This window comes from Meles meles, chromosome 9 (assembly GCF_922984935.1).
Source record: "Meles meles chromosome 9, mMelMel3.1 paternal haplotype, whole genome shotgun sequence".
Taxonomy (NCBI): Eukaryota; Metazoa; Chordata; class Mammalia; order Carnivora; family Mustelidae; genus Meles; species Meles meles.
In genome coordinates, this window is record NC_060074.1 from 104,290,098 (window position 1) to 104,415,538 (window position 125,441).

A 125,441-nucleotide genomic window follows, 5' to 3' on the forward strand; every position below is an offset into this window, starting at 1 on the left:
GGATCCCCTGTCTGTATTCATCCAGAGAACCAATCCCCTCTGCCTTGGATACAGTTCAACCCTTGGAAGACCAGGAATTGGTCAACCAATAGCTTTTTCTTATGTGCTATACTTTTTCTAAATAATGAATGAACATAATTCTAGACTGTAAATATTTTCCTTTTTTAGGAGCTATAAAGCCTTTCCAGGGAAATTGGTGAGATACCAAGCACAGACCATGGCACTTGGGGAGAGGGGTAACCTCTCCGGCCCTTGACACTGGCTGCTGGCCCGGGACTATCTCAGCCACTTGGACCTGCCAGCCATGATGGTACAATAGCCAGGTACTAGGAGAGCCCTAGGCCTTTGAGAGTCTCCCTCTCCCACTTCCTAGTATCTTATGTCAATAAAGACATTCTTCCCGTTGGGGGGCGGGGGGAGAAAAATCTCGAGATAAGATCATCCTGGCTGTGGGATGGGCCCTAAACCAATGACTGGTGTCCTTTTAAGAGGGAACAGGGAGAGGGGCGCCTGGGTGGCTCAGTGGGTTAAAGCCTCTGCCTTCGGCTCAGGTCATGATCCCATGGTCCTGGGATCCAGCCCCGCATCGGGCTCTCTGCTCAGTGGGGAGCCTGCTTCCTCCTCTCTCTCTCTTTCTGTCTCTCTGCCTAATTGTGATCTCTGTCTGTCAAATAAATAAATTAAATCTTTAAAAAAAAAAAAAAAGAGGGAACAGGGAGAAATTTGAGACACACAGATGCACAGAGAAAAAGGCCATGTGGACATGAGGGAAGAGATTGGAATGAAGCAGCCATAAGCCAAAGAATGCCAAGGGTTGCCAGCAACACCAGAAGCTAAGAGAAGGGCACAGAACAGAATCTCCTTCAGGATCCCCAGAAGTACTGAACCTTCAGTACTTAAGCCTGAATTTCTGGCATCCAGAGCTGTGGGATAATAAAGATCTATTGTTTTAAATTACCCAGTTAATGGGATTTGTTGCAGGAACCCCGGGAAACTCACGTGACTACTGACTCTTGTGTGGCTGTCCAGGGGCTGCTCCCTTCCACCAGCAGCCCTTCTTTAGAAGACCCTGAAAGTCTTGTCAAGTACAAATGTGATTCCATGACCTGGAGGACTCTCCTGCAACAACTTGATTAGGTTCATCTGTGTTGGAGAACCAGGACCACAAAAGCATGGGATTAGAGGTTTTGAAGGAGGTCATGAACAAGCTAGAGCTCAGGTTGCTACCGAGGTGACCACAACGAGAAATCGCACACCAACCCCAGAGCATCACCATCAAGTAGGAGAGGGGCCAGAAGAGAGGGGGATTGCAAAGTTGGTGGGAGGGAGTGGGGAGGGGTTTGGAGAGACGATTAGCACAGTTTTGCCCAAGTGTGGCTCTAAGGGAACTGCCAGTTAGTTCATCAGGTGATACACTGGGGTGGAAAGAGCATGGGCTTTGCAGATAGATTTTAATTTGAATCACGGCATGACCACTTTCGTTCTTCGTGAACTTGAGCAAGTTTCTTATCTTCCCTGAACCTGAGATTTTTTTGTGTGTATAAAATAGGATAATCTCTATGAGGGAGGATTGAATAAATGCCTAATACACAAAAGAAAAATGAATACATGATAGCTATTATTAGTCAACAAAAGAGTTTAAATAAAAAAATGAATTAATCTTTTTTAGGATTTTAAGGTTTGAGAGGTTTGGGCTGAAGTTGCCCAGACACTTCTCCAATCTTAAATTGTGTATCTTTCATGCTCATGTGAATTTGGACCATCATCCCTTCTTTTAAAGAAGTATTTCTGCTCCCCTATTCCTGAGGAATTAGCCCATCAGAACCCTAAAATATCAGAGGGATACTTTGTCCTTAGGATCCCAGCATGAAAATTCTAGGGAAAAAGGATTGTTTGGGCTACCTGGCCATGACGGAGCCAATCCCATGGCCGGGAGCGTGGAGCACCTTGACTGGCCAGGCCTCGGTGGAAGGTTCACCCATCCTTGGGGTCCCCTAGTTGTGGGGACATTATAAGCTTGAGCTGCTTGATGCCACCTTTCCCAGCAGCATGGAAGAAGTTATTTACCATAGCATAGAATGAGGTTAATATTCAAAGAGAAGCAAGGGCAAGGGATAGGTAGAAAGAAACATAAAACCCTGCACTATCATCTGGGTTCTGTGTTCAGCTGTACGAGACACCAGATCTATCCCTGAGCTTTTCAGAAATGTGCGCCATACCTTCCTTTTTCCTACTGACATGAATTGACTTCTTGTCATTTTCAACAGAAAGAGTATAAAATAGTATCCTTAACTCTTTCTCCTGAGTTGACCAGCCTGGTGGGTGTATTAGTCAACTTTTTTTTTTTTTTTTGCCATCCTAATGTTCTATAACAAATACTTCCCAAAACTCTGCCTTATAAAATAAGCACATACTTCGCACTCATGGGTTTGCTCTTTAGTTAGGACATGAGGGACTTCCCTGAGATCACTGAACCTGAATCCAGGTTGAGGTTTGGGTTTGGGTCTGTTCCACTCATCTCCTTATTCTTGTACTAGCAGGTATCTGGGAAAATGTTCCTCTCTTGGAAGACTGCAGAAAGTTCAAGAGGCTGCACCAAGTTGTACAAGCACATTCAAAAGCTCTGCTTGGGTCACAGCTGCTCACATTTCATTAATCAAAACAAACAAACAAAAAACAAGTCTCATGGCCAAGCCCAAAGTCAACAGGGCAGGGATGTTCACTCTACTTATTCCAGTGGAAGACATTACAGTTTCATAGCAAAGAACATGGATAAATAATTCTGTTATAGGGAGGAAGAGAAAAATTGGGAACAATAAGCTAGAAAAGAGAATACGTTTAGGAGCTGGGAAGCCCTAGTTCACAAACATATTCCACTACTAATGTACTTGACCAAAGGTCATTCTCCTGGATCCATGAAGATCATCCTCTCCCACCAAGTACCTAATTTGGGAAGATAGACATGGAGTGCTGAGGGAGAAAAGGGACACACAAGGAGACATGATAGAGGGAATTTCAGCAGCCATATCGAACCATGAGGCAAACTTGATAATGGCTAAGAAAGATAGAAGGATGCTGCTTCCTGATGACTCTGAAAAAGTACTGGATTATCCTTGGAATGCTTATCTGAAGACTTCCTCCTGTCAAAGAATAATATCTTGTGTGTTTAAACCACCTTTTTTCAGGGTATTATTACTTGCAGCCAAATGCAATTTCTATGTGATACAGGTACTATGAATAGTCACATATAGGGTAAGTACGGTAATAACCAAGTGTATGGGACCCAGGATTCTGGAACAGGAACTAATGTACTTATAGTTTATCTGGAGGTCTCAAAAATTTGATGTTCCAAGAGTAGAAAAAGAATAGGGGCGCCTGACTGGCTCAGTCAGTAGAGCACGTTAACTCTTGATCTTAGGGTCATGAGTTCAAGCACCAAACTGGGGGTGTGTGTATGTATATATATATATATATATACATACACACACACACACACACACACACACACACACATACACACACACATACACACCCAGTTTGGCGTGTGTATAAACACATATGTGTGTGTGTGTGTGTATATATATATATATATGCGGCCTAAATGTATATGTATATATATATACTGGGGTGGCTGGGTAGCTCAGTCGTTAAGCATCTGCCTTTGGCTCAAGTCATGATCTCCGGGTCCTGGGATCGAGCCCCACATTGGGCTCCCTGCTCTGCAGGAAGCCTGCTTCTCCCTCTCCCACTCCCCTGCTTGTGTTCCCTCTCTTGCTGTCTCTCTCTCTCTCTCTGTCAAATAAATAAATGAAATCTTTTAAAAATATATATATTATATATAAAATTTATAAATAATATATGTAAAATACATATACTTAATTACATATATGAAGAATAGAATATGAATCTAGGGGGAAGGGGGAGGAAAGGACAAAAAGACACCTACTCCCATCTGAGGATCTCTGGTAGGCAGAATAATGATGTCCCAAGAATGTCCATGTTCTGATCCTCAGAATGTCGGAATATGTTAGATTGCACAGTAAAAGGCAATTAAAGGTGCAGACGTAAGTAAGGTTGTTAATTGGCTGACCTCAAAACAGAGAGATGATCCTGCATCATCCAGCTAGGCCCGATATAGTCACAGGGTCCTTAGAACAGTCAATGTCAGTGTGATGCGACACTGGCTTTGTGATCACACTGTGATGGCTGGCTTTGGAGATGGAAGGGGTCATGAGCCAGGGCATGTAGCGGCCTCCAGAAACTGAAAAAGACAAGGAAAGAGAGACTCCCCTACAGCCTCCAGAAGGAATGCAGCCCTCCTAACACCCTGACTTTAGCCTAGTGAGGTCTGGGTCAGACTTCTGATCTCCAGAACTGTAAGGCAATAAATCTGTGTTGTTTTAAGCTACTAAATTTGCAATAATTTGTAGAATTGCATACATCTCTGTTTGTGTCTCATTGGCCCGAATTTAACCACATGCTTAGCTACAAGGCAGACTGGGCACCTTGTCAACCCAAATAGAACTAGGATGTTGGGGTGCCTGGGTGGCTCAGATGGTTGGCTGTCTGCCTTTGGCTCAGGTCATGATCTCCAGGTCCTTGGTTCAAGCCTCACATCAGGCTCCTAGCTTAGTGGGGAGTCTGCTTCTCCCTCTTCCTCTGTCTCTCCCCTGCTTGTACTTCCTCTGTTTCTCTCTCTCTCTCTCTCAAATGGATAAATTTTTTAAAAGTCTTAAAAAAAAAAGAACTAGGATCTCATTAACAGGGGAAAAGGAGAGTATACTGATAGCAACCTAGGTCACAAAACTCCATTCCTTGGGCCACAGTGATGACCCAGCATGGTCATGACTCAAGAGACTAGCTCTTACCTCAGATTTTATTTGGAGACTGGAAGAAAAATGTTATCTGTTGCTGTGTAACACGTCACCCTCAAAATTAGTGGCTTAGAAGAACAACAATAGGGCGCCTGGGTGGCTCAGTGGGTTAAGCCGCTGCCTTCGGCTCAGGTCATGATCTCAGGGTCCTGGGATCGAGTCCCGCATCGGGCTCTCTGCTCAGCAGCGAGCCTGCTTCCCTCTCTCTCTCTGCCTGCCTCTCTGTCTACTTGTGATCTCTCTCTGTCAAATAAATAAATAAAATCTTTAAAAAAAAAAGAAGAACAACAACAACAACGATGATTCCATTATTGTTCTCATGGTTCTAGACTAGACTGGGGTCTGCTGGATGGTCATTGCTCAGAATGGCTCACATGGCTGCCGCTAGATGATGAAAGGGACGGAGTCCTCTCAGAGCTTCATCACTCATGCTGGCACCTGGTGGTTGACCCTGCTGTCAGCCAGGACCCCTATACAGGGCTCTCCGTGTGGGGGAAACTTCCTAATAGCATGAGTTCCCAGAGTGAGTGTCTCAAGAGACCCAGGCAGAATCTGTATCACCTCGCCTCCCAAGCCACGTAGCCTCACCTCTGCCATCATTATAAGCTCACCCAAATTCAAGGACAGAGGACACAGGCCCTATGGCTTAATAGGAGAAATGCCAGAGTCCCATCACTGGAAAGGCCGGTGGGATGGGAGACACGGGTGCACCCATTTGCGTGTGTAGGGGGCTCTGGGGGTGTGGTAGTCATTGCTCAGAGATTCATGACCTTATCACAGGAGGCTTCCATCAAGCCGTCCTTTCTAGATAACTGAACCATTACATCCCCTTTTTGCTTGAGCTCATCTGATGCAGGTTTCCATCACTTCCTGGCTACTATGTTATAATGTACGTCTCGTGGGGCTTCTCTCAGGAGAAGATGATTGATAATGCTTTCGAACTTCACATCACAGTGCAAACTCTAGGGACTCCCTAAGTGAAAGTTGTTCCTTTCCCCTTGTTCCTTCCCTTCCAGTGACCCTTCACTTCCCTGTGGATCGTGGGAACTGGCAGCTAATGCCATCTATGCCGCAAGACAACAGTAACAGCAACCTTTACCACGTTCACTCACCCTGCTTGCAGTCATACTCCTGGGAATTTTGTAATGCATTTGCTCCAGCCCAGTGTAGACGGGACCTGCACTGTCTTCATATTATAAGCAAAAGATTTTGCAAACTGATTTTAAGAGTTTTTCAACAAACTTTTTTAAGGTACTGTCTCTTTAAATGCATCATATCGTGAATCCCCAGTAGACCTCTCCTTCATATCGTGAAAATTTTTTTCTAATTTGAAAAACAATGTGCATGTATACAGCTAATTTGGAAAATACCAGAAACTATAAAAAGGAGAACAAATAGTCTCACATAGCATAGGGATCACATCATGTATAAAGTTCTATAACCTCATTTCTCCCCCCTAAAAGTACACCACGAAAAACATCTGGGTAATTTCTGTATCACATTGTTGAACTGCCAATTGAATGAGTATCCTGATAGGCAATACCCAATTTTTGCTATTATTATGATAACTTATAAAATATCTTCATATTTAGATCTTTGAAAATGTTTTGATTTTTCACTTAGAAATTAATCCTTGGATATAACTTATGGATTCAAAACATAAGAATCTTTTTATACATATGTAAATTATCTCCATAAGAAAAGCTGTTACTGCTTATGTACCCAAGTGCCCTGTCATCACCATATCCTTGCCAGCACTAAGTATTATCATTTGGAAAATTGGTTTGTTTTTATACTTTAGAGGGTAAAACATGGTGTCTTGCAGTTTGAGGCTCTTTCTTGGGTCCAGCTCTGCTCTAGACCATGCGGTAAGGAAAAAGAAATAAGAGGCGGGGCGCCTGGGTGGCTCAGTGGGTTAAGCCGCTGCCTTTGGCTCGGATCACGGTCTCAGGTCCTGGGATCGAGTGCCGCATCGGGCTCTCTGCTCAGCAGGGAGCCTGCTTCCCTCTCTCTCTCTCTCTGCCTGCCTCTCTATCTACCTGTGATCTCTCTCTGTCAAATAAATAAATAAAATCTTAAAAAAAAAGAAATAAGAGGAATCTAGATTAGAAAGAGAAGAAGCAAATCATAGGATACAAGGTCAATATTAAAAAATCAATTCTATTTCTATGGATTAGCAATGAACAAATGAAAATCAAATTAAATTTTAAAAAAACCTTTACAGTAGCATCAAAAAACATGAAATAATTAGGGATGAATTTAACAAAATATTTGCCAAACTTGTACCATGAAAACATCAAAGCATTGTGGGTGAAATTAAGGAAAACTCAATAAAAAGGTATACAATACTAATGGATCAAGAGAGAGATTTCTATTTTTTTTTTAAATATTTTATTTATTTGACAGAGAGAAATCACAACTAGGCAGAGAGGCAGGCAGAGAGAGGAGGAAGCAGGCTCCCTGCGGAGCAGAGAGCCTGATGCAGGGCTCGATCCCAGGACCCCGGGATCATGACCCGAGCCGAAGGCAGAGGCTTTAACCCACTGAGCCACCCAGGCGCCCCAAGAGAGAGATTTCTAGATGGCGGAGGAGTAGGAGACCTTAGTTTCATCTGGTCCCAAGAATTCAGCTAGATAGTTACCAAATTCATCCTGAACACCTGTGAACTCAGCCAGAGACCTAAGAAAAAAATAGCTGCAACTCTACAAATAGAAAAGCAACTACTTTCTGCAAGGGAGGAGGTGCAGAGAAGTGAATCCAAGGCAAAATAGGGGAAGATAAACTGTGGGGGTGGAAGCCTTCATCAGCTGGCTGCTGGAAATTAATAATAGCAGCAGAGCACAAATCAGATCTTTAGAAGTCGGCTCCAGTGAGAGCCAACCCCACCTGAAAGGTATTTAGGTGGCAAATTGGGTGGGAATCCTAGGTGGGATAGTCTGATCTCAGGATCCTTGGGGTCACAGGAAGGCTGGGGGTGCCTGAGTGTGGCAGAGCTCCCAGGTATTGGAGCAAGGAAGCCAGCTGTAATTGGTGAGGCCAGGAGGGGGGGTCTCAGCTCAGGGTTGCCATAAACCCTGAACCTCAACATGGTCAGGCAACTGCTTTCCAAGGACAGGCACAGCAAGCTGCAGAACCGGCGAGACCCACCCCTCCATCCACCTTCCTCTCCCAGTAGAAGCACGGGAGTGTGCTGCAGGAGTCTGCAGGGTTTGGAGACTCAAAACCGGGTCACATGCCAGAGACAGAAATGCTCTGTCACAGGCCAGGTGAGCATGGAGTGCAGAGAGGAGTGACTGACTACTTTTCCCTGAGGGACACTGAGGAGTCAGCTCTGGGGCCAGAGATTGGGAAGCTGCCATTTTAATTCTCATCCTCTAAAGCTGGATGGAAAGCCTCCAGAGAACAAAAGCCACATAGAGCAAACTGGAGCAGATTACTTAGCCTGGCCCCTGGCAAGGGCGGTGCAATTCAACTTGAGGAAAAGGCACTTGAAAATCAATGCAACAGGCCACTCCCCCAGAAGATCAGCAAGAACATCCAGCCAAGACCAACTTTACTGACCAATGAGAACTGCAAAACTCCAGCACCAGGGGAATATAGGATATAGAATTGATGGGTTTTCCCCCACAATTCTTGAATCTTTCAATTTCAATTTTTTTTCTCTTTTCTTTTTCAACCAATTTTTATTTTAAAATATTTTTTAACTTTTATTTTCACAATTACACTGTCCTTTCATTGTAATATATATATATATATATATATATATATATATATATATATATTTTCTTTCTTCACAATTCTGGGATACATTTCTCTTAATAGACCAAAATACATCCAGAATCTAGTGTATGGCTCTTTTCTTTTCACCCATCAGATCATATTCTCTTGGGGTTTTTTTCCCTCTCTTTCTTCTTTTTTTTTTTTTTTGTTTTTTTTTTTTTTGTTTTTTTGTTTTGTTTTGTTAAAGTCTTTTTAAATTTTCATCTTTACAGTTACATTCTATTCTTTTAGTGTTAATTTTATTTTTGTATATACGTAAGCTTTTCTTTCTTTATAATTTTGAGAAGTCGTTTCTTCTAACAAACTGACAAAAATACACTCAGGATATCGTGTATTGTTCTGTTCTGTACAACTGTCTGTTTATACTCCTTCATTTCTTTCCCCTTTTGTCTTTTAATTTTCATTTTCACAGTTACAGTCTATCTCTTCATTGTATTTAATTTTATTTTTGTACACATATAAGTTTTTCTTTCTTTACAACTTTGGATCTAATTTTCTTAGAAACTGACCAAAATACACACAGTATCCAGTGCATTGCTCTATTCTGTTCACCTGATTATATTCTCTCTTTTTTTAAGATTTTATTTATTTGTTTGAGTGAGTGAGAGAGATCACAAATGGGGGGGAAGGTTAGAGGGAGAAACAGACCCCCCCACTGAGCAGGGCACCCAACATGGGGTTTGATTCCAGGACCCTGGGATCATGACCTGAGCCAAAGCAGACACTTAACCGATTGAGCCACCCAGGTACCGCTATATTCTCTTTTTTTTAATTATTTTTTTGGTTTTGGGTTTCTTCGATTTTGTTTAGTGTGTATTTCTCTGGGGTTGTTGTTGTCATTTTATTATTTTGTTCTCTGTTCATCTATTCTTCTCCTGACAGAATGACAAGACAGAAAAACTCACCTCAAAAATTAAAAGGAACAAGAGGCAGTACTGACTGCCAGGGACTAATCAGTATGGATATAAGTAGGGTGTCAGAACTAGAGTTCAGAATAACAATTATAAAGATACTAGCTGGCCTTGAAAAAAGCATGGAAGACACTAGAGAATCCCTTCCTGGAGAAATACAATAACTAAAATATAATCAGTTTGAAATCAAAAAGGCTATTAATGAGATGCAATAAAAAACAGAGGCTCTAAAGAAATAGAGGCTCTAACTGCTAGAATAAGTGAGGCCAAAGAGAGAATTGGTGATATAGAAGACAATATGATGGACAGTAAAGAAGCTGAGAAAAAGAGGTAACTACTGGATCGTGGAGGAGAATTCAAGAGATGAATGACACCATAAAGTAAAACAACATTAGAATTGGGATCCCAGAAGAAGAGGAAAGAGAGAGGGCAGCAGAAGGTATATTGGAGCAAATTATAGTGGAGAACTTCCTTAATGTGGGGAAGGACCCTCATGAAAGAAATTGAGGAGGACACAAAGAAATAAAAAATGTTCCTTGCTCATGGATTGGAAGAACAAATATTGTTAAAATGTCTATGCTACCTAGAGCAATCTACACATTCAATGCAATCCCTATCAAAATACTATCAACTTCTTTCACAGAGCTGAAAAAAATAATCCTAAAATTTGTATGGAACAAGAAAAGACTTTGAATATCCAAAAGAATGTTGAAAAGGAAAACCAAGACAGGTGGCCTCACATTGTGGACTTCAAGTTCTGTTGCAACACTGTAATCACCAAGACAGCATGGTGCTGTCACAAAAACAGACACACAGATCAGTAGAACAGAATAGAGAGCCCAGAAATGGACCCTTAACTCCATGGTCAACTAATCTTTGACAAAGCAGGAAAGAATGTCCAATGGAAAAAAAGTCTCTTCAACAAATGGTGTTGGGAAAACTGGACAGCCACATGCAGAAGAAAGAAATTGGACCATTTCCTTACACCACACACAAAAATAGACTCAAAATGGATGCAAGATGTCAGTGTGAGACAGGAATCCATCAAAATCCTCGAGGAGAACACAGGCAGCAACCTCTTCAACCTCAGTCGCAGCAACTTCTTCCTAAAAACATCACCAAAGGCAAAGGAAACAAAGGCAAAAATGAGCTATTGGGACTTCATCAAGACAAAATGCTTTTGCACAGCAAAGGAAATAGTCAATAAAACCAAAATACAACTGACAGAATGGGAGAAGATATTTTCAAACGACATATTAGATAAAGGGGTAGTACCCAAAATCTATAAAGAACGTATCAAACTCAACACCCAAAGAACAAATAATCCAATCAAGAAATGGGCAGAGGACATGAACAGACATTTCTGCAAAGAAGACATCCAAATGGCCAATAGACACATGAAAAAATGCTCAACATCACTCAGCATCAGGGAAATACAAATCGAAACCACAATGAGATACCAACTTATACCAGTCAGAATGGCTAAAAAAAACCACCACTCCTCTCTTTAAAAGAAAAAAAAAAGTTCTTACTAAAAACAAGTTCTTACATTAAAAAGAAGACAAACAACCCAATTTCTAAAAATGGGCAAAAGATTGGAATAGTCACTTCACAAAAGAAAATGTGCAAAAGGTCAGTAAGTACAAGAAAAGATGCTTAACATCATTGGTCATCAGAGTTAGTTAAACCGACAAGTAGATAACATTACATATCCACTAGAATGGCTCAGGTTATAAAAGAAAGATTAATTGTACTGGGGCGCCTGGATGGTTCAGTGGGTTAAAGCCTCTGCCTTCGGCTCAGGTCATGTTACCAGGGTCCTGGGGTTGAGCCCTACATCGGGCTCTCTGCTCAGCGGGGAGCCTGCTTCCCCTCCTTCTCTCTCTGCCTGCCTCTCTGCCTACTTTGATCTCTGTCTGTCAAATAAATAAATAAAATCTTCAAAAAAAAAAGATTAATAGTACTAAGTGTTGAAGATGTGGAGCTGCTGTAATTCTCATACATCGCTAATGGGAACGTAAATTGGTGCAACTACTTAATAATTAAGTAATTTCTTATAAAATTAAACAAAACCTTGCCAGACGAGTGAGTATGGACTAAAGAACAAATGAAAACATATGTCCATACAAAACTTAGTACACAAATGTTCCTAGCAATTTTATTCTCAATGACCAAAAAAGAACTCTATTGTCCATAAGGGAGAATGGAAAAGCGAACTGTGGTGTATTAATACATTGAAACTACTCTTCAACAATAATATGGAAATACTGGTCCAAGGTTGAATATCAAATATATCATGACTGAGAGAAGTCACAGACACAAGAGTACATACTTTATATTTCACTTATAGGGGCGCCTGGGTGGCTCAGTGGGTTAAAGCCTCTGCCTTCAGCTCAGGTCATGATCCCAGTGTCCTGGGATCGAGCCCCGCATCAGGCTCTCTGCTTGGCAGGGAGCCTGCTTCCTCCTCTCTCTCTCTCTCTGCCTGCCTCTCTCCCTACTTGTGATCTCTATCTGTCAAATAAATAAATAAAATCTTTAAAATAGGGGCACCTGGGTGGCTCAGTGGGTTAAGCCGCTGCCTTCGGCTCAGGTCATGATCTCAGGGTCCTGGGATCAAGTCTCGCATCGGGCTCTCTGCTCAGCAGGGAGCCTGCTTCCCTCTCTCTCTCTCTGCCTGCTTCTCTGCCTACTTGTGATCTCTCTCTGTCAAATAAATAAATAAAATCTTTAAAAAAAAATCTTTAAAATAAATAAAATAAAATTATATTTCACTTATATGAAACTCTAGAGAAGACAAATCTAATCTGTAGGGTCAGAAGGCAGATCAGTGATGGCCTTGGGCCAAAATGGAAGCTGGGAAGCATTGACTGAGAAAAGACACATGGAAACTCTTTTGGATGATATAAATGTGCTCTATCTTGATGATGGTGGTCGAACATGGTTATATACATTTGTCAAAATTCATCAAAATATGCATTTAAAATGGGAGCATTTTATAGTATCAAAGTATATCTTTTAAAAGTTAATATTTTTATAGTAACAAAAATGTGCATTAGAGGCAAATATAAAGCTGTACTTTAATTACATTTTATATTTTAAGCCTATTAAAATCTGGATACAGGGGCGCCTATGTGGCTTAGTCGGTTAAGCAACTGTCTTCAGCTCAGGTCATGATCCCCGGGTCCTGGTATCGAGCCCCTCATTGGGCTCCTTGCTCAGCGAGGAGCCTGCTTCTCCCTCTTCCATTACCTGCTACTCTGCCTGCTTGTGCTCCCTCTCCCTCTGTCAAATAAACAAGTAAAAATTATTTTTAAAATAAAATAAAATAAAATTTGGATACACTTCCAATCTTTCTATAGTAGGAAAGGTTATCACATATATGATAACTATACTAATATAAATTATCATAGGAGAGGCTTGTCTTGGGGCAACATGTGCTAAATAGATTTAATTAGTGTTTCAGAAACAAAGATAATAGGGGCGCCTGGGTGGTTCAGTGGGTTAAAGCCTCTGCCTTCGGCTCAGGTCATGATCTCAGGGTCCTGGGATCGAGCCCCGCAGGGAGTTTGCTCAGCAGGGAGCCTGCTTCCTCCTCTCTCTCTGCCTGCCTCTCTGCCTACTTGTGGTCTCTGTCTGTCAAATAAATAAATAAAATCTTAAAAAAAAAAAAAGAAGAAAGAAACAAAGATAATAGGCAGGGATCCTAATGGGCCAGCAAATTATCACACTGGAGAAGGCAGAATTTGAGGCAGACATTACATTGAGTAGAATCTGTGTGAGAAGCAGAAGACGGCATTGGAGTGGGGCGCAAACCCAAGCTTGAAGCTATGCAGGTGACCATGGCCATGATACTCCTGCGGGAGGAGAAGGCTGGGCTGTCAGGAGACCTGACTTCCCAGCATCCCAAGCAAAGGCTGGCCAGATCTACCCACTATCTCATAGGAAGGCGGAGTAGGGATGGAGACAGTCCATCAGTACATGGATACCCATGATAAAGTGTAAGTTATTGGTTAGGCACAGTAGGAGATTGACAGCAATAACTAACAATAAAATAGAAGATTTAGAACAATATACTATAATAAAAGTTATGTGAATGTTGTCTCTCCCTCTCAAGACACCTTATAGTCCTGTACTCACCCTTCTTGTGATGCTTCGAGATGATAAAATGCCTAGATGATAAGATGAATTGAGGGGAATGACGCAGCCACAGTGACGTAGCAGCAGGCTACTACTGACCTTCTGACTATACGTTGGAAAGAGGATCATCTGCTTCCACAGAGCGGTTGACTGCAGGTAATTGAAACCACAGGAAAGCTGGGTCTAAGTGGAGACTACTAGTCAAGAGTGGACATTTATGGGAAGCCCTGGTGCGCCCTCTGGAGGCCAAGGGAAGAACTATGACCGTACCTATCCTACTTCCCAGAGCGCCCCCTGGAGCTTCCTCAAGCCCATCACTCAGCTCACTGGGTGGCCTCTCGGTATGATAGCACTGTGAGAGTAGATCTTGCTGAATCCTGAGGTTTTCGTGCAGAGCTCAAGCCTAGACCCCAATACCATCCTCTTGCTAGCTGCCTGGTGGAAACTGAGGGATGTCAGCTTCTCTAGACCACCTCCTGGTACTCCTGCCATCCTTACCCCCCCCCAACCACAGATGCAGGGGGACTCGGGCTGTTCCCTCCTTCCTCCTAAATAGGAACTCTCTCCTCTATCCCACCCGATCACATGGATGTACTTCCATCACAGGACGCTGTAAGTACTGTATTACAACTATTTGTTAGCACAACTCCCTGCTGGCTCCTGGATGAGGTCCTGGAAGGTCCTGGTGTCTTCTCTGTCTCTATATCCCTGGAGCTTAGCCACGTAAATCCTCAATGAATACTTGTTGAATGAACGGACGGATAGTTGTAAAAATTCCATCTTCTGGCCTTCCTCCACCCTCCCCCCTTCAAAGATATTCCAAAATAAATCAGTAAAGCCCCACTGCTATCCACCATTACCATAATGAAGGTAACATTACTGGCTGTGACAGCTAAGCCAAAAATCTCAGTGGCTCAATACAACAGAATTTTATTGCTCATTCATGGGAAGCCCAAAGCAGATTTCCCACTCAGTGGATGGTGCTCCCCAGATTCTGGCTCTGCCCTCCCTTCCCCATAGTCAGTGTGTAGACTGGAAAAGAGATGGAGGGGGCGCCTGGGTTGCTCAGTCTTTAAGCAACTGCCTTCCACCTGGGTCACGATCCCTGGGTCCTGAGATCAAGCCCCACGCAGGGCTCCCTGCTCCGTGGGGAGCCTGCTTCTCCCTCTCCCTGCTGCTCCCCCTGCTTGTACTCCGTCTGTCAAATAAATAAATAGAATCTTTAAAAAAGAGAAAGAAAGAAAGGAAGGAAGGAAGGAAGAAGAAAAGAGATGGAGGCTTTTGCAGGCCAGCTCTGAAACTGACATGCATCTCTTGTACTGATGTTCCATTGACTAGAATTCAGTCACATGGTACCCTAACTGTGGGGGTGGGGAAATGGAGTCTGGCTGTGCCTACTCAGAAAGAAGAGGAAATGGGCTTACTTAGTAGCCAGCCAGTCTCTGCCACAGCACCCTACTGGGAATTCTTTTACTAACGGAAAGATGTGGGAATTTAGATTCTTTCATTTACATGAGTGGAAAATCATAGGGTCAGAAGAACTTTTTCGAAGAGAGAGGAACACGTCCCATCACTTATATAGAAATTCATGCTTTCATTAAACAACATAATTTTAATAAACCACATTGGGAGAATGACTTTTTTTTTAAGATTTTATTTATTTATTTGTCAGAGAGAGGGGGCCCAAGCAGGGGGAGTGGCAGGTTGAGCAGGTAGAACAGGCAGAGGGAGAAGCAGGCTCCTCGCTGAGCAGAGAGCCGGATGCAGGGCTCTATCCCAAGATCCAGAGATCATGACCTGAGCCGAAGGCAGATGCCCAACAGACTAAGCTACCCAGGTGCCCCCATAACATTCTTCTTACTATTGAAATACATTTAAAATGCTGTCTTTTTGTATTTATATAAACATTTCCAACTACTTTTATGGTCTCTGGTCTTTTTAGATCAGACCTGCTCTTCACAACTACAATTGTTATTCAACTTTGACACTCCAATTGTACTAAGTGGTTGCCAACTGTCACAGTCTGGCCAAGCAGACCCTTTGTTCTGTTAACACGACCTGCCCCTCCCCACATCCCTGGCCTCCACCTCCACATTTACAAAACCTTCCATTCCTGGAGGCCAAAAGCCAGATAGTTGAGGCCCGGTCCTATCTTTTTCTCTTCCCTGGACATGGACTTCACTACCTTCTAATGGAGTCCTGATTCCCTTTAGCGCAGAATTATATTAAAATTCCAAACCTGGCAACTTAGAAATGAAGCAAAATCATAATCTTCATTTTTGAAGTTAGAGACCTAGAAGGTGTCTTTTGAATGTTTCATTGCTCACCTTTCAAATTATTATTGTTTTTTTATGCTGGAAAGACAGCAATCTTTTTTTTAAGGTTTTATTTATTTATTTGACAGAGGGAGCACAAGCAGGTGGAGCGGGCAGGCAGAGGGAGAGCGAGAAGCAGGTTCCGTGCTAAACAGAGAGCCCGATGTGGGGCTCGATCTCAGGACCCTGGGATCACGACCTGAGATGAAGGCAGATGCTTAACCTACTAAGCCACCCAGGCACCCCTGGAAAAACAGCAATCTTGAAAACTTGACTTTATAGAGAGAAGAGGTTTTCTGATTTCCAAAAGTTTTCCCTCGCTTATTGAAAGCAAAGCCTAGATGACAGAGAATAGGCCATTAAAATAAGCTACAATATAAAGAGGATGTGGAGTCTGACCTAAGTGAGGGATATTTGCACTTCCTTGGAGCAGGGGGAGCCTCTAAGTAGGTCTTGGGGGAATGGAGAAGACAGCTGGTAGGAGTGAGGGAGAGAGGGCAAGAGGTGAGTCCTGAGAATCTTCCCTTCTCCTTTCCCTTTTGTGGCTGAAGATGCAGGAGGGATATCAAGTATCCTAAGAGTAAAATACTATGGTGTTTGGGGGCACTGACACATCAAACAGGTAGCTCCCCCTGCTTCCAGGCACCGGTGGGGAGATCTGGGGAAGGTTTGAAGGCCTCTGCCAAGGAAAGCAGTGTGCGCATGTTTCCGGGCAGGACAGGACCGCTCCAGGACCCAGACATGCCCATGGTCCCAGGAGGATAACCCAGGTGCTGATTCCCTCAGCCAGGCGCAAAGGGAGTCTGAGGAAGAGGGACACAGGTGGGACTTGTAAACCAGGCCACCAGGTCTCAAGGAAGGTCAGGCCAGCAAGCATGAGGTGAGGGCAAGCGAGCATAGGGACCCAAGAGCCCTGAGCCTGGGGCAGAAGGCGTCCACCCCTGCATCAGTAAGGGACTCAGGGGTGCCCCTGCCCACAGCCCCAGGCCAGAGCCCACCGTCTGCCTATGACCTCTTAGGAAGGGTGGGAGGGAAGAAGCCTTCAGAGAGGAGGAGGCCCGATGCGGAGTCTTAAATCTGAAAACTTTTTGCAAATCTTGTAAACCAGTGGAGACTCGGTACCTTTAACCTTCGAGTTACCACCTCAGTTCCCACGCTCAGTGCGCTGGGGGGACGGCAGGTTAGGCAAGGGGAACATCTGCCTGGACCAGTGCCTCGTCCCCCCGGACCTTGTCTTGTGTGTAAGTCTTTCCTCCCTGTTGGATGCGAGGGGAGCAGGGGGCCGCGGGCACTTTGACAGGGGCTCGCGCTGTACTTTGGGCACCTGGCCTCTAGAGGGCGCGCCGACACCTCCACTCTCCAGGCCGGCCAAGCATTTTTCCAGCCTTCAAGAAACCGGCGAGCGGCTCGCGCCCCGCCCGCGCCTCCCCCCTCGCTCCGCCATCCCCGGCTCGCCCCGCCCCCAGCCCGGACTCGGAAGTGTTACTCATTCTTACCAGCTTACCCCAGCTTCACGGATACTTCCTTACTTTTGCATGCTGTGCTGCGTTTCGGTAGGGCTTTTTCCCTCTTTCAGACCTAAGTTATGATCCGATATAGTTTCCAAATCCTCGTGTCCCATCCCACCCTGGAGACTTTCATAAACCTGCCTACACACAGGCCTTCCAGAGTGACTCTAAAAGGCCTGTTCCCCCACGTGGCCATTCCCCAAGACAGTGGGGGACAGCCCCATTTACTTCTGAGGCTGTCTGGCCTGAGCGTCTGTCCTGTGAGCTACTGCCCCAAGCATGGGCGGGGACTCCCGTTAGAGACACTCCCTGCCACTTCTCCATTTTCTGGGCTTTTCCCCCTCCTCTCGGCCTTTCTCTAGAAATTACTTGGGATTTAATGTTGACTAGGAATGCTTGCTTTTCAAAAGGAGAAGTGAGGGACGCCTTGGTGGTTCAGTTGGTTGAGCAGCTGCCTTCGGCTCAGGTCATGATCCCAGCATCCTGGGATCAAGTCCCACATGGGGCTCCTTGCTCGGCGGAGAGCCTGCTTCTCCCTCTGCCTCCGCCTGCCACTCTGTCTGCCTGTGCTCACTCTCTCTGACAAATAAATAAATAAAATCCTTAAAAAAAAAAAAAAGGAGAAATGAGGAACAAAAGCAATGTTCAACTCCTAGAGGGGACTCACTCCTCACTTGTGCAAGCATCAGAGCACCCGGGAAGCTGTGTGTGGGTGATGTCACTCACCTTCCCGGGGGCCCCACCCGGCCTAGCTCTCACTGGCTCTCTCCCACCTCCACCAACGGAAGGGTTCCCCTGGGGGTTCAAGCAGATGGAAGAGATGAACACAAGACGGATCACCAACCTTGGACGCATTTAGCTGCTGTGTCCTGGGAAGGCTACTCTGAGCCTTTACGGGAAATACTAGTATACCCACCTGACAGGTTCAGAAACTGGGATCCAGAAAGTTCAGTAAGTTGTATAAGGGGCGGAATGGTTGTGACCCAGGTGTCTGGCCCCAGAGCCCTGCCCCTAATACTCCACGTGGCCTCCTCCCCAGGGGCAAGATAGAAATGATGCCTCTACAAGACCTCCTGTCCCCACCTCAGTCTGTCCTGGGGGCGGGGACCTTCTGGGAAAGAGTTGCCTTGGAGCCCACTCAAGCATCACAATGACTGGGAGAGGGGATTCGAGTGCCCTCGGCCTTGATGGGCACAGGGGCCTAAAACATGGGCTAAGGCCAAGTCTTTGGACACAGAGGTGGGCAGAGATCCTGCCACACACCACTAAATCTGACTTGTCCCTATCTTCCAGAGTCCCCACTCACCAGAGGACACTGCACGTGGAACCACTGTTCCTCCTCAGGTTCTTCTCAACCAGCCATCTCCCTTCCCATCTCACCAAGACTCCAAATGGAGTATCAGCTTTCAAGCAGTGCGGGAGACTGAGGGGAAGCCCAGTAAACCTCTCCAGAGGGAGGCAACCAGCACAATCCAGATGGGCAAATGCCACCGGGTGGAAACCCAGCTCTGTCCAAAACATGTCTGGTAGGGCCAAATGAGGGAGGGAGGGAGGACCCCTATGAGACAAATCGATCAAGTGCAATGCGTGGACTGTTGTGGATCCTGAAGTGAACACAGTAAGTCTTTTTTTAAAAAAGTGATGTGGGGTGCTGGGGTGGTTGGTTAAGTGTCTGTCTTCAGCTCAGGTCATGATCCCAGGGTCCTGGGATCGAGCCCTGTCAGGCTTCTTGCCCAGTGATGAGTCTGCTTCTCCCTCTCCCTCCACCCTCCCTCCTGCTTGTGCTCTCTCAAATAAATAAATAAAATCTTTAAAAAAAAAAAAGTGATGAGATAATTAGGAAATGTGAATACTGATGGACATTGGATGATACTAGGTAATTACTGTTATGGTGGGAGTGTGATAATGATAGTGGGTTATGCTTTTTTTACTGTAAGAACACTTGTGTTTACATTTAACAAGACACACAGAAGTATTTATATATGAAATATGATGTATTCACTTAAAAATCACTGAGGAAAGAATGCCTGGGTGGCACAGTGGGTTAAGCCTCTGCCTTTGGCTCAGGTCATGATCTCAGGGTCCTGGGATCAAGCCCCGCATTAGGCGCCCTGCTCAGCAGAGAGCCTCCTTCCCTCCGTCCCCTGCCTGCCTCTCTGCCTACTTGTGATCTCTATCAAATAAATAAATAAATAATCTTAATAATAGAAAAAAATCACTGGAGAAGGAGAGAGTAGGTAGTCACAGAGATAAGACAAGAGTGACCACGAGTTAATAGTTGCTGAAGAGAGGTGATGGGTACATGGGGTTTTATCTCTGCCTCTGTGTAGAAATTTCCACAACTACCGTGTAAAAGAGAAGTCTAAGGGCACAGGCATGTAAAAAATCAATGAACCTATCTGCAGCCCAGCCCTCAGGCTTGAATCCCCCCATCTGTGGAACCAGGCCTCTCCCACCATCAGGAATTGAGTCTTCCCTGAATTCCTGCAGCTCTCGGGGAAGCCAGGAGCTTCTGTGTCTCCTAATACCCTGAGCTGACTCCCTGACTTTCTGAGGAGCCAGAATTCCCGAATTCTGTAAGTAACCGAGTCATTCCTTGACTACACTGAGAACAGTGACAATGCCTGGGCAGCCAGACCCATGTGCTGCCCCCCAGTTGCTAACAGTGAGCCCTGGCTGAGCGTCCCCTACTTACCTGTGTTCGTGTAACATGCTCCGCAATTCAGCAGGTGAGCACAACCGGCTTGGAGGACAGAAGCAGCTTGTAGGGGCCAGCCATTCATCCAGTTGGCTCAGAACTGTCCTGGTTTAGCACTGAGAGTCCCCTGTCCTGAGAAACAAGCTCTCCTCAGCTCTGGACGGCTGGTCACCCTGAGCCTACTCCTGAGGGGCCCATAGTCTTTCCACCATGTAACCCGGCTTTCCCAAGTTGACGAGTAGAATGTTCTCAATGTTTTTTGGTTTTGTTTTTAAAGATTTTATTTATTTGACAGAGAGAGACACCGAGAGAGAGGGAACACAAACAGGGGAAGTGGGAGAGGTTAGAAGCAGGCTTCCCGCTGAGCGGGAAGCCCATGTCGGCCTTGATCCCAGAATCCTGGGATCATCGGACTCAATACCAGGACCTGATCATGACCTGAGCAGAAGGCAGACGCTTAACAACTGAGCCACCTAGGCGCCCCGAATGTTCTCAATGTTAAGGGCTTTACCCATATACTTTTTCTTCATGGCAACCAGTTAAAAAATAAATGAAAAAATTAGTATTAATGGAAACCTGAGAAAATAATGATGAACATTAGCTTGACGGTCCATTTTTCCATGTGGGTTTCATGGACTTGTGGCCCCTTCATATATTCATCTAGATCTTTACCTCCTGGAGCCAGATTACAGAGAACTGGTTTGAGACTTCCTGCTTTATACTCCGCTGCCTCTTTCTGACTCATCCCACAGCAACTGCCCAGTGGGAAGGAAGAAACCAAGCCAGCATGGGGCGGGAACTCCCTGGTGCCAAGGGGCAAAGGAGGCAGGATTTGATAAGCTAATGCCTTCCTAAGCACTCCAGGTAGCCGACTTTGCCGGAGTCTTGAGAACACCCACAAAGGCTGGGCAAAGGTTCCTGGTTCCTGACCCCTCCAGCTCCACGCCACTCCATACAGAGCCTCAAAGGATTTCTGCTCAGCATTTGAAATATGGACCTAAACCCCAAACCCCCAAACCACAGCCTGAAAGCATTTGGAATGTGTTTTTCCCTCCTTCCAGGCATTATTCAGTTCTCTATTCATTCATTCATTCATTCATTCAACTCCTCCTATTAGTACAAGCCAGTAAATGGAAGCTTCCTCCATCCTCTTGGTGGTACTTTGGTCCCCACCCCCACAGCCTCCCTACTGAAGGGTCCTCAACAGCCAGTGACGAAGGATAAAGGCCAGCCCAGTGAGGAACCTCCAGGGCCCAGCGCCACCATGCCTGCTTCTGTACACCTGTCCCAGTTGCTGGACTGGAGGTGTTGGGGGAAGACACAAGCAAATAGACTTTACAGCACAGGGACCCAGCTGGCTCCTGGAGGAGGCCACCCAGCCCAGACGCTGAGAGTCCCAGAGTCCCACTGAATGTTCTGGGTCCGGCAGCCATCCAGGCTCTACACACAGCAGCTTGTCCCCTGGAGGAGGAATGAGCAAGGTGAACTAACACTTACAAAATGGCTTATAGGGTGTGATCAGCCCCTTCCAGTCCTCACAGAGTCCCTGTGATGAGTGAGCAGAAGGCTAGCTGAAGAGAGAACAGAAGCCGACACCCAGCAACCTCCCCCACCCCCACTCCTGAGTGGGACACGTGTGACCTTCTTCCAGGAAGCTCCCAACTATCTTTAAGTTTTTTTTTTAAGATTTTTTATTTTATGTATTTAACAGAGAGAAATCGATCACAAGTAGGCAGAGAGGCAGGCAGAGGGGGCAGGGGAAAGTAGGTTCCCTGCCAAGCAGGGAGCCCGATGTGGGGCTCAATCCCAGGACCCTGAGATCATGACCTGAGCTGAAGGCAGAGGCTTAACCCACTGAGCCACCCAGGCGCCCCAAAGCTCCCAACTATCTTAATGTTAATGCCTTGCTAGAGGGAAGAAGACAGCCTTAACCTTACAATGGCAAAACCTCAGGTATCCTGTAGATCCTCTTTAGCATATGAAACTTCTTTTGAAAAACCTCCCTTTTTCCTTACCTCCCCCAACCCCAAAGTCTAAAATCAATTGCTCCCCACAACCCCAGCGCAGTTCTTTCAGCCCACCACCGTGAGGAGTCTGGTGTGGAAATGAAGAGCCTTGCTTTTGTGCCTGGCCAAACTCCCCACCATCTCTTTCCCTAAGAGCCTCTATGTTCTCCTCTGCAAAATGGAGGGGTGGGGCAGATTTGGATTCCCGGAGTCCCCAGTCCTGGCTCTGGGTGCTGCTCTTCCCTTTTACCCACTCCTCCCACCCGAACAGGATGCGCTGCCTAGGCTACGGGCCCTGAGCAAAATGGAAATGCAGAGTCCCTTGTTCAGACACTATCAAGAATTTTAAGGTGGTGGGGCGCCTGGGTGGCTCCGTAGGCTCAGGTCATGATCTTGGGGTCCTGGGTTCGAGTCCTGCATTGGGCTCCCTGCTCTGTGAGAAGCCTGCTTCTCCCTCTTCCACTCTCCCTGCTTGTGCGCGCGCGCTCTCTGTCAAATAAATAAATAATAAATCTTAAAAAAAAATAATTTCGAGGTGGTAACCGCACAGCACTGAACCAAGTATGGGTCTTCGGAGCATGGGGTGCTTTGTCACAGCGTGGGCCAGCTCCTGTCCTGCGGTACCTGACAGGAACTGGTTGCTCAGGTGAAGCTCAAGATGGCACCTATGAGCACTCCCCTGTGTTGTGTGGAGGCTCCCGGTACCTCAGGCCCTCAGGGTGCCTGGAGGACTGGAAGCTTTGCCTGTGGAGGCCTTGTGGTTGATGTGGGCAGTGGCCAAGTTAAGAGCCATTCCTTACTCTCTGCTCGCTAGCAGGTGCCCAGGCCCAGACCAGAAATCACCAAGCATGGGACTCGAACACAGCCCTGTGTTCTCCTGGGTCTCAGGAGAGAGATTTCACCTTCCCTGATCCTTATAACCCCTCTTTAAGCTGCTGTGGGCTTCTCGGATGCCTTCTGCTTTGTCTCAGAAGTGGACCGGAGGTGGTTCCCCACCCCCTTCTCCAGACCGATCCTGGATTTGAATGAGCCACAAACCTTGTGACCTATAATTTATAAGGTAGGAGGAAGACAAGCTTAAAATTTGTGTTTGCAAAAATGCCAGGCACTGAGCATCTTAGGGGGACAGACAAGGGTGTCTTCTGTGGCTTATCTCACCTTCTGTGGATTACCTCATCTTCCATGGATTATCTCACCTTCTGTGGATTTTTCGCTTCCTCCATGGATTATCTCCTGTTCTCTCAGGGGATGGGGAGGGACCAAGTGACAGATTACCTCCTGGGGTGCTTATCAGAAAATTCCTGATCGGCAACTTAAGATTTACGTTTTTGGGAGAGGTTGAATCTGTGTTTAGGTTAAGTATTATCTGGATGTGGCAATATTGGTCTAAGTGACACCATTGGGACCTTTGACTTTCTTTGTATCACTGGTCATCTTTGGACTGCAATATTCCAGTCCCTCAAAGGCAGAATGCAAGCTGGAGGGGAGGGGTCCGGAGTGACACTTGACTAAGAGAGCTAGGTCTCTCAAGGAGCTGCAGCGGTAGGGGGCCAGCCTCGGACACATTCCTATGACACGTGGCCACAAGAACATGGCAGGCTCTGGCTCCTGATCCTCATGGGTAAGACAAGGCTGGTCCTAGGAAGAGGACATAGTGGCCCTGCTTTAAAGATTAGAGGTCTTGGAGGACAGGCGGCGCAGCCAGTCATGTCAGGATCCCTTTCCCCACTTCCCCTAATCTCTTGCTCGCCCTTTCCTGATAGCACTCTGCTGGTCTTCCTTAACTTCGCCTCCCTGATACTGAGGAGAAGCAAACACACTTTCAGTCTGTGCAATGCTTGTTTAGAAGTTGGGAGTCCAAGCCCTTAACCTGGGCTTAACTGGACCTAGGACCGACCCCACCCCCCAGAAGAACACCTTAAAGTGGACAACCCGCGCACTTGGGTCTTAATCTGACTAGAGGGTACACAGGTATTTTGCGTTCTGCATCCAATTCCAACGTGTGGAAGGACGGAGGAGGTTCACATTCAAAGTAATTCTGACTCCAGTTGGGGGTCCTACAGTTCAACTCAATTCTGACACTACCTAGAGACAGCATCAGATTCCACAGGGCTCCGTCCCACAAGACTGCCCCCCACTACCCCCGCTATAGACGCCAGTCTCAGCCAGACTGTCCCTGGGCTCCCGATCCCTGGCTGTATATCTGATATTCCCACAACCTCCTCCTCAGGTTCAATTAATTCGCTAGAGCTGCTTGCAGAACTCAGAGACACGTGTTACTTACCAGATCACCGCCCTATCATTAATGAAAGGATGTAAGTCAGCAACAGTAGATGTTGGAGATGCGTGGGGCAACTTGGGGAAAAGGCAGGGGGCTTCATGTTCTCTCCGGCACGCTCCTCTCCCAACACCTCCCTCTGTGTACCAACACCGTAGTTCTCCCATCCGTCTTTTTGGGTTTTTCCAGAACTTCATTACAGGGGCATGCTTGATTAACTCATTGGCCATTGGTAATTGGTTCAACCTCCAGCCCTCTCCCCTCCCCACCCCAGGCAAGGGCCTGGGGGTGTGACTGAAAGTTCCAACCCTCCAATCACACAGTTGGGCACCCCCCCACAACCAGCCCCCATCCATAGTTGCATCTAAAATTCACTTATTAATCTAACAAAAGACACCATTATCACTCTTATCCCTTAGGGAATTCAAGGGTGTTAGGAGCTCTGTGCCAGAATGGGAACAAAGATAAATATATATTTCCTATTATAAATCAAAATGTCACAGTGGATTTCTTGAGATTCTCAGAGGGCTCTGATTTGCAAAAGAGATCAAGATTGGACATTCTTGAGTGACTCATATCTTGCCAGCTCCTTAAAACCTCCCAAACTCTCACAGTTTTCTCCTAGGCTGGAGGTTCTTTTAACATATTTCTGGGGTTTGAAGGAATGTTCAGAAACCCATTTCAAGCCAGTTGCTGCAGCCCCCAGAGCCTCTGAGAAGATTCCTTGAAGATGATTGTAGAGAGCAAGGTGGAGTCAAGGCGTGAGTCATGTCAAGGAGTGAGTCATGCAACCGCCAAGGGCGTTGCAGTAAGCATCACAACCAGAGGAAGTCTGCATAGGCCCAAGACTGACTAACTCCTTGAAAAAGGGAGCACTTCGGCAGCCAGCTGTGGGACTCTGCAGATGCTGACCCCTCCCCACTGACCTCTGAACAGAACAGAGTTCCTCCACCCTGTGTGTCCATCCCGTCCCTCCAACCCCCACCCCAGGTGCCTCCAAAAGCTGAGCCCAACTGCTCCTGATCTGGGCCTCACCCCCACTATGCCACGCTCAGGGACTCGCTGCAGGTTTGGATCATTAACATCTTACCCCTTATCGTATCTCGTTTGTCGTGTGACTTTGTCTTGTGCTTGCTTTGTGTGACCTGTATGAAGCCAAGTTAAATGGGTAGTGAAATGTCATTGACTTTGGAATCTTGGATCTGCTTTGGGATTACATTAACCCTGAATGGATCAAGCTGACATTGTGAAAAGACACGGCCCTTGTGTGCCCCCTCTTTGCAGTGTGCTGGTGACAGCGATACAGATGCCATGGTGTGGGTGACTGGGGATGGAATACCCCTGGAAAGACAGACTCTTCCAAGAACCCTAAACCAGATTAATTCATTCACCCCAGAAGGGCTCAAGGTGCAGGCTGCTGAGTAACTGGTCCCAAAATGTTCCCTCGACGGAACAGAATCCCGGCTTTGACAAACATTCAATACAATGTTTTGGGGTTTTTTGTTTGTTTGTTTTTAAAGATTTTATTTATTTATTCGAGAGAAAGAGTAAGAAATAGAGATAGTGAAAGAGAGCGGGAGGAGGGAGAAGAGGGATCCCTGCAGAGCAGAGAGCCCAATTCGGGTCTCCATTCCAGGACGCTGGGATCATGACCTGAGCCAAAGGAAGACACCTAACTGACTGAGCTACCCAGGTGCCCTCATACAATGTTTTGACTGGATAGCTCTTACCCAGGAACGGTGGATGATTAGTTCCTGTCCTCAATCAGATCACTGACATGGTGTCTGAGCGTAGTAAGCAAAGGAATTGATCTTTTTCCTCTGGAGTTCCACCCCATTTGGGCATTCCCACGGTGGCTGGAATACCAGTACACATTCAGTACACATTCAGGAATAATCAGTGGCTGAGGCACTCCTGAACACTACGGACATTTCCTCAAATCAGATCAATTATAGTAAGATATACATGATTTGAAATTTATCATCTTGACCGTGTTTAACTATACAGTTCCGTGTCAGTATATTCCCAGCACCGTGCAACCGTCACCACGGTCCATCTCTGGAACTTTTCATCTCGCAAAATTATACCCATTAAACACTAACTTCCCACTTCACCATCCCCCTCCTCCTACCTCCCCCTCCAACCCTATCCCCTAACAACCACAATTCCACTCTTCGATTCTAGGAATTTTACTACTTTATAATTTTTATAAGATTTTATTTCTTTATCTGACAGAGAGAGACACAGCGGGAGAGGGAACACAAGCAAGGGGAGTGGGAGAGGGAGAAGCAGGCTCCCCACCGAGCAGGAAGCATGATGTGGGCTCCATCCCAGGACCCCTGGGATCATGACCTGAGCCGCAGGCAGACACTTAACTGACTGAGCCACCCAGGCGTCACAGAATTGGACTATTTTAGATATCTCCTATAAGTGAGATCATGCAGTATTTGTCTTTCTATGACAAACATCTTTCACGAAGCCTAACGTCATCCATGTTGCGGTGTGTGTCAGAATGTCCCTCCTTTTAAAGTCTGAGCATCTGTCATGACAGGTATACCCTGCGTTTTCTTTACCCGCTCGCCTGATGGTGGACACCTGTGCCGCTTCTTCCTTTTCATGGTTGTGCCTAATGCTGCTGTGAACGTGGGGGTGCAGATATCTCTTTGATACCCTGCTGTCAATTGTTTGGGGTGCAGACCCAGAAGTGGGATCGTTGGATCCTGTGGTAATTCTATTTTTAATTGTTTGAAGAGCCACCATACTATTTTCAATGGCAGCCGCACCCTTTGATGTTCCCAGTGCGAATGCGCGAGGGTCGCAGTTTCTCCACATCCTCACCAACACTCCTTGCTGTCTGCCTTTTTTTTTTTTAATTTCACATTTCTTTTTTTTTTTTAAAGATTTTTATTATTTATTTATTTGACAGAGAGAGATCACTAGTAGATAGAGAGGCAGGCACAGAGAGAGAGAGGGAAGCAGGCTCCCTGCTGAGCAGAGAGCCCGATGCGGGACTCCATCCCAGGACCCTGAGATCATGACCTGAGCTGAAGGCAGCGGCTTAACCCACTGAGCCACCCAGGCGCCCGCTGTCTGCCTTTTTGATAGCAGCCCTCCTAAGGGGTGTGAGATCCGGAGGACCAGCTTGTACCTGTGTCTCCCACACATAAGTTACTCAGCTCGGTAATGCCATCCAGCCACCTGCATAAAATCTGTCTGTATTTGGGACCAGCGCAGAGTATGGAAATAAATGCTAATACTAGGAGGAGCCATTAAGTGGAGACTCCAGGAGCCATGCATATCTCAGAACATTCCAGCACCAACCAAGTGTGGTCCCGTGGCAGACAGTGCCCTTATCACCCACCTGATATCCGCGCCCCCTTTCCTTCTTGCCATAGGACACCAATTTTGCCTGGGGAATCAGAGTACAGTGAAAAACTACAAATTTCAGTCCCATCTGCAGCTAGAAATGGCCAGTTCTGAATATGGAAATGCCAAGGTGGTGAGATGAGGCAGCTGAGAAAATCCTTTGAGAAAGGGCTGGCACGTGTCTTTTGTTCTTAGCTCCGCCCTCTCTTTCTGCCCAGAATGGAAACACCATGTTGAAGGTGGAGCGGCTACTTCCACAAAGAGACAAGTTTGAGACCCAAACACACTTGCTAAAGCTGGCCAAGCAGGAAGATGGACTTTGAGCCCCACAGCGGCATGTGGAGTTGCTGCGTCAAACCTGGAGGCCCTGATACCAGCTTTTTTGACATGTGAGCAAAAGTTCGGTTTCTGAAGAAGAAGGAGGAGGAGGAGGAGGAGGAGGAGAAGGGAGAGTGGAAGAGGGAGAAGGAGAAGGAAGGAAGGAAGGAAAAGAAAAAAAAATCCACACCATATTTCTACTTCCCATTGTAGAAATTGCTGTTGGGCCCACCAAGGGGAGGTTCCCTTTTGGTCCTGCCCTGATATGTCTTGCCACAACAACTTTTGTTCCAAACCTTTCGGGGAAGAGTAGGAGAGAAAAACAAGAAGGTTAACATTAGATGGATTTCTAGAAATTCAGTAATTAGTCATTGGCTCAACCTCTGCAATAAAAGACAATTTATTTTTTTTTAAGATTTTATTTATTTATTTGACAGAGAGAAAGGGAGAGATCATAAGCAGGCAGAGAGGCAGGCAGAGAGGCAGGCAGAGAGAGAGCGGGAAGCACCCTCCCCGGTGAGCAGAGAGCCCGATGCGGGGCTCGATCCCAGGACCCTGGGACCATAACCTGAGCCGAAGGCAGAGGCTTAACCCACTGAGCCACCCAGGCGCCCCAAGACAATTTATTTTTAGGGAGAAAGAAAGAAAGAAAGAAAGAAGAAAGGAAGGAAGGAGGGAGGGAGGAAAGAAAGAAACAAAGAGAAAGGAAGGAAGGAAGGAAAAAGAAAGGAAGGAAGGAGGGAGGGAGGAAAGAAAGAAAGAAAGAAAGAAAGAAAGAAAGAAAGAAAGAAAGAAAAAGAGAAGAGGGAGGGAGGAAGGAAGGGAGTGAGAGAGAGAAAGAAAGAGAGAGGGGGAGGGAGGATGAGGGAAGGAAGGAAGGAAGAAAGGAGGAAGGAAAAGAAAGAAAGAAAGGGAAAGAAAAGGAAGGGAGGGAAGAGGGAGGGAGGAAGAAAGAAGGGAGAGAGCGAGGGAAAGGGAGGAAAGAAACAAATGTTTTCCTGTGGAAGACTTTGCCACCATCCCAGAATGCAGAAATGATGCAGGCTTTAGATAGAATCCACACTCTTTGGTTTGGCCTTGCTGTGTCTGGGACAGGAGCTTCAGGGCGAGGAAAGTCAAATCTCTGCCCTTCGTGGGATACCCTGCCTCTGTGGGTCCCATGTCACCGCCAGCAGCTGTGGGGACATGAGGAGAGGAGCGGCGCTCCTGCCCTAGGGCCCCAAACCACATCACTGCAGAAACTGAGGCTTCACTTGAGGCCTTCCCAGTTCAAACACGCAGGACCATGAACCCCTGGAAGCAAGGAACGCGTCTTCACCAGCTCAGGACAGCATGAAAGAACTTGGCATTTTCACTGAGGGGTACACAAAAGGACACACATAAGAAATGTTTGAAAAGCACCAATTCAATGACTGCTAACAAGCAGCGTGCTCCCTGACTGAGCGTTCTCCCAGGAACACGTGGCCAGTTGGTTCCGCCACATCCCAGGGAAGTCTGAAGATGGGAAACTCTCCAAGGAACCCCTAACTTCCTCCTCCGGGGGGCCTTTACCTCCACTGGTTCCAATTCACACAGTGAAGCCTGCATTCCGTTAAGGAACCAGGTCTCTCTGGGTCTAGGAACTCCTGTGAGCCTCCTGCTCTGTCCCCAGGGGGTTTCTCTGGGCACTGGCCTTACAGCGGGTGGCCTGGCTTCCTTATTATGTGGGAGGAGAGCCAAGCCCACAGGGAGCCCGGGCTCTCAGCTCCTCCCCGGGAGACCCCAGGAAAAGGGGTCTTTCACAGCATGAACCTATAAGGCCCCAGGACTGCCCTGTTTGGGTTATGGGTCCACCCATCAGACACATTGCTGTCACTGCCTCGGGATTCTGTGATTTGTGGCTCTGTTGGAATGGAGAGACATGGACAGTGGGACAGAGCCGGTCCCCACCGGCCCAGCCCAGAGGTCTGTAACTGGGAGGTGTGTGTGTATATGGAAGGCAGTTGGGCGCCATGTTTTGGCGGGGGAATAATACATCTATCCATTGACTGTAATCTTAGGCAGAGGCCAGCAGAGGAAGATGTTGTGATTTTTCTGGAATTTGTGGAGTCCGTGGGCCCAGAGACACGACTTGGACAGCCAACTCTGTGCCGGGCTGGGACGATTCTGTTGGTGGTATTAGGGAGGAAACATTTCCATCTACCCTTCAAGGTTCTAGTGGTCCAAGAATTAGGCTGACAGATTAACAGGAGAAAATCAAATATAATTATGGACCTGTGGGGAGTCTACATAAACACAAGATTCCAAACAAGGAATGAGGAATACACGTCATCTTGAACTAAGGAGACGTGAATAGGGGTCTGGGGCTTCAAAGAGGAGGAAGACAATTCACAGGAAGATGAAAAAGAGTAAATATTTGGTAAACAAATATTTGTTGGGTCCCCTCAGGAACAATGAGACAGAGAGGCATTGTAACAAACAGACTTTGCTGAATTCCTCCCCATCCACCAGCCCCAGTTCATAATCATACTGTGGTTCTCTATGGTCATAGCTCCCTTCCTGGAACAGTTGTGTCCATTACCTACATACATCTAGGCAGTTAAGGGGAAGGCTTGAATTTCTTCCTAAGTCTTTTGGGCCTTGATCATTTTCAGCTTGAAATAATTTGTAAGGCAAAGTGGTACATCTTGGGGTGATTCCTTCTAAACCCCCAGAGTGGTGTGACCTGGGATACGTGGCAGAACAGTTCAGTCCAGTACCCCGCCCCCCACCTGGCCCAGGAGGGTGTGGGGCCTTTTGCCCAGAGAGAGGCATTTCCAGGTTCTCCACTTGACATCTCTGCTCACTATCTAGAACATTCTGGAAAGCTCTAGAAAATACTATGGTAGACTTAGAAGACTCTTTAAATAAGCGCTCTTTTCCAAGCACCCAGGATGTGAGCAGTGAGTCTGGGTGGAGAGTGACATGCTGAGGTTCAGAGTGCTGATCTTGCAAAGAAGCCTGGGTTTAAACCCCCCAAAATGGTATATCCATTACCATCTGTGTGTGCCTGGGTCTGTTGCTTAACCTCTCTGAGCTTGTTTCCTCCCTCCAAATGGATATAATCATAGTGCCTGCCTTAAAAGGGGCAGATGAGGAATAAATCAAACAATTCACTCTAGCTTGCTTGGCATGGGACCTAGGACATAAGTGCTCGGCAAATATTACTATATTATCGCACCTCTAACACAAACCACACATGAATACATTTTTTATCTGAGGGTGCATAAATCAGGCTTCTGATTTATGTCAGGCACGGGTGACTTTAAGTCTCTTAAGTCCCTCATGGGATCCTTGTCCTCTTAAACTTTTCCCATTGACCTGAGGACATAGGAACACAGAGCAGTGTAAGAAGTGAATTCAGTACTAAGTCCCCGGACTCTGACTGTTGGGGAATTTTTGGAGGGCTGATTTCCCGGTTCTCGCTTGTGTTTGAGACGTGAAACATTGCTGAGTAAATGGATAAGCAAGGACTTTTGTGTCTCGAGAGAGATGTGCAAACAGGTGTCGCCATGCAGATCCACACCGTACATGCCTACACACGCGTGGTCTCTGACTTACAACATTTACCGAAACGAAGAGCCAACACCCACCCTGCCCTTTGGAACCCACCTTGCTCTGTAAGTGGTGTGAAGCAGACACACAAGCAAAACTCTAAGGTCAAATGTTATAGGACTTTTTTTCCTCCGTGGCTGCCTGTGGTTCTTGGTCACGCCACTTCAAAGAATAAAGAGGTAGACCAGAGGGATGGGCAGCAAAGCAAAATGTATGGAGCAATAGCTAAGGGATGGTACAAGCTCCCTGAGGAGGGAGGGGACCTGAAAGCCTTGCCACAGGAGTTTCTAAGTTTAGGGGGTTTCAGGGGCTTCTTAGCAGGCTGTTTTAATGTGATTAACCCTCCTTGTGCCTGTCATCTGATCAGGTTTTTGTCACATGGAACAGGAGGGAGGGATCCTTGTTGGGGGGGGGCGGGAGGGGGGGGATAAAATCCTTTTTTAAGGGTAGTTTTCTGTTGTGGGTGCCTGGGTGGCTCAGGTGGTTAAGCCTCTACCTTCAGGGGCGCCTGGGTGGCTCAGTGGTTTAAAGCCTCTGCCTTCGGCTCAGGTCATGATCCCAGGGTCCTGGGATCCAGCCCCGCATCAGGCTCTCTACTCCACGGGGAGCCTGCTTCCTCCTCTCTCTCTGCCTGCCTCTCTGCCTAGTTGTGATTTCTCTCTGTCAAATAAATTAAAAAAAAAAAAAAAAAAAGGCTCTACCTTCAGCTCAGGTGCTGATCTCTCATTCCTGGGGTTGAGCCCCAGATTGGGCTCCTGGCCCAGCAGGTGTCTGCTTCTCCCTCCTCCCCCTTGCTGGTGCTAATTCTCTCTCTCCCTCTCTCCTCTCTTTCTCTCTCTCTCTCAAATGAATAAATTTTTTTAAAAAGGGGGGGTGGTTTCCTCTTAGGGCAGGGTTCCCTTGTCCCTGCCTGCCTGCCTTCCAATTATCCTTCATCAAAAACATCTTCTGGGGGCACGTGAGTGACTCAGTCATTGAGCGTCTGCCTTCGGTTCAGGTCATGGTCTCAGCGTTGTGGGATCGAGCCCTGCATCAGGCTCGCTGCTCCGAAGGAAGCCTGCTTCTCCCTCTCCCACTCACCCTGCTGGTGTGAGAGGATCTCTCACTGTGTCTTTCTCTGTCAAATAAATAAATAAAATCTTAAAAAAAATCTCTCAAGAACCCAGAGAGAAGAAGGTAGGCAAGAACCTAAGGAAAGCAAAAAGCCCTTAGGGCAGAGATTTTCAATCTCAGCTGCATATTAAAATCTTCTGGGGCGCCTGGGTGGCTCAGTTGGTTAAGCCACTGCCTTCTGCTCAGGTCATGATCCTGGAGTTCTGGGATCGAGTCCCCTATCAGGCTTCCCCTGCTCCGCGGTAGCCTGCTTCTCCCTCTCCCTCTCCCTCTGCCTGCCACTCCCCCTGCTTGTGCTCCCTCTCTTCTCTCTCTCTCTCTGCCGGATAAATAAATAAAATCTTTTTAAAAAATTCATCTGGGGAGCCTTAAGAAAGAATGTCCATCCGCAGCCCCACAGAGACACTGAGTTGATTGGTCTGGGGTGGGGGTTGGTCTTGGGTGTCTTTTTACAAGTTCCCCAGGTGATCCTTGTGTGCAGGTAGGGTTGAAAATCCTGGTTTAGGGTCTAGCGTCAGCCTAAAAACTCTCTGTAGTCCCACTTTTCTACAAGGCTTGGTAGTGTTCAAATTAGGGATCTGTCTTGGTATACCAGTATCTACACGTTAGAAGTTTACTTCCTTGAGGGAAGTAAATTGACCATTTACACACTTAACGTTAATGGTTCCTCACACCCAGTTGAGTTCCAGGTCAATGAAGGAAGGAAGCTGGGGAAAGGGGAGTAGAGAACGTTAGGGAGGTGACCTGGGCAGGGTGTGCCCCAGCCACAATTCTAGAGTCTAGGACAATGTTTTTAACTGAGCAGCCCAGATCATTAAATCTAAACTTCCATCAGCTGAGCAGCCAGAGTAAACCAGTTGGGAGCACTGGTTTATGGGGAGAAAGTCACCAGGAAGCAGACTGGTAATGAAAGAAGAAACTGTTGGGAAACAAAGTTTTCCCCCACCCTCTTACATTAGATCATGGGGCTCTGTGAATTAAAGAGACAAATGACAGCAAGAACAAAGACAGAGTTTAATCATGGACAAACAGGAGTACACACACACACACACACACACACACACACACACACAAAACATGACTGAAAGAGGAGCTGGAATTTGGTGCTTCTATGCCACTAAATAGAGAAAGGAGAGGGGAAGAAGATACTCTTGAAAAAAACAAATGACCTCTTAACAAGGGAAGTAGGAGAGAAAGGGCACTTATGGGAAAACAAATGACTTTGGGGAAAGATCAACAGGCTCTTAGGAGAGCAGATGGGAGATGTGATATGTTGACAATGTCTGTTTAGGTGGGATGCTGACTTTTAGTCTCTAGCGATAAGAGTCCATCTTCCATTGTTGCTCCCAGGGAGCGGATTGATGATGATTGGGTTAGAACGATAGCAGAAGATGCCATCCCACAATACGCCACTTTGTCATAAGGATTATTTTGAGCTAAAGGCAACTGAGAAAAAGCAGAGACAAGAGAAGTTCTCTGTCCATCCCCTATTTCCCTAAAAGGAGATCATAAACTTACCAAGGTGTCCATCCTCTCCTCTCTACCAGGAAGGACAAACTTCATCACAGAGGACAACCGTAGATCCCTACCAGCCCAGACATGTCCCCAGAGGAAGCCACTTTACAAGCTTACGACTGGCCCTTACCTTCCACTAATCTCCCCCATGGATTTGCCTCCCCCCGACTCAATTCTCTGGAAATTCAGCCTTTTTCCTTTGTCTTGCCATTTTTTTTTCACTTGAATGTGGAATCTAAGAAAAAAAAAATGAACAACAACAAAAAAGGGACTCAAATACAGAGAACAAACTGGTGGTTGGGGGAGGGGAAATGAATGGCATAGAGAAAGGGGATTAAGAAGAACCGGCTTCCAGTAGTGAACTAAATAAATCATAAAGATGAAAAGCACAGCTGAGGGGATAGATAGAGTCAATAATATTGTAATAATGTTGTATGGTGACAGATGGATACACTTACACCGTGAGCAACGAGCAGTGCATGGAACTGTCCAGTCTCTAAGATGTATACCCAAACTAATCTAACACTGTCAATTATACTTCAATAATAAATAAAAATCATAAAATAAATGTAATATTCTTTTATTAAAATGCTGCAGGGCCAAGTTCTAACCCACTTCTGTGAGTGACTAACCACTGAGTGCCTGCTTCCCCCACAGCCCAGTGTCGGTGGGTGATACTCCCACTAACAAACTTTTACTTGTTTTTCTCTTGTGTATCCGTCTTTTGTCAGTCCAGTGGATGGGGCCCCAGACAATGACCCAAAGATGGGTAGAGGAAAAACAGTGTTTCCTTCCCTTCAAGTTCTTTTGAGGCTCTGCTTTTAGGTGGATAAGGCAGATCAGAAAAACAAACAAACATACAAACACAACAACGTATTCTCAAACAACTTGAGCTCCAAAGGGTTCTGATGTCCCAGTGGTGAATTCTGGATCACTTCAACATGAAACCCTTAACCTCTGTGAGATCTGGGCTTTTGTCCTGGGAAAATGATAAAAAAATTTCCTTTTCCCCTCGTATTCCCCAGTTCTCCAAGATGGCAGCCCTAGGGCCATTAGACAGCTCTAATGGGCCAGGCCTATTCACCTTGCCACCATGGATAACAAGCGTCTAGGAGGGACACAACCAAGTCAAAGCAGGAAACTACCCTCTGCTCCCCTGTCCCCCCAGCAAAAAAGTTTGGGAAACAAAAGGGGAGAAAGTTTGGAACCTACTACCACCATGGTTAGGAAAACCTTTTTATACCTACAAATGGATATGTAAATGTGTAATATATACCTCTATCATGAATTATAGTCCATTAGGAAGTTGGAGTTTGGGGACCTGCTCAGTCCTTACCATGTACTCGTCACCCCACCGCCCCCACAGAGCACATCAGCAGGTCTTCAGACTGATAAAAATTGAGAACCGTGGTTCTTCGATACAGTCAATGGTTTGGACCAGTGGTCACCAATCGTCATGGGAGGCAGAACTGGAAAAGCCTTTTGCAGTGCATGTCTAGGAGTCCACCTGCAAATGTATACTTTTCTCAATCAAGAAACTGTCATGTAGGGGTACCTGGGTGGCTCAGTGGGTTAAGCCGCTGCCTTCGGCTCAGGTCATGATCTCAGGGTCCTGGGATCGAGTCCCGCATCGGGCTCTCTGCTCAGCGGGGAGCCTGCTTCCCTCTCTCTCTCTCTGCCTGCCTCTCTGTCTACTTGTGATCTCTCTCTGTCAAATGAATAAATAAAATCTTTATTAAAAAAAAAAAGAAACTGTCAGGTAGGACTCTGAAAATTTTTTGGAGTTATAAACATGCTCCGGTTTATGCCCATCGAAATAGCAAATTTCAACAAAGAGGATAAAATCAGATGTCGACAAGGATGTGGAGAGACACAGCTGATGCAGCTGTGGGTGCTGATGTGCGCCGAGGACTCATTCTGGGGAGCAACAGGCACATTCGACAAATTCAAGTACATACATGGGCATCGTGCCCGGCATCTTGGGAACAGGTCACAGGCATTTGCTAAATTGTTCGAGAACATTCAGTTCTGCCAGAAAAATGGGAAGGATGAAATTCAGACGGCGTTGAGTACAAATGGGTAGGACACAACAGACAGACCAGAAGATGGTACCAGGAATATAGACAGAGAGGGGGTGAAGGAGCAGAAGATGCGAACTATTCCTGGTATGTTACATTTCCCCAGGGACACAGACTATTTACGAAACTAGAAATACACAAAGCATACAAGGCATCTGATACTCATGATCTTGAGGGGGCTTCCCACTGCTGACCCATTCTGCCCCCGGGGTCCTCTGCCAGAGAAAGCCCAAGGCTGTTCATCAGACTTGGTGAGTTAGAGCTGGGTCTAGACCACTATTCCTTTGACCCTACCAGAGCAAGAGCGTGTGTTTGCCCCAGGGCACCTTCTGTCTTCTGGGCCCCTTACTCAAACCTCAACCCCTGCTGGTTTAATTCGCCTTCAGTAGAAAAGGCTAATGTCAGAGAGAGAGAGAAGACAAATGATATGAATACCCAGTTAACCCAGCAAACATTTTTCTTTTAAAGATTTTATTTATGTACTTGACAGAGAGATAGAGAGAGCGCACAAGTAGGCAGAGCGGCAGACAGAGGGAGAGGGAGAAGCAGCCTCCCCTCCTGAGCCGGGAGCCTGATGCGGAACTCGTGTCGGCTTGTTCCTCTCCCTCTGCCACTCCCCCTTCTTGTGCTCTCTCTCTCGCTCTCAAATAAATAAAATCTTTAAAAGGGAAAAAAAAAGAAAAGAAAAGGAAACAGAAGAAGATTTATAGCCCAATGCCACTTAGGAATGTCAAAGGCACATGTCTGTGCGCACACCCACGCGGATCCGCCCATAGTTAAGGTAGCATAGTGAACACATTAAAGGAGGTGCCAACAGGGGTATGAACAAAAAGAAGGTAAATGTCAGGCAGATCTTGAGTGCAAGGATCATGTCACTGTGCCAGGCCCGGAACAGAATGGTTGACTATGCCCTCAACCGGGGTCCAACAAAACAGAGCTGGGGTGGGAGTCCATCTCTTGGCTGAAAAGTTGAGAATCACATAAACCTCTAGGAACACATAGGATCTGGAAAATGCCACATTTAGAATTCTTGAAATACATTAATAAAATCGTTTATAAGGGTCAGAGACAAAATATCAACCAGGGCAAGCTTGGAAGCGAGGTAGAAGCGTCCTTTCACCACCGACAAGGAGATGCCCTCTGTAAGGAGGTGGTGGGCTTGGAACCTTGCACAGAGGAGCATCGGATTGGTCAGCATATATACCTGCCTTGCTCCCATCCCTTCCTTGCCCACAGCCTCTGCTGCCCAGGGGGCCATGTCTCATACCATGTGACCCTGTCCCCAGCCCTTGGTCACAGATTTTCTGGACTGGATTGGCCCTAGCCGCAGAGTAATCAGCACTAGGCTGTTAGGTTTCATTTAAAATGAATGGGGGGGGGGGGCGGGGCGCCTGGGTGGCTTGGCTCAGGCCATGATCTCAGAGTCCTGGGATCAAGTCTCGCATGGGGCTCCCTGCTCAGCAGGGAACCTGCTTCTCCCTCTCCCTCTGCCTCTTCCCCTGCTTGTGTGCTTTCTCCCTCCATGTCATATAAATAAATAAAATCTTAAAAAATAATAGTAATAAGCTGACCAGCTTGGCTCTCCTGGACTAAGGGGACTCTGTCCCCAGATCCTGAACATGGAAGGGAGATATCACTACCAGAGGAGTCAGAGCCGCTGCAGGACAGTCATGAATTTGGGCAAGAGAGACTGGGGTGGGTCTCAGGCAGGCCACAGTGATGGGGAACCAAAACCAAGGCCAAGGAAGAGAAGGCCGTGGTGGGGGCGGGGGCAGGTAGAAATATGCAGACACTGAAAACACGGCTGGGTTACTTTAGGAGCACAACACAGAGCTGGGCTCACACACTGAACTCTTACAAAGGGCAGGCAGAGGACAGAGCCCAGGGCAAGACCAGTGGGGCCCACAGAGCCCAGTCTGTCCAAAGAGCATTCACCCAAAGTGCCAGGAAAAGGACCCTCAGGCTTTCAAAGTGTTGCGTTTTCAGAAAAGCTGGAAATCAAGGATTTAGTAGACAGCCTTCCAATTTTTGGATTGATGATTTTTTTGCTTTTATTTAGGAAACACTGGACAAGACGTGTCCGTGGATAGAGGATGGTAAGCAGTGAGCACACAGAGGCCACTGCCCCTCTCCTGGGGAGACGACCCTCCCTGGTGAATTCCCTAGAGATTTTTGTCTCCCTTATCACTCCTTCCAGATCCTTTGACCCAGCCAGTTTTTCTTGTAAACATCAAATCTAATAACCTGGGCGGAGGGGTGTTTCCCGGGCTTCCCCAGAGCTTAGGCAAAGCCCTGTCTACACTATTTAATTTCCCCTAAATTCCTGCGGTCTAATCTTGATTTCTGAACACTTTGATCTCGATGGGGTGCCCTGATTAGGGAAGAACCCCACCTTCTTCTCAGGGCTGGGCTGACAGTCTGCTCTTTGTGAGTTCTGAATGTACTAGGCTAATAGGGACCATCCCGAAGAGACCGGCTGCCTCAGAGTGTCCCATCAAGTCCTGTGTCCCCGTCTGAAAAGAAGGTGCTGGAAGTGTCCCCAGCATGGGTATGAAGTCTGCCTGGAAATCTTTGGGTCCCTGTGTCCTGGGCGCCTCCCATCTCAAGGAAGGACTTGCTTTAGAAAGCAGAGACCTGCTCAGAAAGGTCACCCTCACAGACCGGTGGTATCACAACATGGAGAAAATTGTTGGCTCAACTGCCTTTAAAACACACTTTTGGGTATATATTCTTTATAGAATGTTCTAAGGACAAAAATGCCTCAGAGAAATTTAAATCTGAGCTCCTTATTGGTACAGTTATTTTGAGACATTATATTATAGGATAAAGCGAACAATTCTATTAAGTGATAGGAGACAAGATTTTTAGCCTAAGAGGACATTTTAAAAATCAAAGAAGATGCATGGAGCACTGGGTGTTGTGCAAAAAGAATGAATACTGTTATGCTGAAAAAATAAATAAAATGGAAAAAAAAATCAAAGAAGATAAGTAACCCTCTGGAATCTTAATGTTGAATTGAAAATATCGGCATAAACTTATAAATTTTCCTTGAATTAAAAAAAAAAGAAAGGTCATCCTCAGAGGTCCCATTGACATCAGTCCCTGCCACCTTCAACATGTATGTGCCTCTGTGTGTGTGTGTGCGGTTCCTGCTTCATTCCTTACACCTGTGGCCTGTCTGGAAGGAAGGAGGGACAGAGGCGAGCCCGAGCCCCTTGGCCCCCAGCCACACTAGAATGCGGTAAACAAGGTCTGTGTGTTGCAATCATGGGGCCTGCGACAGGGAGGTCAGAATGCAGGGCTTGAGTGCAGAGCCTAGGAGGCAAAGGGCAGGAGGAGGACTGGCCAGGAGGAAGGGAGCTGGAAGAAGAGGAAGAATCCGTGTGTGAAAGCAGGACCTTGGGGAGGAGGCATGGAGGGGAGAAGGGAGAACGGAGAGGGGAGAGGCAGAGGGTGATGCTGTTCTGTCTCCAAGGCCAAAAAGCAGGCAAGAGTTGGAGAGGTCCAAGTACAAGGCGAGGGGCAGACTGGGTTAGTCATCAGCTTTCAAGCTGCTCAGTGAACCGCGGAGCTCAGGGCTGACTCCCTGAGTGCCTTCTGGGTCTCTGGAGGGTCTGCTTCTCTTGCCCCTTAGACACCAGCCCCAACCCCTCAAGGGAGACAACTCCAGGGCAGAGGTCTCCTTCTGCAGGCTGACACTCCCAAACAGCAGGGCTGGAGTCCTGTCTCCCCTCTAAGCGCCCCTGGTCCCTGGGGTCGGGGACACTGGGTGGTCTAGACCACAGGAACTCTGGTAGGGAGGATGGATTGGATCCAAGGTGTGAGGGACTATGGGGATGGACAACGTGCCCTGAATTGGGGATGCCAGGGAAGGAGCAGAAAAAAAAAAAAAAAGGGCAAGCAGAATTTGACCCTAAACCCAAGCATTTTACCACTGACAGAGACTTTGTCTTTTTCTCCCTTGTCCCTCATTGGCCGGGACAGTGGTGGGGTACATGGTAGGTATTCAACCAACTCATCCACGTACTCAGCGAATATTTATTGAGCACTAGGGATATACCAGTGAGCATAGCAAAGTCCTTGGCCCCTTGGAGCTTATGCTATAGAGGGAAAGGGGATGTGTGTGTGTGTGTGTGTGTGTGTGTGTGTGTGTGATTGGTGACTAGAGGTTTTAGATGTGGTGGTCATGGTAAGCTTCCCTGACAAGGTCATCTCTAAGCCCAGACCTCAAAAGAGTGGTGAGGCAGGGAGCCTTACAGGTGTTTATTTTGAGGAAGGACATTTCAAATGAATTTTTAAAAATGATTTTATTTATTTGATAGAGACAGCGAGAGAAGGAACACAGCAGGGGGAGCGGGAGAGGGAGAGGCTGGCTTCCCGCTGAGCAGGGAGCCTGATGCAGGGCTCGATTCCAGGACCCTGGGCACATGACCTGAGCCCAAGGCAGCCGCTCAAGGACTGAGCCACCCAGGCACCCCACGAAGTACATTGCAGACAGAAAGCAACAAGTACAAAGGCCCACGGGAGGGGCAGTGCTTGTTAACTGACCAGTAGATCTGTTACTTGTTGATTTATTAATCAGTACCTGTGTCTCTGCCTTGGAAGTCTCTGAGAACAATGCCTCAGTCTTTTTCACCGAACAAGAGTGGTCAGAAGGGTGGAATAGGAGTCACTTCCTTCCTTTCCTTATGCCATCCCTCTTTCCAACACCGGCCCAGCCTAGCAGAGAAGTGGAAGGAACAGGTATTGAAGCTGTCACACTGCCTCGAGGAAAGGCAGAGAAAGTCAAGGAACAGGGCTAGTTCTGTGCTGTCCCCATGCTATTTCTGCTTTTAATTCCTGGGGGACCCATCCCATCACCCCACCCCTCGTCTCTGCCCCTGCTATAGCCCCCAATGGCATGGGGAACTCCTTGCCCCTCCAGATGGTCATCTCCTGGAGAGCTATTTGCCTCTCGGACCATCTCAGCAGGAATTAAGGGTACCCCAGGGGGGTGCTGTGCACCACTTGGCCCCAAGCCCTGGGCACCAAGGAAGTATCTAGTAAACTCCGGGATTCTAGAATGCAAAGGACCAGCCCAGGTGACCAGCTCCCAGACTTGATGCCTGGTTCTCAGCACAAACTCCACCCAGACTCCTGGCTGTGCCCTGGCCATCCTGTGACAGTAAAATGACAGTCACTTCCTCCTTATGATTTCTTCTCTAGCATTCTTGCTGATGAGACATGTTCTAAATTCCACTGATTCAAGACTTTCTGTTCTTACCAAGGAAGCATAACAGGCAATGTATCCCCAAACATGCCTGACCACACATGGAATCTTAGAAGGCGTGTGAACACACACGGTGGGGGACGGGTCAGTCATCCTGACAGTTCTTCTTGATTCTGAGTCCAGGCACTCCCCTCTGGGTCAAGTGAAATTCTTCGGGCCCCAGTAAACCCCAGAAAGTCCCTCCCACAGAGCATCCTAGGGCTCTGGAAAGGGAACCCCAACAGGGCCAGGTCCTCTTTTACTGTGTGAGGCCCTCCTCTAGAGCCTAGGGCTCTGGAGGAAGGAGAGCCTGGCTTCTGGGGGCTGCAAGTGGAGGAGAAGGCAGGTGAGAGCCAGGGAGGGAAGGCTTCCCCTCCAGCAAAGAGGGGCCTACCTGGCTGGGCCTGGCCTGCTGCCCTTTGCTTGGCTCAATGGTTCTCCTTTCATGGTTCCCAGACCAGGAGGAGCCACAGCCCCCTGTTGGAAACACACACACACACACACACACACACACACACACACACACACACACACGGGGTGGGGTCTTGCCCTCCCACCTAGTCCACAGCCCCCTGTTGGAAACACACACACACACACACACACACACACACACACACACACACACGGGGTGGGGTCTTGCCCTCCCACCTAGTCCATCAGAAATTTGGGGGTGGGGCCCAGCAATCTGAGTTTGAATAAGCACTCCCCTCCCCCACACCCCGCCCCAGTGATTTTTGGTGCATCAGCGTGGGAAGAGGTGAAACCCGGACTGGGATGGGCAATTATGTGCAGTCCTGGCTCTCCGCTGGACTTCAACTTGCGAGGCTTTGAGTAACTTTTGTGTTTTGTCCTTTTCAGTGGTCCCTGGGGCCAGGAAGTAGCCAGTTTGTGTATTCCCCTTTGGGGGAGACAAAAAGAAGTTCCCTTTTGTCCTTTTTGGGAGGACAAAAGTGCTTGCATTGGAGTCCGATGCAAGGACTGCCCCTAGAAAGTTCCACTACGTTTATACTTACTGCGGGCCTCGGAAGACCCCGACCTTTCACAGATATTTTATTTATTGACCCTGGCTCAGAGACGTTACACAAGCAGCCCAAGGCCACGCAGCGGGTGACGAAGGCAGCAAAGCCCAGCGCGGACCTCGCCTCTCTGGACCTTCCCACCCCCTCCGGACAAGCTGGGACTGGAACCGGCTCTTGTGGCGCGGGCCTGGCCCCCCTTGAGGGATCAGAGCCCCAGGAGAAGTCGCCCCCCTAGGTTCAGGAGCAAGGAAGTTAACTCCCGGCGTCGAAGTCAGCCAGGTCAGCTCTCCCGCGAGTGCCGGATCCTCCTCCCTGACCGTGGTGGTGGTGGTTGGGGGGGACCCTAGACGGCTCAGGCCTGGTCCACGCCCCCTTGTCCCGCGCCCTCCCTCCCCGCGGGCTCCTCCCTGCCGCCAGCGCTGACTCAGCGTAAACCGAGCCTTAAAGGGCGGCGGGGCCAGACGCGCCCGCCCCGGGCTCCACCGCTACGCTTTGATTGTCCAGTCCCTCTCCCCCGCCCTCCAGCCTCCCCGCTTCGCCCCAGGGGAGAGGTCCGGACCCAAAGCAGCCCCGGCCGCCGAGCGGCTGGAGGGCGCGAGGAGTAGCGCGCGACCGAGCCCGGCGCAGCATGACTGCCATCAACGTGCAGGTAACCCCGGGGACCTGGCGGGGCGCTGAGCCGGCTGCCCCGGAGCGCCCCGGGGCTCTGCCCCACCAGGAGGCCGGAGGGGACTTTGAGCGGAGCACCAGACCCAGCCGCGCGGGAGGACGGGGGTGCCGGGAGTGCCCCGTCGTGCCAACGCTCTGTTGCGAGCTTGCGGGGCTCGGAGGAAGGTGGGCCGAAAGCAACCTAGGGCCCCCGCCCTGCACCCCCCCCCATACCCCCAGCCCAGTGCTACTCCTGCGCGAGGTCTCCTGCGGTCCCGCAAGCCCCCTTGGCTCCCAAGCTTCTTGGGAAAAGAGAAGCTTTCTGCTTCTCTTTGGGGTCACCAGTAACCGTGGTGAGGCTCACCAGAGCCTTTTTAAAAGGGAGGGGTGGGTCTGGGGTGGAGGAATGGGCACAGTTCGCTTGCAAAGTGAGGCATGTCTTATGTAAGGAGAAGATGCGTCTCCGGAGAAGCCGGAAGTTTCTTGGGCAGGGGCTAAAAAGTCCACCTCCCAGACGCGTCTCGGGTGCTGGCGTGGGGCGCACTCTCTGGTGCGCGCGGATACTTTATTAATAGAGAAGGCTGTAGCGAGAGGAGGTACCCGCATCCCCGAAGGTTTGTTTCTCAGGCTGATGAAAGATGTTTTTGTTGACTGAGAACTTGCCCGTTCCTGCCCCCTTCCTCGGGCGCGCTGCTGTCCAAAGGCAACTCAGTGGCGGGACCGTTAGGCTACCCTGAGAGCGAGCCTCTCCGCGGAGGCATTTCACCAGCTCACCCCGTCCCGAGTCTTCAGGCGGGACAATCCTAACGACGGGAGAGGCTCGTTGAATTTGCATGCAGATGGCCGAAGCCCCACACCTCAACACTGACTCTGGTAGATGCTATGCTGTTCTGCCCAGTTTATAGACAAAATAACTGAGGCTCAGAGGTGAAGTAGCCAGCCCATGGCAGCCGGCTAAGCGACATAATGAGATTCAAAGCAGGACTTCTTGACTCCGAATCCTACTTGCCCTTTCTGCTTTTTACTAGCAGGAGAAACACTTCCCACCAGTCACACACCTCCCCCCCCCCCCCCCCCCCCCCCCCCCCCGCCAACCCCCATCTAGCCAGGACACTGCAGCCTGTGTCCTGGCAAGAGGGAGCAAGTGCTTCCTCTTTGTTCTGGATCAGAACCTTGAGTCTTCAGGGGCGAGGGTCTGGGACAGGCTCTGCGGAGAAGGGGACCCACAGCGAAGGTTGGGACCGGGTGTGGTTTCTTCCCTCCGAAGCCTGGAGGTCCACTTCGGACAGAGACTTGTAAACAAGGGTTTAGAAGACCTGTGAGGAAGTGAGTGCAGAATGGGCTGGCTGGATTAACAGGGTGGGTCTTTGCTGGGCCCAAGGGGCCAGAAGACTGGTAGCAGGTGAGGGACCTCATTAGCGCATGGAGAGACAGGGAGGGCCATGGGTAGGGTAGCGCGCTGCACAGGCTGCCGTGTAGGGTGGGCGCACTGGGCGCTGTCCCATGCAGTGGCTGATTGTGGCTGCTCTTTTCCAAGCCCCTTAAAGCTGTGCCAGGGGCTATTTATAGCTCTTGTGGTAATTTCTTCCTGCTCTACCCAGAGGAAGACCGCTGTATCTTCCTTTATGGTAAGAAAACCCCAGAGAGGGGATGCAAGCATGCCAGAGCAGACAGCAAAAAAGCAGGCTCGATGGGGTTGTACAGGCCAAGCTGACTGGCTAAGAAGTTTCTGGTTAATAATGATGGGGGCTTGACCTGGGCCTGTGCAGAGTGGGCATGTAAGGGGGTGGGGGGAGAGGTTGTTGGGGATGTGAGCAGGGCCTCTGGTGTTGAGGGGAGCTGGTGGGGTCCTGGGGTATAGAGGAAGACCTTGCCATTGGACTCAGTGGTGCAGGAATGTCGAGTGACCCAGTCCTGAACATAGAATCATTCGGGTTTAGAGATGGAAAAGAGAAACACATTTTTTCGCAGAGGAAAAGAGATTTAAGTGCCTTGGCCAAGGTCCCACAGCTGGAGGCTGGCAGGGCAGGGGCAGCTCTAGACAGCCTTGATTCCCTCTTGTCCTTTGGCCCTCAGCTGAGCACACTGCTGCGAGCTGCCCTCCGGGAGGAAGTTTCAGGCCCTGGGTCACTGCAAGTCTGAAGAGCTACATGCAGGGCAGGACAGAATGAAAACTCCAATATGCTTTCTTCTTGTTGCTCGTAGTATCAGAGGTCCCCGAGTACCTTTACATACGTGATCTCATTTCATCCTTGGGAGTTTTCTTGATGATCAGAGAGTTTACAAGAAGGCCTGCACTGAGGTGGGAGGGGAAAGAAATGAAATGACCTGAGCTGTTTTCTCTTTGATCCCAGTGTGGTGTCTGAAGGGTTGGAGACTAAAGTCCAGTCTGTGCCCAAGGCAGGTGGGGCTGAGCGGGGTACAGAACATACCTGTTCTCTGGGTCCTGGGTCCTGTGTTTCTTGACTTGATTGGGGTCTTGCATCTGGGGCTTTCCCATCTCCCAACCTTACCAACCGACTTCCTAGGGGCCTCTCCTAACCCGGCCAGGTAACTTCCTGGCACTTGGTCTCCTGCGGAGGTCGCCAACTCCATTTTGTAGATGAGACACCCGAGGGCCAGAGAGGCTCAGAGAAACACTATGGACAAACCCAAGAACAAACACCTTTAATGGTTTGTAGACACAGAAGTTTCAAGATTTTCTTAGTCTGTTTCTTAGCAGAAAAGCCGTTTGATTTCGTTTCGTTGTTGTTGTTGTTGTTGTTTTCTGATGAAATCCAACACAGACTCCTAGGCTCCCAGTGTCTCCAGCAGGTAAGAAGGGCCTATGGTGGTTGAAGGGGGAAAGCAGTCCTAGCTGGCCCTCTCAGCGTCCTCTGCCCCCGTTTCAGCCCCCTGGAAGCCGCTTAGGAAGCAAGGGGTCCTCGTTTGAGAACCACAGCCGACTCCACTGGGGTGTTCTACACCCCAGGCTACCTTTGAATGGGGATGTGAGTTGGGGCTCTGACCCTGCTTTGGGCATCCCTCTGCACTTTCTACTCCTTCCTCACCAGTTGTACTGAGCCCCTAACACAAAGGCCCCCATCACTGTGTGTTGGGTCACTATGTGTTGGCCGGATGCATCCCACGCCCTGTACAAAATTTTGCAGGCAGCCGTAACGGGTTTTTTACTGTGATTTAGGTGAGTGATGTTGGGGAGGTCATCTGACCTCTGCGTGACATAGTTTCCCTCCTTACACACCCCCCCGGTGGAGCTCCCTACTCAACCAGTCTCACAGGTTTGAGTAAAATAGGGCCCTGCTTTGGTAGAAGTGATGAAAGCAAACCAGGTCCTTATTCTTCTATCCCTCGGGCTGAAATTTAGCAGAGACTCTTGCTCAGGTGGGCAGGTTAGCCACCGACCTGATGTTCCTGCTGGGGCTGTGACAGCAAGCGTCTCCTTGCAACATGGCTTTGCTTTCTGTTACCACCGATCGCTTCTGGAAGCCTCCATTCACACATGGTATAGGGAGCACACTGTACGTAGTCCCTGTCCAGTTTCCCTGCGCATGACTCCGCACTTTGCTTGCCGCCCAGACTGGGCTGTCCCCTGGGTTGCCCTCATATACGCTGTAAAGGAGGGTAACTTATGACTGGGCAGGAGACTCATTGAGAGGGAGCTTCGGATGGCAGGGACAGTGGTGGCGATGACTGTTCATTCATCCTGCGACTCCACTCAAACGCCCACTGAATGCCCAGGTCAGGCTCTGCGCCACGGACCAGGGAAGCCTAACTGGGGGGGCCCTGCCCTCTTGGAGAGCACAGTGTCTGCATGCAACAGGCAATATATAATCAGTACAAGTCGGAAGGGAGTGGATGACTGGTGGTCACAACAGTGAAGAAGACAGAGCCCCTGACAGGAAGAGACCTGGTTTGGGTGGGGTTGGGGAGGCAGGAAAGCTCTCTGTGAGGAAGTCACGTTTCCACAGAGACGCGAAGACTGGAGAAAAGGAAGTAGCCTAGAGAAGAACCTTTTAGGTGGAGGGGCCAGTAGGTCTGAGGAACAAAGTTCTATGCTTTGTCTTTCGGTCTGGGGTCTTTGGGTCTGTCTTTGGGTCTGCTACGTCTGACCAAGGGGCCCAGGAAGAGTGTGCTGGGGGGAGAAGTGGGAGAGGGAGGCAGGGCAGAAGGAGCAGGGCTTGTGGGCAGTGGTAAGGAGTTTGATTCTTTGCAGTATTTTTCTTCTTTTGCTTTCTGGTTGGGGAGGGAACTCATACGTGGTGGTGTTCTAGGGCTGTGAGATAAGGGACACCTCACTGGATGCCTGGCCCAGTCTGCCAGAAGGGAGGGGCAGGTGCACCCTTCAGGGCTGGAAAGAGCCTCCGCGGCCTCTCCACGCCCAGAAGCTACTAGACAGACATACTGATTGACAAACTCTGGGTGGGGTTCAGGTTCAGGCTGGACAAGACTGAAGGGCAAAGTGCAAACATCATTTTCAGTACCGAGGAAAACAAGGTAATAACATGGAGTCTGGTACGTGCAGAACCAGCTGGGTGGAGATTAGGGTAAAACTGAAGTGTACTGGGAAGTCCTGGGAGAGCGGGAATGTAGCTTGTATTAGCATGCTAATTAAAAAAAAATACTAATAATCCAGTGCTCAGATTCTTGCTTTGTGTACAAAGAAACCCAGGGGGTACTGCAAACTCAAGGTCACACTAGCCTGGCCTGACAAGTTTACTGAATTCAGAACGGACTAGGATCTGCCAACCTGCTAGTCAATGGAATTTGGGTCCCTTATTTGTGGAGATCATTAAAGAAAGGTCAGGGAACTTTTCATGCCTGATGAATACTTGGGACATTTGGTGCTTCTAGGTCTTGAATGGAGGACAGGGAGCAGGTGGAATGGGGGACAGGCTCCCCAAGGAGGTGGGTCTGTGCTGAAAGGTCAGGAGGAAGGGGACAGAAACTACTTGCAAAGGTTAGCATTCGGGGCCTTGAAGGCGACTACAGCAGAAATTAAGGCTTTGGGAAGCTGGGGGCATGAACAAGGGTTTTTCCTGAAGAGGTTGGAGGGGTGGAGCAGGGCCCACTCCCTGACATGCCCTCCGTGGTGTCTTCCAGGCCCAGAGGCTACTGGCCGGGAGGAGGCCCCAGCGGCCCTTCTTGGAATCCTTCATCCGGGCCCTCATCATTGTCTGCGCTGCCCTGGCCTTGGTCCTCTCCTCCGTCTCCATCTGCGATGGCCATTGGCTGCTGGATGGAGACGTCCTCTTCGGGCTCTGGCACTTCTGCACTTCCTCCAACCACACGGGGACACACTGTCTCAGAGACCTGAGTCAGGCGCATGTGCCTGGGCTGGCCGTGGGCATGGTCCTGGCGCGCAGTGTGGGCGCCTTGGCTGTGGTGGCTGCCATTTTGGGCCTAGAGCTCCTCATGGTGTCCCAGGTGTGTGAAGACCTCCACTCACGGCGCAAGTGGGCCATGGGCTCTGTCGTCCTCCTCTTCTCCTTCATCCTCTCCTCCGGGGGTCTCCTGAGTTTCGTGATCCTCCTCTGGAGCCATGTCACGCTCACTGGCTTCACCCTGATGTTCTGGTGCGAGTTCACGGCCTCCTTCCTCTTCTTTCTGAATGCCATCAGTGGCCTGCACTTAAGCAGCATCACCCACCCCTGGGGCCAACCAAGGAAATTTGGGCCTCCCTCCTAGATCCGAGGACTTTGGTTTCTGCAAGAAAGTGTGGTCAAGATGGGACTTTTCCAACGTGAGACCTTCGGTGGGGGGGGGGAGGGGAGGGGCGGGAGGGGGGGGGCAATGACCTTGAAACTGCTGTCTCTCAGCCAATACCCTTTCGGGTGGTTGGCCAGAATCAGCCCAGCGGCCTTTGCAGCTGGCCTGCGGGGGCCAGAGGCCAGGACCGTGCTTCCGTGCCCCCAAATGCCCGGGCTTAGCCAAGTTAGTAGGATGTTGGTTTTAGAAGAAGTAACACGTTTTAAAAAACCCTTTTCTTGAATCCTTCTTCCCAGGATGGGAATAGATTTGCAAGCAGCATGGGAACCGGCACCTGGGCTGGCTGCAGAGTAAGTGCGGCCTCCACTTGTTTTGTTGACTCTGTGCCGGGATACGGGCTCGGGGGTCTCCTGGGGTTGCCCAGAGTGGATCATTCCTCCAGCGAAGCGTATCTAGGCGGTGCCTCAAACTTTTCTTCCACCAGCTCAAAGGGCCTTATGGGCACATTTCCCTGCTGCAGCTTCGGTCATGCCAGGGATGCAGAATTCAGGATTCCCTCGATTTCTTGCATATGCTAGATTTTCAAACCATTTGATGCGATTAGAACCCTGCCCTTCTGGTTGGGGGGGGGTGCATAATCCTTGAACAACTGGAGCTTCCAGCAGCCAGCTATCCCGTCTGGGAATCCTGCCTGAACCCTTCCAGCAAGCTTCCCAGGACGGCCCTCTAACCTTCCAATACTTCCCTTAGCCTCCTCCCGAGGCAAGGGCGTGTACGTATCTGGCTTTGATAAGGGCCAAGACGGCATAGGGTACCATTTTTGATTCCAGAGCACATTTCCAAAGAGCACATATCTGGGCCTGCCGAACTCCGGCGGGGAGGGGGTGGTCAAGGGGCCTTGGCAGGCCTTGAGTAATGATTAACAGCTGTCCTGGGGATGAGTGCGGGTGAAGGGGACCAGGGACCAGTGGAGAGTTCCATCCTTGCCCTCAGATGTTCATTTCTGGGTAACCAGTTGCCCCCTTTCCGGTGTCTTTTTTCTGCCCCCGGAGCGGGGGTTTTTGCCCTCAGCCATTTCATTCCACACTAGTGCCTTCCCTCTGCACTGGATCTGCTCTGGCAGCTGCTCCTGGCATGGATTTTTGGTCTCTGCCCCGTCCTGGTCACTGCAGGTTCCCCTTCCTGGGCTGGGTGCTCCTGTCTGTCTCTTGTGGGTTTTTAAAAAACTTTGATTCCTAAATGTATATGGAATCCGTGGAGATCACTGTAGAAAGGTGTCATGGGCCAACCTGTTTTTCAGAGAGCGGAACTCATCTACCAGACGGGCTGCGTTCTCAGCCCTGGGAAATAAGCACCTGACCTTTCCTTCCAGGAGTGTTCACCAGGAGCAAAGGGGTGAACTTTTTGTCTCTGCGGTGGGGAGGTGCAGAAGTGGGAAGCCAGGAGCGGGACGGCACTTGTCCATGGTCACCCGCCAGCAAGATGCCTTCTCTATGTTGAGGCTTCTGTCCAGAGTGCTTTCCCCGCCGATCTCTGGGAGGCTTTGTTTTATAAAAGGATTCAAATGTTCAGTTCACTTTAATCCTTAACATGGTTGGTGGGGAGGGAGTGCTCACAGTCAAAACTGAGATCCAGAGAATAAAGGAGAGACAGATCTCCATCAGACAGGGAGACAGGCCCCTATCCCCCACCCAGGAGTGAAGAGACAGATGGAGCCTCTGAGCAGGGATTTGAAACCAAAGGCGCTGGACTGAACTGCAGCCGCTTCTTGCTGAGTATCTCAGGCAAGTCATGGGACCTTGGTGAACCTGTTTCTCTTTTCTGTCCCATGGAATCATGTCCCATTCCCACCTATTCTGCCCCCAGGGCTGTAGATAACTGAAAGCAGAAGGAGGAGAGGGGTGCCTTGTACCATGCTAGGGTTACTAAGGAAGCTGGGGGTCTTGGGGCTCTCTTGGCCTTGCTGACTTGGTCAGATGAATTCAGTTGTCTTGAGGTTGTAGGGTCTGAGTTACTAGACAGGTGAGTTGTAGGGAGGGTCCACCTAGGGCCAAGGGTCTCCCATTTCTCCTGTTTCCTGCGCTTCAAACTTAACCCTGGAAATTCCAGGAAAGAGTAGGGAAGTGAGTGGGAATGTCATCCTTCACTTTTTGTCTTAAGGGCCAGAAGAGTGGGCAGTTACAGACCAAACCTGTCCCAGCTACCATTTATTGCCCTGTCCTCTTCTGGAGCCCCTGACTCAGGCCCTCTTCCTGCCCCATGGTGCCCTCATTCCTCTCAGTTCTAAGGAACCTTATCAGCACAGCCCCCTCCCCATCCCAAGGCTCAGGGAAGGCGGATGGTAGGTCACAGGAGAAAGCAGGTGATGTCTGCTGAGAAGACGGGTCCGGGACTGTCCCGCAGCAGGGTCTGGCCTCTCCATGACCCGCCTTGGCGTCTGTCCCGTGGATGGCCCTGCTCCAGACTCTCAGATGACACTGTTCCTGCAGGTGGCCCTGCTCTGTTCTGAGGTGCTGGCTTTGGTGCTGTGGGCGAGGCCGCTGGAGCCGTTGCTGAAGGAGGAGCTGAGGGCCACGGGGTGCAGCAGGGACTCACGAAGGTGCCACTGGCACCACTTTTTCCGAAGCTCCAGCTGCACCTGTCCCAGAGACCAGCCGTCAGCTGTGCAGACAGGCACCCAGCGCCCGTAGGCCCGTTCACTCCCCCAGGTCCCTGGGACAGGCCCTGCCTCTCCTGCCCAGGGTGTCCTGCCTTCCCCTCTCCCACAGGCCACTCAGATGGGCCGTTTCCAGCTGCAATGTCCAGTAGGGATCAAGGGCCCCCTCTCGTCTGGACACTTCCTCCACCTGTCACCTTACAGCGTGTGTCCCGACGAAGGGGCTTTGGGGTGGTCTCCCAAATCCCAGCACTCCCAACATCCAGATCATCATCCAGGACAATGGGACCCATTCTCGTACAGTCACCTTAGCTCAGACCTTACCTGGGGACCCTGAAGTTGCTCTCTGGAACTTTCCCTCACAGTCCCCAGCTGTAACAGCCCAAGCCAGGCTTCAGGCTTGACTTTTTGGAAAACAAGAGGTTCTTCCCATTCAAGTGTGGCGAACCAGATAAATGGTCAGCTGTTACAGGAAAGCCTGCCTTGGGTGAGGCACTATTTGACTAATGTGGGTTACATGGCTTGTGTGTGTCCCCACCCAAATGCTCTGGGTAGGGGCAGAGACCTCAAGGTTAAGTGTGCAGCCCTCTCAGGGAGTCAACACTCCTGTGGGGTTCAGTGAGTAACTGAGTGTCGAAGATGGCATTGTCGACTCTCTCATTTAACAGATGGGAAGACTGAGGCCCAGAGAAGGATAGTGAGCAGTATCCCCCATCAGTCAAGCCGCAGAGCAGTCAGGAGCCTGGGTTTTTGTTGGGGTGCCTGCACTTGCCTCTAGTTCATGGACTTGCTCAAGGATAAGAATCGCCGGGAATGCTTGTTAAACATTTTCAGGCTCCAACCCAGACATACAGAATCCTCCTTTTGCCAAATTGGAAATAGGGGCGGGGTGGGGAGGAGTAGGGCCCAGCAATTGTTTTAACTGGACCTCCTGGTGCTTCAGGGCTCCTAGGAAGTGAGCTCAAGAGACCCAGGCCTCCCCCAGCCACACATCCATCTCTCCCCACCACCCCTTCCAGGGAGCTTCTGGGCAGGAATCCCGTGGCTAGGGAGCTCCTCCTTCCAGGCAGCCAAGCTCACTCACCTCCCCGTTGAGGAAACAGTAGAGGACCGCCACCACCAGGCCCTGGAGAGGGGTCAGAGGCAGCGAGGGGTCAGGGGAGGCCCTACAGCACCCGGCCTCCTCCCTCCAACCTCCTCCCCCTGTCCTTCAGTTGCCAGCCCCAGGCTCGCTTCCAGCACTCCAGAATCTCCCCACACCTCTCACCCCTGGTGGTGGGGGGGGGGGGGCGGGACTACCTCTTCTGGGGTCCCCTTGGTGCCCCTGGCTGTGCTGACTTCATCGGGCTCAGCTCCTTGAGGTGGGGCTTGGGTCCAGCCTGGTGGCCTCACACACGTGGGATTTCAGAGGAGAAGCTGCTAACTTGGGCCCGTGGGGACCGGGCAAGTCACCTGAATTAGTAAGGTGGGCCATCTGGGAGAAGCAGGGAGTGGCGGCCCCCGATGTGCACCTGTCCCTCAGGTAGGGGGTGGGGCCAGCCCATGGGACACCCTGTGCCCCCTGTGGGTGGGCTCATTTTCCAGATAAGCTGGAAGTCTGGACACAGGCAACAGTTCAGACTGTCACAACAGGTTAAGACAGAATTAGAACAAGCAAGACAAAAAATCACACACAGCGCGGCCTCAGTTAAATGGGCTGTGTCCTTGTGTGTGTGTCTTCCTGGGTAGGAAAGAGACTTAGAGCTTAGACGTGAACCCACCATTACTTTAACCGGTTATTTCTGGGGTCATGAGATTACGGATTTTTTCTTTCCTTTTTTAACTATTCCTTATTTTTCAAATTTCCTACAGTAAGTATTATTTCTACAGTCAGAAAAAGGAGATCAACTTTCTGGAAGTTTCTGGAAGCCTGTGACAGTGATAATATATGGTGGTTCTGTGTGTGTTGTTCTTTAAGCCCCGTCTTCTAGAGATGCATATTAGAATATTTACATTTGAGTAAAACCATCCCTTTGATGTGCTTAAAATGATGGGGGATGATGTGAAGGGAGCAGATGGAGACAGAGATGGAACCAGCCAGGCCTGGAGTGGGCAGTGGTCCCACGGGGTTCACGACTACTCTCTTTGCTTTAATATCTGGAAACATTTTCTATAATACAGGGTTTTAAATATATATAAAATATATGTTATAAATAGTTTGTATATCATATATAAATTGTATTTTTATTTTATTTTTATCTTATATATTATATAAACATATATTACAAATATAATTTTAAAATATATATTTTAAAAATATATAAAATAATATTTAAAAATATAGAATATGCATGTATAATACATAATAAAGCGGTATATATGTTCATATGTGAACAAAGGTTAAAAAATGTCAAAGATCCGTTTCCTGTGTAAACATTTTTATGGGAACATTTGGAAAGCGCTTTTGGTTTTCTCTTGACAAGCCATTTCCTTAGAAGCCAAATGACTTTCGCTGGCAGGCCTGGGCCCCAAGCACCAGCCCCAACTCCAGGGGACAGGAAATGCCCTTCTATGCGGGGAGGCAGACCTGAGTCTCCGTGCTCTCAGTGAGGTTACTACCCATTTCTGGAAGCCAGGTCCAGGTCTTCCATCCCTGTGGATCTGGAACCCCCACCCCTGCTAAATGGGCCATTGTGTGAGCCCAGCCTCACCACACGTTACAGGAATAGATGGGCCTGAAAGCTCCCTGGTCTAGAAACAAAGATTACACAAGAGGCTGGGTTCTCTGGAGGCCTGAAGCCCTGGCAGGGAGTGCTGGGCACAGGAGAGGCCCAGTGAGGGCAGAGGGGACAGCCCTGGAGTGGAGTCTGAAGGCAGGATTAGGACAAGACTGGACTCCGCTCAAGAATGTGCTCCCAGTGATGGGTCTTTTCTGGAACCTGAAAGTGGCAGGAGGGTGACCCTGACCGGCCCCCCTGACCCTGAACCAAACTCAGGGACTGAGGGAGACTCTGAGCCCCATCCTGAGACCAAAGCCTACCCCCTGAGGAGGACTTTGCAGGATAATCAGCATTGTTGAGGACAGGCTGGCTTCTTGGGGAAAATCCCCCAGAGAGAAATTTCTCTCAGGCCCCAAAGCCTATCATATCTAGGCTTTCCACAAGAATTAGCTGTTCCCATTTACAGATATTGTAAATCTTGGAATGGATTGCGTTTCTGTCTTTGCTTTGGCTACTGGGAAGCTCCAAACCAAATGTATGACCCATCTCTCCTACCTTCATAGTACTCTATTGAATTTGCTTCTCTGTCTGAACTCAATTTTGACTTTTATTTTTTCACTGATCCTTCATCTTTTTTTTTTTTTTTTTCTGTCCTCTGTATGGTCTTCCTGAAAGCTACATCGTATTATCTTTGGAAGGAGACAGCTATGAGAGTGTAAACAAATAACATTGTGAAGTTTGGGATTCATGTGAAGACTCCTCTGTCCAAACATGTTTACTATTTTTGTGGTGGTAGTGGTTGTTTTTACTCTATGTTTTTGAAGCCTCACAACATCTTATTGAATCAGGAGGTCGGTGATTTCTGCCCTCACTCTCCTTTTTTTTAAAGTTGGTTTTCATCTTTGACACGCCGCGTGTGCCCATAGTTTCAAAGAGTCCAGTGATTCTCCTCAGGAAAGGAGAGCCGCCTCGGAACAGCCCTGTCCCCATTTCCTGTGCCTCAGAGGCAGCAACGTGAAACTCTCTTTGCTGCTTCTGAATATATGCTGATGCCACTCAGTCTAGGGCACTTTTTCAGTCTGGGGCCCTTTCACGGACTTCCCAGAGTGAAGAGGAGGGCCTTGGCCTCTTTCAGATGTCCTCCCTCCCCCATTCCCACAATGTTCATCTTCCTGCCCTGCTTTTTGATGGCTCAGCCATAGCCCTCTGGTGACGTCATTTTGATTCCCTACATACCCTTTTTGTCTTCCCTGGAGTCAGTCTCTCTCTCCTTAGTTATCTCCCACCCCCTAGCTGACTGGTGGGTGACTTGGGACCCACTTGGGGTCCCACAGCACAGTGAGGTCCTGCCCACTTCCTCCTGCATGGGTGCCCAATGAGGCTGGACCCTTCTGGGGAGACCTGGCTTGCTGTCTCTACGGCTCCCGTTTCTCTCGAAGGAAAGAGAGAACTCCTGAGGGTCACAGTCCCCAAAGCTTACCTGGAACGAGCCAAGGGCCAATTCAAAGAACCACTGGACCTCGATGGCATCCTCCGGGGAGAAGGCGAAGATGATGTAGTGGATTCCAAAGAGGGGGATCAGCAGGAGGGTGGACTTGGCCAGGCGCCTGCAGACACAGACCTGCTGTGGTGTCCTGCCCCTCCCCATGGGCACAGCTCCGAGAGCCCCCACCTGCCCCACTGCAGAGGCGAGCAGCGGTGCCCCAAACCTTTGTGGTTTTATCTTTTATTCTGGAGAATTTCCAACCCCCACATACTCATCACCCAGGGCCAGCCCCCTACACTTTCTGATCACGCACCCCACCAGGAAAAAAAATGTGAACACGTATCCACCCAAACAACTTCATTATTTGTAAATTACGTGCATGTGTCATTGAACCTATTATTCACAAAACCAGCATTCTTTTTTTTTTTTTTGATAATACATATCCATAAGGAGACGTATTCATTTTCTTCCCAGATCCCAGATTAGGGTTGCTCAATTTAGCAAATAAAAATACAGGATGCCCAGTTCAATGTGAATTTCAGATAAACAACGGATAATATTTTTTGAGAAATATTTTGACAAACACCATTTGTTGTTTGTCCCAAATTCAAACTGAGCTGGGCTTCCTCTATTTTATCCTACGACTTAACCTGATCCTGGATACCCAGCTCCACCGTACTGTGCAGCCCACTGCCCTAAAGAGGTTCTGGAGAACCTGTCACCAGGCGGTCCAGGTCGCTGCCAGATTCTCAAAGCTCAGAATATCACAGAGAAAGTCTTCACTGGACACCGACTGGCCTTTAACAGTTCTGAATTACGTCTCCACCACCCAAATTCACCCGCTGAAGCCCTAACTGCAGGACCTAAGGCTCCAGAACTCCGAGTAAATAAATTTCTCTTCTTTCTGCCATCCCGTGTGTCGTGGTTCTTTTGCCGCGGGGCCGCACTGAACTAGTACTGCATCTCCCTTTAACATCGTAAAGGTTTTAAAGTATTTTTGGATCACGCATCTTGACAATCTGATGAAAGCTAGCGCCTTTCTCGCCTGAAAAACACACAGATCTATACACACGTCTCTGATTTTGGGTCCCCGAAGCCCGTTGTCAGACTCCCTAGCGTTGCCCCAAACACAGATCTCTGCTCCCTGGGATCCTTCCGGCCACAGGGGCAGTGTCTAAGGCTTTCCGTGGGACCCACTCCCCCACACCTTCATTCCCAATTACATCATAACCTCCTTGGAACCAGGACCAGTTTTGTAAACCATAGGCACTCGTAAATACCTGCTGATTGACTAAGCGGGCCTCTGATTTTGCCCTTCACTTACTTATAATGGTTCACTTCATTTCCTCTGGTTTCTTGGGTTCTAAGTTTTCTCATCAGGATTCTTAGAATGTTTATAAAAAGGATGAAGTTAATCTGTAAAACACAAGAGGAAGGAGGGGCTGAAGGTGATTGCCACCTCTCCTGGCCTTGACCCCTGGCCCTGAGGCCAGAGAAGTCATTGCAGACCACACCCAGGACTGCACAGTGCTGAGCCACTCCGCCCTCTGCCTGGCCCCAGAGAGTCCTGGGGAAACAGGCTGTCTGGAGGTGATGTCTGACCCAGCACCCGCGCCTATCCTGGGCTGCAGGAGCTCTAAGGGCTGCTAAGCTGTGGCAGGGGTCACTCACACTGGAATGCATTGGCATCCTCCCAGGGGTCTTGTTAAAAGGCAGATCACCACTGACCTGAGAGTCTGCATTTCTTCTTCTTTTTTTTTTTTTTTAAAGATTTTATTTATTTATTTATTTGACAGAGAGAGAGATCACAAGTAGGCAGAGAGAGAGGAGGAAGCAGGCTCCCCGTGGAGCGGAGAGCCCGATGCGGGGCTCGATCCCAGGACCCTGAGATCATGACCTGAGCCGAAGGCAGCGGCCCAATCCACTGAGCCACCCAGGCGCCCCTCTTCTTCTTTTTTTAAAGATTTCATTTATTTATTTGCCAAAGAGATCTGCACAAGCAGGTGGAGTGGCAGGCAGAGGGAGAGGGAGCAAGTCTTGCTGAGCAAGGAGCCCCATGTGGGACTTGACCCCAAGACCCTGGGATCATGACCTGAGTGGAAGGCAGACACTTAACCAGCTGAGCCACCCAGGCATCCCTGAGTCTGTATTTCTATCAAGCTCCAGATAATGCAAAAGCTGGTCCTTGACTACACTTTGAGTGACAAGGATTCCTTCCTGCAGAGGTTCTTAACGTTTTGGATGCAGATTAGGGAGCTCCCTCCCCCAGAGGTTCCAGGTCAGTAAATCTGGGGTGGGGCCCCCAAATTTGCATTTTTAACAAGCTTCCAGGTGATGCTGAAGCTGCTGGTCTGGGGGACACACTTCGAGAACCACTGCTTCAAAGGCTTATAGAGGGGGCGCCTGGGTGGCTCAGTGGGTTAACCCTCTGCCTTCAACTCAGGTCGTGATCTCAGAGTCCTCGGATCGAGCCCCACATCGGGCTCTCTGTTCAGCAGGGAACCTGCTTTCTCGCCCTCTATCCCTGCCTGCCTCTCTGCCTTCTTGTGATCTCTCTCTCTCTCTCTCTCTCTGTGTGTTAAATAAATAAATAAAATTTTTAAAAAAAAGGCTTACAGAGTCACTTTGCAGTCGAATCACCAACTCCAGGAAGCCACCCTTGATTACCACTCTTTCCAGATACATGGCAGTTAGGGATCATGTTATTGGGTAAGCACGTGAAATATTTGAAAGAGGCCAAACCAAGGCATCTGTCAAGCTTGTGTGTCTATTTATCTGCCAGTTCAATCATAACTTACTGAAGGACAGGAATGCCGTCTCCTTATTTCTTTTGGTGTCCCCTCCCCAAGCCCAGTGCCAGGACTTTATAAAGGTGCTCACGTCCTCCTCTCTCACACCTACCAGCTCCAGCACCATTTAGGGAAATCAGGATCAGTGGAATCGCCCTGCCAGGCACCCTCATTGTTCACACAACCAGTCTGGGGCCTGGGAATGCTGGCCAAAAGACAAGGATTAGTGGTCCATCCAGGAATCCTAGCCCAGCCGCCTCTTGTGGAAAATTGCTTCTCAGCTTCGTATTTTTTTATGCATCTTGCTCGGAGCTGGCTATGCATGGTGTAAATGAATAAAGGTTATTTTACTTTCATCTATTTTTTGGCCTTAGAATTACATTTAATTTTATAGGGAGCACCTGAGGGCAAAAGAAAAAAAAAATCTCAAGAGCTTAAAGTCCTAAATAGTGGAATTCTAGGCCCCATGAGCTACTGGTTGGGAGACGTTTTTAAGTTCTTATTTATTTAAGACATCATGACCCTAAGATCAAGAGTGCATACTCTTCCGATTCAGCCAGCCAGAGGCCTCTATTGGGAGATATTTTACATCAGGAGTGCCCACCAAACAGCACTAGTGAGATCCCAGTCTGGTGAAATCCACCAGGACCCTGGGGCCCATCGTCTCTCTGCCAGGGTTCCCCCAGGCTGGGCCTTCAGATCCCCAGAATGACAGCAAGGAAACTGGCCTAACTAAATAAGGAAAGACCCTGGGAATACTACGCAGCCAGAGCACATCGGTGGGTCAAATCATTTCAAAGGCCACGGGACAGCTCACATCTATTACACAAGCAAGTATACAAAACTATATTAGGCATTTTGAAAAAAAGTATATGTGCTCAAAAAAAAAAGGAAGGAGGGGAACCTGGATGGCTCTGTGGGTTAAGCCTCTGCCTTCCGCTCAGGGCAAACCCTGCATTGGCCTCTCTGTTCAGCAGAGATCCTGCTCTTCCCCGCCCCCTGCCTGCCTCTCTGCCTACTTGTGATCTCTCTCTCTCTCTCTCTCTCTGTCAAATAAATAAATAAATAAAATCTTTAAAAAAAAAAAAAAGATAGGAAGGAAAAGCATATGTGTATTCCCAGTGTGTGTCTTGGTGCTGAAAGTATGCGTGGTTTTTTTTTTCCCTTTTGGAAAACACATTTTGTATCTTCCAACTTTTTCTTTTTTAACATGCATTCTATTATTTGGGGGGGGAAAGAAGAAGAAAATTACAAAGAAGGAGGTCCTGGAATGGCCCCCTTCTCCCAACGCCCTCCCCCCAACACCACCAAGGTCACCACCAGCCACTGAAAGGTAGGGGCCGGGGCTGCTGCCCTGGGCTGCCCCCTCTCCCCAGAGCCCAGGAAGGGCACTGCCTGTCAAAGTTTTCTGCAGCCCAGGAGACAACCCTGGTAGGTCCCCTGCCCTCTGTCCTCCTATTTCCTGTCTGTACCCACAGGCTCAGCTCCAGGCCTCCAAACCCAGAGAACTCAACCCCCCCAACCCCCACTGGGCACACAGACATTGAGTGTCTGCCTTGGACTGAAGTCCTGGAATTGAGCCCCAGGTCCGGCTCCCTGCTCAGTGGGGCGTCTGCTTCTGCCTCTTGCCCTGCTTATGTGCTCTCACACACACACGCTCTCTCTCTCTAATGAATAAAATCTTTAAAAAGTTAATTCATTAAAGAAATAAACCCCAGGTGATTCTGAAGGGCAGCCTAATGGAAAGACGCTCTGAGCTCCCTCTCCATGAGAGCCTGTATCTTCTCCCTGGGGGCCACCCCTCCAGGACTGCAACCCCCACCAACAGCACCCCAAGCCTCACTGAGCTTTCCCCAGCCCCCAGCCTATGATCTCAGCTCAGTGATTCTTCTCCGTTTAACAAGAGGAACATCTAGAAAAAAAGATCAGGACCCACAGATCAGAACGGGGGAATTTCAGGCCCGCACAGAACCCGGCAGTTTAGGGCAAGGAGCTCGGCTCGCCACATTTTAGTGGCTGCTCACGGACCTAAGAGAGTTCTGTAAACTTTTGTCTCCTGAGTGCGCCTCATCCCACTCCCATCCCCCATCTCCCATTCTCCCATCCACCATCTAGGCCCTCTTGGCGCTGGCCAACCTCTGGAGAGGGAGGTTTATCCCTTCCTCCTGGCTCCCGGAGGGGGCCATGCTAGCACTTTCCCTTGGCCTTCAGTTCAGGCCAGTCACTCTTTCCATCTCTCCCACTGGAGCCCAACCCGACAAGACGGCCACTCACCAGGATGGAGAGGATCACGGGCCCCCGAATGACCCACCAGATGGACGCATTGGCGTTGATGTCCCAGCACCTATGGGGGGACAGCCAGGCCTCGTTAGGAGTGGAGAACTGAGGGGATGAGGAAGGACTAAATCCCTCAAGTGCTCTTCAGATGAAGGGCCCATGCTGGTGGCCCCGAGCTCTGGGGCTGGGGGCCCAGCACTGTTAGAACAGACCCTCCCCTGCTGCCGGGGAGCACTTCTGAGGCCACTGGAGCAGCACCCCCATCTCCGTGCACGCTCTGTGTGCACACCTGTGTGGCACCTGACCGCCAGAAGATCCCAGAATCCCAAAGCAGACACAGTGACAAACTCAACTGCCAACAATGGCCAGGCAAGTGACATCAGTGAGTGAAGGGGCTGGGTGACTGATACGTGGCCTCAGGACCCTGGGACATCCTGGTCCCGGGATGGTTACCAGAGGTAACCGGGCTAGGGTTATCGGGCAAGCTGGAGAGCGTGTGCCTGGCCCCAGGCAGCCACAACTCGGCTCCGGCTGATTTTTGAGATGTTGGTAGAACTTCCCATATTCTCCAGAGGAGCTAAAAATCCAGATTTCACACAACATCAAATTCACCCAATTAAAATAATTATTTTGAAATTATTATCTGGGGCCAAAGACGGACCACGGGACACTGGCACACCTCCTTGGACCTCATCCACATCCTGGGCTGGTCATGTCAGTTTGCTGATGAGAAACCACTTCTGCTCTGTCCTGCTGCTGCCTCACTTCCTCCCCGGCTTCTTTCCATGGGCCTACTTCCCAGCAGGCGCCCCTGGGCTTACCTCCATCCCCAGCGCCTGGCAGCTTTAGAGAACAAGACTAGATCTCTCTGTCCCCATTAGGAGTTCCTGGGAATGTGGCTGGCCCCTCTCCTGTGCCCACCTCAGCTGGAGTCTCAAAGCCCCAGGCCGGGGCGGGGAAGGGGGGTGCGGGGGGGGGCAGGCAGGGAGGAGTAGAGGAGGGAGATCCCAGGAGGAAAGAAAAGCTGAAAAGCTGGGCTGGCCCTGAGCTGCCTCCCTGAGTGGCACCTGCCTGGAGCATCACGGCTTCTGCCCAGCCCCTGCTCTTGCCACAGAGCTGATGGCATGGGCAGGCCCAGGAGGGTGTGGGCGCGATGAAGCCCACTCCCCCGCCCCCATCGATCTGCAAGCTCACACCAGCCCAGCATTCCAGACCTGTGTCCCCCACAGTTTGAAAAACAGGCCTCTCCTAGATAGCTCCATCCTGCTTGAAGAACTGGACATTATAAAACACACTCCTGTTACCTCTCCTTCAAACGGCTTACCCGACATCTTCCAGAAAGTGCCTGCTGATAGCCCATGAAGCAACAAAAATGGCCGGGGAACCTGTAGAGTAAAAATACAGGGAGGGAGAGAGGAGGAGGGACTCAATTTTCAATAGCCCCCTCCCCCCCCATGGGAACGGGGGCAGTTTGCCTAGCCTAGAAGTGAGCAGGTACCACAGAAACCCCCTTGTAAATCTTGTGCAAATGGGTAGCCTCCTGCTTCTAGGGTACCCAGTCTGCCCCGGGAACTGAGGCAGAATCAAATGGTTCTTGACTGCCACGAGGGTCTCAGGCTGTCCTGGGAGCCTGGGGCAGACTAGGGGGAGAAACTCTGCAGGGAAGAGAAGGGAGAAGTGATGGTCTACACCTGTGCTGTCCTGGGCAGTGGCCACTCACCCCACATAGCTGGTTATGGAGTACTTGATATTTGTGGCTGGTCCCAGTGGAGAGGTGCTGTACATGCAAGACACCCAGTTCTTGAAGACTTAATAGGAATCAGAGAGTGTGAAATCTGCTAATTTTTATATTTAACGATATGTTGACATGACAATATTTTTATACCGGGCTAAATAAAATAGATTATTGGGATTAATTTTACTTGCTTCTTTTTATTGTGTTTACTGTAGCTACTAGAAGATTGTAGGATATATATGTGGCTCATTCTGTTTCTGGAGGACATGATCATCCGCACCTGAATGGTAACCCTGTCCCAAGGCTGCTCAGGTTTCAGACCTCCAGCAGCCGGGTTTACACCCACGCAGGAGATGAAAGGATTTTTCTCTGACAGACTCCAACAGCCCCAGACAAAGGGCCTATAGATGGCAATGCTGGGGATCCCCCAACACAGTGGCCACTTCCAACCCAGTCTCCCTCGAGAGACAGGCTGTGCACACACACACACACCCTCTACCCCCATACACGGGGACTTTGGTCAGCTCTGAAGTGACTCATTCTTAAACACGAACAGTCAAGGTCACGGACATCTGAGGAAAGCTGATTACATAGAAGACAAGGACCAAAACAATCAGAGAGAAGGAACTCAAAGGAAACAGACCATGCAGGCTGCAGGAGGAACTCGGACAAAACAACTCTAAGGAATATCATCCGAGAGATAAGAGGAAAGATTACATCTGCAAGACCCAAACAGGATGCCGAAAATAGGGAGCAGTCCGAGAACAAGGAAGAGAGCTTAGAAATGGAATATATGGTAACCAAGATAAAAGACTCCATAGGAGGCTGGAAGATAAAGACCAGGCATCGCCCGGAAAGCAGGACACAAAGAGTGGGATGAAAAAGAGGAGAAAAGGCAACGAAAAAAATCAGAGGTCAATTCCAGGATGCACTCCATCTGATTAAAAGTTTCAGAAAGAGAAGATAAAAACCAAAGGGAAAGAAATCAAACAGGTGATACAAGAACATGGTCCAAGAAATGAAGGATGTGAGTTTCCAGATGAAAAGACCACCGGATGTCAGTAAAAAGGATGAAATCAGTTTGCATGGGGGCGCCTCCCTAGGGCATTTCAAAACTCAGGGTACAGAGAGAAGATGCTACAGCTTATGTAGAAGGAGATGAGTCAAAATGCTGGGGGAAGAAGAATAACACTGCAGGGGCACCTGGGTGGCGCAGTTGGTTAAGCGTCTGCTCTTGTCCTGATCTGGAGTCTTGGGATTGAGTCCCACGTCGGGCTCCCTGCTCAGAGGGAAGCCTGCTTTTCCTTCTGCCCCTCCCTCTGTTTGTGCTCCCTCTCAAATAAATAAATAAAATATTTTAAAAAAGAAATAAAAGGATAGATTAACAGAGGGCGATGAAGGAAATTCTCAGCATGAAGGATAAGGAAATTTAGCAAGTCTAGAGACCAGCCAACCCAAACAATGCAAGAAGTCAGAAGGCTTTAGAAAGACCATTGGTGGCTCTTCTGGATTGAAAAGCATCCTCCCTAAGTGCGTATCTACTCAGAACCTTAGAGTGTGACCTTCTCTGGAAATAAGGTCTTAGCAGGTGTAATTAGTCAAGAAGAGGTTATACTTACAAGGAAGCCGGTCATATGGGGCCTTGATCCAATATGACTGGCACCTTTATGAAAAGGCTGTGAGAGACACAGAGCGAAAGGACACACAGAGAGGGATGGAGGCCACGTCAAGGCGGAGGAGAAATCACAAGGATGTAACCACAAGCCAAAAACCGCCAAGGACTGCCAGCAACGGCCAGAAGCTGGAAGAGACAGAGGCGTGGAGCATTTCAGAAGGAATCAACCCTGTCAGAACCTTGATTTTGAACTTCTGGCCACCAGAACAGCGAGAGAAAAAAATTTCTATTGTTTTAAGCCTCGGAGTTTGTGGCAACTTGTTTACGGCAGCCCGTAGGAAACAGACAGAGCAGGAAGAAACCAAACAGATAGGAACTAATAGATTTCCTGCTGGCGTGGGGTCATTTGGGAAACAACACTGGAGGGTTTCTCCGTTCCATGGGAGAGCTGGGGAGAATTAAGGACAGCAACATAAAACAAATAAATCAATAAAAGCGACTCCATAAAAAACAAAAGCTTAACTATTGAAAGTAAAATCGTTGTACACCATGTGGCTCAGCAGTAAGCTTTTCTTTTTCTTTTAAGATTTTATTTATTCATTTGACAGAGAGAGAGAGAGGGCGAGCACAAGCAGCGGGAGCGACAGGCAGAGGGAGAGGGAGAAGCAGGCTCCCTTCAGAGCAGAGGGGACATTTGGGACTCGATCCCAGGACCCTGCCATCATGACCTGAGCCAAAGACAGCTACTTAACCAACTGAGCCACCCAGGTGCCCCGCCTATTTGATTATTTAAACCAAGTATGTGCATGACTTTAAATTATATATCTTGTCTTTTTTTTTTAATCCCTGCCTCAATTTTGGGCGCTTTGGGCAAAGAACATGGGCTCTTAAGGGCCGCCTATGGTCTTCCATCTTTAACAAACTTGGTGGAAAGTGGGAAAACCAATAACGGCTCGAGTTGGGGTTTCTTAGTGTGGTCCCCAGGCTATCAGTATCAGCATCACTTGGGGCCTTGTCAGACATGAAGAGCCTTTGGCTACACCCAAGGCCAACTGGCTCAGAGGCACAGGGCGTGGGGTCCAGCCAGCTGGGTTCGACACACCCTCCATGTGACTCTGACGCTGGCTCCAGCTGGAGGGCCACCAACTCAGGGAGTGGGACCTTGGTTCATCCCCAGAAGAGCCAGAGGTGTCACCCTTCTCAGGGTGCCCACTGAAACCCCGACATCCTTGAAAAAGAAAAAGTGCTGGGTAAGTATTAAAAACCTTCAAAGTTGGGGCGCCTGGGTGGTTCAGTTGTTAAGCATCTGCCTTCGGCTCGGGTCATGATCCCAGGGTTCTGTGATCAAGTCCTGCATCGGGCTCCCTGCTCGGCGGGAAGCCTGGTTGTCCCTTTCCCATTCCCCCTGCTTGTGTTCCCTCTTTCACTGTGTCTCTCTGTCAAATAAACACATAAAATCTTAAAAAAAAAAAGAACCCAAAAACACCTAAAAATAAATAAATAAATATAAAGACCCTCAAAGTGTCCACTCCTTCTGATTCAGTGATCCCAATTCTAGGATTCCATATTACACATGGGAATAAGCTTTGTTCATAAAAGCATTTATCACTGTGTTATCTATAATAGTGGAAAAGTAGAAACAACCTAAATGTCCGTATAATAGATATTTGGTTAAATATGCCCACAGACTAGTTAAAAAATGTTTATGGCGGAACTGGAAGAATACAGAGCACACTTGTGTGTTAATGGAAAGAAACAAGATTCAGAATTCTACATATAGAATGACCACAGCAGGGGCGCCTGGGTGGCTCAGTCGGTTAAGTGTCTGCCTTTGGTTGGGGTCATGATCCCATGCCCCCAGGTCAAGTTCCGCCTTGGCCTGCTTGCTCAGCAGAGAGCCTGTAGCTCCCCCTGCTTGTGCATGCGCTCTCTGACAAATAAATAAATACAATCTTAAAAAAAAATAATAATAATGACCACAACACCGTGGAGAAAAACTGAGTAGGAAAAATAGTTTGGAAGGAAACCCCCAAAAATGTTTGTTAGATGAGACCAGGGTAATTTTTTTCTACTTAATTTTGTTTTTTTCAGTCTTACAGTGAGCGTGTACTCATTTAAGCAGCCTGTCTCTGGGGAAACAAGTTGCGTACAAACTGAGGAGGGGCCCCTGCTTTTGTAAGAGAAAGGCTTCTCCCAGACAGAAAACTCTGGGCCTTCCTGAGTCCCTTCAAGGTCTCCTTGGGGCTGTATAGGCAGAGAGGCCAGGAGGGGAGGAACTGCTGTTTCATGTGCTGTTCTGTCCCCAGGGCCTGGCATATAGTAGATGCTCAATAAACATTTGAGGAAGAAAGGAAGGCTCTCATGATCTCACTTAACACTTCCTAACAATCTGAGGGGTGCCTGGGTGGCTCAGTCAGTTAAGCATCTGCCTTTGGCTCAGGTCATGATCTCAGGGTCCTGGGATTGGCCTAGTGTGGGCTCCCTACTCAGTGGAGAGCCTGCTTCTCCCTCTGCTCCTCCCCACCAGCTTGTGCTCTCTCTTCTCTCAAATGAATAAATAAAATCTTTTTAAAATAAAAAATATATAAAATAATAAAACAAGATAAGCTCTCCTAAAAATCTATGATGGAGATGTCACAATTCAATTTTGTCTCCCCATTAGACTACGGCATCTTTGAATGATGCAACTATTTCTGGAATCTCTAGAAGCCCCTCCAAGCGCAAAGAAACACTCGAAGAAAGTAGAATAAATTGTGATCCTGATATTACAGATAAAGAAACTGCCTATGTTTATTCGATGAGATCCTGGCAGATCTGAGAGTCAAGGTCAATGGACAGGTTCCAAAGTGGGTGTTTATTGGAGAGTCAACTGCATAAAGCAAGTCCCTGGTCCCCTAGTACTCTTGGAACTACTGTCCTCCGCAGAGCCCCACAGCTCCTGCTGGCCAAGGGTCATGTGGTAATTAGGCTGCCAAAGTCTACGGGAGGGCTCGGTGTGCTCTGGCAGCTCGGGTGACTTCCCTGATGTGAGTCGATAGGGCCCTTGCACGGAAGGATTTAGACAAGGAGAACAGACAGGGCCTTCCTGGCAGGGGCACTTCTTAATTAAAGGCACTAAGAAGAAAGCAAATGAAATTAATGGCTGGTACACATAACTATCCATGTAAGCATATGAGTCACTCAGAGGAATGTGGCTATTTTTTTAGAACCTAGTGGGTAACTTATATATGTTTATCAAATGAACAATGGATGATGGATGGATGGACAGACAGATGGGTACACAGATGGATGTACATGGATGGATACATGGATGGATGGATGGATGGATGGATGGATGGACGGACAGGTACATGGATGGATAGATGGATGGACGGATGTTTGTTAATGGCAGAAAAGAGTTAAGGGACCTTTGGAAACAGACAAGCCTTGATCTGAATCCTGGGTCTGCCCTTGTCTACAGTGTGAACATATTACAACCCATCTTTGAGCACGTTTCTTTGAAAGGCCTCTGGAAATTGTGGTGGCAATTAAAAATGCATGTAAATGCTCTGCTCATAGTAAGTGCTCAAGAAATGGAGTTATCATCTTCATTGATCAGAAGGGACAGGGGGAAGAGATGGAATGGGGCCTGCAGTTGGCTACTTTTCCCCTCCTTCCTACAAATGAACCCTGAAATTCCTTTGGGAAGCCATGTGGTTTGAGCACCTTAAGCCAATCAGTGTATTCCATTCACTCAGGTCTCTGTGATTGGGTCAGGGATGTGTCTGAGACAAGCTGGTCCTATCAAGAGTGAACCTCAGAGTATTTGCTGGGAATGCTGGGAATGACCTTTTTCTCTCATTAGAAATACCAAGGAAGCTGGTACCCCAGAAGCTACTGGCAATTACACTGGGAACACCAGCATAACGATAGAGCTGATGTTACAGAAGGTGAAGTGGAAAGGCACAAAGAAACATTGTTGAGCTGCTGGATCCAACCTCACCTGAAGTTGGGAATCCCTGGACTTTTCAGATATATGACCCAGTTGCTTTCTTTTATGTTTAAAGCTGATCTAAGCCAGATTTTCTGACAGCTACAGTCAAAAGTACCCTAACTAATAGAGAAAGGAAGCAAGAATGAATATGTATGAATGGAATGTCTAAGGAAGATGAAACAACAAACATAGTATCAAATGGTAAGTTGGGTAGTGTCAAATGGTAAGAGACTTTGGATGGCCAAAATTGGGGCTACGTTTTAACTGTGAATTCTTACTTGATGTACAAATAAACCAAAGCCAGGGGGTTAAACAAGAAGCAACTTGCCCAAGATTCCACGAGTTAGCTAACTTAACTGAGCATGGGGCTGCAACAGAAACCAAGTCCTCTGGCTCAGTGCCTTTCCCCACATTCCCCAGCCATTACACCCGTGGAGAAACGTACCCCATCCGAGGGCAGCAAATCCCTGGAGGCACTTCCTTTCCGAGAAAAAGGAGACGACGAGGAGCGTGTGAAGGTAAAGGCCTTCCACCAGCAGCCAGGCATAGTTGGCCATTATGCAGTACTGGAAGAAAGCCATGACCAGCTTACAGCCCACCTGGACAGAGAGAGGCAGGTGAGCCCCAGGCTGGGCAACAGTGAGCTCCTCTCTGCCAGCCGCCCCCGCCCCCCAAACGAAGCGACAGGGCTTGGGAAGCATCAGGTCGCAGAGCAAGTCTCTATGGGCTCCTGGCCATCCCTGTGGCCTTCCACTCTCAGAAGCCCAGGCCCACAGAGTTCTCTAGAAGGTGGAAGCCCACATGGCAGCAGGCTCAGGCAAGAAGGTTAATGGGCTTCAGAGAAGAGAAGCAGGAAGTGCATTCAAACCCGGGACTTGGCTGCCACCAGTGAAGCTGCGTCAGATAGGGCCCAGCTCCCAAGTTCCTCCTTTGCAGATGAGCACACGGGTAGACAGAAGGAAAGGGATTTCTGAGCAAAGGATTAACAAGATCCCTTCCAAGCTATTTCCCCGGAAACAGATGAAGGGACATACCAATTATGTTAGGAGGGCACCGTTGATTATAGTGAAAACGGCCCCTGATTGGTACACTGCCTCTGTTCTGGAGATTTCTGACTACCAGATGGGGATACCAGTGCTGGCCTTGCCTGACTCAGTGACTTGTTGGAGGCATGTCTCTAGCAGAAGCTGTGCCTGGGGACTCGTGGGGTATGAGGCTTCTGTGCCAGCAAGGCAACCATTCACACATGACAAGGCCCTTTCCTTTCTCTGAGCCGTCCCTGGGGAGAGGACAGCTTCTGGGATGGGCCAAGGGCTGCTACATGGGCTGCGTGGAGGTCACATACAGGTAACCCAGGGCTGCCCTGCTGGTGGGCTGCCGTTCCTGCTCTACCGCTGCCCACAGACTTGGATTCTGGGCGGAGCCTGTGGTTGACTCAGGAGTCTGATGTTTACCGGAATCCAAGAAGGTTCCCCGCGGGGGACTGCTGGACTTCTCCAATACTGGTCAGTGAGGTGGGGGCCCTGAATTTACGTCTTCTGACTCTCACTCTGCTACTCTTACTTTGTCCTGCCAATCTCCCTAAGGGAGATTCATTCTGAGTCAGAAAACACACACAAACACACAAAACTATAAACAACACAAACTTGACAGATCTGTAAGGGATTACAGATGGGAGTGGTGGGAAGTGACAGGCAGGTTGACAAAACCCATCTCAATCTGCCATCTTTTTCTCCCTTGTTTGCCTCTGCTATGGTGACTATGATGCCAAAAAACTCGATCCTCCAGCTTCCTTTAGAGTAAGGTATGGTCCCATGACAAGGTTCTAGGCAATGAGATGTAGATAGGCGTCTTGGGGGCAGGCATTCTTTCCCACCCTAAAAAGGCAAAGCTACCCAAAGACAAAAACTGTTTAACCCTGACTCTCTTTCTTGACTGGAACAGGGATGTGAGGCCTGGGGCTGCAGCAGCCATATTGTAAAAAGCGGTATAAAGTAAGGCATCGAGCACAGCAGAACAGAAAGAGGGAAAAGGATTGTGTCCACCATGGCATTCCGGAGCCACTGGGCCACCTCTGGATTCCCCATCTGTGGACTGCTTATGTGGGAGACAAACCCCATCTGAGCCACTGATGTATGGTTTTCTGGTATATGCAGCAAAACGAATCCTCAATTGATACACAGAGCAATATTGCAAAGAACTAAGAGTCATCTGAGCATTCAGAAGGAGGAAAGGTGTTAGATTTACAACTGCTTTACTACAGACCTATGTTTGCAGACACAGACATATACGCTCCCACTTTTCTTTCTGCACCACACTCTCAACCCTCTTTAGAGCTGGCCATCTGCCCACAGCTGGGACTTGGCAGGTGGAGGGAAAAGATGACCCTCCATATGTATCTAATTGCCAGAGTGGCTGGGAGTTGAAGGGCTGCCACCAGGGCCTTCCCGACAAGCTGTTCTCATACATGACCCCAGCTGTGCACGTGGAGACCTGGGCCTCACCCTGGATGCCCTGGCCCGGCCCCAGCACTGGTCCCTGTACTCTAGGCATTAAGTGCAGCCTCGGGTGGGACTTGGAGAAAGAGCAACGGGACCACCACCCTCTCCAGAGTTGGGCTGGGGAAGGAACGCAGCCTGGCCACACTCTGGGGCACGCAGGCATGTTACCCTGTGGGCATCACACTGAGCGACATCTTCCGAGGAGAAGAGCACCGCGTCCTTGACGAAGTTGGACAGGGCGCGCAGGATGAAGGACACAAAGAGGTGCATGTGGATGTAGTTGCGGGTGCAGTGGAGCCTCCTGGAGGGAGAGAACGCAAGGCCGTGGGGGCCAGAGCCACAGGCGCTTGGCCACTTCTCAACCTGACCACCTTGACCTCGAGCAAGCCTTTACACCTTCCCAGAACCCGAGTCTCCTCCTCTGTGGGAGGGATCAGAGGTCCGTTACCCATTCCCCAGTTGTTGGTGCCAGAAGCAGGCTTTCTTATGGGGAACCTATTCCAGCTCTGGGATTGGGCTCCAATCCATCCTCCCACCCTGTTGATAGACCCAACCAACTGGAGTACTCCGCCCCCGGCTGCAGTGATATTCAGGTTGGGACTGTGACGCCAGCCGGGCGTATAGAAACCTCCCCACCCCCACCCCAGGACTTTGATTGCAACTAACGGGGAAGAAGCTCTCTTTGTCCTGGTGTGGCTGAGCCAGTAAAGTGTACCCTACAGCTGCTGGTGGATGTCTCTGCCACCCCTGAGGAGAGCCTGCCTAAGGATGGGGCCGATGGAGAGTGAAGAGAGGGAGGGAGACAGACCTAGTTCTGCTGAAACGTTTGAGCACCTAGATCCAGCCATTCCTAGAGAGAGACAGAGACCCCTGACCTTGTCAGTTATGTGGGTCAGGATACCTTGGTTTTCTTAAACTGTTTTAAGGTGGATTTCTGTTTCTTGCAACCAGGAGTCTGGCTAACACACTGGTAAAATGGGGGTAATGAGACCTATCTTACAGCATCGTGTGAAAATGACAACTAGTACATCTGCAATGAGTTCCTTGTGATGCTCAGTAACTGTGGATGAGTAAAAACACGAACAAAGTCACAGGAACATCAATGTTTTGTCTCGAGTAAGGTCTAGATCAAGAGGTCACTAAATGCCCACCACTCCCCCCTCCCCCGCCCGTCCCACCTTCCTTTCTCTGGCCTGAGCAATTTAAAGAGACCCAAATTCTGTGCCTGGGGAAGGCTGGGGAGACAGAGAGCTGGCAATGTGTTCTCACCGGAAAGCACAGAGGATGCTGAGGGCGACCAGGAGCATCACCAGGGAGGAGCTGTAGCCCACGGTGTACATGACTTTCAGCTTCATCAGATACTGATGCTGCGGAGAGAGGGGTGTGGGAGCCCTGCCCGCCGGGTGGCTGGGCTTCTTGCGCCAGCTCAGGCAGCTCGAACCTTTCAATGAACCTTTCAATGCCGCCGGCTATGCTGATCAGACTCCTTGGACCTCAATTCATAGGCTAGGAACACCCTGGCTTTGGAGAAGATCTCCGTGATCGTCTGATGCCCAAACTTCTACCCCATGCATAGCGCCCCTCACCATCACCCTGAATCCAAGCCTTTGCTTGAATCCCTCCAGGGATGTAGGCTAACTGCCTTTTGAGGAAGTCATCTGGTATACAAGGGTGCAAACTATCAGATAATTTTTCTCATGTGAAGCTAAAATCTATGACTTTTTTTTTCATATCAGATGGGTAATGTGCCAAGGTTGTAACAAGGTTTGAGGGTGGCACATGTCACACGGGAGCGTGACCAGCCAATCATCACGCTTATGAACTACAAAACGATCTTTAAAATCTATGACTTTTAAATTGCACCCTATTGGTTCTTTTTCCATACCCACTTCTGGAGCCGCTTGAAATAAACTGAATGCTTAGAGTTTTTTTTTTTTTTAACTTTCATTTTGGAATGGTTTCAGAGTTCTAGAAGGGTTGCAAATATCATACAGATAGATCTGTCCTTTTTTAAAAAGATATATATTTTTAAAGATTTTTTTTATTTATTGGACAGGGAGAGATCACAAGTAGGCAGAGAGGCAGGGAGAGAGGGTGGGGGGAAGCAGACTCCCTGCTGAGCAGAGAGCCTGATGTAGGGACTCGATCCAGGATCCTGAGATCATGACTTGAGCTGAAGGCAGAGGCTTAACCCACTGAGCCACCCAGGCGCCCCAGATCTGTCCCTTCTTAATACAGCTCCTCTGCCCACTTGTCTCTCACATACAGTCTCAGCATTACATTTTTTTTCTGTGTCTTCAGTCTCTTTCCACGATCCTTCACTCTCCTGCTCAATTAATATGCTCTGTTGGCAACGGCCTTCCTAAATAAGACTCCCAGAACTGAAAGTTGGAAAGCTCCAGTATATTCTCTGACCAGGAAGGAGTAGAGTGGGACCATCGCCTTCCCTCTCCTCTACACTGGACTCATATTAATGAGTCTTCACATTACTGACTCATCTTTGATTTGGAAAGAATCTCAATGGAATGGGAGAAGACCACATATAAAGAGAAACGTAAGACCTGCGTCATTTGGGAGCAAAAAATAACTTGCATGACAGCCTGAAGAAGAATCAAAGAAATGAAAATTAAACCAATAATGCTATACCATCTGTTCCCAACCAAATGAACAAATATTTAAAGGCAATATTATTCTATGCAGCTGAGGGTAGAGCAGGAGCAAACATTGTTTGAGTCTTTCCTGAAAGTAGCATGTATCTGGGGCACCTGGGTGGCTCAGTGGGTTAAGCCTCTGCCTTGGGCTTAGGTCATGATCTTAGGGTCCTGGGATGGAGCCCTGCATCAGGTTCTCTGCTCAGCAGGGAGCCTGCTTCCCCCTCTCTCTCTCCCTGCCTCTCTGCCTACTAACAATCTCTCTTTCTGTCAAACAAATAAATTTTAAAAATCTTTAAAAATAAAAAGTAGCATGTATCAAGAACCTTTGAATATGATTTCCTGTTGACCTCCCTTCTACCTCTGGGAATTCTAAGAAGTTAGCATGCACACACACACACACACACACACACACACACACAGAGAGAAATAAGCACAAAAGGAAAAGCATATTTATACATCAAGAGGTTCATCACAGAACAATGTGTGATGAAAAATATCCAAATGTCCAACAATAGAACAATTAACTGACTTATTTTAAATCATTATTTTGATGTATGCCACCATTAAAATGGTGATTACCAAGAGTTTTAACAGATGTTAGCTCGTGCTAAGAATGTAACGTTAAGCAAAAAGGCGGAATACAAATTTTCTAGATACAGTGTGATTCCTGCTATCTGTTTAAAAAAAAATACTAGGTTGAATTACATGAAATTGCCTTTTTTTGTAGGTCAAATGATTGAATACCAGCCATTTTGTGTGGTTCAATCACATACACGCATAGACCACAAGATTTTAAAAAGATGTGTTAGATGTTACTAATGGTTAACTTTGGATGGTAAGTCTGTGGAGAGAGTTGTTATTTTTATTTGTATTTCTTCCATACTTTTCATTTCTTTCCAGTGGATAAGTGCTATTTTATAACCAGAAGAAAAAGGTAATTAATTAAAAAAAAAGGTGGGGGGCACAAGAATAGTATTGGGGAAACCTTGCTGACAGCTGTTCCTATGAGAATGACTTGAGGTTCAAATGGCCCAAGCTCCATGGTGTTAAGAAGTTTACTGAAGAGAAAGAATGCAGGCTTCAGAGCCGAGAGACATGGTTTCCAAACCCAGGACTGTTACTCAACCGCTGTGTGACCTTGGGCAAATTACTTAACTTCTCTGAGCCTCAGATTCCTCATCTGCAAAATGGGGGTAATATCTACCTTGCAGGCTTGTTGGAAGAACAAATAAAGTATGAGGTAGAGTACCTTGACATTGGCTGGCACTTACAAGACACTCAGAAGATGTTGATTTTTTCCCACCTCCAATCCCCAGCCCCATCACCCACCCTTCAACGTGAGTCACGGATCCAAGATCGCAGTAAGAAGTATGAGTTACAAAGGAGCAGCTTAAAAAAAAAATTAGACCTATCTTCAGTTATGATAATGGAGTGCTGTGGGACAGCAGGCAACATGGGGACGTTTGGAGAGTTTCGTCCAGTTCTGGGTGTGCTATTTTAAGAGGCACAGGAATAAACTGGAACATTTCTGGAGGAGGGAAGAGTGCATGAAAAAACTGGGTACATTACACCCTGAGGAAATAAACGAACAAACCGAGCCCAGAAAAGTATTAGAACGATTGACAGGTAGAGGTCTAAGACCCACCGTGTGGGCTCCAAGGGGAGGGAGCTACCAAAAAGAAGTCTGACTCAGAGTGACCAAAGATTTTCTGAGAGAAAGAGGCAACCTTTGATGGGATGGCTGCCATGTGACATTGAGCTTCCCCACTGGTGTGACTGCGATCCCAGAAGCCAGGAGCCACCTCTCAGGAATGAAGAAGAGAGCCAAAGGGCAGTAGGTTGCCCTAGATTCGTGGTGGCTTGACTTTGGGACACAAAAGGGCAGTCAAATGTTGAGAAATAAGAGGACCCATGATGTGTCGGCTTATAATCTTGCACGAGCAGGAGGAGCCCCAGCCCTGAGGGCACGAGCCTCACTCCTAGGACCCCCTGGTTTTGCCGCTCTCAGTTCAGAAGCAGATTTGGGCCAGTCTGTGACAGCACGAGGAGGCACGGGGTGACAGGATGGAGCATTCCGGCTGAGTGCTCCGCATTATCCTGTGGCTGGGTTGACTGCCTGCCAGGGAACCCTCAGGACACCAGCCAGCTGCACTTGTCCCTGCATTATGTGTGTAAGTCCTGATCCAGAAGGAGCCCTGCTCCCAGGAGGTCTGATGTGCCCTTAGTGCACCTGCCCTCCACATCTGCAACAAGGACTCCCCTCAGGAGGGCCTGGGGCCAGAAGCCTCACTGCTGTCTGTCCTGGATTACATTGCCCATCTCTCTGCTGCCTTTCCTGACCTTCCCTCTACATCCTCTAGATCAGGGCTCAGCAGACATTTTTTGTAAAGGGACAAATAATATGCATCTTAGACTTTGGGTGCAATTTGGGCTTTTGCAAATATTTAGCTTCGCTCTTTTGGTGTAAATGGTCATAGCCATGTCTCAATAAAACTTTATTTACAAAAGCAGGTGGTGGGCTGGATTTGGCTCAAGGGCCACCGGATGCCCACCTCCACTCTAGGTAAGCAAACCCTGTTTTATTTACCCAAGCAGCAGCCTGGTCCTTTCTGCCAATCTGCGTGCACTGTTGTGGGCTTTTGTTGGTGAACAGAGCGGCGTGTGCCAAGTGAGGAAATTGAAGAAAAGACAGCCAACAAGTGCTCATTTCCACCATCATTTGATCAGAAGAGAAAAGACATTTCAACAGTAAGAGACAGGATGACTCAGATCTCTGAGTGAAGGACAAAGCTTGTGGACCAGCATCTAGGCACCAGTAAATTACATGGCTTGAAAACCTTTGTGATCTTAGGGATTTTTTTCTTTTTTTTTACATTTTTAAAATTTTTTATGTGAGCTGAAGCCAAGGTAGTTCTCCTTTCCACTATTTTTGGCCAATAACTATTCTGAATTAAGTCCAAACTTTGCATTTACATTTGTTAAATTTCAGGTCCTTATTTTGGGATTTTACAGTTTCTGCCCTGGATGAATATCATGGTTAAGGCCTTGGGTTTTGTTCCCCAGCTGATGAGTCCAACGCTGACAGTGTCTCCGATGTGGTTTCGGTAAATATAGCTCACAAAAACAAAGGCTCCCTGGGGTCCTCAATAATTCTTAAGAATGTAAAAGGGTCCAAGGGCCAAAAGGTTTGAAAACCACTGGCCGAAGCCAATCCTGTGTCCCAATCCCTCTGCCAGGGATGCTCCGGGGTGGGCAGGCTCAAGTCACTTTGGGCCAGTGAGATGGGAGGACAAGCTAGCTGGGGTTTGGGTGAAGAAGCTTCCTTGCTCTTGGGAAGGAGCCATAGGAAGTCAGACTGTCTCTCCACCTGGGCAAGCAGGCCTGGGGGGATATGTGGCTGTCATTATCAATGGCAGTCATCCCACATGGAGAGGTGGCAGCCTTGAGAGGAAGCCACCAGGATAGCAGGAGGAGAAATGGCAAGAATCCGGTCCTTTGGCAGCTTCGGAGGGCTGCCTTATGAAAGAGTTCTGAAGCCTGTTCTCTGCACCCCCAGTTACATGAGCCACATCTGTTTATTACCCAAGTTGGGAATTTCTGTTTCTCGCAGCCCAGAGCATCCTTTTGAACCTCTGTGCTGCCATCCATCATTAGAACATTCTCTCTTAATTTTATGGATTTTGCCAATGTGATCACATAAGCTTCCTATCCTTGTGTAAGTCGGTGATGGAAATGGTCATCTGCAGGGGTCAGAGGGTCAGGGTCCATCCACTCCTCTGAAACCTTCTGTCCCCACTGAGCAATCCTTGCCGGGTCTCGTTATGAAAGTACCCTGCTCTGACCAGACCTGAAGACCTCACGTGTGTCCCCCAACTGGATGACAGACCCCAAGAGGGAAGAAACCCGCATCTCCACCTTGGTCCCCCGCCCAGTCTTCCTCGTACAGAGCAGGACTGACTGGCTGGAGAAAGTCCTAGAAAAGAATTCAGAATTGGGTATGATCTGTCTCCCAACCTCATCCTTCCTCCCTTCCCTCTGCTGCTCCCCCTCACGCTTCTTTCACATGCCCTCTCCCCCTCCTCCAAGGGACCAGCAAGCCTGTCAGAATTCCCACTGGGGAGTTTAGCCCATGGGGCTGCAAAAGCCCATCTCCCAGGGGACACGCACCATACCAGGGGGGCAGCAAGAGCTAGAGGAAGGACTCAGGTTCTTTTGGGTACTAATTAGGTTTGACGCCTGCCTTTGCTAGTCTCTGAGCATGTTCCGTCACCGCTCTGAGCCTCAGTCTCCTCATCTGCAAAATGGAGAAAACAACGATCTTACAACGAATCCTTCTGAGGATTTAGTGTCGTCATGTATCCAGGAACCGGCACATGGCAGGTGTTCAGCACAACAACAGACATTCATCAGGCACCTGGTTAAGGGTCAGGCATTGTGCTGGGGCCTGGGGACCTGGAAATAAGTAAGATTCTGATCTGTCCCTGCAATATCTCTAAATCTAGACCCATGCCTGGCTCACAGTCAGTGCTTAATACGTGTTTGTTAAGTGAGTTCATGGCTTTGAAGAGCTCACATTTTAGTGAAAGAGATGGATGTCCATGGCACACGATGACGATTTCATTCAACGGAGCAGGTAACATTTTGGAAACCAACACAGCGTATCGAGAGAGCCCTTCTTGGGAGTGGGGAGGTGGGAAGAAAGGGCTTTCTGGAGTCAGCGGGCTGGAGCGGAGTCTCGAAGGACATTTACGACTCAGGCAGGGAAAGTCAGGATGCAAGGCTCTGATACTAATGGCCACTTTAGGGGAGACCTGTGGAGGTGCCTGGAGAAGCTCAGCACACTGCTCAGTGTCCTCCCTCTAACCAGGCCTTCCCAGCAGCACGCAGCTCGCTCCTTCCCCTCAGAGCCCGAGAAGCCCTGAGAGCCGACATTTATTAGCCCTTCTTCTGGCTGGGCACCCTTTCAGCACTTTCCTGGATTACCTCGTTTGGTTCCCTTGGCAAGTCTGTGAGGTCAGAACCACGATCAGTCCATTTCCCTGATGGAAAAACTGAGGCACAGAGAAGTTAAGTCCTCCCAACCCCCGCCAAGGTCACAGTCAGGGTTCAGACTCAGCAGCCTGACTCCAAGCGCTTAACCAGAGGGTTGCTTTTCTTTTGGTTTCATGACTAAATCACCCCCAGTCTCGTGGCGGCACAGGGCAGTTCTCACTGCGCCCGCGCCCCAGTCTTCATTAACCATCGCTGGGCTGTCTCAGCAGGGCACTGAGGCAGGCCCGGGGAGCCCCGGATGATGAGCGGGGTGGGGTGGGTAACAAGAGCAGCTCCCGGTCCCCTGATCTTGACCCAGGGCTGGCTCCACTCCATCTTCTCACTTGCAGACAGGCTTACCCGCTTCTCGTTGGATGAGTCGTTCACATTAATCCCACAGGCCAGGTCAGGCCTGGGGAAGATTTTCGACCAGCCGTCCTGGGTGCAATTTCGAAACATGGAACCTGTGGGAGCCAAGCATCCTGCAGGTGAGCATTGGGGACATGGGACAGATGGCCTGGGGTCTCAGGTACCCTCAACCACGCCTTAGGGCCGGCCTGGCATTTCCCCATCGCTCAGCCCTGGCTGCCTTTCTCTGAACCACACAGTCCACTCCTGTAGGCTCAGCTGATCCTTGAAGACTATGTAAGGGTCAGTAAGAAGAGGCAGGAAAGGGATGCCTGGGTGGCTTGGTCGGTTAAGCCTCTGCCTTCAGCTTAGGTCATGATCTCAGGGCTCTGGGATCAAGCTCTGCATCAGGCTCCCCATCCAGCAGAGAGTCTGCTTCTCCCTTTCCCTTTGTGACCTCTCTTTTGCTTTCTCTCAAATAAATAAATAAAAATCTTTAAAAAAAAAATAAGAGTGGTGGAAATGGAAAGTAGGGAGATAGCCCTAGAAAGTGCAAAGGTGTGGACGTGTGTGCACAGGTGAGAGAGAGACAGACCTGCGGACCACCGAGGCCTCGATTTACAAACCAGCCCGGCTCTGAACAAATACCCTGTTAGCCTCCAAGCACTACCTGCCCTCCCCTCGGGGTCCCATAGCCTCGCCCACCCCCATGTCCCTCCGTGCCAGACACAGGGCTCCACATACAGGGGGGAGGGCAGAACATATGTCCCAGCAGCTCTCCTCCACTGGACTCTGCGTCCCCGCCCCTGCAGATCTTCCCCTTACCTTTCCCCAGCACAGCTGGCTGCCCCCAGGCCCAGCCCCCGTCCAGGGGTCTCTCAGGCCCTGGGGCACTACAGCTTTACCCTGGGCCTGTCCACTCCTTCCCTCTCCCCTCACCCACCCTTCCTGGGCTCCGATCTCAGATCAAGGTCCCTCAGTGCTCCAGGAGGGACTTCCCCTGCGCATCCTCCAACCCACCGGCCAAGGGGCCACTTCTGGCTTTTTCCGGGTTTTCCCAAAACAGGGGCTGCTCCCTGATCTCTTGGGTGTTCACAGGAGATAAATATAAACCTTCCTGCGGGTAGGACACCAGTACTCTCAAAAGGGATTACAGTGTCCCATAAAACGCAAGGGGCTACGCGTCGTGCTCAAGGACAGCAGTCCCAAGCGACTTTGGTTATACATCCCCAATCAAAAAAAACCCTGCCGATCTCATTCCCTAAGGATTATGTACTTGCTCAATTATAAAATCCTTTGCTCTGCTGTAATGATACGTGGTGATTATACTATGTGCCAGACACCATTCTAAGCCTCTGACAGGCAGGAACTCCTTTAACCCTAACAAGACTATGAACCAGGCAGTTACTTTTATAGTAAAACATAGTATAACATGTAAATAGTGCAGCCATCTTACAGTTGGGGAAACTGAGGCATGCCATGGTTAAATAATCTGCCTAAGACCACAGCACAGGAAATGAGGAAGTGGGATTTGAACCTGGGATCTCAGACTCTCATTCTCAGCTACACACTGTGTACTGATCCCCTTTCTTCCTCCTGCTTATCCTCATCCCAAGTTGCGCCACCCTTTAATGGGCGGGTTCTCCCAAGAAACTGACATGGTTGGCAAGGACCTGGTCATGCCTGTCGGGAGATGTCCTCAGGCTCTGGGTGCTGCTCTCGCACCAAGGAAGTTCTATTTCAAATCTCACTTCACACCCTGCTCTCCAGCACCTGAAAACCACCCACAGAGATGACTACCAGCACGGAGGGAGAACTTCCAGGGGCTGGAAAGAAAGGAAGGCATTCTTAGTCCTCCAGCCGCACCTCCGCACTTCTCTGCCTTGTAAATCACAGGGTCACTTTGGTCCTCCCGCAGAGCTCGCTGCCCTTCCCCTCTACCACGCCGCCAAGGTCAAGTCCCTCACACAGTGGTGGCTGGCTTCCCGGCCTCGCCTAGTCCCCGATGAGCTCCAGAGGGCTCCGGGTGCCCACCCAGAGCCCTTGCTCATCTGTCTGCTAGCTGGAGGGCTGGAATTGCAACAGTGGAGATGAGGAGCCCGCGCTAAACTCTTCTCTAAGGGAATAGGTAGGTTCTCCAGGGAGGAGTTTTTTTTTTTAATTTTTATTTATTTTTTATTTTTTTATAAACATATATTTTTATCCCCAGGGGTACAGGTCTGTGAATCGCCAGGTTTACACACTTCACAGCACTCACCATAGCATATACCCTCCCCAACGTCCATCAGGGAGGAGCTTTTAAAGCAGGAGCCCGAAGACTGGGGAAGAGGAGTTGCCAGCCAAGAAGTCTTAGGAAGCCACCAGGAGGAGGCGCCCTCCAAGGACTGATGGGCCCAGCTGCATCCTCTGCTCTGGGACCAATTACCCCCCACCCGTCCCCCACCATCTCCGAATCTGGCTGCTGCGGGTGTGGCAGGCGCACAGGGGGCTGGAGATACGAACTCTGACGCGCCCTCTGCTCGAATTCGTACCCTCTCCAGGGGCATCAGTCACCCCGCTTTGGCCTTGCATGCCCCTTTCTGACAGGCTTCGGGTCTGGACCACTAGTTCACAAGGTTCAGGGTCACACGGGTTCCACTGAACTCAAGAATGATGGCTGGCATTTCTAGAACCAGCCACTATGCTCATTTCCAGATTTTGATCTAATCCTCCCAGCACTCAGGGAGGGAGGCACATCTGGCTTATTTTCCAGACAAGAAAACCAAGGCCCAGAACTGGGCAACAGAGTCCACACAGGATGTGACTCTTCCTTGGGCCTCCCTCCTACCTGGCCCTGGGCCCTGGGGGCAGCTTCTAGCACCAGGAGACCTTGGCTTTCTGACCTTCCAGATCCGGGTCTGCCTGGCCCCCAAAGGCCCCTGAGACCTGGAGTACAGGTTTCCAAGTAGCCAGATCTGAGTGGGAAACTCAGCCCCCTCACCCTTGGTCACCTGGGTGTGAGCTTCAAGGCCTCACTTCTCTGTGCCCAGTGACAATAGTCACCCACACTGCAGGACCGAGCAGGGAACCCGATAGCACCAGTCAGTGGCCAGGCTGGCGCCCGGCCCAGCGAGCCCCACAATGTGACTCCCTCCTCCTTTCAGCCTTTCCAAAATAGACCTCGGTGGTGGGGCTTGGAGGCATGGAATTTAGGGGGCGGGGTGCAAGACTTCTACAGTTCAGTCAAGGGAGCTAGGGTGTCAGACGGGAAAGCAGGGGGGTCCAATTTCAGCTTGGTTGGATGGGAAATTGAATTAAGAGAACGCAAACTCCCCAGAGCCCAGAACCGGTTATCCGTGTGTCCCTAGAGGCTGGCCTGGGCTGGGCTGCCCATTTTGGGGCCTTCTCCTCACTGACCCAGTGGGATTCTCCAGACAGATGCTGCATGTGACCCAGGCCGGGCGCCCGGTGTGGCTAACGAGGCAGTGCCCTTTGCTGACCAGGCTCTTGGCAGAACTGCAGAGGAGATGAGGGTTGGGCTCTCTCTGGAGTCCCTTCAACCCCACCCACTTGCCCTGGGCTTCATTCCTAATAGGACAGGGGCCCTTCCTTACCCAGGTTCAGGGCAGTGTACACCTCAAGGGCCCCTGAAGGTACAATCAATATTTTGTGCATATACATCTGTACATCTGAAGATTTGACCCAATTCTCAAAAGGCTCCAGGACCCTAATCAGGTTAGGGACCTCCACTGTGTTAAGGCTCCAATCCCAAGACAGAAGAAGGCCTGACCCTGCCTGGGAAGCGTGTTTTCTAACAAGGGACTCTGGAAGACCAGTGCCCCATAAAGAATCAAAGGAATGCATCCTGGAAGGACCATTCTAGACCTTGGCACACACAGAAAAATATCTGGGAGCAGATTCCAGCCTGCAGTTTTGGGAGTCACTTAGACAGCCATTCTGTCTGGGCCCCGTAGTGGGCACCCTGGGAAATCATTAATTTATTATTATTATTTTCTTCTCTCCAAAGGAAGGGTCGGCCCAAAACACCAGGCTGTCCTCACAGGGCGCTCGTCCCTGGGTTGGGTTGGGGAGCCCTGGGGTCCTGTGGGACACCACCGAGGGAGCCCTCCTTCCAGAGAGGAGACCAGGGGTCTGGAATGGGGAAGGAAGGTGGTGGTAGGAAGATGATTCTTGGTGACTAACTGAGGCCGGACTGGTCCTGACCCGTGCTGCTGGGCTGGCTGGTGCCCTGGACCGGGGGCTGGGTATGAACAGAGTGGCCCAGGAGGGGTTGGGGGGCGGGGACACTGCCTCTCAGTAAGTTCAGAACCCTCAGCAGGCCGGGTCTCCCTGTGGACTGGCAGACAGGAGGCTCCTGAAGCTCCACAGCGACACCGTGTGTCAGGAAGAAGAAACTGCAGCAGTGGCAGGCGGACCACCCCAACTTCCTTCCCCACAGCAGGAAGAAGTGGGACTGCACCCCTGGGTGAACACCGTGGGTCTGGAGCAGTTAAAGGGTTGGGGGTCCTCAAAAGGGAGTCAGTGGGCTACTAGTTAATGAGGCAGGTAGGCGTTCTAGCAGTTGATTGGGGAGGATTTGGCTAGGAGCAAGTCTCTGGCTGGCTCCTCTGAAGAAAGGTAGGAGGGACGTTGATGGGGGATGCAGAGGCACTTCAGCTCTGGGAGGGCCGTGAAGGGAAGACTGGGGAAGGAGGAGAGCTTCAAGTGCCTTCAACTGGAGAACTCGGTCAGCAAGGGAGGAGCACTGGACAGGGAGTCCAGGATCTGGTACTGTCCTCCAACCTGACCAACGTGTTGCCTTGGGTCAGTCATGTGCGGATTAATCTCATGTGTTGGGAGCTCCATGGACCGCAGACATTGACATGGAAGGGTCACGGTGGGAGAAAAAGACTGTTGGTAGGTTTGCTGGCACCTGTGTGCAGGTGGGGAGGGGGGGAGGCAAGAGGGAGAAGAGAGGAAGAGAAAGGACGAAGGAAGATATTTAAAATTCATTTCTGGGGTGCCTGGGTGGCTCCGTGGGTTAAAGCCTCTGCCTTCAGCTCAGGTCATGATCTCAGGGTCCTGGATGGAGCCCCACATCGGGCTCTCTGCTCAGCAGGGAGCCTGCTTCCTCCTCTCTCTCTCTGCCTGCCTCTCTGTCTACTTGTGATCTCTGTGTCAAATAAATAAATAAAATATTTTAAAATAAAATAAAATAAATTCATTTCCAAGCACATCCCTATAGACTGGTATGCTCTCCATTTTACAGATGAGAAAATCAAGGCTGAGAATGGGTAACTTGTGCTCTCAGGCCTTGGAAACTGACACCTGGCTGGACCACACTTTCCCTCGTCCCTTGCAGGTTGATGTCGCCAGGACTGAGTTCTGGCAGAGGCCATGTGGGCAGAAGCAGGCTCATTCAGGCCTGGGGCTATTCAAGAGCTGGTTTGCATGTTAGGTGGGCAGACATTGTACCTATGTATGAAGGCTTTGAGATTTGGGACCTCTGTCTGTTTCAGCAAGCGGGCATTATCCAAGCAGTAAGTGAAGAATGGGGACTCAGACCTGTCTCCCTGGTGCATCTATGAGACTGAGCGGGACAGGGAGCTACTTCGGTGTGCTCCCCAGATTGAGTGTGTGTGCACACGTGTGCACATGCGTACTAGAGAATTACAGAGCGAGCAATTTACACTCCTCTCCCACATTGCATGGTCTTGATTTCCTCGCTGGTCACCCATCCTTTCCTTACCTGGATTTGAGATGCTCGTGGGTTTTAGTGTGAAGACCTCTTTTCTGGTTTCATCAGCCAGCATTTCCTGCCCCACATAGATGGGGGGAGGGGGTGGCAGGCTTTAGACTTTAAATGACCTCATGGAGGACGGGGGCCAAAGGCCGTGAAATTACCTTGCCTCCACCCAGCATCACCCCCCCCCCACCACCACCACAGGGCTGTAGTCCCACCTTGACCGTGGCATCGAGGACAGGGTACCGGTTTTGAAGTTGGAGAAATCTGGGTTTGAATCTTAGTTTCTCCACCTTCTAGCTGTGAAGCTTAGGCAATGTGCTAAGGTTAACTCCTCTTAACTCCCTGTTGCTGTCGCTCCTTCCTGGGTCAAGAGGAGGAGACAAGGTCTGTCATTGACAGGGGACTTGTGATGGTTCAGTGAGCCCGTATATATAAAAATAACTGGCACGTGATGGGGTGTGAGCCCAGGTTAGTCTCCGAACGTCCCCTGTCTGAGACAGTCTCCCTCTCTCCCTGCCTCAAATTAAGAAAAACTGCAGTTTTTCTCAGGCAAGAGATCACCCGGGAGGCGAGGGGCTTTCAGAGAGGGCACAGTCTACCAGCTGGGCCTGGCAGAATGGACGCATAGAAAGGAAGTGTTCTGGAAAGCTAGGCTGTGCCACAGTGGCACCCAGACGTGGGGGCTGGAGCAAGGGGTCTGGTTGCTAAGGGGCAGAAACATAGAAGGAAGTAGGGGAGCCCAAATGGGGATGTGGGTTTGAGAGAAGCAAGCCCAGTCTCCTCTGTCACTTCCTAGCACATTGCCTCCTTGCCCCCTTCCTTGGGACCCTTTGAATCAAACCCACCCCACACCCCCAAGCCAGGCCTTCAGTCCTCAGGAAGGACCACCTCTCACCATTCCGTTCATCGCTTGTCCCCAGAGGTTCTTGGCCTCCAGGCCAAGGCCCCAGCCAGAGGGTCACCCAATGCCTCACAGCCAAGACCCCCGGGCTAAGCGGTTACCGTTTCTGCCGGTGACCATCTGGAGGAACTGGGGGCATCCCACTTCCACGATCTGTCCCAGTGCAGAGGACGGCCAGCAGCTCATGTTTTCCCACAGCCCCTTACAACCTGCCAAGAGGAGCAGCAGTGTTAGACGGGGGCTAGCATGGGCAAAGGGCCTCCCCCACCACCTGTCACCATCCCCAGCACTCTAGCCTGCTAGCCTTTCCCGTTAGGGACTGACTCTTTGAGATCAGTAACCAGTGGGGTCCAATGTGTCCTTTTATCTTTGGCATCTACACAGTAATTGCCCACGTTGAAGGCATGAAGGAAGGAGAGAACACATGTTATCTCGTATAAGCCTCACCACTCACCAGGGCAGCTCTGGATTTCTAAAGAGAAGACAGAACACCTCTTGGCCTCAGGTTGCATTAGACTCAACAGCAGGGCTCTGGCCTGGCCTCACAGGGTAACCATCTAGGGAGCTTTATTTTATTTTTTTTTAAGATTTATTTATTTCACACACACACACACACACACACACACACACACACACACACACACACACTACAAGCAGGGGGGAGCAGGGAGCAGCAGGGAGAGGGAGAAGCAGGCTCCCCCGCTGAGCAGACAGCCCTACCTGAAGCTTGATCCCAGACCCTGGGATCATGACCCAAGCTGAAGGCATTTGCTTAACCGACTGAGCTGCCACTCAGGCATCAGAATATATAGAACTGGGCCCTGCATTCAGGAATCCTGATTTAACTGGTGTTGGGAGGGACCTGGTCCGTTCCCCATACGCATTCCTTGGAAACAGGCTTTGGTCAGATCACTGACTTCTGGATTCCTTGTTGAGGTCCTGGTCTTCCAGTCCTCTGCCTGCCAGCTGGGGTTTGGTGCTAGTGGGAGTCCGTCAGCCTGTGCTCTCACACATGTAAGCTCATCTAACCCATCGCAATGCTCCACAGCACCTGGCCTTGTCCTTGTTTTATGGATGAAGTGGTAACACAGAGAAGAGAAGCGTTTCCTGGAGTCACACAGCAGGGAAATGCAGGGGCTGGAAAGTGGCTGTCCAGCTACCCTGCTCTGTGCCACCTCCCAGGCTTCAGCCACCTGCCCTATCTCTTAGGGGCACCAACCCCAGCTTCCAAGAGCCTTCCTCATGGAGCCAGGCTAGGGGAACTAGAGAGGAGCCAGGAGTTGGTGGGGGTCCAGGGAGGTGGGGTTGACCCAGGAGGGCAAGAGGGAGGATGCAGAGAGAGGGGCTGAAGGCAGGCTGGGGCTCTCCTCTTGCAGGGGGCCGGCCCCCAGAAGGATGGGGGGAGAGAGAGGAAGTGTGAGGTCAGGATGCAGGGCTCTGGAGGCAGGGCAGCCCCTGAGTGACAGACAGACTGTGGCCCCGGGGCTAGGTTACTGGTATGGAATGGGAGAGAGCTTGCACACAGAGGCAGGGCTTGGACGGGGCTCCCCCAGGACAGTGGAAGTATCTTGGGACTGAGGACCAGGGTCTGTGTCCCTTGAGGAACGTGGGAGATGAGCAGCCCCTAGGATGTCACTGCACCTTCACCCCGACTCTCACAGTGAGCCCTGAAAGAGGAGGAGCTGGACCTCTCTGTCTGAGCGCACCCCAGAGCACCCAGGCAGGGTTCTGCCACCATCCAGGCAACTGATCATCCACATTCCAGCCGCGGACGTTGCTCCCCAGACCTGAGCACGGGCTGCCGGAGCTTGCAGGGTCCCCTCAACTCTGGCCTCCCCGGATGCTCCTGGCACGGCAACACCAGCCTACTGTGACCCACTGTGTCTGTCTAGTTGACTTATTCTAGCCCCTGGAGCCTGGAGGATGAGGCTGTACTTGCTCCTTCTGCAGATTCAAGCTCATCAGAGCAGAAAGTAGAATGGTCACCGGGAGGCTGGGGCCGGGAGGTGGGGGTGCGGATGGGGAGATGTTGGCCAGAGGGTACGAAGTTGCAGTAAGGAAGGATGAATGAGCCTCAGATGTAATGCACGACATGATGAAAAGCAAAGTCAATTGATTTAAAGAGAAAACATTCACGCAGGCAGTACAGGTGGTGTGCTGGACTGGAGGGACCACGGCCAGGGCAGCCGGCTGGTACTGTGTGGTTCCTAGCTGCTTGCAGGGACCTGCTTTGCACTGTCTAGGGTGTGAGTTGGAGGGCCTCAGCTCCCACTTCCCACCAGGCTCCTGCTCTGAGTAGGGGGAAGTCCAGAACAGGCTGGGCAGGTATGGGAGGTGGGGAGGGTATCCTGGCACTAGCCCTTCTGGGGCTCCTCTGGGGGCTCAAAATTTGGGTTGCTGTGGGCTCCTGGTGGGTTTAGATCTCGAGCCCCAGGGCTCGCTGCGTGAATTGGGGGTGAGGAGGTGTCCAATGAGATAAGGGATGGAGGAGCTTTGTAAATGGGGCTCCTTTTCACTGAGCCAGTAGGGAGGGCTCACTGCCTCTGGAAAGGCAGGGCTGAAATGCCTACAGCTGAGCTGCTGTGTGGGCAAGCAGGGCTCAGAGCAGCGTGAGGGGCAGCTCTTCACTATCGCTGATGGACACTGGCTGGCTGGAGGGCGGGGATGGAAGGCCGGGGATGTTCTGAGTGGAGAGACAAGACAATGTTGGCCCACAAATGCCATCTGGGGGAGCAGGGGGTGCCTGCCAAGTGCCTGTAGCCACAGAGGACAGCACTGAAGCCTGAGTTGAAGCAGCGTCATGGTGGAGATAGAGTGAGTTTTGGACACAAATTTCCCTTGAGCTTGCCCCTTACCTCTAGGGGCCTCAGTGTCCTCATCTGTAAAACGGGCATTGTAACATCACCCAGGATTTTGGTGTGGATTAAATGATTTGGGTGTGCAGGAGAATATTTTCTGATCTATTAATCTCCATTTCCCCCCACCCCTTTTCTTTCCTTCCTCCTCAGCCTGTTGGCTCACATTCTCAGAAGTGGGCAGAAAAACTTAGAATCTTCCTGGCTTGGGTTTCCAAAGGCTGTGTTCCGGGGGGGGGGGGGTGAGTTGGTGGAGGGGGGTGGGGACAAGAATTCTGGTGTAAACAAAATGTTTGGGAGAAAACATAAAGGGAGCAAGACTTCCCTCAGACTGGGGAGATAAGGAGGGCATGCAATGAGCAGGACATACAAGGTTCCAGAAAGAGACATGAGTACCCTGCTGCCTGGCCAGCCCTGGACGGTGGGGTAACCCAGAGGAGAAATGGCTGTAGGGACTTGTCTGGACCTGCAGGACCATGGAAAACCTCACAGAGCCCACGCCTCCCAGAGGAGCACAGAAGTCTGTTGGCCACCGCCCTGTGGAGCCAAGCTCAAGAGCACTTGGGCTTCCCCAGATACGGCGGTGCCATGTGAATCTCTGATAGTCCAGCCAAGTTGTGGGGAAGATCCAGAAAATACCAAGGCTTAGGTTTTCCCCTGTCCTAGGAGAGTGGAGTCAGAATGAAAGGTCCCAAAAACGGAGAAAGTTGTTTTTGCTCACTGGAGTTGATGGACAAAGATTGGTCTCCTTTATATTTGTAAAGCCCCTGGCACTGGGCCAGGCCCCAAGCAAAGGCTCAGTGACCTCTGCTCCCTCTGTCCCATAGTCCTGCTGTCCTGCATCACTCCCTGTGCCATAGAGAGGTGGCCCCAGAGACAGGTCTGGCGATGGGGAGGGTGCTGGAATGCAGGTAAAGGTGATCCAAGAGGGCAGGACCGGGCCTGGGGCATCTCTCCATCCCCACCCAGCCCAGTGCCTGGCACACAGCCAGCCCTCTGCTAACTGCATGTCTGCCCTGTGTCCACCCAGAGGGGAGCATCTGTCCTGGATTTACTTATAAATTCGTTCAGATGACCTGACAATAACCTGGGACTATTCTCGATGCTATGTGCCAGGATGCGGTGCCATGGGGCCAGGACCAAGCCAGGCCCCCCAGGGCCCTGCTGGGGTGGGCAGGGGGTCCTCCATCCCTCCAAACTCCCTGCATACCCCCCGCTGCTCACTCTGCCGGCTAATGGAGCTCACCAGGGAACCCAAGTTCCCCCATGCCTTGCCCCTCTGGTCCTCCCCTAGCTTCTACTTCTGTGTTAACCCTCTTCTCCTACCTAGAGCTGCCATATCCATCTCCCAGGTGCCTCCTGCCCCCCGTCCCTGCTCACCGCCGTTCACTTGTCTCCTCCCTGAGACCCCTCAGTCGTTCAGGGACTCCTGCAGCTGCCTGTTCCCTGGCCTCATCCTGTCTCCCTTTGCCTTTCTCGGCTACCCCGGCCATCCAAGGGGCAACCTGATGAGGTTTTCTGGGCTTTGCTAATGAGCTGATCTACAGCATTAAGTCAAGAAAGGTCCTGCCCTCCTGGTGGTGGCTGGACCACACAAGGAAGTGGTCAGGACAGAATCAATGGGACTGAAGTCCCAGGTGGCAAAGACATTTCAAAGCCCAGCACAGGGAGGAAGAGCTGAATGGGGGAGGGGGGGTCTTTTTAAACCACGAAGCACAAGCCATTTCAGGGGATAAAATATGTTGGGAGTAGTGAGTTCCCCCCACTAAAAGTATGCAAGCAGAGAGAGGAACAGGATTAGCAGACTGGGAAATAAATACTTCAGATATTGCATGGAGGCTGCGGGAGATAAGAAGGACCCTTCCTTGAGGCGAGCTCTTGAGCACTATATGCTGAGCCCTTCCCCTCCCAGGCACCAGGCCACTGTACCCTGCCCCGTAGAATCCCCCCCATCCACCCAGATAACTCTTCTTCACCTGGCCTGAAGCTTTTCATTTCATGCCACCTCTTACATTAATTAAAGGTTAATTGACACTCGGATGCCTGGATGGCTCGGTTGTTCAAGCATCTGCCTTAGGCTCAGGTCGTGATCCCAGGGTCTTGGGATCAAGCCTCACATTGGGCTCCCTGCTTAGCAGGAAGCTTGCTTCTCCTTCTCCCCCTGCTTATGTTACGTCTCTCACTGTCAAATAGATAAATAAAATCTTTAAAAAAAAAAGATTAATTGACATCAACAATCTTCTTTTTTTCCTGATTTCTAATTCTTAAATCCCTTCTTGGGAGAATGAGAATATCAGTCACTCACAACTCGGTGTGAGTTGCAAACTACAAAATCCTTAGGATTTAGAGTCAAAAGATGGGGGCTGAGAATCCTGTTTCAGCTCTGGGAGATCCCAAGTCTCTTGGAGCCTCTATTTTCCTCATCTGTGAAATGGGTTTAATAAATAATGGTACTTACTAGACAAGTTGGAAACAAACAAACAAACAAAGCCTGAAAAGTTACACAAACCTAAGTTACTTGTTTCTGAAAAATGAGCCAAGATCCCTTGTGCCCAGGAAAGGAGCTGGGGGGTGGTGAGCTGTGGGCAAGTGGGCGTGTCAGGTGCTGGGGGTGGAGCCAGAGGGAATCCAGAAAAGGAGGAGCTGGGAATGTTTGCTAGAAAACTTTGCATAACAGGGAGCCTGAGGCAGGGTTCCATCCCAGGACTCTGTCCAATAAATAAAATCTTAAAAAAAAAAAATTAAAACAAATTTTAGAAATTTGTGTGAAAGTGTGAAAAGCCAGCATGTCTGAAATACTGATGCAGGCTATGATGTAAATGAACCTCGGAAACCTGCCCGGTGGAAGAGGGCAGATACAGGTCACCTACTGTAAGATTCTGCTTAGAAATCTAGGGTCAGTGCCTGGTATTGCAGTACTTCCAGGAACGGTGCACCCCCTCGGGGGTTAAAACATGCGGTTGCCAATGACAGAGTGTGCTCTTAGGTGCGGTGACCTGTAAGCTTTCTTTTTCACGTGGTTGTTAAGGCCTGTTATGACTTCTGATACTTCTACCTGATTTGGAACGCTGTAACCCGCATTTTTGGCACGTCGTGGGGGCGACATTCATTCTTCGTTTAGGAAAGGTGTTTTTTTTTTTTTTTTAAAAAAAAAAAAAAAAAAAAGAAATCTAGGGTCAGTGAACCCAGAGAGACAGAAAGCAGAATAGTGGTTGCCAGGGGCAGGAGAGGGGGCAAGGGGGAGTGATTACTTATTGGGTATGGGGTTTTCTTTTGGGGCGATGAAAATGTTTTGGAACTGGAGGGGTGCTGGCTGCACAGGGCTGTGAATGTCCGGAATGACACTGAATTGTTCTCTCTACAATGGTCAAGTTACTATGTGAATTTCATCTCATTCACCCCTTCCCCTTCTCCCCCGCAGCTCTCCTGCCAAAAAAATCAGGCTGTTCCCTGCTGCCCATGTTCTTCATGACTGGGCAACGAGCTAGCAGAGTCAAGAAGAGAAAGGGCATGGCATGCCCCCACTTGGAATGCAAGGATACTACAGCCCAGAGACGATTAGTGTCTTGCTCGAAGTCACACAGCCCCGAAGAGACAGAGGAATGCACATGTCTTTGCGACTGTGGAGCCCACACCTTTCCTGACACCGACTCTCTGGAATATTCTTCCCTACGGAGAGCCAAAGCCCTTCTATCAGGCAGCTCTGGGGGGAGGGGGGGTATCAGCTTCTGTAAACAGAGCAATAAATAGCCCGGTAGAACAGTCCACACAGCTATTAGGGTGACCCTGAAACGTTCCCACAAAATGCTGGGAAGGCCTTGGCCACCTAACCCGGAATAGCTGAAGAGTTAATTTTTTATTTGTGATAAGTGTGCTGGGCTCGGTGACAGCTCCGAGAGTGGCATTTCCTGTGACTCGTCTGGGGATCAAACATTAACCTCCTCCCCCGGGAGGACGAGACAGCTTAACCATTAACCCTGTGCCCCTAGCCAAGAGTCCCACTGGCCCCTCCCGCTTTAGGCGCCAGAATAGATCCTTGTTAGGGCCGGAGGTCCTGTGGGCCTGTAGGCCTGGGTGGTCCAGGGACCTGGGCAGTCTCGAGAGCAGGGCCCCAGGCCAGCCTGCAGGCGGCCTAACCCCAGCCCTCAGCCGGCCTGGTTCTGATGTGGACAACCGCTCCAACAGCTTGCCCCCTTTGCTGTTTCTATTCTCCCTCCATCTCGGAGGGAGTTGTCCCCCAACCTGGGCCACACATTCATTCCAAACTCTGGGATGGATGTTCTGCTCTGTGTTTTCAAGTGTTGGGCAGAACGCTCCTGAAGACTTTTCCAGCCGACTGGGTCCTCCGACATCTGCCTCTCAGGCTTTTAGATTAGGCTTTCAAAGCAACAGATGCCTTTTCCTAAATGAAAATTGTGGAAGGCCAACGTGCCAAACAGATCCAAGAGGCTGAACCCTGTGTGGTGGTGGGAGGAAGAGAAGTCAGGAGGGTGTGGGAGGAGCCTGGCCTCCTTCTCACTCACCTGCCCAGGCCTGCCAAACATTGTTAAATACTCCCAACCCAGCACAGCCCTCTTCCCATACTAACTCCGAAGCCCTCTCCAGAAGATGGGGTGGGCTCAGGGCCTTCCCCACGGCTTCCCATGGGGGTTAGAGGCAGAACCAGGGCAAGAGTCCCTCATGAGCTTTCTCAGACCTGGGTGCACAATCAGGACCACGTGGGAGCCTTAAGGAAAAAGGATGACCAGCCCCGGCTCCAGATCAGTCAGCCCAGAACCTGGGCCTGGGCACACTCATAACCACCCCAAGCCCTGCGAAGGGGAGGTTGGCATCCATAGGGTGCCTGGCTAGCAGTTCATAGATAGAGGAGTCTCCCGGGGCACGGCTGAGCATGCAGGCGGACAGAAGGGCCAAGCAGAGCCTACCTTTCCGTGGCAGAGGTCAGCTGCACCAGAGCTGTGGGCATTAATGAAATCATTCCTAGAAGAGCCTAAAAAGCAGAATGCTTGGCAGAGTGAGGAAGAGAGAATGGTGTTGTAGCAGAGGGATCAGCATGTGCAAAGGCCTGGAGGCACAGAGAAACTGACATCTTCAGGGAACTGTAAACAGTGTGGTTGAGCCACAGGGAAATGTTTGAGATAAAGGCATGGATGAGGGCCAAGCCAGGCGCTGGACTTCATCCTGGAACCACTGAAGAGCACGGGGACATTTCAAACATATCACATGCTCATTCTTCTAAAATAAGCATCCCTTACTTTTTAGTAAGAGTTGAAGTTTTCAGGGCTGAATGAAAGACCCATGGCCTGTCACTGGAATTTCAGGCATTCCTTGGGGGACATGCAGGCAGAGGCCAGCTGCCAGCTCTGCAGCACCACGGTCTGGCCTTGTGGGTACCTCTTTCTCTCGGGTTCCAGACACCATCTCTGGGGTAGCAGGAGGGCTCAGGGAAGCAGGAGGCTCGGACTCAATGGCGCCCCCCAGTGAGCACCGCAAGACCACAATCTGCCTTCCTAAGAGCAGCTTTAAAGCCAGCAGAGAGGTGCTCGCTTCGGCAGCACATATACTAAAGCCAGCAGAGAGGAAGGAAATGCTTGACTGTGGGAGAAGGTTATCTGGTCCCTGCCCCTAGTGCAACAGATCAGCGAATAAGTTAAAGCACGTTGCAATATCTGACTGTTTGTCCCCACTGCCCAGCACTCCCCGATTTTCCTCCTGCCTTTGGCTGCTCCTGACAATGTGTGCTGGGGACCTTGAGGCCGGCACCTGGCCACCTCTTCTCCCCTCTCACTCCCTCACTTTGTGTGACCTGGACCCCTCGTCACCTGTACAGAGGCGTTCCCCAGCCCTGAGCTCGCCTCTGAAGTCGCAGCTCTGCATGGCTAACATTCACCTCCTGATCTTTGTCTCTCCTCCCCCCAGAATGCCTGGCCTTCCTTGGCCCCATTTTCCTGATGCGCAGGTGGGACACTCAGTCATCCTGGACACGCCCCCTCGCACCTTGCTGCCAAGGCTGTTCATCATCACGTCTTGCCTGGGTTACCATCCAGACCTGTCTTTCATGTGTCCACTCCTCTCCACCTCCACTTACCTTCAGGAGCAGACCTTGATTGTATCTCCTTGGTCTTGATCTTTTCTGCACACTCCAACCTCATTTGCAAATTGTGAGCCCCTGAATCCCGTTATCTGAAGGCTTTCTCCAGCCGCTGGAGCCCACTTTCCCCCCAAGGACAGCAGGCTGGGAGGGCAGGGGAATCAATGCTCCCCACCCCCAGAAGCAGCCCAGGTTCTGACTGATGGGGAATTGGTGGGTAAATATCCCAGCTCCTCTGTCCCCCCCATCCCCCAGACGTCTGTCCTGAGCTGACTCCTAACTTGGCCCCACGGGACTACAAGCAATAATGCAGCCCATCTGCCCCAGTGTGAATGGCCAGCTAGCACCATTCGACAGGCTTCTAATCGCTTGCCCTGTTTGGAAGGCATTACACCCCTTCTTTATCCTGTTCTCCCCCGTCCCTCCGTATCCAGCAGGGTGGCAAACGCTGCCAACTTGAGCGCCTTGGGAAAAGATGGAAAACCGTCTTCACTTGAGCAGTGGTTACCAAGCATCTGTTAAAGTTCTAGCTGTCCTGAATGCAAAAATAGAGAACTAAATGAAAAGAATACCATTGCACATAGTGATAACGCCGTGTTTAGGGGCCTCCTTCCCTTCTCTGCCTCAGCTCCCCACAGTCCTCCACTGGTGGTTTCTGGGGTAGCTGCCAAATTAGCTGCTTGCATTTAAATCCTCCTCCCAAATTAAAAGTGTTGGAGAAAATAAATAAATAATAAATATAAATATTAATAAATAATAAAATAATAAATAAATAATAAAAAAATAAATAAATCCTCCTCCCAGTTCCTGCTTCCAAGAGCCCAGATAACCATTATCTATTGCCCGGAACGCTAGCTTTCTGGTGGGCGTCTCAGAATGTCCCTCCATCTTTCTCCAACCCACCTTCCAGACTTCCCAGTACATCTCACCCTTTCTTCTGGTAACTCTTCTTCCTGCCAGAAACAGGTACTCTTCCCTCCCGCCTGGAGGTACGGCAGCCTTTTTATGGCCATGAGGCAAACAGCACACACTAAGCAGGAAGACAGAAGGAATCTGGGATCTGGTGACACCCTGGAACTTTGCACCAGTTCCGAGTTTCTGTAACGTGCAAAAAAAAAAAAAAAAAAAAAAAACCCAACTCCTATTTGATGAAGCTAGCCTAGCAAGCTTCTGCTACATGTGGAAAAATACATCCCTTAGTGATTAGAGAGGAGTCTGTGGTCCTTTTTTCTCACCATTGTATCCTTTGTTCTCATCATTCCCACCTCATAACAGTAAGTGCTATATTTTGTGAACGAACGATTGTAATTTCACATCAACTTTATAAAAAACATTTGGAAATGGAGGCCCAGAGACATTAAGTAACTTGTTCAAGGTCACACAGTCTGTCTAATTTATTTACTTATTTTTATTTTATTTTGAGACAGAGAGCGAGCAGGGTGGAGGAGGGGAGGTGCAGAGGGAGAGGAAGAGAGAATGTTAAATAGATCCTCTGCTGAGCATGGAGCCCCTACATAGCTCAATGAGAGACTTGATCTCACAGCCCTGAGATCATGACCTGAGCCAAAATCAAGAGTCAGATGCTTAAGTGATTGAGTCACCCAGGCACCCCCAGTCTGCCTGGGCCCCTCTCCTCCTCTCCACTCCTCTTCCTCTTTCTTTTTAAACATTGAGGTAAAATTTGCATAACAGAGATGCAGGCTGCCTTCCCTTTTAGCTCACAGCACTTTCCACAGTCATTGCCACCAGTAGTCAGGTGTGGGAAAGGCAGAGAGAGGAGAAGGAGGCTGAGGCGGAGGACGTGAGAGGAGGGGAAAAGTATTGTGTAGCAGGCAGAGCTGCTGGGGCACAGCCTAGTTCTAGAGAGTGTCTGTGTCACCTGGTGCTGGACAGGAGAAGGAGTCCCCGACCCGGCCATGAGGCACCGTGAGAAGCTGGATGACCAGGATGCCTGGGTGGCTCAGTTGTTGAGCCTCTGCCTTCAGCTCAGGTCGTGATGCCAGGATCCTGTGATCAAGTCCCACTCTGCTCAGCAGGAAGCCTGCTTCTCCCTCTCCCACTCCCCCTGCTTGTGTTCCCTATCCCAAATAAATGAAGAAAAATCTTAAAAAAAAAAAAAAAGGAAAGGAAACTGGATAACCAACAGATCAAGAATTTCAACAACAAAGGCCATGACGTGGAGGGAAGACTTTTGCAAAAAGGTATGTATGGCCTGAACCCTAGTAAACTGCATAAACTAGATGAAATTGGTAAGTTCCTATAAACACACAACCTACTAAGGCAAGCAGAAACGGCTAGAAAATCTGAGCAGACCTCTAGCCAGTAAAGAGATTGAATCAGTAATAAAAAATTTCCATTTCCCAACAAAGAAAAGTCCAGATGGCTTTGCTGATGAATTCTGCCAAACATTTAGAGAAGAATGAACACCAATCCTCCTCAAACACTTCCAAAAAGGAGAAAAAAGGGAACAACTTCAAAATCATTCCAGGAGGCTCTCATTATCTTGTTACCAAAGTTAGACAAAGACATGATAAGAAAACTACAGACCAATATTCCTGATGAACAATAATGCAAAAATCTTAAACAAAATACCAGGAAATTGGAATTGAACAGCATAATCCATTAAAAGGACTATACACTATGACCGAATGAAATCCATTCCTGCAAGGCAAGGATGGCTCAACATATGAAAATCAGTCAGTGTAATATACGACATTCAGGAACAGAGAACAAAAACCATATGATCATTTCAATTGACATAGAAAAGCATGTGACAAGGTTCAGTACATTTCATGATAAAAACACCAAACAAACTAGGAATAGAAGGAAACTACCTCAACATAATAAAAGCCATATGTGAAAAGCCCACAGTGAATATTACACTCTTCGGTGAAAGACCGAAAGCTTTTCATATAAGATGAAGAACAAAGCAAGGATGGCTGCTATTACCATGTGTGTACAGAGAAGTCCTGGAAGTCCTAGTGATAGCAATTAGACAAAAAAAGGAAATAAAAGGCATCCAAATCGGAAAGGAAGATGTAAAATGATTTCTGTTCACAGACAACATACTCTTATATGTAGAAAATCCTAAATACTCAAAAAAAAAAACCAAAAACCTGTTGAGCTAATAAATGGTCTCAGCAAAGTTGCAGGATAGATACAAAGTCAACACACAAAAATTAGTTGTATTCTTATACACTAATGAGGAACAACCTGAAAAGGAAATTAAGAAATGAATCAAGGAGTGCCTGGGTAGCTTGGTGGTTGGGCATCTGCCTTCGGCTCGGGTCATGATCTTGGGGTTCTGGTATCAAGCCCCATGTCTGGCTCTCTGCTCAACAGGGAGCCTGCTTCTCCCTCTCCCTCTACCACTCCCCCTGCTTGTGTGCTCCCTCTTGCTCTCCAATAAATAAATTAAATTTTAAAAAAAGAAAAGAGAAATGAATCAATTTACAATAGCATAGGAAAACAAAACACTCAGGCATAGACCCAACCAATGAAGTTAAAGACTTGCATGCTAAAAATGAAAAAATGTTGCTAAAAGAAATTAAAGACACAAATAAAAGGAAAGACGTATTGTGTTCATGGATCAGATGACTTAATATTGTTAAGATGTTGATACCATGCAAAGCAACCTATAGATTCAATGCAACCCTTATCAAAATCCCAACAGCATTATTTGCAGAAATGGAAAAATCCTTCCTAAAATTCATATGGAATCTCAAGAAACCTGGAAATAGCCAAGTCAATCTTGAAAGAACAAAGTAGGATGTCTCATGCTTTCTGATTTCAAACTTACTACAAAACTACAGTAACCAAAACAGTGTGGCGCTGGCAGAAAGGCATATAGACCAATGGAATAGAATAGAGAACTCAGAAATAAACCCTCATATAGATGGTTAAATGATTTTTGACAACAGTGTCAAAATCATTCAATGGAAAAAAGGTTTTCAATCTGTGGTATTGAAAAAACTGGATATCCACATATGAAGGAATGAAGATGGACACCATAATCAAAAAGGAACTCAAAATGGACCAAGGACCTAAATGTAAGAGCTAAAATTATAAAAATCTTAGAATAAAACATATGGGAAGAGCTTTGTGAGATTCAATTTAGCAATGATTTATTGGATATGACATCAAAAGCACAGAAAGCAAAAGTAAAAAATAGATGAATTGCACTTTATCAAACTCAAAAACTTCTGTTCATCAAAGGAAACAATTAACAGAATGAAAAGGCAACCCATATAAGAGGAGAGATTATTTACAAATCATAGAGGTAAAAAGGGGGTAAGACCCAGAATATACAAAGAACTCCTAAATTCAACAGCAAAAATCCCAAACAACCCTATTTTTAAATGGGCAAAAGACTTCAATAGACATTTCTCCAAAGAAGACATACAAATGACTGACAAGTACATGAAAAGATGCTCAATGTCACTCATTATCAGTGAAATGCGATCAAAACCACAATGAGTGGTTTAGATCATTTGGATGGCTATTATAAAAAACAAACAAACAATAAAATAGCAACTGTTGGTGAAGATGTGTCGAAATTGGAACTCATGTGCACTGCTGGTGAGAATGTGAAATAGGAAAATCACTATGGAAAAAAACAGTATGCCAGACCCTGAAAAAATTAAAAATTAAGAATAGAATTACCATATAATCTTGCAACTGCCCAGGGTTTGGGGAGAGAGAGGGATGAATAGGCAGCACACAGAGGATTTCTAGGGCACAGAAACTACTCTGTCCAATACTATAATGGTGGACACACGTCATTATACATTTGTCAAAACCCACAGACTGCATACCAAAAGCGAATCCTAATGTAAACCATGACTTTGGGTGGCAATGTTGATCAATGTAGGTTCATCAATTATAACAAATGTATCACTCTATTAGAGGATGTTCATGGGGGAAGTCGTGTTTGGGTAGGGAGGAGAGAGTATATGGGAACTCTACACTTTCTGCTCCATTTTGCAGCAGATTGTTCTAAAAAATAAAGTCTATTTAAAAATTCAAATAACATACAATTAGCCATTATCCATTCTAAAGTGTACGATTCAGTGGAATTTGGTACAGAGTATAATGCAACCATCACCTCTATCTGGATCTAAGATATTTTCACCACACCAAAAGGGAACAGCTAAGAATTACTCCCCATTCCCTCTCCCCTTGCCCCCTGGGGGCTACCCATCTAATTTCTGTCTGTATGGATTTGCCTGTTCAGGACATCTCATATAAATGGAATCATACCATTCATGGCCTTTTGTAACTAGCTTTCATCACTTAACATGTTTTCAAGATTCATCCATGTTGTAGCATGTATCAGTACTTCATTTATTTTTAAGACTGAGTAATGTTCCATTGTGTGTATAGACTACATTTCCTTACCCATTCATCAGCTGATGGACACTGATGGACAGCTGATGGGTTGTTTCTGCCTCTTGGCTATTGAGACTAGTGGCACTGTGAATACGTGTGTACAAGTCTTTGTTTGAATACCTGAATAGATTCTTTTCTTAATGCTACATGCCTCCTTATCCTTAGATGGGGGGAAGTTAAAAAGCAGCATAGAAATAAAATTAACATTTAAATATCAAATTAATGTTATTTTTAAATGATTAATAATAATGTTTAAATGAATAATATATAAGAATTAAACAGTACTTAACAGACTTTATCATTTCATCATTATAATCCCAAAGTACATATTATCACTCCATTATGTGGATCAAGAACCCGAGTCTCAGGGGTGCCGGGGTGGCTCAGTGGGTTAAAGCCTCTGCCTTCTGCTCAGGTCATGATCCCAGGGTCCTGGGATGGAGTCCCGCATCGGGCTCTCTGCTCAGTGGGGAGCCTGCTTCCCCCTCTCTCTCTGCCTGCCTCTCTGCCTACTTGTGATCTCTCTCTCTGTCAAATAAATAAACAAAATCTTAAAAAAAAAAAGAACCCGAGTCTCAGCAGGTTAAATAACTTGTCCATGGTTACACAGCCAGTGAGTGGAAGCCAACATTGGACCCCAGGTTTTTCTGACCCCTCGCTGACTCTGTGACTACCTCACTCATCAAACTGGCAGAGGAGGCGAGAGGAATGGATAAGAGGTACACTGCCTTAAAAACACAGACTATATCCACAAGCCCTGAGGAACAGTGAGTGGTGATGATCTGGCTTTTTGGGTATGTATCAACTGATCATTGGGATCATTCCAGGCCCTCTCCAACCCCTTAGGTGATTATCTGAATGAATACGGCTAGTCTAGCTCCCTCCATCCCCAACCAGCCCAGTCTCCCTTACCCTAGTGGGATTAGTGGGACTAGTCCAAGCATGGACTAATGTGGGTCACATACCTGGAGCTGGCTGCTCTGTGCCCAGGTCTCCTGGATTCTCTTCAGAGAGTTCCTGTAGGCACTGGTCCTGTTCCTCTTGCAGCATCTGCATCACATCACACAATCCAGGGAAGGCACCCACCTGCAAGTCCAAAACCTAGATTGCTCATCACGGCCCCTAACTACTATGTACCACAAAAAGACTTTCTGTGTACGAGAATGGGGCCAAACAGTGGAGACTCAAAATGAGGAAAGCAAAATCCATGCCAGGAAGGAGCTCCTCACAGCGAGGTGGAGGCAGCCACTCCTGGAAGAGAATTCAGACCAGAGCTGGGACAGCCAGGACACTCGAACACAGTGTAGCTTGTCCACTGTAAAACTTGCTCTTAGGTTTCCCAAGAGTCCTGAGCCCAGTGAGTTACTTGCTTTCTGGGCACCTTACCATTTTTAGTCTGTAGGACTTCATTTGTTCCAACAGTGTTTATTTCTCAGGTTTGGCAAGTTTGGTTTTGGTTTGAAGGTCTTTGAAAGCTATGCTTGACTATCTCCCAGTTCCCTAGAAGAGCGTCTATGGCCACCCCAGGCAAACAGCGATGGACAGAGGAGTCGGACAGGAAGGGTTAGCACACAGTCCTGGCTTCCTAGCTCTTCCTAGAGTAGATTTCCAGAGCATGGCTCGCTTCTTTTATTCATGCCTGACACTTGATAAATATGTGAGTGATTGGGTAAATGAATGAATGAAAAAAACAACAACTGAAAAGATCAATGAATTAGACTTCTACTTTACTTTCTACAGAGTATGGAATTTTAATATTAGAATCTTTTCACATGCATTATTACCTTATTTAATCCTTAAAATAACTCTGTAAAGAGACCCAGGAAAGGCAACTGAAACCCATTGTGGTTAGGGCATGTGACCAAAGGCCGACACCTAGGGTTCCTGATTTCGGAGAGCAGCCTTCCGAGAGGTCAAGGGCCAGCTTCTATATGCTCCTGTTGACCTTGCACCAATGCTTTGCAGATGGAAATGTCAACATAATGGAGCAGGGAAAGAAGTCCCTGCGGACAAGGCCATGCTCCAAAATGGTGCAAATCAACAAAAGATCTGGCCAGAGAAGGACAGCTAAGGTAGCACTGTCTTCCAATGATTCCAAAGACAAACATAAATTATCTGACTATCTCTTATTTTGGGTCTTCCACACTCTTCACTAGTGCAGTCAGAAAGTATCCATCTGCAGGGTGCCTGGGTGGCTCAGTAGGTTAAGCATCTAACTTTTTATTTTTGGCTCAGTTCATGATCTCAGGGTCATGAGATGGAGCCCTGTGTCAGAATCCATGCTGAGCTTGGAATCTGCATGAGATTCTCACCCCCTCTGCCCTACCCCCTACCCCCTCTTGGCACTCTCTCAAGAAAAAAAAAAAGTATCTATCAGCTGTCAGCAAATGCAAATGCTCTTCTCCATATACTCCCTGATACCAAGCAACTGGGTCTGTGATGCCCATGAAATACACACACCACATCCCCTGGCCCAGAGCCTGTGATCATCTGCAATAAAGCTACCACAGGAACACTTGTGCCCACTCAACATTAAAATCATACTGTGCTCATTCCTTCCCCAGTCATCTCCCCTACATTTCCATCTCACACCTGACAACATAGCAAATGACTTCATCACATTGCTTTGATGACTCTTATATTTATACTCTTACATTGAAACAAGTGGCTTCCCTAAGAAAACAATCATTGTTAGGAGAACCAGCAGGCAGCCCCATATACTCGTGCTCTTGTCCCCTTGTGGGGCTCTGCCCACTTCTTGCTGAAGCACATCACCACCAGCAGCCTCTGGCTTTTCGGCAGAGGCAATAAAAGAGTTTCAGTGGAAAAATCCACCTACAGGTTGGCAGGCTGCCTTTAGTTCACCAAGGATCTCAAGTAGGCATACATTCTGTTCAGTGCCACTTTGAAACTAACATTACCCTTAAAAATATGAGTGACTTCTGGAGGTCGTGTGAGCAGGTAGAATCTTTTAAATGTCATCATATATTAAGTGTCACAAAAATGTTCATACCCTTTGGCCAACTGACTTTACTTCTAGGAATCCATCCCTTATGGGAAAAGCTTTATATAGAAGGATTCTCTTGCAGCTTTACATTTAGTAGAAACAAAGAGATAAACTTCAGCTTTCAGGAAGATGTAGTACATGTACCTTTTCCCTATTACTCCCATTAAGTACAACAAAAAATCCTGGACATCATATACAAAACAAGCACAAAAAGATTCTGGAAGGTGGAAAGAAGGCAAAGTGGCTAAAGACCTCCTGACTCAAGGAAGTGGTGAGTTCTCTGAAGTTTCTTTTCTCTTTGTATATCCCATTACTAAAACTGAATAAGTTAGCAATAAGAAAATGCAGCCAGAGGCAGACAAAAAAACAAAAACAAAAACAAAAAACAGTAAAAGCCTGCTTTCTCAGGCCAAGGACCAGGAAAGACGGAAGGCAGCAAGACAGAAAACATATAGACAACAACTTCCCTACAACAGCCAAACACCACAGAAAAAACTGTGGTCAGCTGGGGAGCCAGGACTTCTGCCTTCCCTGGGCTGTGACATCGGTGCCCAACCTCCCTGCCAAGGTGGTGGCAGAGATGGCCAAGTAGGGAACTGAAAATTCATCTCTGCTGTGTGCTAACAAAGGTTCCCCCAGCCCATGATGTTAGTAGAGACTGAACTTCCACCCTAATCCAGAAGTAATAAGGTGCACCTTCATCTCCCCAGTGGGGTGCTGTCTCAGGTGCTGAATGACAAGAATGGTCAACCCAGACTCTTATAATCAGTGAAAGATATCTTCAGAAATGAAAGGGAAATCGAGACATTCCTTTTTTTTTTATTTAAAAGATTTTATTTGTTGGACAGAGATAAACATAGCAAGAGAGGGAACAAAAGCAGGAGGAGTGGGAGAGGGAGAAGCAGGCAGCCGGATGCAGGGCTCAATCCCAGGACTCCGAGATCATGACCTGAGCAGAAGCAGCCGCTTAAGGACTGAGCCTCCCAGGTGTCCCAAATCAAGACATTCTTAAAGGATAAGAAAAACTAAAAGAATTCATTGCAGCACCCTACCCTAAAAGAATGGCTAAAAGAAGTTTCTCTAAACACAGAGGGGGGCCTAGTGGGCACTCACGATTTTCACCGCCACCAGTGGTGATGAGACCCCATCCACTGCTGTGTTATAAGATCATGTGGGGAGCTAATACTCCCACCCTTCACTCAGCAGTAAGGGAAGATCCTCTCTTCCTTGCTAGTGTTCAGAAAGGCAGAGTGGTGAAGCTGGAAGTCTACTTACACCTGGCAGAAGTGGGGCAGCACCCACCCCCTTCCCCCATCGGGAAAAGCCAACTAAAACAGGTTTAAATAAGGTACAATCTAACAGCAATACAAAACGTCCTGCTTTCATTCAAAGATCACTCATCATATTAAGAACCAGGAAAATGTCAGGGGAGCCTGGGTGGCTCCGTGGGTTAAAGCCTCTGCCTTCAGCTCAGGTCATGATCCCAGGGTCCTGGGATCGAACCCCGCATCGGATTCTCTGCTCAGCAGGGAGTCTGCTTCCTCCTCTCTCTCTCTCTCTGCCTGCCTCTCTCCCTACTTGTGATCTCTGTCTGTCAAATAAATTTAAAAAAAAAAAAGAACCAGGAAAATGTCAATCTGAATGAAAAGAGGTGATCCACTGATGCCAACACTGAAGTGACGGGGATCTGAAACAATTTGACAAAGACTGTAAAGCAGCCATCATAAAAATGCTTCAGTGAGCCATTAGAAGTATACTTGAAACAAATGTAGAGATATAAACCTCAGCCAAAGAGAAAGTCTCAGCAAAGAAGTTATCATAGAAGAAGATATCAAAAAATAAAATGTAAACATTACAACTGAAAAAGACAATAACTGAGGTAAAAAGCTCAGTGGAAGGGCTCAGCAGAATGGTGGTGGCATGTGGGGACATACAGAGGAAAGAGTCACTGAGCTAGAAGACAGGACAGTACAAATTTCTCAATCTGAACAACACAGAGAATAAACCAAAAATAAAAATGAACAAACTTCAAGGCACCTGGCTGGCTCAGTCGGCAGAGCATATGACTTTTGATCTTAGGGTTGTGAGTTCAAGCCCCATGTTGGAGCTTCAGTAAAAAGTAAAATAAAAAGAATTGAATAATCCAGAAAGAAAGAGAGAGAGAAAGAAAGAACAGACTTTCAGGGTTATCCAGGATAGCAGAAGCACAATCCCATAAAAGGAAAAATGAATAAACTGGACTTCATTAAAAATTAAAAACACTTCTGCTTCATGAAAAACCATATTAAGAGGATGAAAGGACAAGTTACAGACTGGGAGAAAATATTTGCAGTCACATATTCAAGAAAGGACAGGTATCTAGAATTTATAAAAACTTTCAAACTCAACAGTAAACAAACAAAATCTAGTTAGAACATAGGTAAAAGACATGAAGAGACATTTCACAGACAACATACAAATGATAAATAAGCACATGAAATGGTTTTCAAAATTATTAGCTACTAAGTGAATGCAAGTTGAAACCACACTGTGTTATCACTATACGTCTATCATAATAGCTAAAATTTAAAAAATAGTAAGAACAGATGTTGGTGAGGTTGTAGAGAAATTAGATCATGCATACATTGCTGATGGGAATGTAAAATGATATAGCCACTCTGGAAAACAGGTTGGCAGTATTTTTATAAAAGCTAGATGTGCAACCTTTATATGACCCAGCCATTGCACTCCTAGGCCTTTATCCCAGGGAAATGAAAACTTATATTCATGCAAAAATCTGTACATGAATATTTATTTACAGCAGCTTTATTCATAACAGCCCCAGACTGAAACAATCCAGATGTCTTCCAGTGGTGAATAATTGAACAAATGATGGTGAAACCATAGTATGAAACTCCACTCAGCAATAAAAAGGAACAAACTACTGATACATGGGCCAACCTAGGTGAATCTCCAAGGAAGTACGCTGAATGAAAAAAGCCAATCCTGCGACACCTGGGTGGCTCAGTGGGTTGGGCCTCTTACTTCAACTCAGGTCATGGTCTTGGGGTCCTGGGATGGAACCCTGCATCAAGCTCTCTGCTCAGCAGGGAGCCTGCTTCTCCCTCTCTCTCTCTCTGCCTACCTCTCTGCCTACTTGTGATCTCTGTCAGATAAATAAATAAAATCTTTAAAAAAAAGGAAAAAAAAAAACCAATCCCAAAAGGTTACATACCATACTGTATGATTCTGTCTATGTAACTCTTGAAATGACAAAGTTATGTAAACAGCAGATTAGCAGTTATCAAAATTAAGAAATGGGTAGGAGTGGGAGGGAAGTGGCTGTGACTGTAACAGGGCACTGTGAAAGATCCCTGGGGTCATAGAAATGTTCTGTACCTTGACTGTATCAGTGTCAGTGTTGGGGTTGTAATACCGTACTACCTGTAGTTTCGTAAGATTTTATCACTGGGAGAAATTGACAAAAGGCTACGGAGGGGGGAGTCTTTCTTATTATTTCTTATGGTCTATGAGTATCTCAAAATTAAAAGTATAAATCTTGAAAAGAGACAATTTAAACACTCAACTAACATTCAACATGATATATAATACTATAATCTTTTTTTAAAAAGATTTTATTTATTTGGGAAAGAGAGAGAGAGTGAGCAGGAGAGAAAGAAAGAGCACAAGCCAGGGAGAGAGGCAGAGGGAGACGCAGACTCCCCACTGAGCAGAGAGCCCAATGCAGGGCTCAATCCCAGGACCTTGACATCATGACTTGAGCGGAAGGCAGACACTTAGCCAACTGAGCCACTCAGGCATCCCTATAATACTATAATCTTGAAATTACATTCAGTGTGATCATTTCAGCCATGATAATTCAGAAGACTATTCAGCAGTATAGACTACTGATGTTGACACCAAGATATTAAACGAGAAGAGTGTGACACAAAGTTGTATACATAGTATGATTGTAAGGATGTACAATGTACCATATTTTCAGAGGAAACCTAGAAGAGAATCCATGAAAGTACTATGAAAATTACAGGAAATTTTAAAAACAATATGTAAATATAGAGGAAGGTAGACACATGATTCCATGTCTCCATTCCCATTCCTACCTCCAACTATAACCTCTCTGGCAGAGACTGCTCTTTGTCTCCTTAATAATTATTCTTCCCTTCCTCCACTGCAATCAGAATTTAAGTGGGCACATGGTTGCCCATCTGGAGACTAGAGTTCCCAATTCCTCTGCAACTAATGCGTGCCCACGTGACTAGGTTCTAGCAATGAATTAGAGCAAAAGACACGTGTGCAAATACTATCTTATGCCCTTAAAAGGAAAGGAACACGCTTCCCTCTTTTCATGTGTGGATATGGTGATGAGCCATATTCAATCACGGGGAGGAGGGCAACACTTCAGGCTTGACTCCTCTGCCAGATTCAGAGGACAAAATCCATCCTGGACTGCACTGGTGAACTTCCACATGCCACAGCATCATTTTGGTATTAATACAGACAACATAATTCATAACGGACTTTGGAGGTTTACTGCCAAGGACAAGGAAAGAGGCATTATCCTAATTAGAATCATTGATCTCAATTCGCTATGGGAGTTTATACGTATGACCTCATGGTGGATGGAGTATACTTCCTCACGTGGGCTTGGCCATGTGACTGGCCACTGGGATGCTAGGTAGATGTGATATGAAGAGAAGCTTGAAATATGTTTGCACAGATATGCTAGCTCTCTTGCCTTTCTGCCACCTGAGGGTATCCTGCTGGCCTTGGAAGAATGAATAATACACATGTAGCAGACTTGAACCTAACCCTGGGGGCTGGAGCCAAGCCAGCTGGATCAATCAAACCTTAGCTCCCTTGCAAACAAAGAGGGAAATAAACACCTATTGCTGTATACTACTGAGATGTTTGTGATTGTTACACAGCATAGCTGACTGACACAGGGTAGGAAAGAGATTCTAGGGCAGCATTTAGGGAGTGAAGTTCCCCCCTAAGAAGTGGCGATTTGCACTGTGGGATTCAAGAAAGAGTCACTCCTGCAGAGAGGACTCTTGAAAAAATGGAGGAAGGTTAGAAATGAGAGGACACCTGCGCTGCGAATATCTCTCCAAGAAAATTTCAGCTTCCTTGGTCGTTTTCCCCTTGGACTACAGAAAAAATAATAATCAGAGGACAGTTAAACTTTTTCTTCTTACCCTACATTTCCTTTTTTTAAATCGTAGTAGAATATACATAACATAAAATTTAGTGCTTTAGGGGTGCCTGGGTGGCTCAGTGGGTTAAGCCTCTGTGTTTGGCTCAGGTCATGGTCCCAGGGTCCTGGGATCGAGCCCCACATCGGGCTCTCTGCTCAGCAGAGAGCCTGTTTCCCCTCTCTCTCTGCCTGCCTCTCTGCCTACTTGTAATCTCTGTCTCTCAAATAAATAAAAAATATTTTTAAAAAAATTTAGTGCTTATACATTATATGTTTATTAAAAAAAAAAGAAAGAAAGGATGAATACCCAACTTTTGTAGCAACATGGACGGGACTGGAAGAGATTATGCTGAGTGAAATAAGTCAAGCAGAGAGAGTCAAGTATAATATGGTTTCACTTATTTGTGGAGCATAACAAATGACATGGAGGACATTGGGAGATGGAGAGGAGAAGGAAGTTGAGGGAAATTGGAAGGGGAGGCAAACCATAAGAGACTATGGACTCTGGAAAACAACCTGAGGGTTTTGAAGGGGCAGGGGTGGGAGGTTGGGGGAACCAGGTGGTGGGTAATAGGGAGGGCACGTATTACATGGAGCACTGGGTGTTGTGCAAAAACAATGAATACTGTTACGCTGAAAAAAAATTAATTAATTAATTAAATATTAAAAAAAAATTCACAGAACTGTGTGCCAAAAGGAAAAAGTCAGTTTTCCTGTATGTTAATTTAAAAAATAAAAGACTTTTTTGGGGTGACTCTAAAAAAAAAATTAGTGCTTTAGCTGCGTTTAAGTGTACAGTTCAGTGGCATTAAATATATTGACAGCATTGTGCAACCATCATCACTATTTCCCGAACTTTTTCAACATCACACCAGGAGCTCTGTACCCATTAAGCAATAACTACCCATTTCCCTCCTTCCATGATGACCTCTGTTCTACTTTCTGGCTCTACGAATTTGCTTATTGAAGGTATTTCATGTAAGTGGAATCATGGTATATGTTCCATGTCTGGTTAACTTCCCTTACAGTGTTTTCAAGATTCATCCATGTTGTAACATCTATCAGAATAGCATTCCTTGGGGCGCCTGGGTGGCTTGGTGGGTTAAGCCTCTGCCTTCAGCTCAGGTCATGATCTCAGAGTCCTGGGATTGAGCTCCGCATCGAGCTCTCTGCTCAGCAGGGAGCCTGCTTCCCCCTCTCTCTCTCTGCCTACCTCTCTGCCTACTTGTGATCTCTCTCTGTCAAATAAATAAAATCTTAAAAAAAAAAAAAGAATAGCATTCCTTTGTCAGGCTGAATAATATTCCATTGGGTGTATACACCATGTCTTGTGGTGTATACACACATTCCTCTGCTGATGGACACTCGCTTCTTTTCCACCTCTTGGCTATTGTAAATAATGCCGCCATGAACATGGGTGTGCAAATATCTGAGTCCCTGCTTTCGATTCTTGTGGGTGGATAACCAGAGACAGAGCTGCTGGATCACATGGTAATTCTATGTTTACTTTTTAAGGAACCACCAAAGGGTTTTCCACAACAGCTGCACCATTGTACATTCCCACTAGCAATCACAGGGGTTCCGTTTTCTCCACATCCTCATCAACCCTTGTTATTTTTTTGTTTTACTTCATATTTTTTTAAAAGACTTTATTTATTTATTTATTTATTTATTTATTTATTTAATGAGAGAGAGGAGGAGCAGAAGGACAGGAAGAGGGAAGGGAAAGAATCTGAAGCTGACTCCATGCTGATTGCAGAGCCCAACATGGAGCTCGGTCACATGACCTTGAGATCATGACCTGAACTGAAATCAAGAGTCAGAGGTTTAACCAGCCCCGCCACCCAGGGACCCCTGTTTTACTTCATATGTTTTTAAAGTAGGTTCTACACTCAATGTGGGGCTCGAACTCAGGACCCTGAAATCAAGAGTCACACGTCCTACCGACTGAGCCAAACAGGAGCCCCTATTCTTGTATTTTGTTTTAGTAACAGCCATCCTGGTGGGTGTGAAGTGACTCATTCCACATTTCTTTTACCCCGATCCTTTCATTAAAATGTAATAAACCAAAATAATTCTGTGTTGTAGTGGCATGCCAGCAGCAGCATTCTGCTGAAAGGACTGAGCCCATGGCTCCAGATGGTGAACTACAGTTAAGAAAAGGGGCCCTCGGGGAACGCCTGGGTGGCTCAGTCTGTTAAGCGGCTGCCTTCGGCTCCAATCATGATCCCAGGATCCTGTGATCGAGTCCTGCATCGGGCTCCTTGCTCAGCAGGAAGCCTGCTTGTCTCTCTGCCTTTGCCTGCCACTCTGCCTGCTTGTGCTCTCTCTCTTTCTGATAAATAAACAAATAAAATCTTTTAAAAAGAAAAAAAGAAGAGAAAAGGGGCCCTTGGGGTGGCTGGGAGGACTGTGTTCAATGGAGCAACCACCCGGTAGAGGCACTGGAGGGAGAATAAATGGAAAACAAGCCCCCTTATGATCTAAATTACCTAGAAAAGGGAAGGAGAAGCTGCATGTGTATTTATATGTTATTTCTATATGATTATTAAACATAATTTTACTTAAAACTCACAGGAGAGGGGCACCTGGGTGGCTTAGTCATTTAACTGTCCAACTCTTGGTTTTGGCTCAGGTCATGATCTCAGGGTCCTGAGATGGAGCCCAGAGCTGGGCTCCGAGCTCTTCACGGAGTCTGCTTGGCATTCTCTCTCCCTCTTTCTCCGCCCTTCCCCTCCGTGGTCTCGCTGTCCCTTTCTAAAATAAACAAAATTTACAAATAAATAGATAGATAAATAAATAAATAGAATTCAGGGAGAAACAAATGAAGATGAAAGAACTACTAACATTGTCCTCAAAACAAGAGCTACTAGTCCTCAAAAGATACCTTTAAACATTAAAAAGTTCAGATTTGTGTATATGTGTTTTTCTATCTTTTGCTTGTACTAGAGCCAAGGAGTTTGTCATGAAAAATAGCAGTTTCCTTCCCTAACCTTTACCTACTTTCCAGAGGCAACCATTTTCAACTCTTTTTAGCGGTTCATTTGGGTTTTATCTCCATATTGTTTTTAAGATTTTCTTAAAGTAATCTCTGCACCCAACGTGGGGCTCAAACTCATGACCCCAAGATCAAGAGTCACATGTTTCTCTGACTGAGCCAGCCAGGCACCCTCCTATTTTAAAATTATATTCTTACACTGATACTTCTTGGTTTGTTCATCAGAGACACGATTTAAAACTCTCTGTTACGGAAGACAAAGATTTAGATGTTTTTAAATCTTCCTACATACACTTCTGTCCCCCATATATTTAGTTTTTAATTTATATTTATACATATATTTAGTTTGAATTTTAATATTTGATTTAATTTTTAGTTAAATGAATGGTCTATATTTATAATGTCTTGTTTTGACTGTGATATATCGTTCACCGCTAAGTCTAGCCATGTAAAATGATTATGTCTCTTCTCGTACATTTTGTTTTTCCTGAGGTCAATAATTACTTTGTTTTTTTCATTTGATTAGTGTTCTCTGTACATATGGCTAATTTTTCCAAGTGCTCTGACTACTTCAAGAGACATCTATCAACAGTTGTATTTGTTTTACCTCTAGGGACCTCTCTGCCGGCCCTCATTCCTCTCGCTCCAATCTGGTCCTGATGCGTGGCTGTGGTTTGGGGTACCTCTCCTCCACTCTTTTTTTTTTTTTTAAGATTTTATTTATTTATTTGACAGAGAGAGAGAGATCACAAGTAGGCAGAGAGGCAGGTAGAGTGAGAGGGGGAAGCAGGCTCCCTGCTAAGCAGAGAGCCTGATGTGGGACTCGATCCCAGGACCCTGAGATCATGACCTGAGCCGAAGGCAGAGGCTTAACCCACTGAGCCACCCAGGCGCCCTCCCCCACTCTTCTAACTAGTCTTCACTTTCATAGATTTCACGTCTTTTTCCTTGCTTTGCTTCCTTGTTTTGCAGAAGCATAGTCTCTAGTTACTTCCTAAGAAAGTGTGTGTGGGAGATAAACTTTGAAATCTCGGCAGGAATGAACAAGCTTTTATTAATCTGATAATTAATCAAATTTGGCAGAGAATTCTCGGTTGAAAAGAAATTTCCTTCCAGGTTTTGAAGGCATTACTCCTTCTCTCTTCCAATATCGGTAAGAAATCCAATTGGGCTTCAAAGCCTTTTGTACGTGACTTCTGTTTTCTCTGTAGAAATACTCAGGATTTTTCTTGTTTTTAGTTGCTTTTAAATTCCTTGCGGAAATGCTTCCTTTTTTATTTATTAGATACTCAGGGGACATTTCTATTTGAAGATTTGTGTTCTTCATGTCTGGGAATTTTTAAAATGTTATGTGATTTATTTTATTAGTTCCTCCCTTCATCGTCTCTATTCCGTCTTCCTAGAATTCATATTATTTGAATAGTGGACAACCCAGATGGACCATCTAATCTTTTCAGCTTTCTCTACTCTCCTACCCTTGGGTCAGATGCTCTTTTTCTGAGGTACTTCCTTGACATCACCTGTTGAGTTTCCTAATAAATGTTTTGTCATCATACACTTAATTTCTACACAGCCTTTCTCATTCTCTGGTGATTCCTTTTCTCTAACACCCTCTTTCTCACATTCTTTCTTCTTAGATACGGCATCCTTTTTTTTTTAATTAAAGTTAGATTTATTTATTTTTTTAAGAGAGAGAGAGCACGAGCAAGGGGAGGGAGAAAGAGAAAGGGAGACAGATTCAGGCAAGCTCCCTACTGAGCATGGAGACTGATGCGGGGCTGAATCCCAGGACCCCAAGGTCGTGACCTGTGCTTAAGTCAAGAGTCAGACACTTAACCGCCTGAGCCATCCCGGTGCCCCTTGATCTGGCATCCTTTTTAAAGGACTGTATTTCAGGACATTAACTGTAATCATGTGACCTTTTTCTCCTCTCTGCATGGTGGATATTTTCTCTTTTCCTTCTGTTTGCTTTCACACTGGGGAACTTCCTCAGTGCCATATGTATATATTTAGCACCATAAGTGAAATATTTTGAGCAGAAAACCCCAAAATCATTGGTACCAAGAACGGGATGCTGCTTGGTATTAAAAAAGGCACCTCAGACAAAAGTACTCTTAAAGATATGTATTCCTCCTAAATTCCCTAAGGGAGTGTAAGAAAAAAGAACTTTGCTAAATGGTATTTTTCTTTATTACGGTAATTAACCACACAAAAACACACATTACAGGACTTTTCCTCTTCAGTTTCCAATTTTGAGTCCCAGTCATCTTTATATCTGGAGTTTTAAAAATATTGTTGCAATCATGTCAAATTTTAAAACTAATAATTGCATCATGAAATTTTTCATATACCTTTTGTCTTTTGCTGGAATTTTCAATTAGCTCTCTTTTTTCTTTTTAATCACAAAATTCATAGGCCTTCACCTTATCAATTGCATAGCATGGTTGGACTCCATGGTTCTGAATGGAGCAGCTCTGCCAAGGAGCTTTCTGGAACTGACTTCAAGGAGTCCTTTGACATTCTGGACTAAAACCTCTCTGTTTCAGAACCATGGAACTGATCTTTCCTGGCCATCCTAGACAAATGCCACTTTTTTTGTATCCTATATTTTATTTTATCTTATTTTTTTTTAAGTAGACTCCATACGCAATGTGGATCTTGAACTCATAACTCTCAGATCAAGAGTGACATGCTCTACTGACCCAAGCCAGCCAGGTATCCCTGTATCCCATATTTTAGACTCAGTATTTCCTTTGCTGGGCATAACCTAGAGTAATTCTTTTTAAGAAAGGCACTTAAGTTGCAAACTTTCTAAGACTGTGTATCTAGTAGTGTCTCTGTACGAGTATCACTCTTTGATACTTCAACATTGACCTTGGTCCCCTGGTTGACTGTCCACTCAACCAAGTTCACTACACTACACTACAGGTAGTCCCTACAGTGTCCAAGTTCATACCTGTTGCTTCATGATTCTGTGATTAGCCCACAATACCTTTCTTTGGGGGATTTTCTTTTCAGATGGTAGACATATTTTGAAGTGTCTGCTCAACCTGTCAGCCAACAATTCCTCTCTGAGAAGACCCCTTCGCCCTGAAGTGTTCTGTGGGGTCTCATCTCAATGACCAGACCTTTGGAGAAAAACCAGGTTGGGACAATATGCTTGCCTCTCTTGGATATGTGGTATTGTAAGGGGGAGTAAGGTCAATCTCTCCCATTCCTAAAGCATGTACTCTATGGGGCAGCTATATTCTATCCTTCAGAAAGCTTCAGACTACAGAGAGAGAGAATTACGCAAAATGAGAGAAGAAAGATGTCAAGAACGAGTTCTGCTAGTCTGCTCTACTGAACCTATGCTGAATCCTTCTTGAATCTGAGAAGGTAAAACCTGGGAAGAGATAAAATAAAAATCTTTTGAATTCTGAAGAAGGTGAAGAAAATCAACGTCACTCTGCCAATCACACTTTATGATATAATTACTTGCCTGCCAACTTAGACTGGAAAGAAATTGTTTCAAGGGGGAAATAAAAGGAGCTGTGATACTAGCTAGTGTAGACAATGAGAACGAAGAAGAGGAAACACATTGTCAAAAAATCAGCTCAAAAGACAAAATTTCATCAAATATTTATTGGGCACTTACTCTATACCCAGCAATTGATTCATCCCTGGGGACATGAAGGTAGATGGGACATAGTCCCTGCTCTTGAAGCTCCTGGCCTAAGGGGTCCAGAGAGGCCAACTGTTGAAGTACACAAGGAAGGCAGCGGCCAGATGGCCATGGACCAAAAGTGGAGGCAGGGGACCAACCCTCCGGGAGGTGACTCCAGCACTTTGAGAAGAAGTGAGAATCACTTGACCCAGAACAGCAGTACCAGAACATCCCATAAAGAAAAGGGCCTGGATGTGACAGTGGGCAAGCAGATTCTCCAGCATTGGGCAGTGGAGTGAATGTCGGGGTGAGGGCAGAGGACAGTGTGACTCCCACGAGGCTGGTTTGGGTGCCTTCTTAGTTTCAAGAACAGGAAAAACAAGGAAAAGAGAAGAGGTCTTGGGAGCTGGGGTAAGATGAGTCTGGAAGGCTGGATTTATGACAGGGTAGGACTGCTGAGAGAGATCACACGGTAGGAGTGAGGAGAGCAAGGACAAGCCTGGGCAGGAGATCCTTCCAGGACCGAGAAGACAGAGTGCAAATGGCGACTGCAAACCCGTGAAGAGCAGAAGCCAAGAGAGTGAGGGGTGGAAAGGAGGGTCCCACACCAGATGTCTCGAGGCGCCAGGGTCCCGTGCCCACTTTGCCAAAGACCATCAGGTGTATGCTTGCAGGCTCGGCGTCGTGATTTATAACCTCCCACCTCTCTCATAAATCGTGTGGTCCCTTTAGGTTGGGCCAGGGCAGAAAAGTGTATAATGAAGACAGCAAAATGAAAGTCACACAGGAGATGGATTTCAGTGCGTGGTGCGGTGGGGGTGGGTGGCGGTGGGCTGAGAAATCAGAGGAGGTGAAGGCAGGCATCATGGATGCTTCTTCCCAGAAGCTGGTCATCAGGGGCAGAGATGGAACTGCAGCTGGGAGGCCCAGAGTGCACCACTTGGGCTGAACAGACCTGGGCAAGTTGACCAGCTGGTGGGGAAAGGCAGTTGGTGGAAAATGGTAAAGACTGGGCACAATGGCTTTTCTGTGTCCTCTCAGGACAGGAATCCTTGAGGATTGGAGTGGAAGGATTGGGAGCACAGGTGCAGGGACTGGCCCGACTAGCCAGAGAATTGCCTCTCTTCCACTCGGATGATGCTTGGGATTGAATGTCTGTGCCCACCCCCACTCCCTAAATTCCTATGCTGAAACCCCATCCTCCATGTGGCTGTATTTGTAGATTGGGCCTGGAGGGCGGTAAGGAAGTTTAAACACAGACATAAGGATGGGCCCCTGATCTGACAGGATTAGTGTCCTTATAAGAAGAGACAATGGAGAGCTCACACTCTGTCTCTCTGCACCCTGCTCAGAGGAGACGTCCGGTGAGGACAAAATAGGAAGAGAGCCCTCACCAAAACCAACTCTGCTGGCCCTCGATCTGGGACATCCAGTCTCTACAACTGTTAGAAAATAAATGTCTGCTGTTTGAGCCTCCCAGTCTGTGGTACTTTGTGTCGGTGGCCAGAGCTGAGTTACACAGATGGGAAGGAAGGGAACAGGAGGGTGTAATTTTTTAAAGAGAGCACAAGCAGGGGGAACAGCAGAGGAAGAGCAGGGGCTCGATCCCAGGACCCTGGGATCATGATCTGAGCTGAAGGCAGACAGGTTAAGACTGAGCAGCCCAGATGTCCCAGACACGCCTATAAGAGCCAGGTGTTTGTTGGTTGGAGGAAGTTCCTTCTCTGACTTTCAGGAAATAAGAGACAAGCTTGTCTATTGAAAATGAAAGAGGGGTTGGTGAGGTAAGGAACATAGATATCAGGGAGAGCCCACCAGTGAGGGATCGATGTCAGACATCCAGAGGATTCTAGAAAAGACGGGAAAACTTGGGAATGTTGGCAGCATGGTGTGCTAGGACTGCAAGACATGGCCAAGCAGAGATGTCCCTTCCCCAAATGTCCCTTGGAATCTTCTGGACACGGAATGTTGAGGCTGACTGGGCCTCAGGATATTATTATTTTCTGGAGTCCACAGGAAGGCTGAGCAGCCCTGTTTGTAATGTAAGCAAGTAGATAGGATCTGAGTGTTGTGGGTTTTACCTTGGGCTGCAGGTTGTCCCAATGCCTGAGTGAAGGTCAGTGGGGAGAAACCTCGGCTTGCTAAATAAAGGCAGGGAAGCGAGGAGCAAGTCGGGGGACACTAGAGAGTGCCACTGTGGTGGTGTTGCTCTCACCCTGGTTATGAAGTCTGGGCTTTCAAAGATGGGTGCCAGGAAGAGAGCTCCACCCTCCTTCCTCCCTGCAGCCGGCCAGAGGAAGCCATAGGGCAGGGGACCAGGTGGAGAGAGGTGCGCTCCATGGGACCACTGAAAGATGATGCCAAAGCTAAGAGAAGAAGCTCCCTAAAGAGTCTGGAAGTGCACCACCTGGTTGATTGATTTTGTGACCCCAAGCTCATATCTGGCCCCTTTAAGAAAATGCTGGTGTAATTCATCTTTGTGTTTTATAAATTGATTAAATTAAACAGAAACGAATGTCACTTTGAGAGTGAATTGGGAGAAAATTTTGTGACAGCCCCTTGGGGACAGAGAGACCAGCGCAGGCCTCTTTCTGGGAGATGCCGGTGCTGGTTAGGAATCCCGGAATTGGGTCCTCACACCACATCTGGGCATCTGGGAGGGGCGGCCCTGACTAAGGCTTCACCTCTCTGAGCCTCCGCTGCTTCTTCTGCACAATGAGGGTTATGAGAATAAAGTCGGATGCTGCGGACAAGGACTTGGCTGAGTATCTGTTGACAGGAGTGCTGGATAAAGGAAGTCCTTATCATCATCCTCATCATTCACATTTATCTTAGAGATAGTAACAATTCCAAAAGAAATCCACAAATATTTCCCCAGAAAAAGAGAAGGTGATTTTTCAGGGATATAAAAAATCCCGGGGGGGGGGGGCGGCGCCTGGATGGCTCAGTGGGTTAAAGCCTCTGCCTTTGGCTCAGGTCATGATCCCAGGGTCCCGGGATCGAGACCCGCGTCAGGCTCTCCACTCAGAGGGGAGCCTGCTTCTCCCTCTTCCTCTGCCTGCGGTTCCCCCTGCTTGTGCGCTCGCTCTACCTCTGTCAAATAAACAAATAAATTCTTTTAAAAAAATCCCAGAGAGCCTCCTCTGAAGAGTTGTCCATAGCCAGCTCCTCAGGTGACCCTTGCCGGTCTTCCTGAAATTCAGCTTCCGGTTGTCACAGAGCTCATCAGCCCCTGGAAGAAGGCGCACCATGGGCTGTTCCCCCAAGCCAGGACTTTTTCTGTCTCTGAGCCATCCACTGAGACAGGACGGAGAGAGGAGGGAGAGCGAAAAGGAGGCTGGAGAAGATCAGGCCCATTGTTGCACAAGCCATTTTGTCCGCAAGTGGGTGTTCATCGGGTATCTTGGCTCCGATTCCCTGTTCACCAAACCCATGGTCCTGAATCTCACATGCAATAAACCGCTATTGCTAGTTCTACTTGTGCCTTTCCCCTGACACGGGACAAGCTTTAAGGCAGTGGTTCTTGACCAGGGGAGTTCTGCCCTCTCTGCTCCCCAGATGACATCAGACAACGTCTAGAGACATTTTTCTGTGGGCACGACATGGAGAGGTGCTCCTGGCTTCTAGTGGGCAAAGGCCAGGGATGGTGCTATGTGGCACACAATTCACGGGAAAGTCCCTCATGACAAGGAAATCTGTGATTCCCCTCTGTCTTCCGTGTCCCCATTATTTCTTCCCTATGGCTTTCTCCATGCTGAGGGAGGGCCGAGCTCCCTTCCTGGCACCCCTTGCTGAAAGCCCAGATTTAATATCCGGGGTTACAGTGTCAAAGTTAAGAAACCTCACTTGAAGGAAAAGGCAGCCCTCTCCACCCCATTTAACTTACTAAGGTTATCAAGCTGGTGGTTTGCCAGCTGCCAGGGATTTTTTAAAAGCCCTACCTTGAGTGACTGTTTTACATTGGCTTGATACACTTATGTACTATTTTCTAAGCAACGTGCCTTCAAGATGTCCTTGTTTATTACTTGGCACTATATGGAAGTGCCCCAGTTTAGGACACTCCTTTTGGATGTCATCATTTCATTCATTCACGCAACAAACACACACTCACCAAGCTCCTCCTTACACTGTGACAGGCTCTAGGGAGAGAGGATGAATGAGACAACATCTCAAAGTGTGCGTACTGGGGAGCAGGAGGGGGACAGTGAATGGTGAATAATCTTGATCTCATTCTAATTAAAGGTCCTCATGAGATTCATGGGGGTGAGACAGCGAAGGGAGGCGTGGTCCATGTTTCCTATGGAGGTCTCAGAAAACTGGCCCCTTCAGCCATAGTCACTTTCTGGTTTCCATTTACAAGTGACCTTCCTGACACTTCACTGTGTGGGAAGGCAAGGGGGTAGGCTGGGTAGCAGTAATAAGCCATTTGGCCTAATGATGCCTCGTTAGGAGGATGCCTATAACCTCATTCAATGGGGGAACCGAATGAATAAAAAATTCGTCAAATGTCCTTAAATCTCCAAATCAAATGTTTGAGTCAAAGAAAGAGAAGGTAAACAGGGTTTCAAAGGCTGGGAAATACTCCAACCAAAGTAGGTCAGTTCCATTCTTATTTATTAAAAGAGTTCTTGCCAAGAAGTATAAGAACTCAGGTCTGGATAAGCCCATAAAATACCCAGAGGACGGAGACTTAGACGCAGGAAAACCATCTTGTGATAATGCAAGGCAGGACATGAGTGTATGAAAATGACATGTAAAGACCAAGGACACAAGGACGTAAGGGAGAGTGCCCTGGGTGACCAGGATCAAGAGATCTGGCTTCTAGTCCCAGCTCCACTGCTAACCTGCTGGTTCAGGGCAGCTCTCTTTTTTCTGTGGGTCTCAGTCTGCTCATCTCTCAAACAAGAGAATTGAACCAGAGGATCATGAAGCAGCCTTCCAAGGCACACTGAAGACTCACACCAAGTGAAAGCTCTCCTTTCCCCCTCTGCTTATTATTGACATAACCAGGGGTCCCCCTGAGACTAAAAATGTAGGTACAGTCTCAGTCCTGAGGCCAAGCCACCTGGTTGATTTCTTCTGACGACCTCAGGGTTACTGCAAATACTTAATTAGGAAGGAGGGGGAAGGTGAGAAGGAGGAAACTATTAGCTCTCCCTTCCCTGGGCACTGAGTAACAACAGACCCAGAGACTTGGAACTGTCCCCAGTGTCCTGGGTGGCATTTCCCCACACTGGGAGTTCAGATTAGTGAGTGGGTACTATTGTTCTAGCACCTTCCAACCACCAGGCCCTGCCACTGGTGAGAAGAGGCTCCAGGGTTATAAAGGACCCCGGAACGAGGGTCCTAAATTCTACTTTTCCAAACTACGGCTGCTGTGAGTATCAACACTCCCATTAACTCTGAGAGGGAACATTTTTCTTATAATCAACCAGGAGAGGACTACAGGAAGGCAAGGTCATTGGACACCAGGAAGGACTCACCCAGGACAGAGACTGGAGAATCTGAATTGTGTCCCCAAGCACTTTTCCTGGGGAGTTCTTGGGACAGAGGCCTTGAGGGCCAGCTTGGAATGCTGGTGGGAAGAAGTGGTTCTGGAATTCGCATCCCTCCTCCACACACACACACACACACACACACACACACACACACTTCCCACACCACCACCCCCTCCCCATTCCTTCCATCCTGGCTGTCTGGGTGCAGCCAACTCATTCACAAATCCCAGTGGGATTTGTGAATCCCCTGGATTCCAAGAATTTCCAGTGGGAAAGGAAAACAAGCCACCCCCTCTGCCTTTCTCTTCTTTTCCCGCTCCTCCCTGAACACCCCCCACCCTGCATTCAGACATTAGGGAGCCAGATCCCAAAGGGGAGGCCCACCATAGACACCGAGATGTTCCAGCCAGAGCTTTCTGAGGTTTTCCTTTCTGCACTTTCTGCAGCCCGTGTGTGTGTGTGCGTGTGTGTGTGTGTGAGAGAGAGAGAGAGAGAGAAAATGTCAAGGCTTTGGGACCGACAGACCTGGGTGCCAATCAACTTTCCCTAGGGCAAGATTTTTTTGGTCTCTTAGAGTCTCTGCTTCCTAGTTCATAAAGAGAGGGGTAACAATATCAACCTGGTCACCGATCAGGGGGTTTCAATGAAATAACTGAGGCAGAGTGCCCAGAGCACAATGGGCTCTGCCCGGGTCGTCTCCAGTGTTTCCGTCGAGGCACAGCCTGAAGGAAGGGATGGCGTGGAAAAGAGAGGGGTTTATCTTAGGGCTCCCTTTGCCCTACGCACTTGCTGTTTTTACTCTGGGGGCGAGGCTATCTGGCGAGAAGCTGATAGAGATGATCCTGGGGGGGCAACGGGGTGTCTCCCCTGCTCGGCGGAAGATCTGGGGACTCCCCCACGCCCACCTCGCGTGGGACCCGCGGAGGGGAGCGGTACTCACCGTGTGCGCAGCGCAGGCCAGCAGTAGCAGCAGCGGTGGCGGTGGCCACAGCAGCAAGCGGGGACGCATGGTGGCCGGCGCGCTACGCGAGGGGCGCCTCGACGGCCGCCCACCTGCGCGCACCCCGCGGCCTTGGAGCTCAGCGCCCTCCGCGGGGTCCCGCGCCCCGGCCGGTCGCCGCGTCCGGAGGAGCCATGGGTGGGTCACTCGACCCGCGGTGAGCCCCAGGACTGCTCCTCCTCGGAAGAGGTGGCAGCGCGCTAAGCCGCCCAGCCCATCGATAAGGACGCGCGGCGCTGCCGGCGCTCCTCCACCCAGCCCCGACTGGCAGGGGGCTGGCGCGCCAGGAGCGCAGGGGAGGAGGAGGAGGGAGGGCGCGGGGGGCCGCAGCCGGCTCCCGCAGGCTCAGCCCGGGGGCGGAGGGGACCAGGAGAGGGCACGCCGCCTTAGCTTCAACGCTGCAACACCCCGGAGTCCGGAAAGGGCTCTAAGTTCCGTGGCAGCTCTGCGGCACCCTGGCTGCCCGCGGATGAGCGACGGATGACACCTTTTTGAGTCTCGCATCTATTGATACCCACATTCGGGTTAAAAGAAGGTTGTGCCAGTGCCCTGCAGACATAGCGGGTGCTCCGTAAATGCCTTGGCATCTATCGGGTGGCACAGCGACGTGGCACTCCATTTCCAATTTTCGTTTTGTGTTTCATTATTAAAGTCATACCCTCTCATTCTAGAAAATTTTCATTCCCATGCATGCCATCGGGCAAGGCGGTGTGAATGATCAGGTGAGACCCAGGTGGATCCTGTGGGACACCCAGGCGTTTTGAGGGGCTGCACTGAAGATGAACCCCTGGAGGCTTTGTGCTCCTGATGTCCTCAGGCAGTGCCAGATGACTTGGAGGCTGGCTTTGAGCCTCTCAGTACAAGGTACCCTTAAATGGCTCTTACAGACCCAATTTTTTCTTTCTCTGTTTTTGTGCCCATTCCTTTCCTCTTGGCTCTTCCATCTTGACCTTTCTCCCTGCACTTTTGTAAGGGCCTATTTAGCCAGAGCAGCCCCACCCCGGTTGAACTGCCATTTTGTTGTTTATGCTGTAAGACTTAAATTAACCCCCCCCCCCCCCCCCCCCGGAACTTACTTAAAAACCAGTCCTGGAAACCAGTCCCAAGTAACAAAGTCCAAATACAAGGGTGGGTCAGGCCAGGTGGAGGTATTCAATCAGTGGGGGCACATACTGTCTCCTAGCTACCAAGGAGTATGGGCCCTGCCCTTTGGGCACCTTTTGGGCGCCAATTCTGACCAAGGTGATAGGCTGGTTCAAATGTCTACTATAGGGTAAACTGTAATTCGATTGGTCACTTCTGTGTGACCTAACATGACTGTGCAGTTTTCTCTGTGTGTTACAGTTTCATTGGCCACCTCTGTGTGGCCAGGCCCAACCACATGGCCTTTGCTCTATAAAAGTTAGTCTGTGAAACAGAGAGAGGTTGCCCTCTCTTGTAAGAGGTGCGGCCCGGAACGGTCGGTTTGATTCTTGATGCTTGGCGCGAAATAAAGCTTTGCTTGACCTTCGCTTTATATCAGTCTCGCTCCTTTAATCACGGACCCATTATTGGGGGACCGTACATTGGGGACCCAACACTTTAAGTACACATCAGCCACTTGAGTTCCCCCCAAGCCCCTTAGGGACATTATGCCTGTTTGACAGAGAAGGGCACTGAGGGTGCAGGAAGGTCAATGATGCTGCTGGGTCCCCGGAACTCAGAAGGTCAGATGGGAAAGACTGACTAACCCTGATACCCTGATTTTCTGTGCCTGACCTCTGGTCAGATGCCTAATCTGCCCTTTATTTTATTAATATTATTATTATTATTTAAAGACTTTATTTATTTGACACAGAGAGAGAGAGAGATCACAAGTAGGCAGAGAGGCAGACAGAGAGAGAGGAAGGGAAGCAGGCTCCCCACCAAGCAGAGAGCCCGATGTGGGGCTTGATCCCAGGACCCTGAGACCATGACCCGAGCCGAAGGCAGAGGCTTTAACCCACTGAGCCACCCAGGCACCCCAATATTATTATTTTTTTTAAGCTAACTTGCTCTCAAAGCAACATATTCTAGCCCTTAGCAGCCTTCCTTGCCTGAAGAGGCTATTGATAAAGTAAGGTTGGCAGATCACAGCAAAAATAGAAGGGGGAAAAATTGCTTTCAGCTCTCCACAGTCAATGCCCAGGATATATCAGCCTAAAGTATATACGAACATGAACTCCTTTGTAAGAACTTCTGCTGCGGAAATACTCACCCAAAGACTCAGTGCACTATGTGCAAGGATGTTTGTGGAAGCACGAGTACGGTAGTGGAGAATAGGAGATGATGTGTGTGGAAGGGGAACACACTGCCCCACCTTGATGTTTCCTTCCTCCCTGAATGCAGCCGTTAGTATAATCCTCCTGACCTTTCTGTAGCCCCTCATTCAGGCCCTCCCCCAGCACACACACACACATGCAGAGGTGGGGAGAGCGCTATGTGACTCATGCATTGGGGGTAAGGACTGGCACGAGGTTCTGCATCCTGCCCAGCCCCTTCCTTTGATAGCTCCCCCACCTGCAGAAAGCCTATAAGTGGATTGTCCTCTCCAGGCTGTCATTGCTGGTCAGGGCTCTGCCTATGTTCATCTAATATCACCAGTGACAAGGTGGTCTAAGTAATTCTGCAGTTCAGTTTCAGAAAACCCGCTTGCCCACAGGTATAAACACGTACTCTAAGATCAGCTTTATCACTCATGAAAGTGATATTTGACCTCATCTCTCTTAAGCTTATTTCTTTTTTTTTTTAAGATTTTATTTATTTATTTGACAGACAGAGATCACAAGTAGGCAGAGAGGCAGGCGGGGGTGGGGGAAGCAGGCTCCCTGCTGAGCAGAGAGCCCGATGCGGCTTGATCCCAGGACCCTGAGATCATGAGCTGAGCTGAAGGCAGAGGCTTAACCCACTGAGCCTATTTCTTAAATGGTTCAAGACTCAGGCTGGAAAGAATGTTGTTGCTCCCTAAATGTACATCAGAAACGCTTGCAATGAGAACTTGCCATTTTTACTGTATAGACTTTGTGTTGCTCAAATATTTTCTGTAACTACTGTGTGTATTGCTTTTTTGATGGGAAGAAATGTCAAGAAAACAATACAAAAATGAAATCTGTGCTCTATACCGGAGCCTCATGATCTCCGGTGAAATAGCAGAACCACATTTGTTCTGGACAATTTAATAAATTCTGGCCTGTGGCAAGCCATTCTTCCTTACATGGGAGCCTCTGCTTCTCAGAGCATTGAGAAAAGGGTCTGAAGTGATTCATGAGAAGCCCATTTACAAGCCACCGATGCGGTTAGTGGCCTTAGAAAACCCGTCTGAGAAAACAGTTTCATAATAGGGGTGGAAGGAAAGAGGGAGGGAATTAACAAGGTAGTCAGCACCTGTCAGGTGCTAGCTGGAGAACCTTTTAGGCATTTAGAGTGTGTTGCCATAGCTAGTCCTCCAGGGCTGTATGAGCGATGTTTACTTTCCTTGATCAATGAGATGGGAACTCACCGCTTAGGGAAGATAAGTACTCACCTCCAATAACACAGGTAACAAGGGGGCAGGGGCAGGATTTGAACCCAGGACTGAGTGCAAAGCCTCTGCCTTTATCTTTTGCACTGTACGAGGGTTCCTTTCCATTATGAAGATGACTTTATTACCCTCTGGCTTCCAAAGTGTTTTGGTACGCATCATCTTATTTGACCCTTAAAACAGCCCTGTGGGGGTGGCGGGACCAGCAGCGATGGCCTGGCAGGAGAGGGAGAACACTTTGCACAGGTGGTTTCACTGAAGAGTGTTTAATGAAAGAATCACTGAGGTGTGGGGGTGTGGGAAAGGTTAAGGGAACCAACAAGGGACAGTGAGGTGTCAGGGACTAGCAATGACAAACCTAAAAAGGATGGCAAAGACTCTTTCCTTGATGAAACTTGAGCTCAAATCCTCAGAGCCCTCTTCTCTTCTAGGTCAGGACCCCTCTGTTTCTGGCCTGCCCAGCCCAGTCTCAGCAAGAGTCCCACCATCCTCACCTTAGCAAGAATCCCTCCAACTCTATTTTTTTTTTCCCCTTCCATCTCTTGATAGATGACCATCCTTGATTTCTGATTAAGTTCCTCATCTCCCACTTCTGGTGTCTCAGTCCTGGCCTGCCTTCAGCAAGAATCCTGCTAAGTCCTGCTAGCAAGAATCTCCCACCATTGATTTCTCCTCTTTTTATTTATTTTTTTAAGATTTTTATTTATTTATTTGACAGATCACAAGTAGACAGAGATGCAGG

At 48.4% G+C, this 125,441-nt stretch overlaps 2 protein-coding genes and 1 non-coding gene across 7 annotated transcripts; 1 reads left to right on the forward strand and 2 right to left on the reverse strand.

Annotated features, from left to right (window-relative positions):
- The first annotated feature begins 43,180 nt into the window (after positions 1-43,180).
- TMEM37 (transmembrane protein 37) lies at positions 43,181-56,830 on the forward strand. 3 transcript variants are annotated; one of them, XM_046018474.1, is made up of 4 exons: positions 43,181-43,389; positions 48,489-48,812; positions 49,391-49,444; positions 56,604-56,830. In XM_046018474.1, exons 1-4 carry the CDS (start codon positions 43,369-43,371, stop codon positions 56,787-56,789), a joined length of 585 nt encoding a protein of 194 aa, XP_045874430.1. In that variant the 5' UTR covers positions 43,181-43,368; the 3' UTR covers positions 56,790-56,830. The 3 variants fall into 3 exon arrangements, with proteins under 3 accessions (XP_045874430.1, XP_045874428.1, XP_045874429.1); XM_046018472.1 differs by lacking the exon at positions 56,604-56,830 and having other exon boundaries at positions 43,182-43,389; positions 49,391-50,665; XM_046018473.1 differs by lacking the exons at positions 49,391-49,444; positions 56,604-56,830 and having other exon boundaries at positions 43,187-43,389; positions 48,489-49,369.
- Positions 51,443-121,527, reverse strand: SCTR (secretin receptor). Of its 3 annotated transcripts, none has more exons than XM_046018470.1 (13): positions 121,102-121,526; positions 100,784-100,904; positions 85,586-85,693; positions 78,871-78,974; positions 72,095-72,192; positions 70,994-71,126; positions 68,770-68,890; positions 62,326-62,386; positions 60,999-61,068; positions 57,260-57,351; positions 55,930-56,056; positions 52,835-52,876; positions 51,443-51,732 (listed from the first exon to the last, which is right to left on the reverse strand). In XM_046018470.1, exons 1-13 carry the CDS (start codon positions 121,168-121,170, stop codon positions 51,562-51,564), a joined length of 1,317 nt encoding a protein of 438 aa, XP_045874426.1. In that variant the 5' UTR covers positions 121,171-121,526; the 3' UTR covers positions 51,443-51,561. The 3 variants fall into 3 exon arrangements, with proteins under 3 accessions (XP_045874426.1, XP_045874425.1, XP_045874427.1); XM_046018469.1 differs by having other exon boundaries at positions 68,770-68,923; XM_046018471.1 differs by lacking the exon at positions 52,835-52,876 and having other exon boundaries at positions 68,770-68,923; positions 121,102-121,527.
- Positions 72,556-72,659, reverse strand: LOC123951295. The gene has a single exon (XR_006820437.1). It is a non-coding gene; the product is annotated as a small nucleolar RNA U13 (small nucleolar RNA).
- Positions 121,528-125,441: the final 3,914 nt, after the last annotated feature.

Excerpts from the sequence above, each read along its gene's own strand:
- SCTR (XM_046018469.1), bottom strand. The coding sequence starts at position 121,170 with ATGCGTCCCCGCTTGCTGCTGTGGCCACCGCCACCGCTGCTGCTACTG. Across the intron at positions 72,193-78,870 it reads ACTCATCCAACGAGAAGCGG|CATCAGTATCTGATGAAGCT; the intron begins GTAAGCCTGTCT and ends CTCTCTCCGCAG. Across the intron at positions 57,352-60,998 it reads CCGTGATCCTCTCCATCCTG|ATTAACTTCATCCTTTTTAT; the intron begins GTGAGTGGCCGT and ends TGTGTTTTACAG.
- TMEM37 (XM_046018472.1), top strand. The coding sequence starts at position 43,369 with ATGACTGCCATCAACGTGCAG. Across the intron at positions 43,390-48,488 it reads TGACTGCCATCAACGTGCAG|GCCCAGAGGCTACTGGCCGG; the intron begins GTAACCCCGGGG and ends GGTGTCTTCCAG. Across the intron at positions 48,813-49,390 it reads AGCTCCTCATGGTGTCCCAG|GATGGGAATAGATTTGCAAG; the intron begins GTGTGTGAAGAC and ends CCTTCTTCCCAG.